The following is a 144,179-nucleotide window of genomic DNA, read 5'->3' as shown; positions in this document are numbered from 1 at the left end:
TCACTGTAAAAAAAAAAAAAAAAAAAAAAAAAAGAATTTGAAAACCTTACTATTCCATGGGCTGGCTTTTCAAAAGCACTCAGCATTGGACTAATTCTACTCCCACTGAAACCAGTGGTAAAATTCCCATGGACTTTAACAGGATCAGAGTCGGGTTAATACTGAGTGCTTTTGAAAATCTCCAGCCCAACTGTGCCCAAATGAACTGGGCTTTTCATGTTTAAACATACATTTAGCATACAAGTTGTAATCATGTCTTCAGTCCAACTCAATTACAAAATGACCTCAAGACAACTTACTTCTCTTTCCATTTTGTACTGATCTTTAACAAGAATTATGCATACGACATCTGTTAAATGGAAAAAAAAAAGCGGCGCTCACTGAAACGACTTACATCATTTAATAATATTTATTTTGATGCAGATTAATCAATATGCAGTAACTGGTATCATTATAGAGAAAACTATTAAAAATAAGTCCTCTCTTTCCATAGAAAAAACAGCTCTGCTTTGATTTTTCATCGGCTATATAATATTCACTCCCTGTAGCTAACTGATGCATGTTGACGTCTTCCACTACGTTTCAAAAAGAGTGATTCCAACACAGTGACACCAGTTTTAAACTGATGTTAGGCAATGGAGAACAAGGATTTAAGACCTCAGCCTTCTCCTATTGACTTTAATAATGCAGGATCAGGCCCTTATTGAGCAATTATAATCTTGCAGGCCACAGCATACTATATTTAGAGGAGATCTATTTTTCCCCTCATTTGAATGAACACATTGTGTAGGAATCCCTGCATGACTTCTCCAAAAATTAAATGCAAAATAATTTTTATGAAGTATTATTAAATACTTAATAATTATTAAATGTGACTGTGTTCACACTGTCATAAATAACGAATGATAATAGAAAAGTTCATTATTTCTATGGATAAGAATAAAAAGCTCTTAAGAGGAATACACACATTTCACACAAGCCATAGACTAACCCACAAGTGCCTTTTGGCTCTTGCCATATTGTGTCTGGAGGTTAGGGAAAAATAAAGGCAAAAGTTCTTTGTGGTTTTTTTAAGTCTTGAATGAAAATAAATGTAAAATAAAAGAGAAATAGTAAATCAAAACACTCTTACTCTTTCAAATATAGAAACATGCAACCCTTGTTTAACTTCTCCATTGTCCCATAAAATGACCTGACTTTCAAGGAAAATAATGGCATAATAATGGGACAACTTAGACAAATATGCACTGCTATTGCTAAGAAATTAATAGCATATAACTAGCATGGATTTAAAAGGGGAAGATTAAAGGCTTTCATAATGTTCAAAGATAATCCCTTTATTTTCTATCGTTGTGGAAATTTTATATAGCTGGACAGCTATGTCGGCTGTTCAGTACTTATCAGAGTGAACCTCCAAAATATAAAACTGCATGTAGGTGGGGGTTTAGTCAACCACATGTTTGATAACGGATTTCAATGACAAGATTATAAGCATGTAAAAGAACCATGCACCTCTGAACATTCACTGCTTTCAGGTGTGTTGTGTGATAAAGAGTCAGACCCCCTCCTTGCGGAGTGCAAAGTAGCTGGCTGGTGTTATGGCAGCAAGTGGAGAATATACGTCAGCTGCCTGTATCTATTCTGTTTTAATAATTTCTTGAAATGTCATGGATAACAACTCACAATTTATTTACAAATGATCCTTACCTCAACATGACATCAAGAGTTGATGGTTCAATCAAATTCTAGTTTTCCATACTATCTTGGTTTCCAGTTTGGATAAATTCCTCCTTAATTGATTTTTTTTTTTTTTTTTTTATCATAAGGGAAGCACCCCTTTACAAAGATTTGGGCAGCTTCTAGGACTTTTTTTTGGACAGCTATGTTTCCTCTTTTCTTGATGTAAAATCTCTCTCAAGTTGTCTCATTGCTATTGTTCTTCTTCATTGAAGTACATAGCTGGATAATATTCTGAGGCTGAAAACCTCCAAGTGCAAATCTACTGTGATTGCTCCCCCATTTGCATGCACATGTCCAAAGCAGCAGTGTCACTATGATCACAATTGTATTCTTGATCTGGTTGTACAACAGGAATGTCACATTAGTGCTGTCACTAGATCCAACTTTTGTCATTTCAGGAACATCACAAGACTGTGTCCCTCCTAATGTGGAGATTGTAACCCGTTTATGGGGTTTATATACCCTACATTTCCTTACTTTGGATGCTCCCAAGGCAGCACAGCAACCTGCTGTCCCGTACTATGGACTGTGCCTTTGGAACCCAGTCTAGCCCATAAAGCCATCAGAACAATCAACATAAAAATGCATTGTTCATTCTAAAAACAAATCACTTTGTCTCCAATTTGTGCTACTATTGACAAGTTTCATTGCTTTATCAGGCGTTCCTGCAACTGACCTCTTGTATTGATCAAAGCAGCAGTTGTACAGACCTGATCCTTTTCTAGTTTTGCCAGCAAAATTCCAATTGAAGTCAATGGGAGCTTTACATGAGTAAAGACTGTAGGATAAGTCTTAAGTGAAAATATACTGTTGCTAAAATAATCATGCTATAGTAAAGATAATTAGTGGGTTCCTAACACACTAGAACTCTCTTTACTGCCTATCTTCTTTCTGTTTTGTCCACCACTTGCTCTAGTAATGATGATATTCTGTATAAAAGTTCACAGCTGGCTGAATTATATAAGTAGTCATTCCAAATCAACATAACTGGAGGATGTTGGATTCTATGAGAGTGATATTACTGAGTGAAATTTTGAATGTTCCCTTATTTTATATTCATAAATTCCACAAACCAGCTGCTGATTTGTCATCTATTAGTTATGCAAAACCATCAGTTTTCACAAGTATGCAAGTATGTGCCGGCTGATGCCCTAGTGAATGTTCATAGGTAAAATTTCAATACTTCCACTGGTAAATGTCTTTTTACGGGGAAAAAAAAATGACAAAATTATTAATTAATTGAATATGTCCCAAATGAAAAATCACCTTTTTGTAGAGAATTGTGCTTTCTATAATGAAATTTCAGTTTTCTATTAGCAGTTGCTACTTTTTAATGGAAACAAAAATTCAAGACCACAATGAAACATTTACCGTTTCATGAACTTGGGAAAACATGATTTTGTGACAATTTTGCAAGTGGTGGGAAAGAAATAAGAGATGAATTCTCACTGAACTAAACAAGTGGCAGTTTACTTAAGAAAAGTATTGTGCTCTTCAATGATTACCTGGATGTTTTCATACCAGGTCACAGATGCCTTTCCCCTTCAACACCACGAATATATTGTGAAATGAAACTTAACTAAATGTTAGTTTTAGATCCTGAAGTATAGTTCATCATACTGGAATATATAATACATTTCAACTTCCTGATATTGACATTAACATTAAAATAAATATGACTGTGGTTGGCAGTGTCTTTTCTCTAAGAAGTTTTTGGTTAAGTATTCTGGAGTCTATTTCAGCTGACAAATGCTTAGTTCAAAAGCCTGAGGTTGGATTATTTCTTAAGAAAATACATAAGGATCTATTTTTAATGTACTAGAGAGTTAAATAAAAGATGTCACTATTCACTTGTGCTATCTCAACCATAACTGTACTGCACTGAAATTTTCCTTATCTATTCAATAACTAAATGCATCTTGTCATGTAAATGCTCTGACATGACAATTAACATCTCTGTTTTTCTTCAAGTAAACTTAAATACTTGAGTCTAATAAAATAGAATACAGAAAACTGAAGAAGGCAGAGATGTCAAGTATCATCTCTTAACTACCAAGAACCTCCTCCCTCACACAAAATAACTTCTGAATTCTATAGGATTAACTAGTTGGATAATTTTATAACTGCAATATGGACTTTGTCAATTTGCAGATGCTGAAATTAAAAAAAGAAAACCATGGCTGGCAGAGTTTTCTAAATAAGAAGTTTGCTGTAAAGTGTTCAGGAGAGTTCTGGTTCTCCCAATGAAGACCCATAGTGCAAAAGCCTAAGTTCTGATAATTTTGGTGTCTGAGGTCTGACAACGATGGTGTAAAGGACCTTATTTCAGCAGCATATTTGGTTCCTGAAATGCAATAAATGTTGCACTTGTGTCAAAGCAATGGCAAAGTTCAACTTTGGTGTTGACAGAGACACTAGATGGTGCCATCTTGCTTGCTAGGGGATCAAGTGGAGATTGTGAAACACCCAGGAATGCTGATAAGACTCTGACCTTTACTTACTAGCCCCAGATACCTGACCTGGGGAAGGGTAACAAAACTTCAAACCCCTGTCCAATGTTCAGTAGGCCTCCCTCTCTCTCCTGTGCAGCTAGGAGGAACAATGGCAGTCCTTGCACCCTATAAAGTACAGGAAAAGCACCCCGTAGGGCAGAAGGCTTCATAAAGTGTGTGGTGAAGGTTGCCAAGGAGGTGGGGTTATGGCAGGGCATGCAGTGGGAATTGTGTTGCACCCTCCAAAGGCAAATAGTATTGAGCATGCGCCTAATATGCATCTGGAAGCTCTAACAGGAATTCTGCCTTCCTGAATTTCTCCTTGAACTCTGCCCATCTTCTGCAGCTGTGTCCTAAAGGTTCAGTTGATGACAGCACAATGGTGACTAAGTCATGAAACAGCAGGTCAAAACCAGCTGCTAGCATGACTTCCCAAGCAGTGTTACAGTACTGTAGACTTAGGACCAAATTTTGCTTCTGTCTGGATGCACCTGAGATGCCCAAATGACCTCTGGGAGACACTCCAGTAGTATCAAAAAACAGAACTTCATTCTCAGAAGTTTACAGAGTCTCCTGGCAATGAGCTCCACGAGGTGAAGTGTTGGTGAAGAAATCATGATGTCATGCATGTACCTTCCCCCAACTATTCAACCTGAACTCCCTATGTCATGGATGTACCTTCCCTCAACTATGCAGCCTGGACTCCCTATCTGTTCAGCACCGGGTTCCCTTTGTGGTGATTCACCACAACATCCCACTCCCATTGACCCTTACCAAAAAGACATTAAGAAATAAAAAGAACAGCTTCCATATAAGGAGGGGAAAAATATGGTGTACGTGTACAGTGGAGGCAACCATTCCCCTAGCCCAGTCCTTGGCATCAAGTGGTGGGCTGGGGCAATGGCTGTCTCCAGTCTACATTTGAATCTATGTTTGCAGCGTTGTTGTAGCCATGTTGGCCCCAGGATATTAGGCTACAGCTACACTGACGGCGACAAAGTTGCTACCGTCAGATCAATTGCTCTGGATCGGCTGAGCAGTCAGTCAGTGAAGACCCACTCAGTCGATCCAGAAATCGACGCAGTGCAATGAAGGCGGCGCGCAGAAGAGAAACCCAGAAGTCGATGGGAGTTACGCAAGTTTTTTGCGTAGCTTGAGTAACTCCCATTGACTGCCGCCGAATCCCGGAGGTAAGTGTAGACAGGGTCTTAGAGAGATAAGATGGGTGAGGTAATCTCTTTCATTGAACCAATTTCTGTTGATGAAAGAGAAAAGCTTTCGAGCTAACACAGAGCTCCTCTGGTCTGAAGAAGAGCTCTGTGAAAGCTCAAAAGCTTGTCTTTCATCAACAAAAATTGGTCCAATAAAATAAATTACCCCATCACGTTGTCTATTTGAAACTATGTGAGACAAAAGAAAACGAAATATGTTTTTTAAAAAGGCAAATTATGCAAGCTTAGAAAATACTCTTAGAATGAGATACACAAGCCACATATTTGAAAAGTCTGAATTTTCAGACTGCATGAACTATATATTTTCAGTCCTTCTCCTCTTCCCCAAAAGAACTGTAAAAGAAACATGAGCAAAAGGAAAAGGGAGAGGATAATACATAATTCAGAGTCAGAAACATTGGCCTTTGCCAACTGGACAGTTGTGGGAATCTGTCCAGTGGTTTATTCAGAATTTCCTCAAGTGAAAGAAATCAGTTTGTTAAAAATGACACCTTAGGGATGCATATATAATCCCTTCCTGACTTCCATGGCATGTTTCCTCCATTTATTTCAAGTCAAAATACATTTTTTCTTGCTTTTAGCCTGCAGTATCAGCCCAGCTAATGAAAATCAAGCTGTCTTTTTGCTGCTATCAACAATAGTCAGATAACAAAATGCAGGTTCTGATCTTGGCATGTTTATTGTTGCTGATGATGTATAAGCTGATAGCAGACAGCTTCATTTTCCTTAAATTGGCTGACCCTGCAGAGAGCGAATTGGGGGAAAAAAAAAGACCCCAACTTTTAGTTTTGACTAGTAGTAAAACAGTTGAGCAAACATGACATGACATGGATGTCAGAGTGCATAATATAACTGCATGAACTTAAGTAATGTTAAGAGAATATAAGGAAACATTAAAAAATTATGTAACTAACCTTTGGAATATGCCTTATGAACTTTCATAGTTTAATTACAGATATTAACACACTGATTGGAGACAAATAAGAAAAAGAAAACCAGAAAACATGCAAAGCGCTTAAAAAACTAATTCCTTTGCAACATTACATGATTTCCAACATACACCTTTAATGCTTTACATTATGTTGTCTGTGCTACACTGTAATCAGAATAAAAATAAGTAATTGTTTTGTAATTTGTATGCACTGAAATTTACACAGTAATGTCAGGACAATTATAGGTGAACTATAAAACTGCAGCATTGCCATAAGGTTTTTAGAACATGATGGGAACAACTGAGTAATTACAGAATTTTCAACTGTAAGCAGGGTTTAAAGTTATCATGTAACAGCATGAAGTTACACAGGAATTATAGTTTACAGTAGTTACTCATTGCAATAACTATGCAGGGCTGTATCATGCCTTCTTGTGGGAAAATCTCAGGGATGGGTAATATAAAACAGAAAATTCAGTGAGTTCCTGGGTTATCATGTTACTGCTGCTTGCTTCCCAACCACACCAGTCAGGGCTTTTGGTCCTCCAACTTTGCACACATACCAAGATCCATGGAGAAATACTAAACATCTTGAGGCATCCAGGGTGAGCTAGGGCAGTGGTGCAGAGGGCTAGTCCTTCTGTGGTACTCTCCAAGCCCATTTCCCTCTACCAAATGCCCAGCAGAGAACTTCCCCAAAGGCACTGGTTCAAAATTACTATCTGTTCCTGAGGGTCTTTGGAAGCATGGTGCAGGAACCTATGGGAATTAATAGCATATCTTTTCTTCCCAGATGCATGTGATTGGGAGAAATAAAGCTACAAGCAATGGTACAAATGTCCAGACTTAGTAAGCGTGCCTAGCCAAATCCAAGGTTTTTATTTACTTTTCGATTCAAAAGTGGTAGCTCTAGGTTACACCACGACAATGCATAATTAACCATTTTTCCTCTTCACTAACAAGAATTGCTGAATAATGTGATTTTCTGATCTTTAGGGAGTACTTTATTTGTTGTAACCATGTGCAAAGATTCTCCCTCCATGACAGGACCCACTCAAAAAACTATTTAATTACAGTTCTGGAAAAATATTAAAACTGAGGAGGCTGGGATTGTTATAAGAGGGGATGGATGGATGAATACAGACACACACACACACTTTTTCTCCTATGCCACAAAATGTTAATTATTCTATACAAATTGTGTTCTTACTGCATTTTAAGAAATCTTCCTAGGGATATCTTTTTAAAAATATATCTAGAACTTTTGATAGGTCATGTAAAACCTCTTTGAAAAGTTTGGAAATTTTAGGGCCCAATGAGGTACTCAGTTCATAAAACACTCTCTGAAGTTCACAGAAGTTGCCTTCATGGAAGAGCTTCAGCATGAGATCTATGTTAGAATAAAAAAACCCTTTGTGTCTTCCGTCTGTTATATACACATGCACGTATATTTTTCTTGTAGATGTTTAGAGGCTCCATTTCTACTGGCTTGCACATGATTAGTTACAGGTAAATCCCAATACACTGAGCTGAAAGTGAACCATCATGGAGTTAAGAAATACACATTGTTTCCTCCTTTTTGGTGGGGAGCTTTATGACTCAACTATTTTACTATTCTAAATTTGCACTCACAATGATCTGCCTGCGGTTATTTGTTGTTGCTTTTCATATGGTGCTACACAATTAAGTTTAGAGTAGTTAAAAAAAATTTTTGATGATTTCAGATGCCATTTTTAGACTCACTAAGTATGAAATTGCTTATTATTAATTAATACATTGCTGTTATTATTTGGGGGAGAGCAAGATGATTCAATTATTTCTGTGGACTTACAATAGGGAGTTACTCACGTGGAGTGAAACTGTCATTCTACTTCAGTCAATGGGATTTTTGCCATTTACTTTTACGGAGCCAGGATTTCACACTGGTTCCTTTCTGTGACATTGTTAGACATTGTTAATGAAATTTCAGATTATTGAATTCAAAACTCCTCCTTAGCAGTGTTGGGTAAGGAATAGCAAAATTGGTTGAAACGATAGTGAAAAACAGAATTATTAGACACATAGATGAACACGATTTGTTGAGGGAAGAGTCAACACGGCTTTTCTAAGGGCAAATCATGACTCACAAATCTATTCAAATTCTTTGAGGGGTCAACAAACATGTGGATAAGGGGGATCCAGTGGATATAATGTACTTGGACTTTCAGAAAGCCTTTGATGAGGTCCCTCACCAAATGCTCTTAAGCAAAGAAAGCAGTCATGGTATAAGAGGGAAGGTGCTTACATGGATCAGTAACTGGTTAAAAGACAGGAAACAAAGGGTGGCAATAAATGGTCCATTTTCAGAATGGAGATAGTTAAATAGCTGGGTTCCCCAGGGGTCTGTACTGGAACCTTGCTGTTCAACATATTCATAAATTATTTGGAAAAGGGATAAACAGTATGGTGGCAAAATATACAGACAATTCAAAATTGCTCAAGATAGTTATGTTCAAAGCTGACTGAGAAGAATTTCAGAGGGATCTCACAAAACTGGGTGATTGGGCAACAAAATGGCAAATGACATTCAATGTTGACAAATGCAAAGTAATGCACACTGGAAAACATAATCACAACAATACATAAAAAATGATGGGACCTAAATTAGCTATTACCACTCAAGGAAGATTTTGGAGTCATTGTGGATAGTTCTCTCAAAACATCTGCTCAATGTGCAGTGGAAGTCAAAACAGCTAACAGAATATTAGGAACAATTAGGAAAGGGAGAGATAATAAGACAGAAAATATCATAATGCCACTATATAAATCAGTATATATGTGGTACGGCCACACCTTGAATACTGCATGCGGTTCAAGTCACCGCATCTCAAAAAAGATGTCCTAGAATTGGAAAAGGTTCAGAGGAGGGCAAAAAAAAAAAAAAAAAAAAGATAAGGGGGGTATAGAACAGCTTCCATATGAGGAGAGATTTAAAAGACTGGGACTGTTCTGCTTGTGAAAGAAATGATGGGGTGGGGTGATATGACAGAGATCTATGAAATCACGAAAGATGTGGAGAAAGTGAATAAGGAAGTGTGATTTACCCCTTCATATAACACAAGAACTAGGGGACATCTGATTAAATTAATAGATAGCAGGTTTAAAACAAACATAAGGAAGTACTTCTTCACACCATGCACAGTCAATCTGTGGAACTCATTGCCAGGGCATGCTGTGAAGGGCAAACTATAAGTGGGTTAAAAAAAACTAGGTAAGTTGATGGAGGATAGGTCCATCAACCGCTATTAATCAAGATAACAGGTCAGGGCACAATCCCATACTCTGGGTGTCCCTAAGCCTCTGACTGCCAGATGCTGGGACTGGATGACAGGGAATAAATTACATGATAATTGCCCTGTTCTGTTCATTTTCTCTGTCGGAAGACAGGATACTGGGCTAGATAGACCATTGCTCTGACCCAATAGGTCTGTACTCAGTACCAAGTCCTGGCAAGTCATCAACAACCCTAGAAAGTTCATTAGCAGTTGTTCTGAGGACTGATTCACCCTCCCCCTGCCCTCGGATTATTCTTGCTCACTTCTCCATGTTTAGTGTTTGGTTCTCTAATAGGAATAGTAGTTCCTGACCACTAGCAGAATGTGTTGGCTTCTTGAATAAACTAGTCTGACGTTAAATAGCTGTATACTCAAATACCTGCGCTCCTAAACTAGATAAAAACTCACATGGAGTATATCTGTGTTTACTTTCATACCTCCAACCTAAAAGCAATTTCCAAAAAGTCATAAGCTTGTGACATCAAAACCATTCATTTCAAACTGACCAGGAATGAGGTGGGGGGGTCCCAAAGCCTGGGCTGCAGCCCGACCTGGTACATCCACACTATAATTAAACAGCCCCTTAGCACAACCCAAGCGATCCCGAGTCGGCTGGCCTGGGCCAGCCACGGGTATCTAACTGTAGTTGAAAAATACTTTTAGTCCTCAGTGAGGATTATTTTCATGTCACTTTTCAAGCAACATTGTTCAGCCATTTTTGTTGTTTGTTTTCCTGTTTAAAAAACCCCAGCTTTTTGCTATGGAAAAAATTATAAATTTTTCCACTCACCCCTAATTCAATGAATGGCTAACGACATCTTCCCCACATTTAAAAACTAAATTAAAAAAAAAAAAAAAATTAGGGTGGAGCCCAGTCAGAAAATGCAGCTCAAAAAGTGAAAGTTTTGGAAAGTCAAAAGTAGGGGAGAACTGGGAGTATTAATGGAAACTCTGTCCAAGCCAAACCACAGCAGCTGTTAAAGTGTCTACCATAGTATAAAACTCAAATTAAAAAATAGCTATGTATTTGTAAGACAATGCACATGTGAGGCAACTTGGGCATGATATGTCTTGATTTCACAAGAATTTCAAGTATCCTTGTTTAATCTCACTTCTTGACGTGTGTTTATTTTTATAATGGTGTAGTTTTATGGGAGGAGGCTAATATACGCAAAGTGCCCTGATCCACGCGATCACTCAGCGTATCCACATGGTTAGGGATCTTTGCTGGCCAGTCAGGCTCTTCCAGTTTATGCATCCCATTGTACCAGTTAAAAATAACATCCCCAGTTATGAGTGTGCACATAAGCAGGGGTATTCACTTGAGCAGACAATAAACCAAAATCAGGCAGTAAACCCCTTGTTGAGAAGCACAGAAACAGCAAACAGCTCAATCACCTCAAAATAGGAACTAGCCCCTTTATCATAGAGATTTTCTTGAAAATATAAAAATAGCAGAGAAGAGCAAACACTGTCTGATCTTCAGGGCCAAAAAAAAAAAAGCAGTAGATCCCACTGTGGAGATTACTTTAACTATATAATAATGTTCAGACCTCAAGCTGTAAAAGAATTAGTTATTTCTGTAAACCTTTGGTTAACAGTTTTACTGCTACTGCCTTCAAAGTCAGTCAACAGTTTTACAGTACACATTAGAGTGTTACCTGCTGAAGTATTAGCATTGTTTTAAAAGCCTATATGGCAGGAGTTTTCCACAGCCAAGTAAGTTATCACCATGGTGAAATTCCACACAGAAATCATACTAACAAATAAAGGCAGGGCTGGCACAATGGCTTATGTTATTTTATTGTAGGGATGCTCTGGTTTAAGCATAAAACCAGAGTTATTGTTGTTCTGGGCAAACAAGATCATAGACGTGACACTTTCAACCTCCAGTTAGGGCGGAGATGGTGCATCATGTGATATTGCTTCAACGCCCCTCACCAGTGGCTACAGAGCAGAACTGAAGTTCTGGTGAGTGCACCAATCAAAAGGCCATTAGTTGTTAGACACAGAGTTCATGCTGGGTGGTGGATCAAAGGGATTACACTGGAGAAAAGCCCAGCCCAAATCCGAAAATTTAAAACTGAATGAATATGCTAGAGGCTTTGGATCGTTTTACTCTTCAATCTAGTCACTACATGAGGGAAGTGAAGACTCGGCACAAAATATAAGTCCAGACCCAGTTATCAATTCCCGAGGATTTTGAAAGTTCAGATTTGGATGGCAAACTGAACTTTGCAGATAGCTATTAGCTGATCTTAAATCTGGAGACACCATACTTTGGAGATGTTCTGGCCCGCTCAAGATCCAGATGTGAATATTACAACTGGGATCCATTTCTGCTTTAGTATGTATCTTTGCCAGGGCCGGTCAGGCAAGGGAAAAATCTACTCTTTTCCTGTATCTGAGTTGTTAAAGAAATGATGGAACTTATGCATGCACTTCTTGCACATTGCTCTGAAAATGTGCTCCTTAGTGGTAATATTTCAGTTGTCTTCAGTAAATTTATATCCATGGAGGTCTTAAATGTTTCAAACACCAGGTGAATGTTACTTCAGTTATTTTTATATATTAGGGACCACAGTGTTCTCTGGGAATTCAGAGAATCGCACAGTGGCTTTATCACTGTTTACCCGTAGAACAAACTGTAGGGAGCCACACATTATTATTAGCCATGATTCTATGGCAGACCCCAATTCACCTCTTTATATATATATAGGAACACAGGCCATGCCTACACAACAGGGATTATAGTGGCATAGGTATGATGCCATAGCTATGCTAGCATAGCCCATAGCACAGATGTAGCCTACAGCCTGGAAGAGGGTTTTCCATCATCCTAGGCACACCGCCTCCCCGAGCAATGGTAAGTAGGTCAACAGAAGCATTCTTCCATCGACCTAGCTGCTTTTACACTGGGATTAAGTTATCATAGCTACATAACTCCAGGGTGTGGATTTTTCCAACCCCCGAGTTTCATAGCTAAGTCATAGGTTGATGTAGCTGTGACATTTAGGTAATGTTAAGTGTAGACCAGGCCATAAGAACTGCCATGCTGGATCAGACCCCTGGTTTATTACCCTAGTATCCAGGCACAGTCAGTGGCCAGCATCAGATGCTTGAGAGGAAGAAACCTGCAGTAGGCAGTTATGGGTCAGCCTTCCCACAGGGAAAGGTTCTTCTTAGTCCAATAATCAGAGGCTGACTTAAACCCTGGAGAATGAGAGTTTGACTTCAATAGTGTTCCACACTCCTCTTCTCCTTGTATTCCATTTTCCTTTTTCCAAAGCTGTGGAGGTTTGTTTGATTGGTTTTGTTTGGGGAGTTTGTATGTGTGTGCTTATTCTTTAACTAGAAAGTGGGGAAAAGGTGTCATTAAAGGCCAAAAAAAATTTACAGTATATTCTGCGGCAAGCTTTGTCTCACAATTACGTTGGTACAATTTTTGTTCAAGCCAGTGGTGTCCTTGGGTGTAAAGGAAGCTAGAATTTGACCCTTTTTTCTTAAAAGTATAGCAAAGTAAGCACAAAAATGGGAACTTCCAAAATCTTGCATCCTGGTTGGTACCATTCTGCAGACTTAAATACTCAATCACTTAAGTATAGTGCCAATAAACATAAGATTGTTCTTAATAATTACGCAAAACATGATCGTTGTCTGTCTTACAGAAACAGACTTCTTTTAAATCATAACAACATATATTCATACAACACATCGATAAGCCCGTTTTTTAAACATTCGGTAATTCAAACAGCATACTGCATGTTACCTCTGATGTGGCAGTTGTTATGGAAACTATGCTTTTTGATTGAGTAGCAGAATAAATACTCTCCTAAAATCAGCATGATGGGCTAGTGCATAAATTAAGCACTCCCAAGACTACAATTACCTGGCTTCCTTAGAGTATTTTTTTTTTTTAAATACACAAACTTTCCAAGATAAAATGGGATTTTTCGGTTGATCATTCCCTGCAGCACTTCCTCTCTGCTCCTTATCTTTTGGTGGTGTTGCATGACAGAAAGGTGACCACTTGCACACAAAATTTGAACCCACTGGGGCAAATTTAGTGCTGACTTACACCCAGTATAACACCAATGAAATCACTGTTTATTTAAAAGAGACAAGGGATATAGGTGCAGAATTTAATCCACTGACTTCAGCTGAGTTACTACAGATTTACACTTAGATAAAGGAGGGCAAAATAAAACTTGTTACCTCCCCAAAAACATGTTACTTTACTCTCCCTCTCACATTTTTCTGCACCACATTTTTGAAGGAAAGTGAGGTGAAATTATTTTCATTTTTCTTTAATCAGACGCTATAAATATGAAAGATCACAAGGCACACAGAAAGAGACAGTTAAATATAGTTTTCATCATTGCCTGTATTCTGGTGTAAGGCAGTTGCTCTTTCCTAGTTATATTAAAATGACTGTCTGTATCAGAAAATAAACATTTCTAGCTTTTCCCACTTTCCAAATTAATTAAAGGCAGTTTGTATAACATTTGAAATAAAACATATTGACTTTTGTTTTCCTCATACACAGTTCTACATGGAATGATATGCCAAGCCAAAAAGTGCAAGAGCAACAGGCACACACATCACAAACTTCACCATAATGGGCATGCCTGCACCCACCGGATCAACATCTTTCAATTTATTAGCATGACAAAGGACACAATTATTTTGGATATGCCTGAATGCAATTTTCATTAACTTTGCAATGATTTATTAACAAAAGTGTCAGGAATGTAATAAAAGCAGCGGGGCTCCTCAAAATGCCAAAATTAAAAAAAAAGGGGGGAAAAAAAAGAAGAAAAAGAAGAAGAAGAAGAATACAGCAGAATTTCCAAACATGCCTTGCAGCATCAGGTCAATAAGGTTGCTTGATTCTATCAAAAGCATCACCATGGTGAGTGAACTCTGCAATTAACAAAGAGTGAGCACAAAAAATGCTAATATCTCATTTGAATGTAATTATGCACAGATTACTGTTCACTGGAACAAGAAAAGGGATTTTAATTGTCACCCAAAGTTACACGTAAACCTTGGATTCTAGTTAACTTTTTTGTTTTCAGGGGAGTTTATAAGATACTAAAAATGAATAGTTCACAAATTCTTATGTTCAGTGATTTGTAAAATGAATGGACTGACTTTCTATAAAGCATGCAACTTCCTAAATTGTGTGTGTGTGAGGGGGGGTGGTTTAATATCATCCCTCCATGTGTGTTGGCAAGGTTAGTTTGTAATAAGTTTCACCATCGTTTGCATTTTAATACTATTTGATCTCATTTACATGTTTAAATTTGTTCCCGTAATAAAATTCATTAGTATGTTTATCATAACCACATAATGAATATAGCCCTTATGTAAAATAAAAAATTGAAAGTACATTAGAGACATTACAAGCTGTTTGAAATTAGAGTGCTTTGCATATTATACCTTATTAATTAAATTATAAATTATTTATTTATGTATTTCTTTAATCAGGGGCAAGCACTAGAACAATATTATATTAGTATAAGAAACACAATACAACTCAAAGCTAATTCACACATGGATCGAGTTTTACATACACAGGCGTACAAAGTTATTTTGCCATGAGGTGGCAAATACCACTCCCTCAGCTGGGCATCAGGGAACACGAAATACCTATTTAAAGGGCAGTGGGTAGGGGGGGAATGTTTCGTGTGCAAGTCAAAATTTCACTTAATTTCTCCTTTTGCCTTCCCCTTTTATGAGTATAATCAGATCAGAAATGCAGCTGGAAACTAAGAATGAATCAGTATTCAAGCTAATGTTACATCCACATCATAGAGTCCACTAGTTGGTTTATTTGTTTTGTTTTTTTAAAAGACGCTTTGTTAGATTTTTCCTTTTAGTGTTTTGCAAAGGTTTTTTAAGTTCAACAGGCAGCAGGCCTTTAATAGTAAAGGAAAATGAAGTCCTCTGTTAGGAAAATATCACAAGAGCAGCAAAATTGTAGCTTGAGTTCTTATTTTTTAAGAAAACTGTTGAAAAGAAAAATTAGTCCACACGGGCAACTTTATTACATTTAGAAAAATTGGGTTAATGAAAAAGAATTAATGGTTAGATGAAAGATGTTAGGTGTTAAAAACAAAATTCATGGGACTGCAGAAAAATGAAACTGGTATCTTCAAAGGCCATTGGAACCTACAGAAAACATCAGGGTCTGAAGAAAGTTAGAGAATGTTGTGATGATACACAAGAATCCAAAAGAAGATTAGTGGGCCAAGACAGAGGGTGGGGAGAAATGGAGCTGGTGATATCATTGGAACATAATCTGATTTTAAGGTACTGTGATTCCGTTTTGCATTTCAAACCAGAACATCCCTAATGCATCACTCCCATCTTCATAGAGGTTCAGTCCACTGAAATAAGTCAATGTGCTTCCCTAAAGGGCTTGTCAAGATATAAGCAGGGGCAGGCAGCAGATGCAAATTGGAGCGGCTGTTTTGGTAAAGGCTTCCTTTTGATAGAAACCTGGATATGAAGAGAATGGAGGTAGAAGAAGTCCATCTCTTCTTAGTTTATGTGTATTGTGACAACTGGAATCTAGTCCTGCAGTCAATATGCAGGACAAACCTCCCTTTGAGGTTTGATTTATTTGGGTTCTTTAAACACAGAGCTTCAATTTCTAGAGCTGCAGCACAGTGTGGGATTCAAAGACAAGATGGACTCTCTCTCAAAGCTAAAACCACCACTGACAGAAAAGCAAACTGAAACAATACTTTTTGTTATTACCATTACAGCACAATCATACATGATACCAGAGACAGGACATGTTTGTTTTGGAAAGCATGGATGCACTATAGAAACAGTATGGAAAAGAAACGGACTTCCTAAATAGGAAGTGTAACAATACATCAAAATAAACTCTTGGGAAATCCAAGGCTTCGCTTTCATTAACGTTCCTAATTACCTGAATGTCTTGTAGATGGAGAGAATGGCTAGAAGGCTTTTCCTCAAGCCCCATGCGTAGACAGCCTATTACCACATAGTTAAAATATTAAACGGCAGCTTGAATTTAATATTTTGCCAGCACATTCGACAAGAGGCTTGATCTTGCTACCACTGAAATCAGTGTGATTAGGATTAAGGCTCAAGGGTCAGAGTCTGCCCATACTGAAAGCAATGGCCATGCTTCCATTGACTTCAGTGGTACAAGACTGAGACCTACACTCACTGCATAATCCTCTAAAAAAGCCAGTTCCACACATTCCCTTGCCTTCTTCTCCTCCCTTCTGCCATCTTATATTTCTAAAATTAATTTTAAATTTTCTCCCCCTAAATATGAGTACAATTGTCTACACTATTTATTAACACGTTAAGCCAACTCACCACTAAAAGACAGGATAAATGTTAATAAAATTACTCACAGTTTAAGTGTGTGTGGGGGAACCCTCTTCTAGTCAGAAAAATCTATGCATTATTTATATTGCAGTTGATGAAACTAGAAGGATAGTTTTGGAAATAATAAAAATATACACAGATATAAAAATGTACAGCTATAAGAAGACCTGGTTAAAATTAGCAAAGGGAAAAATACACAAAAGAGAAGAGCAAAATCTGTCTTTGCATTAGAAAGAGAAAAAGGAAAGGTGAGAGCTGAAACCTTTTTCTCTTACACCATAATCGGATGGTATCACTCTATCTTTTACCTGTTTGCAGCTATTTAAAGAGTCCAATTCAAAATAGCCTCATCTAGACATTCTATCAAGAGAAGGTTGGATATTTTTAAAAGGTAGTTAAAAATTTTCTTGCATCCTCCATGCCAAAATTACATCAACTATTTCCTTCAAGGGTTACATGTAATTTAGCAAAGTTCAAAATTAATGATGTTGCTCTGCTTTCCCAAAATGCAAAGAACTTAAATTCATAGATTGTTTCCTGCTATCTTGTATCTCATGAAAAAAATATGGGAAAAAATGTGGGACGATCATAATATAAATACTTTTTTCTTCTCTGAAAATACAACTCATTTTTTACCCAAATGGTGTGGTAAATATGCTCTTCTTTGACATGTGGGAATAAGTCTCACTTTTCACCTCCCACCATCTGAAACACTAGACAGTTTTCTAAAAGTGTATTTATACTTTGTGAAACAAGCTTTGATAAATTTTGCTGTTTTTGGTAAGCTTTATTAATATAAGATAAAGATGTTAATTTCAATATGTCTTTTAGAAATTTTCCCAGTGCAAGATCTAATGGGACACCACTTTGAGGGACATCTATTATACTACTCTAGGGCCAGCTTGTGTCCTGCCCTATGTGCAACCTCTGGAAGTAGAGCAGGAGTAACACTTGCCATTTTCCCTCTGTATTGCTGCTTCCTACACATGGAGGGAAGCAGACACCACAGAGCTAGTATGTCCTCCCTTACACAGATAGGTGGAGAATGGGTGGAGCCTTGACTCCGTCTCCTCCAGCACACTCGATGGCGCAGCTATGCATGCATGAGAGAACATATGCTGCAAAAGGACCTGTTACGGCATACTCCCACTCCACAGCAGTGGGGAGACTGGACAGAAGACTGGAATCCCCCAGTTTCCCTCCCAGGTTGCTCCAGAGGCATTGCAACATTGCGGTGCCCCAAGCTATGGGCTGAAAATACAGCCCACAGACAATTGTTAACATTTTCCAAAATCTCATTCTCCCTCCTAAAATGGGCTTGATTTCAGTGGAGTTATGTCGATTTGACTATCTGTATACTGAAATGCTGAAGTTAATACGGTAAAAAGTAAGCAAAAACAGTATACATGGCAGATCAGGTTTTGCCTTTGCGTATGCTCAGACAGCTCCCTTTGACTTTCAAGACAGCCACTTTGTGTAACTAGGGGTGAAATTTCCTAGTATACACAAGAATTTAGTCCAATGTAAATATGTGGGAATCGTAACTCAGTTTCCTAACTGAAGTATGTTTAAATTCACAACTGTAATACTATATTAACAAACTTCTTTACATTGAATTATTGTTCTATTCTAGATCTCATTAGCAGGCAACACTAAGTCCAATGAATACTAAGTTTTTTCCAAAAAACCATGGAGAATTTCAGCCCATGAGGTGAATCTTCAAGAAAGTTATGAGCATAGGCAGAAACAGAGAGTTATAGTGGAAACTATTTCCCCACCTTTAACTATCACAGCAGCTGATTATGTCTGCTATAATAAATCCTGTATTCTCCTTTACGAAGTAGTAAAAATCTATTCAACTGTCCTTAAAGTATTAATTTTAGTGCCATGATTACAAGACTGACTATTATTACCTTAATAAAAATCATTCCGTTTACAAGCTAAAAGGTCTATGGTTTGAATGCTGGAACAGTCCAATTTAATTAGGACAACAATGAGAAAACCACTCAAATAACAATTGTGAACAATTTTCTAATGGACTTAAAATTATGTGCTTGTAAAGGACAGTGACAGATGATACGTTTACTTTTTTTAGTAGCATACGGAGGATCTTTGAAGGAGGAATGACTAAACAAAAGCACATTTGTAACTTGAAGACACTTTAAAATATCCCTAAAATTGTGGGCCCAAACCAAAGTCATTTATCCAAATCACCTCCATCTTTGTGGTTTGGATTTAACAGGAACAAACTGACCCTCATTTTGTCCTTCTCTACCTAAAACAGTGTCAAAAGTAATAGTGATGTCCTAAACCTAAACAACTGTAATAATTAGTACCTATAAAGCACTATACATATTTAAAACACTGTATATTTAATTAAGCATAACAAGAATTTATTAATTAAATAACACAGGACTAAACACTGCATTGGCATGGAAGATTCTCTTAAAAGTTTACTCAAACAAATTGCAATTGTAATTCAGATTAATAAGCTGAATGTTTTAACATGTAGAGATAGCTTAACAAAAAAATACATTTGAGCCTTAGGCAGGGCTGGCTGGATCACAAACCACACAAGGCTCAAGAGCTTCTGCAAAATAGCACAGGAACTACAGAGCACAGTGACGAATGCAACTTTTTCGTCTTATCAGTCTTGCACTTGGATCAAGATGGAATAAGACATGCTCTGTACATCACTGAGCACACTGTCAGTGCTTGACAATAATAAATAATAATAATAATTGCTGCAGTCTTTGAGAGCCACTTCTCTGTATCACAGAGCAGGGTTACTGCAATCTGGTCCATGTTTAAGAAATTTAAGGCAAGTCCTTCGGCTCTTGTAAATTGTCACTTAAGCCCTCACGTGGACAAAATTTTGGACACCCTTGCTCTTAAAGTGTTATTACACATAACTTGCAAGACTGTGGTTTCCTAATGAAGTTCCACTTTTCTTAACATCTGAGGGCAATATCTATCCTTGGTATAACTTTATTGACTTCAAAGAAATCAAACTGAAGGGATGAATTTGGAGTGGAAGAAAAGTCTGACGTGTGCCATGCCATCACAGGGCAATTTAGAACATACTGCAAGAACATGATTGCTTGATAACATCACGATGAACTAAAAACTAATTACTGTGCAACTGAATACTTACATACTTATTAATGAAATCAACATGAACAGGAAATGAACTTGATCCAAGCAATAATATTAAAGTGAAAAATCAAGTAAATGCCTAGCAATAAAAGGTATTATTACAAACCAATATATTAATCTTCAATTACATTTCATTAAGGAGTAAGCAGAATTCTACGGTACATGCCTGTGGCTGAATTTCTTTTCAAAAGTTTAAAAACCCACTGCATAATTAAAGCAATTATGCAGTCATTTACGTTAAATGCCTCAGTTTTTAGGTCATCATATGTTATATCGGTATGACAAACACAGAGGCAATAGCTTATGAGAAGAGTTTGGTTGAATTTGAATTTTGATAAAACAATTGTTTAGTTCATCATTAGATGCTTCTGAACCCAATGATGATAGAGCACAATACTTAATACTTTCTAAAATGACAACAAAATGAAATGTCTAAGATGTTTAGACAGATATTTGTGTATTAATGCATTCATATACACACATTTTAAAATTATATATATAAACTATATATAGATATTTATGATATATATGCATGTGTGTATGCACATAATGTACACACATTCAAATGTGTGTACATTTACATTTATATATGCACACATACACACACACAAACGACGTGTACTTTTTCATTAGTAAGTAAAGGGTTAATGATGGTTTGTATCAGTTCTAACGAAAGTGTGCCTTAAATTGAACAAAGAAGTTATTGGCTTCTATTAGATTTGGTTTGTTTTCATCTTCATCACACAATGGTTTTGTGAAACCAACAGAAACAACTGCAATATTTTCTCTTACAAAGTTTTCTTGCTAATCAGTAGTGGATCTAATCAAGGACCTAATATGTCCATAATGGTGCATTTGCTTCCCAGGAGACACCACTGTTTCTCATCATATCAGAAAATACCCCCTTGTAAGGCGCACCCAGGATCCACAGACTCACTGCAACAGTCTAATAATTTGATTGCAAGCCCTTAGGCAGGGATAACTTAAATTACTATTAGAGAACCCTAGCACGACTGCTAACATCTGTGTGATGAACCACAGTACTGATTAAAGGTTTTTAAGAGAGAACTCAATTCTTCACACTCCAGAAACAAGTCACTGGATGGACTTGAAAGGCCCCTCTCTTGCTATTTATTACTTAAACGTCCTGATCAGGATCCCAGCTCAGTACAGTGTCTGTCCTTTCAGACATCAAACCTACTGAAGGGGTGTGCTGATAGACGAGGCAGGATTTCTACAAGTGGGACATTTACAACAATACCTCATTCTGAAATACATGGAGAGACATGGTGGGTATAAGGAAATCTTTCCACTTCTCCCCCCAAGGTATCGTCTCCTTTGGAAGATGCAAAGAGCAGAATTAAACTCTGAAGTAATACAAGACACTACTCATGTTCCCTATACAGGGAACACAGGCCCCATTCCTGCATGGGGATTCACTAGCATGGGCCCCATGCAGCGTGTATAGTAACTGGGTAATATCTTTTTAAATAGTCTGTGAGCCCTTACTGGTGCTCACTGCGTTCTATGTTTATGTTTGTGCTATGGCTCTGCATAAAGGGAGCTTATAACACAAAACTGTGACTTTTCTATAGGCCTATAGAAATGCAGCACATGCTACAACAAATCAGAAACCAGCAATGTTGTTTATGGGACATAATTTAAGCTCCCACCTGGACTTGTTAAAGTCCAATCTACAGAGGGAGACTTCCAACATTGCGACTGAACAGCCACAAGCAGTCACACCTGACTGAGCAGTTTTCATGGGGATCTAAAAAATCCTTCGCAGAAGACTACCGAGATAATATTTAAAAACCTGGAGCAATTACATCGCAGACTGGTCTACTTATCAGATAAAAATGGTACCAACAAATCACAGAGAAGACATGTAAATGTTCCTGTAAATACAAGTTCAGCAGGACGGCCTACACCACTGACATCTCTTCAAAATACAGAGCCTAAAACACAGTGACCAGTGATGTCATTGGTGAGCCTCAGATCCCTGTTTCTTCTACAAGTGGCCATAACTTTACAGAGCAGGATGATGTTGCTGATACAACTACCCCAGGAAGTGCAGGCATTGTTCCAAATGCTGCTGTGAAGCCTACTAGACGTTACCTAGACAGAAGTCATATTCCACCTTTCAGACTTACTTTGCAACATGTATATATTTAAAGGTAATAACGCATTTGTGAGTTTTATGTATCCTTTTATATACAAAAGGGACAGGACTATGCAGCGTATAGGAAAGCTTAAGTATCCCTTTAAGTAGTTTGTGAACCCCCTGCTTCTGCTTGTGAACTCTATTTAGAACTCTGCAAGAGCAGTAGTGGATATACGTAGCTAAGCCTTGCATGTCATGTTGTGTACAGTGAGTAAACATGGCTATTTAGACTGCACTAGGTTTGCGTGGTTTCTTCGTAAGAAGCTTGTTGTGCAAAGAGCAAATGACACAACACCACATAAAGCCAGTGGGTTTGCACATGGTGCAATAACCCATGCTAGCATGTTCTGAAGGATTGAGGCCATAAACATGCGTAGTACCAACTGATAACATTGTCAGCGAGAGTAACAAAACCCTTCACTTTACAATGGACTGCCTGAGTGAGAGAGAACTAAATTGAGATCCAAAGGCTCCAAGACAGATATTCCTTCTATCGCCTCCATTCCCCATTTCTTTCAAACCATTAGGACCCTTTCCATCCTTGCTGGTGCAGCTACTATCTCAAGGATGTTGTTTCCCCTTAGTTGTGGTGGTTGTCCACAACTACAGCATTGTTAAAACTATTTTCTAACAGCATGTCAGCAATAATTTCATCTACAAACACCCTCTGATGGCATTATTGTTATCAGTATAAGAAGCTTTCTAGGGTTCGTGTTAGTTTTTTTCATTTCAACTGGATTGAAATCAATAAACAACAGAAAGAGGTATCTCCTCAGAGACCAGTAGCAGAGGGAGACAGATCCTAGAGAAGAGAGGAGGAAGAGAGGAAGAAGAGAGGTGTTCTCTCTATAAAATTCTGTAATAAGATGTAATAAATATTTAACACCTATTTATTTTTAAAGGTGACATGTCCAAAGGTATCTGGGTACCTAATAAATAAAAACATGTTTCACAAACATTCCATTGTTCCCACACCCAATAAATAAAAACAACAACAAAAAGGGGGCGGAAACTGCAGAGAAACATCTTCCAAAGAGCCTCTACAGAGAAGGCCATCTCCATACCTTCCAATCTCAGTTGCCCCAGTGGAGCAGAACCTCCTGTACTTTGGTTCTGTATCGTTTCAGGCTCAAGCCAAGCAGCGGGAAATTAACAGAAAGGATTTTTCTCCGCCTCTAGCATATTTGACTGGCATGAACCTGAAACACTGCAGAAGCCTCAGCTGAGATTTTCAAAGCGGTCTAGAGGATTTAGACATATCTTTCCTTAATTTTCCCTCTATCCTAATTTCAATGGAAGATGGGTGTCTAAACTCCCTAGACTGCTTTGAAAATCTCAACAAAAGCTTTATGGGGCCATTTCTCCATTGTCTTACACCATTAAAAGTAAGTGTGAAACATTGTCATGCAGGTCTGGAAGCATTTCACACAAACTGTGTACTGGTGCAAATGAGTGACCAAAGGTGGAGGGCAACAGAGAATGAGAATCAGACTTTTCTCCTCTTAGCAAGGGTAAAGGTGCATTTTGTGCCTGTCCCCCTTACTGGCTGTCTGTAATTATTGTAGGCAACTGCCCACTTCCCCAGCTATAGGATGAGCTCAGAAACACTGGTCTGTAACAACCAATAGGGAAATAGAGATTTAAGAGTTAAAAATTGTTGTGTCACAAAGGTGTGTTAAAGCAGCAGATCTTGTACCCTAGAGTACCCAGGAGCTACATTTTGTGATTCCAACCAAGTTATTCCCCTTCTGAAAGAGTCCCTTTGTGCTGTGGAGAGAAAGTGCCAACTGGCAGTATTGTAGGATAGCTGGGGCTTTGGGCTAAAGCCATTTTTAAAACAACAACAAAAAGCCTCCACTGAATATATAGTAGTTTGTACCTTTATAGATAATTGTGATATAGTTATCTTTGTTTATGAGATTGGATGGCAATGCTGACTGAAATCTAGAGAGATTGCTCTGTGCTTCGGAGAAAGTCAGCAACTGTTCCAGCAGCATCTCATTTCTGTGATGTCAATGGAGTTTACTAGTGGCCTAGAACAAACCCAAATGCACACGCCTTTGAAAAACGCTTATGAAGTTGAACAGTGTGTGACTCCCCTCCCCACGCCAATCTTTCCTGCCTTCTGGGCCCTTTTACACAGTGCTTCACCCACTGTGTAACGCAACGCTGCCCTATTGATGACATAAGGGTCTCTCTTTACTATCATTACATGGAGATTGGTGTTGTTAGGGCCTGTTATTTTAGAGCAGGAGGCTCTGAGTTCTGCCCCCTCTGTTGATATGAAGCTCAAAGTATGCCATGTGTATAGCATCGTGCAAAAGTGAAGTTCCAAGAGGGCCAAGAATTTGTTTCTATACGGAGGAGTTTCCCACAGAGATTGCAGCTCCTAGCATTCAATACTCCATCCCAAATGCGGTCACAATTGTTGGATCACTGCACCCTGAGAACATATTAAATATGCAGTGCAGAACTCAAGATCCAGTTTGGCCCACAATATGACCACAATTTTGGGAAGGATTCCCAAGATGCACTCCTAGAGGAATACAGACATTGCATATAAGAAGCAAGAGAGCCATGATATCAACTTTGTTTTTGTCAAACAATACGCAGACACAGAAGGGTGACAGTTATGTGAGCCTGAAGTAGATGAATACAATAGTTCCCCCCTTTACTGACAGGAAATTCCACTGTTTTAAACAACAAATCAGAGAGAGAGCAGCAGCCCTAAGATACGGCCCACACAAAATAAACTTATTTTAAATAAAAAAAAGGAATCTTGGCATATGGTAACAAAAACTATATAATTCTCTTGATCTTTAATCTCTGTGCCAATGTCTGTTTTACAGATTATGGCCTCAGCTACTGACAAATCTGCTTAGTGAGTTTTTGGCTGACAAATCTGGCAACACAAATGCTGTCTGAAATACATTCAAAAGGCTAAACATTTTCATAATAGCTACTTTACACAGCTTAGTAGGTTTCCCTTCAGGACACCAATTTGATTTTTTTTAAAGTGACAGTGTTAATTTTTATGATTACACACAGAACAGAGATTTTTATTTAATACAGTGGGGTCTTCTAAAGCTTTTCAAGGGGATCAACCACTTTGCCAACAGACGGGTGTTACAGCAGGGGTGATTATAGTAATTTTTCATGTAATTGGGAGTCACCATTTGGTTGCTATCTTTCACATGCTTGTTGCCTCATCATATAATCCTTCATAATGGGGGTTTGTTGTGTGTCACAAGAATGTGCCAAGCAGCCAGGAAATAATAAACAGAGGAACCCCCTGGCTTGTGGGTAGCATGAGTGTTTTAACATCTGCCCAGCTTCTTTTGACTGCAATAAATTTCAGTTGATGGCAGTGTCCCAGTACAGAAGCATGTTTTGCTGTTGTTTTTTGGACAAAAAAATCTTGAACATCACACTCTCCGTTATTTCAGCTACCATGGCATAATGTAGAAGGATACAACTTCCTGACATGACATTGACATACAAGATTATGATTCAGCAGAAATTATTTGAGACATCAAGTTCTCGCCCCAAGACTTCTGTGCTCCCCACAAATGGCAAGTGTTGTCCTTTGTAATTACTGGTTGCAGTTTGTTTGCTTTAATAATTTTACAGTAATAATCTGCAACCACATCACCTCTGGTTGTGAACTCATCAACTCTCCCCCAGCAAAGCAGGAGTAAATCAGGTCAGTGCTCAGATGGGAGAGCTCTCATAGGACTACCAGCTTTGGCCTCATCCAGCAAAGTATTTAAGCACTTGCTTAATATAGAGCCTGAGAACAGCCCTATTGAAGTCAACGAGACAGATCACAGGTTAAAATTAAGCAGGTGCTGGATTGGGGTCTTCGTGAGATTGTTTGACGAGACAAACTCGGTCTTCATGCAATTTATGTTCCGCAGTTCCACTAGCACATTGCAACAGTGTGTTAGCACTGCTTGACACAAAATGTCATTGTGTTACAATGCAATGTGAATGCATTGAGGCAAAAATGGCATCTCATATCACAGCATGGCAATCCTTTACCGAAAAAGTGAGTTTGGGACTCATGAACAAGCACCAAGCAAAATAAAATTCAGGGTATGAAAAAAGTGCTTTCAGTAATTTAGTAGTTCATCCGATTCTTAATGAGTCAGTATGAAACCAATGGCCCAGAAACCAGTGGCCACTGTACTGTATTCTGAATGAGATGTTCAGTATAACCAATGTCCTGACCTCTGGTAGTCATTAAAGATTCTATAGACTTTACACTACAGTAGGAGCATTAGTCCCCAATCCCTGGCCAAATTCCAACTCAAGTAGTTGCAAAATTCTGCAAACCTAAAGTTAAATATCAACTATAGAGCCAGCTACCCTTCAGCAATATCTGAAGTGATTCCTGCCCACTGTACAGAAGACTCAATCTTGTGACGTGTTTAGAATGTGCAGCTCCCACTGTCTTCAACATGGCAACTCTCATCAATTTCAGTGGAGACCAAGTGCTTTCAGCATCTCACGAGATAAGGCCCAAAGCTCGTCCAGAACTTTAGGATTTTAGGAGATAAAAGGGGTGATTTAGAAATGTACAATATATTTTGTTATTTAATTAAAAAAAAGCACCCTACATAACCACCATTATAAAACAAACCAATGATGGAAGCAATGAGAATAGTCCTCTTTAGTAAAGTCCTATAATTTGACAAAAATGATCAAAGTTTTGGAAAACCTGACCTTTGCAAAAAGGTTAGAAAAGTGGGCATATTTAGTCTTGACAAAAGAAGACTGAGGGGGGACCTGATAACTGTCTTCAAACTTCACAAGTGGAGTGCCCCAGGGGTCGGTCCTGGGGCCGATTTTGTTCAACATCTTCATTAATGATCTGGAAGATGGGGTAGATTGCACCCTCAGCAAGTTTGCAGATGACACTAAGATGGGGGGAGTGGTACATACCCTGGAAGGTAGGGATAGGATACAGAAGGACCTAAACAAACTGGAGGATGGGGCCAAAAGAAATCTGATGAGGTTCAACAAGGACAAGTGCAGAGTCATGCACTTAGGACGGAAGAATCCGATGCACAGCTACAGACTGGGGACCGACAAGCTAGGCAGCAGTTCTGCAGAAAAGGACCTGGGGGTTACAGTGGATAAAAAGCTGGATATGAGTCAGCAGTGTGCCCTGGTTGCCAAGAAGGCTAATAGCATATTGGGTTGCAATAGTAGGAGCATTGCCAGCAGATCGCGGGAAGTGATTATTCCCCTCTATTCAGCATTGGTGAGGCCGCATTTGGAGTATTGTGTCCAGTTTTGGGCCCCCCACTACAAAAAGGATGTGGACAAGTTGGAGAGAGTCCAGTGGAGGGCAACAAAATGATTAGGGGGCTGGAGCAAAAGACGTATGAGGAGAGGCTGAGGGAACTAGGTTTGTTTAGCCTGCAGAAGAGAAGAATGAGGGGGGATTTGATAGCAGCCTTTAACTACTTGAAAGGGGGTTCCAGGGAGGATGGAGCTAGGCTGTTCTCAGTGGTGGCAGATGACAGAACAAGGAGCAACGGTCTCAAGTTGCGGGGGGGAGGTCTAGTTTGGACATTAGGAAAAAGTTTTCACTAGGAGGGTGGTGAAGCACTGGAATGGGTTACATAGGGAGGTGGTAGAATCTCCATCTTTAGAGGTTTTTAAGCTGCAGCTTGACAAAACCCTTGCTGGGATTATTTAACTGAGGTTAGTCCTGCTTTGAGCAGGGGGTTGGACTAGATGACCTCTTGAGGCCTCTTCCAACTCTATGATTCTATGAAATATGTTAAGGTTTGTTACAAAGAAGGAGGGGTATCAATTGTTCTCCAGGTGGGACAAGAAGAAATGGGCTTATATATGCATCAAAGGAGATATAGGTTAGATATTAGGAAAAACTTTCTAACCACAAGAGTTAGAAAGTTCAGGAATAGGCATCCAAGGGAGGATGTGGAATCCCCATCATTGGTGGCTTTTAAGAACAGGTTTGACAAACGCCTGTCAGAGATGGTCTAGGTTTATTTGGTCCTGCCTCGGTGCAGGGGGCTGAACTTAATGACTTCTTGAGGTCCCTTCCATGCCTACATTTCTATGATTCTATTATTTTGGACCTATGGATTAATAATTGGCCTGTTCAACGTCACACGTGGGAAGAGGAGGACAACAGTTAAATAAACACCTAACTAAAAGTAGTGAAGAACCCTCATGAGACAATTTTTCACCCTGTCTCCAATTACTGGGATATCATTCCCACATTTTTATAACAGGATAGGAGTTTTTCCACACATATGCATCAGTGAAAGCTCCTCATATCACATCCACCTCATGCTGACTACAGTGGAGTACGAAAATGTATATGGGCTTCCTTACTGATTCTTGAAAAGCTTTTTGAAGTATGCACAAACCAATGGTTCTCAGAACCATTAAACAAAGGAATAGTCTGCTGGGGAACAATCTTTAAGAACACAGGTGAGTGCACTGCTGGCACTTATGGCTGTACCGTCTGGCTCAACAGCACATCATCATGTTTTGGCAAACCTACAAAAACCCAACTTTTATAATTATTTTGTAAATAAGGTTTCATAGGAGAATGCTCTCCATGTCTACCCTGCAGGCCAGCTTCATCCCTGGTGTAGCTTCACTGAGGTCAACACTGCTACCGCACACCTGATTTTGTCCCATGATCAAATTAATTAGAAAAGCAGGCAAAAATTAGAAATCTGGACATTAATATTTACTATTATTAATGAAAAATCAGAAGCTTAGAGAATGAAACGAGCAAAGGCTCACTGAATCTGTATATAGTACTGGGGCATGAAGGAAGTGAGAAAACAGGCACATGCACAAAGCAACCAAAAGTAAAATAGCAATCCAAACTAAGGTTGGGAAAATCATGGCTTCTCCACTGCTGTTTTCCACTTAGGGCTTGTCTACACTTACCTCAGAGATTCGGCGAGAGTCGACCGGAGTTACGCAAGCTACACAACTCCTGTCAACTTCTCTGCTTCTGTTCTGCACGCTGTCTTCACTACACTGTGCCAACGGGAACCACGTTCCCATCGACACAGAGCTACAACACTTGAGAAGGTGGTCTTAATACGTCGATTTCTGGATCGACTGAGCGGGTCTTCACTGATTGCAAAGTCGCCGCCGTCAGTGTAGCCATAGCCTTAGAGAAGAAGAGGTGATATGAACTATTACCTAAGGCTGGAGATAACTCACTTGTGCATTGGAGGTGTACTGAAAAGGTTATGGTTAAAATTTTCAAAAGCATATAAGTAACTTAGGAACGCAAGTACCATTGACTTTCAATGAAATTGGCCTATTCTACTCTCATTTTTTGTATGTATAACTATTTCAGTTAGGGGTGTGATTTATTTTATTTTATTTTTACCAGTACTAGGCCTAATGTAGGTGCCTTATTTCAGTATAGCTTATTCACCTTTTCATACAAGAATAACCTATACTAGTATTTATGCCAATATAGCTACATCCACACTACCGGAATTGTATCACTTTAACCATATTGCTATCGTTAAGGTGATATAACTTTTATATATAGACAGCACCTTAGGCTCATAAATGCCTACGTCACTTTTGAAAAATTTACCTTTTTTTGGATCAAAACCCTATCTGTGAGGTTTTGGTTTTGCAAAACTAAACCTAAAACCCGGGAGAGTTCATATTTAGTGTAATTTTATCTGACCTAGGGTCAGGGAGGAATAGTAGAAGAGAGTCCAAGTTTGGGTCCTTGTTGGTTTTGTTTTTTCAGTTGGTTCACCTGGCTCCACCAATACATCCACTACAGCTCCACAATCACCAATGCCTCTTTTTAAGACAAGAAATACTATACAATGCTGATGAATGGCAGACTGTTTTTACATATTGTCACTGATTAACAATAAAACCACTCCAGATTTGCTAGGATTTTTGAATTGCTGATAATATTTCCCCATTACAGTTTAATTAAACAAAATTAAAACAGGTGGACTTTTTTTTTTGCCAAAATAAAAGGGAAGATTTTGGAGTACGTATTAATTTGCTTGACATTTTTAAATTATGTAAGGATTCTTTCCCAAAAATCATTCTATTCAATATGTGAGATAAGTCAGGGCTCTATGCTTCATTTCCATTCTTTTTATAGGAATCCCTTTAAATATTTTGTGACCCTTCTAGTGCAGCTCACTGTATTCTAGGTAGTAGAAGCCTCCTGAAAACAGCCAGAGCAGCAATATGTCTGTAACTGGGCCTGGCATGTTTGTGTATATGCAGGAGACAAGGTTATTTGGGAACCAACTGTGCCCTTGTAGTTTCTTCATATTGTTATTATTTTGCTCTTTATACAACAACCACTCTCTTTCCAACTTCAATACTAATACATGATTACAAAAACCCCATATCTCTCTCTCTCTCCCCCGCCCCTCTCAGATATCTCCGTAATCAACATCTCACATACTCTGTCGCAAGCTGGGACTAATTTCTCAGCATCCGTCCTGGGTTTTTATAGCACTCCTGGAAATTCTGGGTTAACTTCATTTAAATTAAGAAATTCTGGGGTGTTTTGGTTTTGTTTTTTTTTAATGAACCAGATGGGAAAATGAACAAACAAGTCAAGAACCTGTAATATTTATTTTGATACTCAGTTCAATTTATTTCCTCCATTTTTCAGTTTCGATTTTCTGTATGCCAGAGAGTTTTCACATTACTAGTGTATAACTGCACAGTTGTCTTGCAGAAGCTTAATTCTTACCATTAGTATTTGGACTTTAGGTACCTGAGAAAGTTTGGGAAGGTAGTTTTGGATTATAGGACAAACGTATTAACTCGATGATTGCTTTAAAATTATAAGCAGTACAATGGTTAATAATGTCCCAATTAGTTTTCATAGTTAACAGTCTGTTATAATTCAGTGCCTAGTTAAGCTATGGTTTCAAGCCATCTACAGATTTCAGAAGACAGAACTGTGTGAGACTGTCTTCTCAAATTAAAAGAATAGAAGTTGCTTCTTTTTCTAAAGTATGAAAACTCATATTTTGAAACACAAATCTGTGACTAAGGGTGAGTGGATTTCCCAGAAAATTTAATTGTCACAGAATCATTGACTGCATGGGTCCCTACCTATAACACACACAAACACTTTCCAAAACTCCTTTTCTCCCTTGAGTCTTTTGTGCCCCTTCATATTTCTCTTTCCCCACTGGGAAAGAGGGTTGAAGGTTGAAATCTCAAGCAGGAAGAGTCCCAAACTACTGGAGCTTTCATCAGTTGGCATTGGTAAAGAATCACAGTAAGTTGCTTTCTCTACTTGTGTTCATAATTTCTCCTCATTTTTATCTTACGGCTCAGTTGGGAGGCCATAACTGCACTTTCTATTTTATAATTACACAAACAGTGCATAACTACACATTGAGAAGGGCCCTGATAAAAATCAAGTCAAGTGAAATGAACAGAGGTGTCCTTTGGGCTGCTTGGGGGAGGGGGAGGGGGAAATAAAATCAGGGCATGTCACACTCTGTATAACCTTCACAGTCCTCTTTACTTTAACACAAGCATAAGGATGGGCAAAAGAATATTCTTACCTGGACTTTGGCCACAGCTCCATATCATTAAGGATCAGCAGATTCACCATCTTTACTACAAGGTTGAAATAGATTTACTCCATGCCCCTAACAGATTTGTAGATCCTGTAAGGATATTATCCTCCCTTTTGTCAGCAAAGAGCATTTTATTCAAAATGCAGACTGGTAAATATCAAATTCCTCTTGCTCACAGTCCAGGGATTAAAATGCAAGTTCAGTTTCTTTGCACGTTGAATCTTTGGCCTGTCTGCTGTCAGCAGTGGTGCACATTGTGATATGGACATCTGTCCACTGGGAACTGGAAGGACTTTACCAAACTTGTTTCACATAAGCCACGGAACAACTATTAGGTGGTTATAACTTTCATGAACTACAGACCAGAACTGGATTTGACCCTGCAACTTAGTGGGTAAAAGAGCTAGGTGTACATCCTCAGCTGGTATAAATGGCATAGCTTCATTAAGGGCACTGGAGCTATAATTGACGCCAGCTGAGGATCTGCCCCTAAATCAGTCTGATAAAAAATTTGCAACAGAGACTTGATTAAAGTGATACAACAATAAAAACCAAAATCCTCAATTCTCCCTCACAGTCATCTGATATTGCTACAAGTATTTTGATAATAAAATATATATTATTGATATAAATATATATAATTACCTAACAACATAAACTCTTGGCAATATATAAGAATGAAACTTTTACAAAATTAAATTCAGTGAGAGAGGCTGAGAATGGTTTCCAGATAATAAGGTTGGCAAATTTATCCCAGAGACGGCCATTATTCTTCCCAGAATTACTTGTTGCTTTCAGTATGCCATCCGTGAGATTCCTAACAAAACTTAAATTTAGGCATGAAGTCAATAAAAGGTGATTAGGTAAATTCAAATCCTGTTTTGAAAATCCCACAACATTTTAGTGACCTCACAAAGAAACAGCAGGATCCATCCTGTTTCCAAACCAGGAAAGGTCAATACAGATGTTACATTAGCCGTCTGCCCCCTACCTACACTCTCATTCACAAAAGATTAACCAACATCCTAATTTTGATTTGAAATTTGACCCATTCTTCCTTGGATCCAGAAAAAAATGCCTATAGACCTGTGATTTACACCAGTGCAGAAACCTAGAGGATAAATTTGGTGGGTAGATTTCATGCATCTCAAACTTCCTGTCCTATAAAAGGGAAGGGAATATAATATAATTTGACCATACTTTAGGAAGTGCTGGAAAACCTTCCTGTTTGACAAAGTCTTTCCAATGTAATAAGAATGACATAACACTAACATCCCCTTCTACCCAACTTCTCTTCCCCACCTGCAAAGAAACAAAACAAAAGCTCCCATCAAATTCAATACAAACCGTGACAAGCAAAAAAACTCCAACAGATCGATCAACCAACAGACCAAACAAAGTTAACCTTACTCTAAGCAAGTTTTTATGTCCCAAAAATTGAAATGAATCAAAGATGCTATGAAGTCCTCTAAGGATTTTATGATCGCTAGTTGATTTTATGTGATATGTGCTCAGATACCATGATGCTAAGAGACAGTATAAAATCACTTACTGGACAGCACACAGGGCTGGGACTCAGGAGACCTGAGTTCTAGTCCCAGCTCTACCACTGGTCTGTGGTGTGACCTTGTCCAAGTCATTTCCCCTCTCTGTGCTTCAGGTTCCCATCTGTAAAATGGGGATTATGATACTGAACTCCTTTGTAAAGCACTTTGAGATTTGCTGATGAAAAGTGCTATATAAAAGCAAGGTATTATTATGATAGACTCTCAAGATTATGCTTTTCAAACACACATACAAACCCCAGTATTTTCTGTACTCCACAAAACATCGTTACTCTGAGGGCCCTGGCCTCTGATGATCTACTGATTTCTCACTAATTGAGGCTGATCAAACTGCAGATTATAGAATGAAAAAAATTAGGCTCTTGTTGCTATATCCAAAGATATGTCTACACTTGGAGTGGGGGATGTGGTTACCCATGCTAGCTCTGATCAAGTAGCAGCACAAGCAGTGGGAGACACTAGTCACCCCAAGTACGTACCCATCCAAGATGCTAGGTATGTACTTAGGACAGCGAGCTCCTCACATCGCTTGCACTGCTGCAGCTATACGCTATTTTTGTGTGTGCTAGCTTCATCAGAGCCAGTGCAGGTATATGTCCTCGAGCTGGAAATTATACCTCCAGGTCAAAGTGCAGAGATATAGCAAATAAGTTCTGGGACCTCTTACCAGCACATTTATTCCTGGACTGGTGCCACTAAAGGACAAGGGACCAGCAACAGCTTTCAGGTGTAATACTCCATGCCCCACCAGGACTTGACAATAATACTTCGGGACACTTTGTCCAGAGGGGCCTGAGACTCAGACTTTTGGGAGATTTCTCCAGCCCTCAGCACTACTTGCAAAATCTCAGGGTCTTTGGCATGGTGTCCCAAATGCCATGGCTGCATATGCTACGACCATGAAAAAGTGACATCAGCTATTAGTAGAAGAGTAGAGAGATGGGTCTTGCCAAGGTGAGGTATAAAGAAGACTGATTTTGAAGCTTCAAGCCCCACAGTTGTGAGAAATCACTGGAGGTGGAAGACATTATTTTCCTTGTTTAAAATTAAAAATGTCCTTTTGTTTTTATTTCCCAAATGAGATAGACAAATTGAGGTGGGAAGGGGAGAAATGAGGACAGGAGGCACCAAAGGAAAAATGTCAAGCTTTGCACTTTCCCACTGTGGGCAGAAGATGCTAAAGGGGAAAGGAGGTCAGCACAGGAAGAGAGGGAGGAAAAGACTGGGGCAGCACAAAGGGAGGGTGAGATTGGGAGAGAAGCATAGGATTAAGGATATATGAAGGGCTCCTTTAAAAGGGATAAAGGAGCCATTACTACTTTAAGGGAAAGAAAGAGATGAGTATGGAAATTAGTAGAGGAAAAGATCAGGAAGGGGAAAGAAATTTGTGGAGGAAGACAAAGAGAGGTTTGGGAGAGAGAAAAGAACAAATACAGAGAGGCCAGGATAAATTTAGGTATTTAATTTGATAAATAAAGTGCAGTGCATGAAAAAGAGAAAATTTAGTTGCTTCAAAAAAAAACCTCCTCATATATTCTGGGCACTTTCCACACATGTTGTTTGCTGGCTGGGATGTTGATACCCTCCCCCCAAAATTAAAGCCGTTTTAATCCATTGCCTTTCAGAAAGCAGGAGTTCAGCCCAGCAGTCAGGTCTCAATCAGTAATGACCACACACTGGTTTAAGTCTTTTCCCACTTGTGAAATTCAGTATTGTCTGCAGGTTGTCATTTGTCTGTATTATGGATGAATGCTCCAGGTACTTGATATGGAAGAAAAAAATAAGAATTTCATTAGAAAACATTTTGCAGATGAGCTCATTTTAAACTAAGACTTCAGAAGGGTTTTAAGAATAGATAGGGCAGAGAAGATCTCTGAAATAACTACCATGGGCCATCTGATCCGTTATCACAGGGATTTTACATGACAGGTCATGGCAGCATGTCTGGAAGTGCTACGGTCTAGTGGGTCAAAAATCCATTCTTTAGGGAGTGCCTCTATAAAGTGCATGATAGCATCTCTGAAGGAGTCACTGCCATCTACAAGGGAAATATACCATGTCCTCAAACTGATCCCACCTACTGCACCAAACTAAAAGAGAGGATTCAACTCCTTATGGTAGGGATATGTTGACATTAATGGCAATTACACACTTACACCTAATGAAGGTCAGACTTGCTTACCAAAACTACCTCCATCTTATGAATTTAGGGCCTTAAAATGGCTCACTAATTTGGGATGCCCAGCCTGAGACACAGAAGACCTGCTGTGCACCAGTGAAGTCAATGGCAGCTGTAGATACTTGAAACCTCTGAAAATCAGGCCCAACATGCCCAAAAATGGACACCCAAAAGCTAGTCCTAAACCCATCATCCAGTCCAACTGGCCTGTGTGTTTGAGCAGATGCAACTGGGTAAGATTGGTGGTGGGGATCATGTTCCCCGAGCAGCAGAGCAGCTACAGAGCCACTCCATGGAGGCTTCTACAGCCCAGTGGCTAGAGTAGCATCTGTTCCTCCTTTCACAGCCCCCTCCCCATGGGGGACAGAACTTGATGAATGATTAAAAACGCTTCAGGGCAGGGACTGTCTTTTTGTTATGTGTTTTTACAGCACCTAGCCCAATGGGCCCTGAGCTGTGACCCTCGGCAACCCCACAATACAAATAAAAAATATTAATAATCTGTATAACTCCAAATATTTTAGCCCCACCATGGCCAGTCTGTACCCTACTACCATCTGCCCCATTTGCTGCTGCTTAGGGACCGTCGGCTGGAACAATATTCCTTGCTCTTTCCTTGTGTACCTCCCCCATCTTGTCCCTCCCCACTCGCACAGTGGAAGAGTGCTTCTAGGGGAACTTCCTTAGCCATGATGGGCTGGTGACAGTGGTGGGCAAGCTGACTTGTACAGGTGCTTTAGAACAGCAAGGGAAGATCCTGCTGTAACTGGGCTAGTCTACACACTAAGAGTTGCACCTGTATAACCAAAGGGGTGAATTTAAATCAATATCGTTATAATCACCCCTTCGTAAACACTTCTATTTCAGTTGAATAGTGGCTTTCTTGGGTTTAGTTTAAGTCAGTTGGGGACATATTTCTCCAGTTAAGTTCAAGAAAGTCATTCTAAAACAGTCAGGGTGTCCAAAAACGGGGTTGCACCAGTTTAACTATATTGGTTTAAACACGAGGTTAGATTACACTAGTGCAACATTCCTGTGTAGATGGGCCCAGTGGTTCAATAATGGGAAGGCAATTCCTACCTGGACTAGTCAGTCAGTTTTGAAACCTGGTGGTGCTGCGTTGCTGGCTGCTAATGGTGTTGGCTGGCCTTCATTTTGATTTTAAATGTAGACATAACCAGCACAGCAGAGTGTGACGCACGCATGGCACAGCATGACACATAGTACATACAATGCAGACCATAGCTACATTATTAGGGGAAGGCTCTGAACATATCCTCCAGTGGAACACTGGTGGTGATGTAAGAGAAATTATTGTATTTGCTAAATGGAGGATAGGAGAGTGGCTTGATTTTTGGGCTTCATACGTGAGACAATTATAGTTATATATACTGCAGTAGAGCCCAGGAGCACTGATTAGGGCTCCATAGAACAAAGAATGTCTCCAATAAATATTCCACAGGAAAATGGTTGCATTGGAGTCTGATTCTGTTGTTTCACAATGAGGGAAGTGCTCAGCTCTGCCCAGTCACTGGCAGGTGCATCTATCTCTAGTGTCAGGTTTGTTGCCTCTACGGTATCCCAATTTACTCCTATGGATGCCGGTACTTCCAAGGCCACTGCTGTCTCAGTCACTGCTGCTCCCAGTTTCTTTGCGGCCTGTCTTGGCAGGACCCAAAACTGTATTCCTCTTCAAATCTAGCTGATGCCACTGTCCCGGCAGGGGCTGCTGCATCCACGGCACATGCAACACTGATGGCTCTTGTCAGACCAAGGGCCTGGACCCAACTCCCACTGAAGTCATTAAAAGGAAGTCCTGCCCTTGGTTCTAATGTGAATTGGACTGAGTACCAGGAGTCCTGAGAAATCACCCAAAGATGTGAGCCTCAGCCCAAAAGGCTGAGTTGAGGCAGCTCTGCTGCCCATCAAAACACCTGGCAGAGATGGAAATCCCCAGGAAAAAGACCCTTTTGTTATGACTGATCCGTTCTCTCATTCAAAAAAAAAATCATCAAACTTTTGTCTTCGGGTAAATGAGGGAAGAACCATGTGAGACATTGATCACGTTACATGGTTGGTATTTTACGCCAACTAGCACTCACGCGGGCATTTGCTGGCTTGAATCATGAGATGAAGATGAGAATTATACAATGCTGCTATGCTCCTGTGCCCTTGCCTGCCCCTAGTGTTAGCTCTCCCTGGCAGTGTCTAAGAAAAGTGGTGGAGTTTCAGTATCTCACGTTAGCTAAGTCAGATCTAAACTCAACCTTTTCCCTAGTCAAGACAAGGCATGTGCTGTTCTACATGGTGCTGTGTACTCATGCCACGGTGAATCTGACCTTGTGGGGGGTCTAAACATTCTGAGCCTGATTCTCATCCACTGGCACCTTGCAGAGGCATTTATGTGAGTGCAAAGTAAGTGTGAAACACTACCATTGTGTTTTGGGAGTGGTTTTGTATCCACTGAGCACTCATTGTGCACAGACCACACAAGGGGTAAGGCACTGCAGAATCAGTCTACACTCATGCTGTTCCATGTTCCAACAGTGTTTTGTCACCATCTCTGCTCAGTCTGCATACTGTGTACATACCGAAGCCCTGCTGCCAAAATCAGAGTGCTCCCTTTCCTTCTTCTAGCCGAGGGCACTTCCGGCTCAAACCCCTCACGTCTGCTGCTGCCATTGCTCCTTGTGGCTGTGTTGTTCCATCATTTCCTCTCTTGCCTAAAATGCACAATATATATTCCTTCAGCAGTGGAAGGAGCATTTAATTATTCTATTTGGTGGACAATGGTCATTGCTGGACAGTGACACCTAGGGTTCAGTATATGTGTTATTGCATTCACCTGACACGAGCTACTATGCTAGACACCAGTTAATCTCTTAGGAGGCTATTTTAGACTCCAGTCCAGCTCACATGGGGCTCGTTGAAGGAGTGGGCCCTTAGTAAACTAGGCAGCCACACGGTGCTGTCATTCCACATCCTTAGTGCTGCCGCTACCCTCAGGGTCCTTCTGATCAAAGTTCACATTTTTAGCATGCTATTTCCACTGTAAGCTTTCCCAAATCTGAATGTTTCTACTTCCCCCCAAAACGGGATCTCTGAATACAATTCCTCTATCTTCGGATTCCGAGTGGCAGCCAGGCTGCATGTCCCTAGTTAATATGCATAAAGTTCCTAACCTGCTATGAAAGCTTTTTACTTTTTAATATAGCAAAAGAAAAAAAATCACACAGAAGAAAAAAACATGTTTAACTCGTATTCATGTTTTGATACCACACAACTGAAAAATTCATGAAATGAAAGTAAGATGAGCATGATTCGGTCTTGATTATGAGTTTTCTAGCCTTTTGTGGACAAGGTTATGTCACATTTGCAACATTATTTGTACTTTGGGGTGTCTGTCTGTGAGTGTAGAATACAGCCTGGCAAACAGCCTTGCAAGTACTTGTATAGTGGCACTCACTGAGATCCAGTAAGCCTGCAGGAGGCAAGCTGCCTCACTGAGGATCAGGAGTCTTTCATGACAGCAGCTAGCTTTTCTCTCTTTAAAGCACCCAATCCTGCTCCCACTGAACTCCATGGCAGAACGGTCATTGATGCTAAAAGGATCTGGCCCCCTTGGTGATTACAGATGACGTCCATGTATTCAGAAATTCTCCCCTCCCCTCCCCTCTCCCCCAATTCCAAACCACTCAACGCCAACCAACAATTATGCCATCTGATCACTAAAAATAAAATAACTTTTCTTCTTTGTCTCTGGATATATTCGTTCAGGACCTATTTTTTTCTGCTGTTCAGTGAGCCAATAGGAAGAATATTATAAGTTCTGGGTGTTTAACAAACATCATGACATCCCCCACACCCTCAAAGAATACAGCAGCCGACCAGCAGCTTTAACATCAGTTGCACCAATATTTTGATTAAAATTAAGAATAAGATTTGTATTTATTCAATTGGTTTTTGTTATGTGAGTTTTCTCATAATTGCCATGATAACATTAAAACCTAATTCATCTTCTGTCCAGAGGAGGAACACTGTTATATTTTAATGGATATTTTTAAAAATATAAATGACATTAAAATCCCTTATGAAAGACTATTATAAATGTTGTCTGTATTAATCATACTGTGCGTGTAACAAACAGGGGCCAGCTGCTGCAGCCATTACTCCTGTTGATGTCAATGGGATTACATAAGGATTACTCATGGGTGTAAGGGTTGCAGGATCAGACCATAGTAGAGAGTTCAGTTCCCTGATAGTAACACATCTTTCAACATCTCTCTGTAGACCAGAATTAGACAGAAAATATATTGGTCATGTGAAACCAAAAACAGGTAGAACAAAAAGGACTGTGGTACCTCTGAACAGAGAAAGGAGAGATCTCTAAAAAGCCCTGCTCAGTGTGATTAATCAGGGCTAGTTTAATGTCTGAGTCAACAATAGTTCCCATATTAAGTGTTTGCCTAGTGTATGGGTATGCTTGCAGTAATATACTTGTGTGCAAAAATCAAACATAAAAACCGATCACGTGCTCACAGCAGGAAACTGTGTTAGGCTTTATTCAGTAAGGTGTAAGGCATTATCATTTAGCTCTTCCACAGCAGGAGGAAAAATGGTGGCACAGAAGAGAACTATCACATCAGACACACTCCGGGGGTCTCTTTTACCTACATTGTTCCTCTCTCAAATGTAGCTCTTTAAATTTTAAATAGAAAAAGAACACACAGAAACATTGTGCGGTAGAAAAAAAGTCATAGTGAAAAAAAAATGAGGAAAACATTTCCCATTAAACAAGGTAAATACTCTAAAGTTCACATCCTACTTTGATGTGTGCAGTGTGTGCCTTTAAGACTTAAAGGAACACCCACATCAAAGTGTTGTCATGAGAAGCTGTTTTTAGTACAGATATGGCCAAGTTACACAATGGGTTTTATGGTGAATACTTTGTTAAATAAAAATTATTACTGACCATGACAAAAAAATAAGCTGTAGAACACATTTAAAAAATGTGTTTGAATTTAAAAATATATTCAAGAAAGAAAATATCACAGTGTATTTTCCTGTTTTTATAGTGAATTAAGCACAAAATGTTAGTACAACCTTCTACTTTTTAAAATTTTAACACAAGTTAAATACACTTGGCAGTGCACAAGAATCCAGAAATTAAAATAAAGATAGATGGAGAATAAAAAAGGGTAAAGAACAGGTTCTGAGAGTCTTTATTAATTGTATTAATTGTATTAATTAAAAGATTTCTTCTGGAAGAGCTATAGCTGAGGAATTAGTATATTTAACTCTGATCTGTACTGTGTATGCAGTCACATTGTTACTATGCTTTTTAATTCCTTCCACTTCATGTTAGTGATTAAGCGTCTTAAGTCTACACTTAGTCAACAGAGATTTTGCCACTGACTTCAATGGAAGAAGGAATGGTCTCTAAATTATCTAGCATTGTTCACATTGGATCAGATTATTCCTATTCTCTGCTTCGGTGTACAAGTGAGGTAGGAGGGTGGGAAGGACACAGGCTGTTTCCCCTGCTTGTGCCCTCCATAGTTTTCCACTATAGGGTTTCTTGCACTGTTCTCTGCAGCTTCTGGTACTAGCCATTGTCAGAGACAGCGTATTGGACGACATGGCTCATTCAGCTGATCCGGTGCAACAATTCCTATGTTCCTCAATTGCCATTTCTGCACTTGAGAAGAGGGGCCACCCCCGTATAGCACCCAAGGTCACAAACCGCCCCCAAGAAGGCAGGCTGATCATCCCCCCTTCCTCCCAAAGTTTGCATGACAGCAGAGCTAGCCAGGCAGAAACATCTGAAGGGCTGGTGCAGTGCCAGGGGGCTTGTGAAGGGATTGTGCCCGAGCCCATAATTGAGCCTTTTAGGAATCCCTGGACAGGGAGTTTCGAGAGGCTGTGCCTGCCATTCTCATCCATAGGCTGAGGTCAATGGCAGTTAAGTATCTAAATACCTTTAATGATCTGGGTCTAGGTTTACAAGCCATTATTTTATTTTTCTATTAAATCTGCATACAACAGGAACTAATCTTTTTCAAATATCATCCCATAATTAAAGAAAAAGATCAAAAATGATAAATTCACTATTTATCTAAGAGAGTAAAAAAAAAAGAAGTTTTCCTAAGAGACATTTGGTCAGAGTGCAAACAGGAACTGTCAAACCCACCTCCTCGGGTATCAAATTCTGAATTAAAAAAATATATCCATTAAACAAAGGTTTAAAGATAAATTATTTAAAAATGCATTAATAAAACATTATGCAGTGCTGGTTACAAAAGAAATACCCTACAAAGCCAGGCAATCATACTGTTAGATACCTTCCCTAGCCATGCTGAAATCATAGAAGAAGAAAAAAATACATAAACCACTTTATGTAGCTAGGTGATGTATTATTTGATAGAGAACTCTTTACTGTGAGTGTCCATTAACTGATGCTTACACTGTAACTCATAGTATATGACATCCACATGAATCTCAAATGAATTCACTACTATCAATGCCGTTTGAATGAATTCTGTGTGGATTGGGGCTCTTTTTTGAACAGATGCAATCTGTTCATGTATGATGGGCTACTTCTGAATTGAAGGGGCATCAAAGTACTGGGTACAGAGAAGACACAACTTGTAAGTGAATGTTTAATCTCGTGGAATAGGGACATCAGAAGACTTGCGGGCAGAGTACAGTATATAAAGAAAACAGAACGACGAGAAAGGAAGAAGCAGCTAACAAGAAAAATAACAATGGCCTGACTTCAGCAATAATATTTAAAAGGGGAACAACAGGAGTGTGTGCACACAGAGGGAATTTTGTTATTATTTACTGGGAAGAGGAATAAAAAAACTAAGTCAAATGCTGAGCTATAGAAGGAATTACATGGAACAGAAGGAGAAGGAAAAGCCTTATGGTGTCTGTAAAGGTTAGAGAGAGATTGAAGACACCTTGGAGAAACAACCTTTGAGGTAGACTTATTGTGGCCCAAACATAAATATAATAAAAGGTCTAGGGAAGGCAAGGGTAGAATTTGATACAATCTATCACACCAGAGAGAACAACTTGGGGCCCAGTTCCCTATCCTTGCACAGCAATCTCTCTCAGTGACTATGCGCCCCCACTCAGGAGATGGAAACAGAAATGTTTGTGAGAGAAAGTAACTAGACAGAGGAACAAATCAAACAATGTCTGCTTCCTCACACAATATGTGTAGAAAGTACAATTCGAAAAGGAGCAAAGTCTTACAGGTAGGATCCAGTCCTGCAAACTCTTATCCCAGAAGTCAATAGGCATACTTGCTTGGGTATGGGCTACCTGCAGCAGTGAGGATTCATAGGGTTCCAAAAGGTGATCACACTCCCCCAGTCTGGGGCACCAATGTAAGTTCAGACAACTCTTCTGACTGCCACCAGCCTGCATCACTTCCTGCCACAACCAAGTTCAGACAGCTCTTCCCTTTTCACCAGCCTTAGCTCAGTCTTGCCTTGATTAGGTTGCAGCCTGCCAGCCATCATCCAAGTCTAAAGATCATGCGGCTACTTCATTATTTGTTCCACTGCCCTGGCTGGGTCAGATATGATGATACAGAACTGCATGTAATAAGTTTAATGAATGCATCACAACCCATGTCCCCTCACTAACCCTCCCAGTAGCTTTACATGTTGAGCAGCTGGGGTGACAACAGAGAATCCAGTGTTATCATGCAGGAGGGAACTCCTAGAGACATGGAACAATTGCCTATAAACACCCTCAGAACTCCATCCACCTTTGCTAAAGCCCACAAGCAAGTTAACAGAACCACATGATTACCGATTTTTTTAAAAAAACCAACAAACTGCTGACAGAAGAATCAACATGAACACTTTATCTTCATCCATTCTGGCAGGGTATAGCTCAGAATTCAAGCTATAAAATGCCCTAATTTAGTTCGGTTTGTAAATAGAATGAAAGAGAAACCCAAAAGAAGAAAAATACAAAATGTTTATTCTCAAAAACAATAACAATCCGGAAAACCTGAAGAAGAGTTCTGCGGCACTGGAAAGCTTGTCTCTCTCAGAAGTGTGTCCAATAAAAGATACCTTATCCACCTTGTCTCTCGCATGTGACTGAAGATCATTTGGGCCATCTAGCAACAGAGATGCTAATCCAGAGCTTCAACTAGTGCAAATTCAAGTAGCCCCATTGACCTCAATGAAGCAGCATCAATTTATACCAGCTGAGGATCTGGCCCACATTAAAAAATATGGATGAACATGAAAATATGAAAAGCAATGAATGGAAAGAAAGAGGCTGATACGTGAGGTAACTAAAGCTTCAGTTATATCATAGGACTGGAGAAACTACAGAACGAAGTGAAGGGTTTAATTATTGCCAGGGAAAGTAAAGATAGAATAAGAAAGTCTGTGCAAGAGGCTGAGATAAACACTAACAGATGCTTCAAATACATTAGGCCAAGAAAGCAATGGCCCAATCCCCATGCAGTGTGTGGTTGTTATTCCAGCATAGTAGCTAGAAATAGTAGCTGCTATTCCTCTGCGTTTTCTTTAAAGAAGTTAAAAGTTACTAAATCCACCCTCAATAATTCTTTTACACCAGTTTGGGGTCAGCAGCAATGAGCCCTGATCTGCACTGAGCACGGGGTGTAATGGTCTCCTTGTGCAGCTATTTCACTCACATTCTCACACCAATCCGATCCAACAGAGAGATGCCAAGAGCTTAAGTGGTGCAGAGGCAACATTCATGGGCCCTCCATACCTAGGTGAATTTAACCCTGAAAAATCAGATATAAGAAAGGAAGACAATGAAAAATAAAAATGAAAAGATAATGAGCTCTTAATGCTGTCCATATTCAGAGTGCAACGGCATGGGTGAGCGGGTGGTATATGGTGGGTATACTGCTTGTGGGTAGCTTTAGCTCTTATTACGCAGACAGCAAATGCCATAGACTTGGATTTGGATGCCTGTAAAGATAGGAAGGGTACCAGATAGCCGATATTTTAAAATCTTTTGGGGGTTTGCTGCAACCAAAGAAGAGTATATAGTTGCTGAACCAGAAACTACCTTTGTTCTCATTGCTGTGCTTTCATATTTTTCTCTTTATAGGTTCTTCTTTAAAGAGTCTTTAGTTTATCTTAATCTCATATTCCTTCTCCCTTTTCCTCTCTCTCTCTCTCTCTCACAAGTCCACATCTCTGATTACAAAACCACCTCTGAATCAGTTTCTGGGATATACTATATTCTGATGATTCACAATCTGGCTCTAAAGTATCATTGGAACTGCCGCTGCTGCCACTTGTAACTCATGCTGCCAGTTCTTTAGTTCAAGTTATCTCTAAAACAGATCTCCTTGGTCTTTGAAGAATTTGCTCAATGGGAGAAGAGGAAAAAGGTAGACGGGAAAGATGTTAAGCTCCACTACTGACATGGCTCAGAAGTAGGACTAGTTTTCGGAGGTTGACTGCCAGACACACACGAAAACTGAAGAGCATGTGAGATTGGACCCTGGTGATAACTCCCTTTCCAGTTCAGACAATTATCCTGATTCACTACCGTGTTACTCCAGTTTTAGGCCAATGTAAAGCAATAGGTTTCCACCAGTGCAAAAACAGAGGACTGGAGTGGTGAACAGATCCAATATACACAGTATAGTGGTAGATCAGTGATATCCATTGTTTCACTCTTTTGTTTTCACTCCATTGTTTCACTTCTGCCACAAAGGCACAAAATCAGAGATACCAGAAAGTTCTTTACCCTGTCTTCTCTCCAGAAAAGTACAATATTTGTGCCAATTGGGCTAATACTTTTTACAATTGTTTTCCATGTTTCTTTTTCCAAACCCTCGGCATCCTTCTTAGTCAGTCAGCTAGCCATAGTCTTGGGGAGAGACGTGTCAGTCTTCCCTCAGACAAAATCTCCTTGCAAGGAAAATAAGCTGAAGATTAGAAACTGCCATAAAAATAAAATCTGATGTAAAGAAAACATTTCAAAGCTTTTCACAGAGAGTTCAAAAAGTTCCCTTAAGACTTTGAGCAGTTTGCCACTGACACCATCATCGGAGTCAAAATCATCTGTTTCACAATGGGAACTAAATGCTGACAGACATTTTTTTCCCTTCTGGTAACATGAGACTATCATCTCCTATATTCAAATGTACCTGAAAATCCATCAAACCAATGGATTACTTCTGCAGTCCTTGCTCAGGCAAACTTCCCATTGAAGTAATTAGGTGCTTTGCATAAGTAAGGTCTTCAGGATAGGAACCCAACGTAATCTAGTTAGAATTGTTTTATACTGTATTTTTAAAAATACATTAAATGATTGAAAAATGAAATCTGGGGAAAAAATCTAACCGTTCCACAGTTAATGTTACATTCAAAGGTAATTACTTAACACATGCAAAGCTCAATTACATACCCTACAATTCTCCCACTTTGTATAGGCTCCTTTGCTTCTACTTTAAATAAAAGAAATTCTTTTCATTTTGTCAAGAAAACTTTTCTCTACCTCACTACTGCATGACAAGGGAACAGATGGCAATTTAAGGAGAGAATTTATGAGAGCCACAATCTTAATGTTGCATAAAGAAAAGAAAAAGACTCGCATCAAAACCACTGACAAATGTACTTGCTAATATTAATGCACTCCCCATTCATCCAATATGCTTCCTAATTGCTTTTCTGTACATAATAATGTGGCACCTGCTGCTCAACATTGCAAACGCATCAGGATTTCTCCAAAGTCAAACAGCTCTGCAACTGGCCCTCTCCCAGTGATAAATGTAGAGCACTGTATCACGCACAGTTCCTGTCAGTGGCATAATTAAAATTTTATACTTACAGAAAAAGATAGTAAACAATCAGTTCTTAAATGGATTCACAAGAGGAACTCTTGTTACAGCCAACTTTATAATTAGTATGCATCATGTAATGCTAATATATCCATGACAAGAAAATAGAGGGAAAATGTAGAAAATCGGGTTGTTCTCTTTAATGCAATATTAAACTAAAAAAAAAAATTAAAGCAATCAGACTATTGTTATTTCACTTTTCCATTTCTGCTCTTCATTCCCTGTTGAAAATAGCTGTGCACATTTTCCAGTGGAATGACAGTCATTCCCTTGTGCCGCATCTCCAGAATTTTCAAACAACCACTAGTATGGGTCTGAGCTTTATAATGTTTATTCATTTTAATTTTACATCAGACCAAAAAATATATATTTTTTTTTTTACAGACTTAGGGCCCAATCATACAGTTCTTATTCTCAGGCAAAACTGACACGGATATAAAAAACATTAAAATATACTTTCATGCTCACCTGATAGACCATTATACAAAATATGGCACACAATAAGCAAAACACAAGACTCACATTGCGTGTCCTAAATGAGCACCTCAACCTGATAACTTTAAGCAGAATTGAGCTCCATATGCTGTACATTTTATCTATTTAAATCTGCTCAGATTATGAACATCCAGAGCCAGAGCAGAATATATATCTATATTTATAACACACATTGTATTGCACAGTGTATATATATATTATGTTATAATCTGAATATTTGTAAGCAAATTTCAGTATATACATGTGTAATATTATATATACATACAGTGCATATATTTTGCGTGATACTTATATTTTATTTACATATATACATGTATTTTTCCTGATTTTCTATTTTTCTCGGTGGTGTTACAATATTATTATTCAACACAATTGTTTGGATGATATAGATATGTAAAATCTGTTCTGGCTAAGTACAGAATTTGCTACTACATAAAGACATATTTGAGAGCTGCAGTGCTGTAGTGCCCAAAAGTTTAAAACAATATTGAAATTCTAATACATTTGTAACTAATTCAAACTGTGTTTTATTATTGAATAAACTAGTTACTGTATTTAAGAAAAAAGTATTTTCTTCAAAGGCTCTACTATTTTGTTGATTATCATTATTTTAATGGTATTCAGAAAAAACAGAAAATCAGGAAAAGTTATATTATCCTATAGCCTTTAAAAAAAAAGTAGTAGTTAAAAAACCCCCCAACTTTTAATCACAATCACTGAAAGCACAACATACCAAACATTTGCTTTTGAATTGGGTATATATGTGCTGCCAGGATGGTGATTCAATATATACCCAATTCACAAAGAATTGCTAGTAATCTGCTTAGAATACAATAGCTAAAATCTAAATCTTTATCATCACTTAGTGTGATCATGTGCATGCCAAAAATTAAAATACTTTTCTAACTGACTGATACTGTATGACACAGAGGAACGGGCTCCTGAGATGCGAGCAGACCAAAAGGTCTGAGGGATGCTTGTGTGTGCCCCGTGTTCTTTTCTCTGTGCTTTTCAGACAAGAATTGTGGGAACCATCCCCACTTATTCCACATTTTTATTGAGAAATGCTATTTCTTCACATGAATACAACATTTTATAAAAAGTCCATGAATTGTTCAAGAATTGGCAAACATGAACAACAATTAATCTGTTTATACATAAACATATTCACCATCCCAGCTAACTAGAACTATCAAAAGCTGAATTCTTACAGGCAAATGAAAACTCTGAAGTCAGGATCCTGCCACTTACTCTCAGAAATGCTATTTGGGGGGGGGGGGTGGTCAAAATCTTGAAGGTCTATAACATAAATAATAATAATAATAAAAAAAAATGTCTACATTTTTATTGCATGTAAATTCCAGTGGGTGAGGCAGACATTGGGGACAGGGTAATTAGATGAAGTGACCACCAATTAATTTGAATTTTGGTAAATCCAATTTCTGGATTAAGAATTTGCAAAAACTGGTCAATTCCACTTTTAGTAATCTGTGAGAGTAGGAATATATAAACAAAAGACATCTAGCAACTCAAAAAGGGAACAGTGATCTCATCCAAGGACTCGGAACCAAGGTTAATGCCAGAGGGGGAAACTGATTCATAGTGCAGTGGGCCAGTGTGAGGTCCTCAGCACATACAGGCTGTGATGGGGGGGACTGCAGGCAGAGCCATTCCTAGGATATGGTGAGTCGGGGCGACCGCCCTGCACCCCGGGCCTTGCGCTTTGAGTGGCCCCGCACTTCGACATCACAAGAGTTGCCAAGCCCCACCCTAAGAAAGAGCGGAAGTACATCCAAAAATGCAACCAAACCCGCCCAATTGTTTTTACTGCAACCAAGATGGCGGATTTTGCATTTCCGGCTCCACGCATGTGGTGCCGGAAGCCAGAAATTCAGGACGCTACCGGGCCCAAAACACACTAAAATGACCCACAATGTTAAGGGGAGCCCACACAGTGTGATTTGCCCTAGACCCCACGCCCTCCCAGAGACAGCCCTGACTTCAGGGAGAGTAGGTATCTACACAACTCCAGGTGATGGGTAAGGAGACTCTGTGCTGGCCTTCTATCTGTGATGTGGAAAGCCACAAAGGGGGCGTGGAAAGGGCAGGCCAAAGGAGGGGCCACCGATTTCCAAGTATGCATATCCCATTGTCCCAACACCGCATGCAAATAGCTCAGAGGAGCTGCGCCTGCTTTTCTAGTTTATAGGCAAAATTATGGCCTGAGTCAGGGGACTGGATTTCACCCCTCACTCACCAAGACTTCTTTGCTTTACTGGTACAGAGCCTGAATGCTATAATTTACGTGGGTGGAATAAACTTTGGTCCTGGAGCATTCTCCTATCGAAAAGGATACCGTGGGCCAAGTTCCTACCTGAAGTAATTGCACTGAAATCAATGGAGTTCCACCAGAAGTAAATTAGTCCACTCAATCAAAGGAGAGACAATCCCTTTTCACGACCACCCCAATCCTGCTCCCACTGAAGCTAATAGCAAAACTTGCACTAACTTCAATGGTGTAGGATCCACCCTTATATAAAGATTTCCTGTGATCTCCAAATAAATAAATAATAATAATTAATAGAACTGTATTCATCAATAGACAGAAAAATGCATGTCATTTTCCGTTACTGACATGAGTTTTTCTAAGTGAACTAGAACAGGCAAGGAATAGCATTCCTATGTAAACAACAGGGAGTGACACTAAAATGTTGGGGGCTTTTTTTTCCCCTCATAGCAAGATCCAGCACAGCAGGAAACATTCTATTGTAATGCAGATTTCTTGGATTTCTAGCAAAATCCCTTTTCAGTGCCCTGTACACTGTTTGAAAGTGTCATCAGACAGCACTTGCAATTCTATTAAGCACCATTTTATATTAACCTAACTTCCATAACCTACATAATATAAAACATAAATATTAATATATTATAGTTATTTCACTGTATCTAATTAGCTTTTCATTGTTTTAACCTAAGTGCAATATCATATCATGTTCTTCAATCCTCCAGTACTAGATGTACTCAGCACAATATGATAAATGAAAACATGCTTTAAGCTAAATTAAAACAGATAAAATCTGTTTTAGCAGAAGGCAAACTGAACCCCTCAATGTCTGGTGAGGAAAATTTTTTTTTAAATCTGATAATATGATTTTATGCACTGCAAACTTCTTCATGTAAGAGTTATGTACTAAAAAGCCCCAGACTGTACCAAGTGTGGCAGCCTGCCTGCTAAGCAGGACAAGCTGATACAAACACATTATCCCAGTACTCCAGGAACCACACCAGCTGCCCACTGAATTTGAACCAAATTCAAAGTCCAAATCTTGATCTCCAAAGCCCAGAATGACTAGACCCAGCCTATTGTACGGACTGTCTTGCTCTCAGTGACCAGGACTTACGATAACATGCAGTCCCACCATACTAGGGGCTTTTCTTAAAGGCTCTGTTACTGGAGTCAGGTGGTTACCAGAGAATCCCAGCTTCTTGTTGTTTTTAATGTAAGTTTCTAACCTAGAAAAGCTTGAAAATGTGACTCCAGTATAACTAAAAGCTCAGAAACCAGAAGACAAATAAAAGCACAAATGCTTTATTTTTTAAAAATTCTCATAATTTTTGGGGCCTGATTCATGATTCTGTCACAAGTCACACAACATCTGATGTTTTTCTCCCAGTTTCAAGGATTGATGGAATTACATTAGAATCTCAATTTATAGAAAAAAAAAAAAAAAAGTACATTTCTAGACCTCATGGTTGCACAGAAAAGGTTGAAAAAGTGACCTGAGTACATGCTAAAGGCTCAAAAACCAGAAGGCAAATAAACACCAGAGCAAATTTACTCTTTTTAAAAAATCTGATGTCTGTTGGGCTTGACTCATGATTTTTGAACGCTTAGAGTTGGCAATATTGCAAATGCAATCATGAGTAACAATGGAACTTTTCAGCAAGGGTGGCATTTGGAAAGAAAAGGAGATAGAGCTTTCTTCGCAGCTGAGCCATCACAAAGTATTAGAAGGGATACAAATCTTGCCACATTTAGAACAATATATAAGACCCATCTCTTCACTGTACTACAAACACCTCCTAGGTGCGGGAAGGGAAAGACAACGAGGAAAAAGAAAGGCAAAAATCCCAATCAAGAGATAACACTGAAGGAAAACAAGATGAAGAATCTTTTACTACTTGCTCGGAGAAAGAAGGAATAACATTAAACCATGACTTTGTTTTATGTACTCAGGTACTCAGACCCTGCTTCAGGATAGCACTTTAGGTATGTACTTAGGTCCCATTGGAGTTGCTGAATGAAACCTAAGCTATACCTTTCAAGTTAAACACACATACATGCTCTCCTTAATAACAGTGAACTTAAGCATATGCTTATATTCTTTCCTGAATGAGGGTCTCAGATCTCACAGTACAGTGTAAATAAATGTGAAGATTAGATTGATAGGATGGATCAGCACTGAAGGGAACATCTGCCACTTGCACAACTGCTTTGTATATGGCATATTTTCAAAAATATCTGCGTTGACTTTTGTCAAAACAAATACATTCATATTTGTATTATTACTTGTTAAAAATAAGAATACCTTCTCATCTCCTTATTTATTTACTCTTGCTCACCTCAGGAAAAAATATTCATTTTGGGAGAACTGTTTTGGATTTAATCCATATGAAAAACAGAACATGCATTCTATGAACACTAGAAAAATACAGACTTTTCATGTCTCCTAAGAGTGATTTGTTTGTGTCTGAAGGGTATAAACGGGTATACAAGTCTTTTAGAAACAGGATTCTTAATCTCTAATCCTCATATTGAAATATATTCAAAATGATGCCATGTTGCCATGGTAACTACTCTTTATAAACAGTGTAAACATGAAGACAGATCTGCACAATTTGTATTACAATAACTTGGGATTCGATCCTGAGAAATCTCTCTCTCATCCAACTCAATGGGAAAGGGACCAGTCCTTTACTTACACTTTTTCTCACTGAATATTTGTGAAAGTTAATAGAAGTTTCCTTTCTAATCTGACTTTTTCCCTATCAGAGTTGTACCCCGTTCAGGTATATTAGAAGGGTTTGTCTACTTATTTGTATCTTACAAAAAAAGAAATAATGATTCACAAATCATATTTTAATACACCAGGAAGTACATTTGACAATTTTCTGCACATTACTCACAAGTCGTGGTCAAAAATTAAAAGAATTGCAAATTTACCATTGTTATATAATACAACTACTACATGTGGGTAGATCTAGCCAGAACTATATTCTATTATAAGATAATTATTCCAACATATTACAGAATAATTATATCACATGGCTTTTCAGGGTATTTTAGATGGAAGGTTTCACATTTTGTCAAATAACATCTTGTAAAGCAATTCAGCTATCCTTTAAAATATTGTACCGGTAAATAACTATACAATACTTTAAAATTAACATATCTGTAGATTTCAAGAAGGTGTGTTTTTAATGTTATTATCATGTCGATGTTAAATATATTACCTGCTATATATCATTTTCTACAGGCTCTGCCATTAACTCCATAACAGCTGGTGCTAAATGCACTAAATTGTAATATAATGGGCTTGTATATTGCTAGCAATTACAGAGTTAAGTTGAATAAATCCTCTGAGTACAAAATAAGTGTGCTTTCCTCTTAATAATAAATTAAAGATGACACCTACCTTAATTTAAAATTTCCATGGATAATATATAAAAATCAGCAACAAAAACAACAACAAAAAAGCATTGCAATTGAAATCACATCTCAAAATTTGCTTTGTTTTACTCCATCCATTTCATATATGTTTATGACATCTGTCACCTCAATATATTATTTAAACTCCGATTATGCATTACTGGGTTATGAAGCATATGATAAATATACTGTTAAAGTTGAAAATCTTAAGATGTGAAGTGAATGCTGTGTATTGCTGTTTGCTTGTTATATGGTATTGCAATATAAATGCTAGCATATTAGACCCTCATGTCATTTTAGGAGATAATTCCACTGCAGACTCTGATTCAGGAAAGAACTTAATTTTAAGCATGTGCTTATGTCCCACTAGAATCCATTCAACTTAAGCACATGCTTAACATTAAGCATTTCCTTTACATGCTTTACCAAATAAAGATGCTTTCCTAAATTGGAGCCATATATAGAAATTTCTAAAATTTTCATCTGATATGGACAATTGCAATATCATTCAAAATGTGGTTCTGGGATACATGCATGTAGTCAGAAAACTTTAGATCAAAGAATTCTTCTAAAGTTAATTTTTAAAAATGACTTTTTAGGCATTTTCACTAATAGAACAGGATATATAAATTAACCATAAATTAACTATAATTAGCTGTACTCTGTTGTAATTCTCTGAGTCACAGTTAGAGCACAATTCAAGTTCTGTGAATATTTATGCAACTTTTTACATGAATTTGCTTTGGCTCTGTTCACACCTTTTGGGGCTCACTTTCCCCAAACATTTGATTGATTGAGTTTGAATGGTACAAGTCACTTGCCACACTAATCCCTATTTGTGATTTTGTGGAATCATAAATTCACTTGTGCATGTATTCATGCCAGAAGTGCATATGGTCTCATACAATCAAGGAACAGAAATAATACAATGTGACTTAGCCAATCAATTACAACTAAGTAACCAAGTTTAATTTTAAAATATTCACAGTCAAACCATGGCAAGGGTGGGGAGAGGGGAAATTAAAATAATATTAGTCAAATAAATGCAAACAAAAAACACATTTGAGGAAACGCAATCTGAATGGGGATATCCTATATGCTGAAAAAGATGATACATTTACTGAATAAATTATTTATTGAAAGTTATCCCCTCAGCTAGACACAACCCAATAATGAGCTTTCCAGAAGGCAATAACAGAATCAAGGGTTGGCTTTCTGAAGGAATACTAGAAGGTCAATAATGGGATCAGACCAAGGATATATTCATTGACTGACAAGAAGAGAATAGTATTATCCTGACATGAGAACAACCAAAACCCTGGTTTACACAAATTAAATTTACGTACAGTAGGACCAAATCCAATGGCTGGAGGTTGAAGTTGGAAAAATTCAAATTAGAAATAAGATGCTAATTTATTACAGTGAAGGTAAATAAATATTGGAATAGATTACCAGAGGAAGTGGTGAATTCATCATCACTTGGAATCTTTAATTAGAGCCTAGATGGCTTTCTAAAATATATACTGTAGTTCCACCACAAGTTAATGAGCTTGATACTTTTCACTTGTAGAGCAAGGAAGAATAACTCTCTCCTCCACAGGAATTGAATGGTGAAATTCTATGGCCTCTGTAAAACCGAAGGTCAGACTAGATGATTACAATGGTCCCTTATGGCCTTAAATTCCATGAATGTCATGGGATCTACCAGAGCTGTGCAGGCCATCTGGATTCCACACATGTGAAGTCCTACTGAGAATCCAAGGGAAGAACACTATTCAGGGGTAACCACATAATAACGCCTATTGCGCTGCCAGTCCACTCCCTCAGAGCTATACATGAGTCGTCCCCACTAACACTTGGGGATAAAGTAAGGATGATTAATAAGTGACATGACTGCATGAGGGCATTATACTATCCCACCTGACAACTGTCATTTAGGAGTACAGTGTTAGCATCCATCCTGCAGAAGGGCAACTTTCATAGGCTATGTCTACACTGTTGGCAGCGAAGTTGCTGCCATCAGATCGACTTATCTGTATTAATTGAGCGGTCCGTGAAGACCTGCTCAGTCGATCCAGAAGTCAACACTATTAATCCACCCCCGCATGTGGCATAGTACTGCATTGATGGGAACACAGTTCCCATCATCGCAGTGCAGTGAAGGCGGCGCGCAGAAGAGAAGCACAGCAGTCGACGGGAGTTACGCAAGTTTTTTGCGTAGTTTGCGTAACTCCCGTCGACTGCCGCCGAATAGCCGGGGTAAATGTAGACCAAGCCATAGTGCCTGGAAGGGAGACATCTCTCTGCTCCCAGAAGATCAATCCAATCCACCCTCTACCTCAGTCAAAATATAATTATATCTTTCTTCGCCTAATGTTAGGGACCCCCTTTCTTTTCCCATGGTTACAGCACAAGGTTAATGCCACCCTAGAAATGGAGAGGTCTCCATATTCCCAGCGGAGTGAAGGAAAGAGTCCAGGATCTGCATAGGGCTCTCAGGATAGTGCAGAGATCATATCCATGGGTCCTCCATCCACTTCCCACAGCCCACTCCTTAACAGCTCTGCACCTAGAGCACCTACGTATTCCCACAATTGGTTGACTAGAGCTTGTCAGTGAAATATCAAGAAACCCAAATACTTTTGCTGAAAACTAAAATATTTAGATTAAAAATGGTGCTTCAGTGCCTCATGGAAGTTGTGGTTTGGGTGCCTGATGCTCCCATTCTCATCTATGAGCCAGGCTCTCGGGCCATACTACATTTTCCATGATGCGCCATTTTCTCCTCTTTTGATGAGGGGAAAAAGTGTGTCAAAGGAGTCTCTTGCCATGGCGCATCATGGGAGATTTTTCAGGTTTCAGCAGAAAACTCTTTGGATGAAATATCAAAACATTCTATGGAAAGACAACACTTTGTGTGAAAAATTTCATTGAGTCGAAAATCCAATTTCTATCAAGAAACAGTTTAAATGGAAAAATTTCAATCAACCCTAGAGTTGGCCCATGTGCCATCTAGTCACACAGCCTTCAGGGGTTTGTGTGCCCCTTGTAGTAGGATGTGTGGAACTGGAGAAAAAGGGTTAGGCTTCAGGAGAAGCCTAGGCTGGTGTACCACTAGGGTCCATCAACCTGCCGCTGCAGGATCGTTCCCTATTAAACACTTACTAATGTTTTCTTCAGTCCAGTTTTAAATGTAACAGGCATGGGACTTCCGCTGCTGCCCAGTGCTCAGCCCAGTAACTCAGTCAGGATGCTGGTTACTGGATTTGCCCCTCAGTCTGCAATGTTATTTCCATTGTGAGTTACTATTCAAACTCAGAGCTGAACAAGAGATGAGTCAGAACCAAAATCCTAGATCCAAACACCGTGAACTTCAGAGAAGTTCAGATCTGGGGGGCATCTTCCTTGCACACAATCCAACTGGCCAAGAAAGCAAGAGTAGTTTTACACTCTTTACTGTCCATTCTAGCCTATGGTTTGGGGGCCAAAAACTAATGAATGGTTATCTATCTTAGCTTCCTATATGTATCCTCTCAGCATGGCATCTGAACATCCAACAATGAGGCAGGAGCTGTGTTGTTATCCCCATTTTACAGAAGGGGAATTGAGGCACAGAAAAACTAAGTGACTTGCCCAAGGTCACAAAGAAAGTCTGTGGCAGAACATGGAATTGAACCTGGGATTCCCAAATCCCAGGCTAGCACCCCCTGGGCGGTCCTTCCTCTTTAGTGAGTAGTTGAGACAGGGTCATGTACCACAAAAGAGAAAAGCTGCAGCAGAGGAATTAACTAGCTGCTGGCCAAAGGGAAGCTTACATGCTCAGATATCAAAACTGAGAGAGAAAAAAACACTCAAGCACAACAGTAAAAGCTATTCAAATGTTTTAATGAGTCTTATGGTAGGAGCAATGGGTATGAAATAATATGCCCCTCATGAAAGTCTCATACTAGTCCTTAATAGTTAGAGATTGGCTTAAAGCCTGAAGCATGAGGTTTTATATCCTTCCCAGAACTCTATTTTGCATGGAATATTATAACCGTACAACTATAATCCTTTCAAAACATGGCTACTAAGATCACATTTCTTGTTCTGAAGACATCCTCTGCATGCTGCTTCTTTGAAATCTCTTCACTGGCTCCTCCTGTATCACCACATCAAATTCAAGTTTCTTGTCCTCTCCTTGATGGCCCTTCACAACTCTGCCCCTGCTTGCTTATCTAGTCTCATCTCTTATTGCATCACTTGCTGCCGCCACAATTTTGACATCTATGCCAGCTCCTGGGTTGATCTGTAGGGCCACTATCCTCTCCTTCAAATCTCTCCTCAAGATCCCTCTTTGCCACAATACTTGTGAGAAATCACTTAATTAATGATGATTACGTTGAGGGGCAGATGAGGATAGTTGGGGAAATTACTTCATCTATTTATAATATTATAATGGTTTAAATGCAATGTATATTTAAGTGATCTCCTACCGCACATGTGAACCCCTTATGTTTACCTATCTGTTCCAACTTGTATTTGTCTTAGACACTCTGGTTACCTTCCCCACATCTGAAGAAGAGCTCTGTGAAGCTTGAAAGTTTGTCCTTTCCACCCACAGAAGTTGGTCCAATAAAAGATATTACCTCAAGCACATTGTCTCTCTCATATCCTGGGACCAACATGGCAGCAACACTGCAACATATAAAAATGAATACATCTGGATCCCTCTTCTTACACCATTTGTTTGTCACTTGTCTTCTTACACTGTAAATAGGGCAGAGCAGGAACTGACTGTACATGTGGGTTTATACTGTATCTAACATAATGGAGCCGTAATCCTGATGTGGACCTCTGAGAATTACTGCAGTAATAAAGAAAAATAATAATAATGGTAATAATGTATAGATAGCTAGAGAGGAATACATAGAGATACAAATGTATAGATGTATGTATATACAAAATTCATACATAGACACTATCTATACATAATATGCACATACACACTATATGAAATTGCATGAGGGAATATTACTATTATTATTATAATAATAAATGAGAGGAAGCATATAGTATGCCTTTTGTAGGTGGTTGTGTGCATGTTTTATTTTCTTGTGTTACAGTGACTCATGACTAGCTATGACACTTGTCCATATAGCAATCTCTCTAATCAGCATAAAACAAAGTACACACCACCCCTTAAAGGCATGTTTTTCATTCATTCCATAGGACTGGAATGTGTTCTAATGCTTCTGAAGGGTTTTAATAAATATGAGTGTGTATGAAATGCTGCTGCTGATTCAATTACTAAATCACTGGTAACAGCTGTGGGGCTATGATCTGTTTTGCAATGAATTATGTCATGGTGATTACCTAAAACAATAGGTGCATTTCTTGTATGATATTGTACGATGCATTATAGATTAAATAAGGTAGGTACTGTATATTTTATTCTACAGCATGCATTTGGTAGAAATTGGTGGAATATATACAGAGATATACATGTCTATTCTATGATACTGTTTATGTATATATACAAAAGACACAAGTACTCCTCTTTGAATCCTAAGCTAAATATGCTTATTTCACCTGTCAGCTTCTCCTTTTCCTAGGACTAAGCACAGCTTTAAGAAAAATCTGAATTTTATTCTTTCTGTTTCATCCAGTGCATTATCATCATAACATTAATCCTTCTGGAATGGATTTCATTTTTATCTGGTTTCATTTGGTGGCACTGTAAAAGTATAAAAATGCACTGAGAGTTTTCAAAGCAATGTTGGCACCTAATATTAATAAAGGAATAAGTAAAGCTCTTGTTCCAAATAAACTTAGCAAATCTATAACATCAGATTCACAGAAAGGGTTGCAACACAAGGATACATTTAATTTTGTACAAACGGAAGGTTTTCACCAGGAGAGTACTTTACATATTTACTAACAGGATTAAAGGATGTTTTGTGCATGTAGGAACAATGAATAATTTCCTTCTAAGTAATCCATTATTATTTATGTGCATTAAAAAAAGAGAGATTCCAAAGGTTTGAGAAAATGAAAAGTCACTGACCCTAGCTATTTGAGTGCTATACAAACACATTAATGTACCAAGCAAAAGTGACAAAAGCATCTTTTCTAAAACGAACTAGAAAAATATTAAAGAAATAATTAAGGAAGAGAAATAACTTCATTAAAAGAGCTACTCTAAGGATTTCTTTAACAGTTCTAAAATCAAATGTTATAGAGTTTGAACAATATAAAAATGATCTTTTTAATATTACAAATACACTTTTCAAACCGGCTGTTAAACTTCCCAAAACTTTTATCAAGTTTATGTTTTAAAAATGAGACTTTTGTGGCAGGCCTCTGCAGATCAGTATAAATTCAATCCAATTTAAAGCACAGTAACGATGTGGGCAGTCTCATTACTTTCAATGGGATTGAGTCCCTAAGGATGACATAGACTTAGTCCCATTGAAAGTAATGGGGTAAGCAATCACATGCCATTACTTTCAAGGAGACTCAGTCTATACTATCCATAATAACATGGTAATATAAATCTGCACTGACTCATCAGCATGAAGAATGAAAATGTAAAAGAATGGCAAAGCGGCAAACGTGCACCCTGAGACAAAAAACAGCCCCCTGGTTTCTTCGCATCCATAACTCATCAGCATTGAAAGTTTATTACAGGAGAGCTAAAAAGGCATGAACACAAGGTGAGACGTTAAAACCAAAATGAGGTTTCAGTGTTTTACAGTAGTGTTGGTCCTTTCCCTCAGTTATCTTTTAGGCTACACAAATGCCACAATATTTGATTCTTAGAGACATTAGTATCTGCGTCTGTGCCCCAAACCCTAAAATATGAAATACAATGATTAATGAAGAATTCCTTTGTTTTGTAAAAACATCTGCATTTTTGCTTCTTCACAAGGATTGATATAGACAGCTACAAAGATTCCTGGAACCTTTCCCACTGCAATCAGACACATTTATTAATACATTAAAGGGGTGGATAACTCAGAACAGGTGGACAGATGTTATATTAATCCATTACTGTGCAGATACCTTGATAATGGTGTGTGAAGACATCCGAAACAAAGAGGTAACAAAGACCTGTCATTTTTTCCCCTTTTCTGTTAGTGACTGGTAGGGGTGTGTGGAATAGTGGGAGAGGTTAAATTCTAGCCTTCTTGATCTTAACCAGAGCTTCCAGGTCTCAAAAGAGTAAAAGCTAAGGGGAAAAGAAAAGGTAAAGCAGAAGATCCATTCTGCACTGTGTTACTAGGGTGTGTAGCGAGATGGAGTGGCCTCCCTCTGATGCTAGCAAGAAAGAACCACTCCCCACCCTTTGGTGGGTGGATCCAGGCTGGGCTCACCCCTTGTGCTGGAAACAGGTGGGTGGAACAGGAAGTATAAGACGAGGGGCCTCCTGCTTAGTTGAGAGAGAGCCAAGGAAGGAGTCAGATGCTGCTGCCTTGCTGCTGGCCTCTGGACCAGGGATCAAGCTGTGTCAACCCCTGCTTCTGGAAGAATACCAGGAGGAGCTGCCACCAGAGGAATATCCCAAGGAGCTGCTAGAACTGCCAGCTGCTGAGGAGCTGAGGACTCTGAGTGATGAAGTTCTACGAAGGATAAGTGTAGGAAGTAGCTCAGGGAAACCAGACATTAGTCTGGTTATGTTGCTGAAACTAGGGTTGGTGTGTTTTGGCAGAATACCCCACCACTGATAGGGCCCTGGGCTGGGACCTGGTGTAGTAGGGTGGGCCTAAGTCCCCCTACTCCTTGCTGCCAACCCTAACCCTGGGGTGGCAGCCTACCCCCCTGAGGCTGAATGGCCTGCATTTGTTTGCTGTCTGCCTCAATCAGAGAGCTGGGCCATAGACTGCTGGTGCTCTGCCCTGCCCAGTAAGCTTGACTTTTTGCTCCACTCCTGCCAGGGAGCTGGGCCACAGGCTGCTTTTACTCTGCCCTAGCTAGAGGGCTGGCTACAGATGGTTTTGGTGCTAATCCCCTGTTGATTGGCTTTCAGCCACTTGGAGGTGTAATGAGGCAGACTGGCATCCCTCTGACGCTAACTGGGAGGAACCACTCCAAGCCACTAGGTGGAGTAGAGGGGCATGACCTCACCCCGAAACAAAGGGCTGAGGCTAGTGCAAAGAATACACCCCCTCCCCCTCTTGCAACCAGCTATGACCATGAAGGTTGAGAAATTGATTAAGTGACTGGTGGAGAGTCAGCAGCAGGTGACCCAGCTGCAACAGCAGCAACAACTCATGCAGCAACTGGAGGCTCAACAGCAACAGTTGTTCCGGGAACTGTGGGCCCAGCATCGGGAGCAACAGCAACAGTACCTCCAACAGCTAGCTGCCCAGCTGCCCAGTGCCTGTTGCCCCAGCCCCACCAGGAGAGCAACCCCAGTTGTGCCTACCATGCCCGTATGGTTAGCAGAGATGGGACCCAGTGATGACCCAGAGAATTTCCTTGTGAGGTTCAAGCAGGTCAGCCCCTGAGCAATGGGACATCATCCGGCCCCGTATCTAACCCAAACGGTCTACCATAGGCTCCCTGCTGACGAGGCCCAGGATTATGGGAGAGTAAAGGCTGCAGTGCTCAACGCACTAGACATCACCCCAGAGATGTTCTGACAGCAGTTCAGGGAAAAGTGGGTATCTGCCAGGCACCAGACCCCAGATTGTTGCCCAAGAGCTGAAAAGCACATGCTGGCAGTGGCTCCAGCCCAATCGACGCTCCACCACTGAGGTGGCTGAACAGATCGCCCTGGAACAATTCATTCACATCCTCCTGTCCCAAGGGAGGGCTTGGGTGCTCTGACACTGCCCCGCTACTTGAAGTGCAGCAGACATACTCATGGAGTACTTCCTGGCTGCCAAGGCCCCTGATGAGCTGGGGGCCCAAGCCATGACATCAGGTTCGACCCTGAGAAGCCTGGAGAAGAGCTCCAGCCCACAGGCCGACGCTTGGTCCAACCCAAGGAGCCAGAGCAGACTAGGTGGCACTAAGCCCCACTGAAGAACCCCAACACATCGAGGGGAGCCTGAGATGGCCCTCATGGAAGGGAGGCCTCAGAACCTGAACTCTCCTACACACCTGCCACACCAGGAGATGCAGCCCAGATGTCTGGAGCCAGGACCCTTTTTCTCTTGTGGCTGTTTCGGACACCTGCAGCAGGAGTGCCCTCTGATAGACTGTACCTTTGGCCATGTCTGCAAAGTGGAGTCCCATGCCCATAAGCAGTCTACCACAAAAGTTATGGTCCTGGTAGTGGACCTCACCCTTGTTGACTTGAGCTGCAGGCAGATGCTCATTCACTGACAGCTGGCTCCTCTGGAAGACCCCAACCTCTGGGTGATCCGCTTACATTGCGTCATGGTGACATGAAGCTGTTCCCCACTGCCCAGATCCCAATGACCGTGTGCGGGTGACCCAACCAATGATGATAGTTTTGGCATCTAGGCTCTCCTACCCTGTGATCCTGGGAAGAAACTTCCTCGAAGTCCTGCACACTGTGAACCTGGGGACCCCACCAGGTCGATGACCTTGGAAGGGAGATTCCTCAAGGTAGGATGTGAGCCGGAGGAGGATCATGACCTCGACGACATGGGCAGAGAGGACATGACCCCCTGCAGACTGACGAGGAAGGCCCCACCCTGGGCGTTGACTTTAGTCAGGATCAAAAGGAAGACCCCACACTCATCTGGGTGAATAAGCAGCTAGCTGCAATCAATGGAGAGCTAACTGACCCCCAACAAGCAAACCAGTGGCCCTGGTTCAAGCTAACCAATGACCACCTCCTATCACGTCAACTGGGACCCCAAACCCAAGAAACCTGGACCAGATAGTGGTGCGCCAATGTCACCACCATGCTGTTTTAAAATTGGCCCATGACATCTCCACTGTGGGCCACTTGGGACACAAGAAGACCCTGGCCTGAGTCCTGATGTGGTTTTTTTGGCCTGGGGTACATCTGTAATTATTGTAACCCGTGCCTCAAATGCCAACTAGCGGCCCTGTGGGGGTACCAAAGGCTCCCCCTAGTCCCCTTGCCAGTGGTTGAGGTTCCTTTCAAGTGGGTTGCTATGGACCTCATGGGACCCTTCCAAAGAGTGCGACCAGATTCTGCTACATCCTGGTCATCTTGGACTATGCCAACCTGGTTCCCAGAAGCTATTCCGCTACAGAGTATCATGGCCCGAAACATTGCAGAACGGCTCCTGAAGGTCTTCATCTGAGTAGGCTTACCCCAGGAAATTTTTACCAACCAGGGGCCAACTTCACATCCTGACTACTCTGGCAAGCGTGTGGGCTCTTGGGGTCGAACAATTATGCACTTCCATCTACCACTCCCAAACTGATGGACTGGTGGAGTATTTTAATTGGACCTTGAAGGAAATGCTACACAAGTTCCCCCTGGGAGAGCTGCGCCGGTGGGACCAGCTGATTCCGCCCCTGCTATTGGCCATCTGGGAGGTGCCTTGGTCCTCCATGAAGTTCTCCCCATTCGAGCTATTCTACGGGCAGCAGCCCCAGGGGTTCCTTGACCTCATGCACAAGACCTGGCAGTATTCATTGTTGCCAGCCCAGGGACTCCTGCAGCATGTTTTCTAACTCCAAGAGTGCCTGACTCATGCTGGGACTCTGGTGAAGGAGAACCTATGGGCCACCCGAGGGGCTCAGGAGTGAACCTATAACCAGGGGGTGAAGTCTTGGACCTTTGAACCCAATGAGCGAGTCCTGCTTCTGCTACTCTCTGAGTCCAAGCTCCAGGGCCACTGGCAGAGGCTGTATGAGGTAATCCATCAGGTGGGGCCTGTAGCATATGAAATTCAACAGCCAGACTGATGGAAGAAAAAGCAACTATATCATGTCAACCTCCTGAAGCCATGGTGAGAGAGAGAGGGTCTATTGATTGTCTCATACTCCCTTGAGCTAGACCTGGAGCCCCAGGAGTGGATGGCTGCAAGAAACCGCAACTCAGGGACAGCCTCACTGAGGAACAACAAAAACAGACTCAGTACTTGTTGAAGGCTTTCCCTAAAACCTTCACCACCCTACCTGGCCAGACCACCCTGGTCCGCCATGCCATTCAAACCGACATCTGGGGTGGTAATCCGTGAGGTGGCATGACCAATGGTGAATGCAGGAGGTCATCAAGAAGGAGGTGCAATTGATAGTAGAACTGAGTGTCCCAAAGCAAGTGGTGCAGCCCCATCCTGTTGATGCCAAAACCCGACGGGACTTCTGCGCTTTTGCATCGACTTCCAGAGGGTCAACACTGTGTCAATATTCAATGCATATCTGATGCCCTAATAGAGGAATTACTCGATCACCTGAGGAAGGCTTGCTTCATCACCACCCCTGACCTCATAAAGGCCTACTGGCATATCCCCCTCGATTCAAGCTCAAGAAAGAAGACCACGTTTACCACAACAACCAGGATTTACCAGTTTATCCAGATGCCCTTCAGTCACCATGGGATCCCTGCAGCCTAATGGATCACCTCCTCCTGCCCCACAGTTCCTATGCCACAGCATACCTCAATGACATGGTGATATACAGTCAGTGGTAGGAATACCATCTCAACCAGGAGTCGGTCATTCTGTAGGCCCTGTGAGCCACAGGCCTAACTGCCAACCCAAACAACTGTCAGATTGGGTGGCAGGAGATGACCTACCTTGAATATACCCTGGGCCAAGGACAGGTACACCTCCCACAACAAAGTGACAGGTGCAGCAGTTCTTGGGGCTAGTAACCAGCTAGCCGCTAACTGGTTACTACTGTTGGTTCACCCCGCAGTTTGCCTCCATTGTGGCCCCCCTGATTAAACTCCTGACCAAAGATAGCCCGCAGTGTGTATACTGGATGGCTGAGTGTGAGGAGGCCTTCCAGACCCTCAAGGCCCACCTATGTCAGGAGCAGTGCTGTACAGCCCTGTGGATTCACTGTCCAGCCAGATGCCTGGGAGGTGGAACCTGGGGCTGGCCTCTCCCAAGAGACCAACAGAGAGGAGCACCCCATTCAGCGTGTATATATATATCAGCCTGAAGCTGTTCCCCTGTGAGAAGAATTACTTGGCCATCAAGAAGAAGGCCCTCATGGTTAAATGGGTAGTGGATATTCTCCAGTGTTATCTCATGGACAATGCCTTTGTGCTCATGATTGACCACACTCCCCTGAAATGGCTAAGTACAATAAAGGAAACCAATGCCCTACTGATGCGCCAGTACCTTACGTTCCAGCCATATGCATTCACCGTCAAACACCGAGCAGGTAAGGACAACGCGAACACAGACTTTCTATCATGCCAGGGGAATAGGAGTTAACCAGCTCTGAGGACCGGGAGCTGGAATTCAGTAGAAGGGTGTGTAGTGAGGTGGAGTAGCCTCCCTCGAATACTAATAGGGAAGAACCACTTCCTGCCCCCTGGTGGGTGGGGCCCTGGGCTGGGACTCAGTAGAGTAGGGTGGGCCCGGGTCCTCCTATCCACTGCTGCCAACCTCACCTCTGGGGTAGCAGCCTACCCCCTTAGACCAGACGCCCTGCATTTGTTTGCTGTCTGCCCCAGCCAGAGAGCTAGACCATCGACTGCTGGTGCTATGCTGTACCCTGAGGGCTGGAGCTTGACTGTTTGCTTTTTCCCAGCCAGGGAGCTGGGCCACAGACTACTTTTCCTTTGTCCCAGCCAGAGTGCTTGTTACAGATTGTTATTGGTACTAATCCCCTGTTGATCGGCTCTCACTGCTTGGTGGCGATGCTAACCAGGAGGAACCACTCCAAACCGCTCCAGCGTGCAGACTATGATTTATTTTCGTTATAGGATTGCTGCACTGTTATGAGATCTCACAAAAGCATTACTGTTATATGCACACTCAACTGTACGTCCCTCTGCTGACCCGTCAACACCTTTATAAGGTGCATCTTAAGAAGGGTGACTAGTTCAGATATAAACTACATTTTTTTCAGCCTTCCAGAAAAGGAAATTGGAATATTTCTTCTTCAACAATCAAGAGATGGAAGGAGATTCTGTAACCAGTAAAAAGAAATGATGAGAGGACTCCTGATGTAAATGGTGGATTGGAATCATTGCCTTATGTAGCTGAGCTAACGGCCATAACCATAACAAATCACAAGTGGTCTCAAATTTAAAGGACTGATTCACTACCATGTTACTCATTGTAACTCCATTGATTTCAGCAGAATTACACCACTGTAAAACTGGAGTCATGCTGTAAAACTGGAGTCATGTCATGGTGAATTAGGCTCTTGTAGTTCATAAGTTATAATTATCAAAGGAAAACAGACCAACAGGTATGACCCTAACATTACTGGTGGGGAACTGCCCTCCAATTCAGCTTGACTCTGGATTTTATTCTGCTCCACAGGAAAGTTGGATCAGGTATATGCCAAAAATCGAATTGTTGTCTTAGATAACACTAACTGAAAACTACAACCATAATAAAAATATAATATATGGTTGGTCTGTATGATTTACCCCACTACCTCATTTGATGAACTAACTTCAGAGGGTTCAAGTCAAGCAGGCTTTACACACATAAAACTCTCATTGGCTACAATGGAAGTTTTGTTTGTATCAGAATCGCAGGACTGAACCCTAAATTTTGCCTGCCATTACAGCATTTTTTTTCTATTTGACTGTATTTCATAGGTGGCAGATGTCCACATCACAAATGTCCCCTACAAGCTGCAATCCTCAACAGAAGGGCCAAGAAATGAAGAGGCATGAAAAGGAGCACTTCTGAGCTGATCTCTCTCTGGAAAGTTTGAAGCACAGTTCAAAATTCTGCACACACCTTTTTTGGGTGCTCAGCTTGTGATATCTTGGGCATCATATATCAAGACATCCAGAACTGATGGATATTTGAAAATTGTAACCGTTATATCACAGCAATATGTGGAAGATCGCACTTCTACTGTCCATACAGTATCTTTCCTGAGATAATAAGATAGACACATTAGTTTCCATAACAGTCAATCCAGCAAACTTTCACAAACATATCCAAACAAAACAAAAAACAACAACAAAAGGAAAACATCCATATTGTGTAGCTGCTTCCCCTTTGATTATGCTGCATCTCTTAAAATGGTCTTTGAAAATGCTGCTTTCTCTAAAAATCCCAAATCCTTGGGTTTGATTCAGGTCTCATACCAGTGTAATTGTATTCATTTCAATGGAGTTACACTCTGCACATTTTTCACTTGTTTATGTAAGCATGGAATCAAGTCTATTATGTTTCAGGAAGACATCATTTAACTAACCTAATTGTAGAAATATCACAAATTTGTTTTTTCCCGTGTTTACATTGTAAACCTTTTTTTATGCAAAACACCTTTTCCGTTCTGAACAATGGTAAAGAAGAGATGCTGTTCTGTGCATTTCTTTATTCCTTGTTTAATCCTAAAATTTTGAACATTTGTCTTCTTTATATGAAACTTTGTCAGGACAATAGCCAATTTTCAGCATCATAGGTAAACAATAGTATTATGAAGTAAGAACGGGTGGATTTAAACAGTTAAACACTCTCTTTCTTGCCTTTTTCTGCCTCTTAACTAGGAGTAATGTTTTCTTTCTTTAAAATGTGTAAAAGGCAAGCCTATTCTCAGAGAGAAATACAAGAGGGAAGGGGAACATCATTCTTATAAGTACTTTAGCAATGCTACTATAAGGAGTGTGCTATCACAACTACTATAAGGAATATGCTGTCACACAACATGTAAAGTATTTAAAATAGATAATGTAAAGAATTGCTTGACTATCTTGATATTTATCAAGCAGGAAATGGGTAAATAATAGTTTGTCAGTAAGATCCCTCCCCAAGAAATTATCAGACACACACACTAAAAAATATATTCTGATTATGTATATTAAAATATATAGTTATTATAACTATTTTATATACATATATATGTATGTATACACACACACACACACACACACACACACACAGGTATACACACATATATATGCTTTTTTATATACATATATAGTTTTCAGTGTAACAATGTGCTTTCTGAAAATACTTCATCTGTTGGAGTACCTTTATCTATTCAAGTACCTTTTAAAACTACAAAAACACTTTGAAATGCAGCATCTCATTTACAGAGGTGATTTGTACAGGAGAAAAATGTATATAGTAAATATCATACTGAAGACGACAAGGCTATGTGCAGTACCTTGAAAGAGATTCCACTTCTGAGAAATTTAGAGAATTTGAAATATGTGTTTCTGAGTAAGCAAGAATTAAAAATAATGGAGAAAAAAATAAAGATCCCAAACGCAGCCTTCTGATCAGTACAAAGTTCAGTCTTTGGTTCTCACTTAATTTTTAAAAAAAGATTCAAGTATTTCTGTACAAAGACATGGGGAGGAAATATTGCATTCTTTAAAGTTGTGTGGCAGGAGGTGTGAACATAGAGTGCTAGGAAAATGTGCATACTTGTCTGGAATTGGTTTGATAATTTACATTCTCAAAAGCATGCTTGTATTCAAAGGGTGGCTTCTAGGGTGCTTATGTTTGTGGAGTAAGTTGCTTGATTCTCATCTAAGTCTAGGGCTTGATCCTGCTCTCAGATACACGGACATACACACCAGTAAGCACTGGTGTTTCTTGTAAAATTATCTATTGTTCTCATATAGAGTAGCTGATTTTATGACACACAAAAGGCAGCGTGCCCAAGTACACGAAGACAGGATTGAGTCTTTAGACCTGTTTTGCACCTGCTAACGACACACTCTGCACTCTCTCCCTTGCTGCACATCTATAGTAGTTTGTATAGTGATGATACCAGTCCCTGCCATGTATCTTTTCTACAGAAATCTAAATTCCTTTCACTTTTGGTGGATCTGAAATATAGTAATAATAGGAGTGTTTTTATGGTTTGCATATTTTAAGATTGCAAATAAAATATAGTCAGTAAATAAATCATTCATACATTAAGAATGATTACTAGTGTGTAAAGTGGAATGCTGAATTACCTTAGATATATTACCCACAATGCTTTTCAAGGCAGCAGCTAATTAGCAGCAGAAAGGTCATGCAAAAAATAATGTGATTAGAAGAGGTTGAAAGAAAAAAAAATAGCCACATATTTGGACATAGACCAAATTTCCTTTTTGCCACTGTAACTGAAAACCATTGCTTCAATATTTAATGAAATGCTTATGTTGCAGCACCTGGTCACATTGTCAGCACTGCCTAACCACTGCCTCCCCTGTGGGTCATTACTGCAGCCATCTGAAAGGGGGCAAACTGTTCATCGACTACAATAATGCCAGTCTTTAAGAATCTACAGCTACAAAACAGCAGGAGACAGAGCTACTTTGGCTCTGATCTTGGGAAAAAATGGCTGGGGGCAAAATGCAGCTTCCTACCATCAGAGACTATACAGTTAGCAATAATTCTGGAAGTCAAAGCCCATGCATAAGGCCCATCTTGGCTGCCCTGCTTTGCTTCTCTCCCTTTGCAGAAAGCTAGCAGCTCCTGGTGAGAGATCCTTGTCAACAGGAAAACAGCAGTTTACGCTACCCCTGCTAATGATCCAATGCATCAATAGCTCCAACAATCACAACAAGCAGATGTCCTAAGTTAATATAGACTTTCCTGGGATTTTACTTGTGAAACATGGCTTTAAAAGGCATTAGTCTTTTGTCCTCACCAGAGATCTGCTAAATCCTGGCACCAATTCCTTGGGTACGTGAACCCCAGCCTAATGGAATTTAATTACTTTAGTGGTATTAATCATCTGTACAGTAGAGCAAAGAGTATTTTATTACCACTTTTAAGGGTTATCGGCACATTTATTTCAAATGAACTGTCAAACTACATTACGTGTAAAGCATGCTGGGTTTGAATTCTGCAGCACAGGTGAAAAGAAATTTGCAGCTTACAACTCTTCTGACATACTAAAGATGCCTATGTGTAATATAAGCAACCTGGATGTAGTATATTTAAAATGAAAAAACAAAATTTTAGCATCAACTTTAGTGAGTCATTTTTAGTATATTTCTGATTTCTCCCATTTTTTACTTCTAGCCAGTCAAAGGACTGCTCTATGCTGAGGAAACCAGAAACACCAATTGGCACCAAAAACCTGTGACACTAGTACAGGATTAGGAACACAAGAGCAACACCAGTCTTGTCCATTATCTAGCAAGAAACACTGGCTCAATAACACAAGACTTCTCCAATTCACTTAAATGCATGAAATCCTTCGTGTTCACCTAAGTGGCGGTGGGGGATGAAAGAGAGAGCTATTTTAAATCCTTTAGGTTGTTACAGTTTTTAAGAACAACCTGGATATTTTTTTTTTTTAGAGATGTTAGTCAAATCACCAGTATCATATGTATGACTGGCTATACCATTCCTGAACTTAAATCTCAAAGAACCTGAAAAAGAAAAGTTAGTCTGGTGGTATTCATGTCAGCTTTCTGTGTAGGTTGCAATGCACTTTACATGCTATATCTAGAGTCTGTCAATAATTAATACATATTGAAAGTTTCTATCTTTCACATGTTAGAGTTTGATTTTCAAACCACCTTTGCTTTGTTTGCTGCATGGAGCCCTTGTAGGTTTTAGACCTGTTCTACACCTGGTTAAAGCATATCATTTTGCACTCATCATCCCTCACACATTTTGCACTGAGAAGCAAATGAGAGCAATTTGTGACATAAGACACTATGACATGTGGAAAAGACACATAATTAGTGTCAAAATAGATGCATTTGCTTTTTAAAGCCTATTTGTCCTAGAATTTCAAATGAATCAAGCTGCTCTGTGTCCCTCAACAACTTCATACTACTGTATAATGAATTAAAAGCTAGTGTCACTAAAATGTGTAAGCTCCAAGAATAAAATGACTACCGTATATGTCTCAAAAGTAGGGATGGGAGAACTTTAAAAGGCTCTAAACTCCAAGGTAGCCCACTTTAAAGCTCTCCAGAAATTATGCCATTTTCCTCAACAGAAAGTTCTAAAATGAAACCACCCTTTTTCCTGAGAGATTAGAAAGCTACTTTGAATCTGTTGCATTAAAAGGAAAAAATCTCACTTATCCCTCTTGATTTGGATACATTCCCCAAGTTTGAATCCTTTAAATCACAGACTCATAGACTCTAAGGTCAGAAGGGACCAGTATGATCAGCTAGTCTTTCCTCCTGCACAATGCAAGTCACAGAACCTCACCCACCCACTCCTGTAATAAACCTCTAACCTATGTCTGAGTTATTAAAGTCTTCAAATCATGGTTTAAAGGCTTTAAGGTACAGAGAATCCACCAGCAAGTGAGCCGTGCCCCATGCTACAGAGGAAGGCGAAAAACCCCCAGAGCCTTTGCCAATCTGCCCTGGGGGAAAATTTCTTCCCGACCCCAAAAACGGTGATCAGTTAAACCCGGAGCATGTGGGCAAGACTCACCAGCCAGACACCCAAGAAAGAATTCTCTGTAATAACTCAGAACCCAGCCCATCTATCATCCCTTCAAAGGCCATTGGCATATCTACCACCAGTAGTCAAAGATCAGTCAATTGCCAAACTAGGCTGTCCCATCATACCATCCCCTCCATAAATTTATCAAGCTCAGTCTTGAAGCCAGCTAGACTTTTTGCCCCCACTTCTCCCCTTGAAAGGCTATTCCAGAACTTCACTCCTTTGATGATTAGAAACCTGCATCCAATTTCAAGTCTAAACTTCCTGATAGCCGATTTATATCCATTAGTTCTTGTGTCCACATTGGCACTGAACTTAAATAATTCCTCTCCCTCTCTGGTATTTATTCCTCTGATGTATTTATAGAGATCAGTCATATCTCTCCATAACCTTCTTTTTGTTAGGCTAAATAAGCCAAGCTCTTTGCGTCTCCTCTCATAAGGCAGGTTTTCCATTCCACGGATCCCTTCTCTGCACCTATTACAGTAAGAATTCATCTTTCTTAAACATAGGGGACCAGAACTGCACACAGTATTCCAGATGAGATCTCACCAGCGCCTTGTAAAACAGTACTAACACCTCCCTATCTCTCCTGGAAATACTTCATCTGACGCATCCAAGGACTGCATTAGCTTTTTTCATGGCCACATCACATTGGAGGCTAACCAATTTGATCAACCAAATTGATCAACCAATACGCCCAGGTCCTTCTTCTCCTCTGTCACTTCCAACTGATGCATCCTCAGCTTATAGCAAAAATTCTTGTTATTAGTCCCTAAAATGCATGACCTTGCACTTTCCACTATTAAATTTCATCCTATTTTTATTACTCCAGTTTACAAGGTCATCCAGATCTTCCTGTATGATATCCCTATCTTTCTCTATATTGGCAATACCTCCCAACTTGGTTTCATTAGCAAACTTTATTAGCACATTCCCACTTTTTTTGCCAAGGTCAGTAATAAAAAGGTTAAATAAGATTGGTCCCAAGACCGCTCCCTGAGGAACTCCACTAGTAACCTCCCTCCAGCCTCTCACTATGACATAGCTCAATGTTCCATATATGGTCTGATGGCAATATAGATCTCTGTCCTCTCTTTCCCAGACTGTCTTTCCCTTCCTCCCTCTGTCCCAATAATTTTCTCAATTCCACATGGCCTCTCTCCCTCCCCTCCTTCTATAAACTGAATAAATATGCTGAGCAATTATTATCCACAGAAAATATACTGCCTGGTCATTGGCAGTACAAGTTCCTGCCTCCTGTTCTGCCAATGTCTCCGAAGACTGCAATGACTGCATACCCCTGTAGATAAGAGTGCAATTCAGTCTCCATACCCATTTGCTTCTTTGTTTCTCAGCTGAGACTGTCAACAGGACTATTAATTGTGACATGGACATTGGTACCCTATGTGGGTCCTGACTATCAACTTCCTGTGTCTTTGAAAGGGGAACCAACTATCAGGTATAACCGACCTGGGATAGAGTTGAACCAGTTGACCTAAAGAGGTTCTCTTTGTTGTTAGTTGTCCTTCTCTGTATGTTTTCAGGCCCTGGTCTTGCTCCCCTCTCTCTCTCTCTCTCTCTAGCTTTGTGACAGATATAATTTCCTGCAATATCCTGGACAAACCTGACTGAATTACGTTTAAGTATCTTAGGCGTTCATTGTATTAAAAATGAAAATGTGTATGTATTATTGTGGAATTGTACATGACATCTCTAGGGAGGAGACTTAACTAATATAAACCCTGGGAAGTGTTATGTGCTTCAAAGGACTATTCGAAACAATGTGCTAGACAAACAAAGGTGAGTGGCATTTTTAGGAAATACTTGGCAAGAGGGGAAGGCAACATCACACTTCTGGACGCACCCCTTTCAAGCTGTGCCTGGAGGAGAAAGCCTTTGACTTCTGATCCCTTGTTACATGAGGACCAGACTGGAGAGTGACTCACAGATTCTCAGGGGTGCTTGTTCTGAGCCAAGGAGGTTATGAACTTGTAACCATAGAAAAATCCCTGTGGGGAGGGGAGGTTGAAAGGCTGTTGATTGGCCAGAGCCCTTGCTGGAGTCCAGAGGTGCTCTCAGGTAAGCTTATTAGCATGTGCATAGGTTCTTCTATTGGTTTTAATATGTTTTGTCTGTGATGCTTTTACCTTAAGTTTAAAACTATTTGCTTAGCAAGAGCGATGTGGTAATTTATAATGGCGGCAATTATACTATTTATAGTCTCTGAGGAAGGCAGGCAAAACAGGTCTGCTGAGGCCATCTGTCTTGATGGGAATTCAGCATAAGCAGGGAACTGTGGGGCCTGAAAATACCCCGGTCACGAGATAGAGAGATGGAGGTTTCCACCCAAGAGAGGTGATGGCTGGGAGTTGGAAGCCCAAGAGTGGGTGCCCTTGCTGAACCATGGAGGAGGAATACAGGTGCAATTGCCCTGAACTGGGACACACTGTCCCTTCATTCCACTTGTAAAGTTTCTGAACTTTTCTCTCCTTATATGCCCTCCTAGAGTCCCATCTCTTCCTTTTTGTCTCTCACTGTGTGATTTTAAAGCCCGATCTCCCCAGGTGTGATAACAGGGATCATAGGGTTTGCCATTTCAGACCAGAGAGAACATTGGCTCATCAATTCTGGTGTCCTGCCTCTGGCAGTGGCCAACATTTAATGCTGCAAAGGAAAGTGAAAAACCATTATAATGCACTTAGCTAACTGTATAATGCTGCTGATGGGGAGGAAGGATTGCTCCCTGGCCTCAGCAGGTTATGCAGTCATATTATGCCTAAAGCATGTGATTTAATTGCTCTTATTGTAGCTTGCATAGTTACCAATAACTCTAATGGTCATAAAATTATCCCCGACCTTCAAAAGTCTATTGCCAATATTTGACGCAGTGACATCCTGCAGCAGTGCATTCCACAGATGAATGACTATACAGTGTGTGAAATCATTAATTTTGAATAATTCTTTGCTCCCATGTCATGAGAGGATAGGAAGAAGGGTCTGATCATTTTTCACCATCCCCAATGTACTTTCTATTAACTCAATCAAGTCTTCTCTAATTTCTTCTGACTTGTATGATCAAAAATCCTAACCTTTTAAACCTCCAACCTTATGTAAATCCTCCCATACCTTTAGCCATTTCTGTTGCCCTCTAGGACCTTTTCAGGCTTGGCTAGGTCTCCCTCAATGTGAGGTGATCAAAACTGGATACAGCTCTCCAGTGATCAATTTCTGTACTGTATAGGAATGGGTAATATCAGTTTAAATATTTTGTAAGCCCTCTAGTGCTGCTCACAGTCTTGTTTAGAAGACCACCAGAGCAGCAGTGCAGCTAGGTCTTGCACATTGTATCTAGTTTAGTATACGCAGTCATTTGGATGCCACTGTGCCCATATGGTTCCTTCCATATTACATTTGTTGTGCAAAGAGCAAAAGACACAACAGTGCCTTTATCTGAAATAATGTCCTTTTACTATTTTCTTAATTATTTATTACTTTTCTAACACACTCAGAATTATCCAGGAGCACTCTCAACTCATGTAAACAGCTGAACCTTTTCAACCAAGGTTATTTTCATTGATAGTATTTTCTTTTTAATAGCTGAACTGTGCTTTTTCTAAATTGGCTCTTTTTACATGTTAAATGTTTTTGATTCAATAAGTAACAGAGTGCTCTAAGATATGACATTGTAAAGTAATATTGTTAATTGCATCTACAATATTCTAAAATATTTAATTTTGTAAAGGCCTCTCCATGTTAAGTGTGCAAGCAGCTTCCATTTTTATTCTCTTCTTTAAGACCTGAATCAAAACCCATTACAATCAATGGGAGTCCTTCCAATGACTTTAGCGAGCTTTGGATCAGGCCTATTAGTCCTCCTATTATTTTAGTGCAGAAAATTGTTGTGGCCTGAAATTTGCTAGATTTACCCTGAAGGTGAAGAATATCATCGCAAAGTTTGAAGAAAATTAGTTAAGAATTTTGCCAAAAAATCTACTTTTAATTGATACATATATGAAGTAATAGCATTTCCTACTTAATGGTATCCTTTACATGAAAATAGGTAGATACCAATATATTCTTAAATGCCTTGGTCAGAGTTAAGATTATTGCATTTTATGAAACATGTACTTCTTTAAACTTTACAAGAGTCTCTAAGTGTGTGTTAAGTGTGGAGCACTGGGGAAGTGGGTAATATAGAGCTGATACAGGATTTCCCTATGTCAGGAAATCCTGAGCTGCCCCTTTAGAGCAGTTTTTTGGGTGCTTTGTATTCTTGAGGCAGCACAAAGCAGCCAGATCTGGGGCCAAGAATTGAACCCTGTATGGTTATTTATTTTATGGACAGTATAAGATGTATGATCTTTAACTATTCATTTCCTTGCTTAGAATTGCTTGTGCTTTTTAAGTATTGTGATAGGTATATTGTTGTCAATTAGCAAACGTACCAGGCTATGTATTTATTTTTGGGATGGGGTGGTTGGAATATTTGTAAAATACACTTATGCTCCTGTCTTGTATGTGTCACAATCATTCCTGTCTCTTCCCTAACTATCAAAGATAGTTATATTGTGACAAATGTCCCCTTTACAAATTGTCCTTTCCCTCTTACTTGGTCCTGAGGCATAGTTTAATACTGGATTTGACAAGTCAGACATTTTCATGGTAATATGATGTTGGCCAGAGGATTATGGTTTTCCTACAGGAGGAAGACTTATCTGTGGGTAAAGAGCTCTAATTAACAAACAAGCATCTTACAGCATATGGGCCCCGACAGTGCAAAGAGAAGCGTCTGGGCATACACCTTTCCCCAACTGAAGTCAAAAGTCTCCCCATGAACCCCAAGATCTTTTACTGGATTGGGGCTTAAAAAAAAAGAGAAATGTAGAACATTACTGGAAAAAATATTTGTAAGTATTCTCTCCTCCCTATATTGATTCTAGCAGAATTTTTCTTTTAGAAGACTGTATTCTGATTTTTTGCCCAGTCCTCTCATCCCTATGTAGACATCACTCCCACATGATGCCTGTGCGGAGCTCTGTAAGATTAACGGCTATAAGCAATGACATCAGTGATGAAGTTCTAGGAGTTGATGTGGTGCTCTCAGTGGGGTAAAAAATAGCATCCTGTACCACAAAGAGAGCCTGAATGAATGGACTTTGGACAGTGTAACACCACCACCGTGGTGGCAAGGGGGACAGAGGCAGGAAACAGGGCACCTCCGCCAGCCCATAGCTACTGGTGGCAAACACACACCCTGTTTGCTCCCACTTGTTCCCATGGGAAAGCACCTTAGAGCTAGGGAGCATACATTGCACAGCATTTCCAGCAGTTCCCCTGCATTTTGGATCTTCCACCGCTGCAGAGGTACAGAGTGGATTTCACACACACAGCCAGCTGCGTGTGTGGCCAGACGACCTCATGAGCTAATAAGAAAGCACAATTTTAAATGCCATTTTATGATTAGATAATAAAACACAAACAAACATATGTTAGTGTGAGATAAATGTCTCAAGTGCATTGTGAGATACAAGGCACTGCCAGATGCCTTCAATGACCCTAAAAGAGTGTTATCTTAATGTAATGTACAACGTGGAGTGTCTTATTGTGGTTACTGCATAAAATGGCCTGAAACACAGTTTTGATGTATTCCACATGGTAGGAACAATACAAGACTAGTAAGTGCTTCATTTAAATCCTTATAAAGATACTACTGGGGTATGTACTAAATTACAGACCATATTTTACTACCTTAGCTGGAGCTTTCCTTTTATGACAGCTCAGGCACCTAAGGCCGGGCCCTGTTGCAATCCTTCCACAAGCAAATCTCCAAGCGATGTCATGGAAATTTTGCTTAAGTAAGGGGTGCAGGATCAGAGCCACAATTATTCGACTAATTAGTGTACCAAGGGCAACATTAAAATGAAATAAACTCACAATCCATTAAAAAGTGAAGCATAAACCATTCCACATAAATGGGGTATGAAGAACCCGTGAGCTTTTAAATCACAGCATTGGCCCAATTCTGCTCCCATTGAAGCCAATAGGAGTTTTGTGCAAATAGAGCAGAATTGGTCCCTATCTCTGGTTTTCTCATATGATTTTTTTTAAAAAGAAGAAAGCCCAATTTTTCCAAGGAAAGAACGTGTCTTGCCTAATTCTTGGCACTCCTCAACTTCAGTACGTCTCTGGCCACCCTTCTGTGGCACTTTGTGGGGCTGCACAACCTATAAACAGAGCAGTCTAAACATGAACTTGAAGCATGGCTCTACTAGCTTTCAAAGGCAGTGTTAAAAGCTTGTATGTAATGTATGTAATGCCCTGATCCTGCCAAGACTAAACACAGGCTTAACTTTACAAAAAATGAGGAGTCCACCGGGACTACTTCCAGTGCATAAAGTTAAGCACATGCATAACTCTTTGCAGGATGGGCATTCAAGACGGAAACATCCCTTATTACTCTGTATTGCTCTGCGCACTCGCAGCAGTTCTACTCATTAGGCTGGCAGAGGTGTCCATTAAATAAAACTCCAGCGCCAACCAAAGCCTCATGTTGCATGTTTTAGCTCTGATCTACAGAACACTTTCACAAGGAAATCCACACTATTAGAGCAGGCAACATTTTGCTACTTGAAAGCATATTTTTTCTAATGTGTAAGCACATCCGCTATGGTTTCCAACTAGCCTTTCCAAAAGTGTAGTTTCTCTACACCATTGTTGTTTTTACTTTTTTGAATTACTATTTTTTGTTCCAGGCTTCTCTAGTCAGCAATAAAGTTAACGCATAGGCTTGCCAGGCTCAACTGAATATTATCATTATTGTCATCATTTTATTGCTATTATTTGAGTAACACCACAGGTGTGCCTGTTATGGTTGTTGTTAGATTATTTTCTGTACAGTGATCAGAGCTCTCTGGCATAAGCGACTCAAATTAAAAGCATGACAATTATTCATTATAGTTATAGCATGCTAGTATTACATTTGTTAGGGCACTTTATTAGGTTAATTTGTCATTTTGTTCCTACATTTCCTTAATGCACCCACAGATGTGATATTAACAAATTAAAATTACTGGGCCTGCAAGATAGGGGAGGGAAACAGTATCACACACAGTGGGGCATGGATCCCCATTCCTGGAAATCTGCAGAAGCTCCTCCACTGGAGATGTGCCAGGTCTGCGCTTCAGGGGGAAGCTTGGAAGCAGCTGTACTCTGCAGCAAACTTCCTTCCAGAGGCAGTGGATCTCTGAGCTAATATCTGCACCTAAACTAATGCTTTAGCATTTGACATTAATAACCATGAACTCCAGTAGCATTAGCTTCAAGCCTGCAACCCACCTCAGAGGGGGCGGTTTTGTGCAGACACAGAGTGGGGAGGACAATGGGAGCATAGCTCTGCAGGAGCTATTGTTCCTTGGGCCAGAGAGCACTTTAGGGATCTGTGTGGAGGCATTGGGCCTCTGAGGACGTGCTGAGGTAACACCTTGGGAATCTACTATGGGGCTAAAATCCCTGCCCATGCCCCAGAGCTCCATGTCCCCTGGACAGACTTTCTCCCCCCCCAAAATAAAATCTGGCCCAACATTAATATCAATTAATTGGGCTAGAAAGGTACATCTTCAAGATGAAAGCGTAGTACAGATAAGCCAGAAATTTTCCCCATTCTTAGTCTGAACTACGAGCAGTTCTAGCAATGAAAATGTTTCCTAGGCAAAAAATAAACTATTAGTCATTAATCCTGCCTCAGCACGGCGGGGGAAGGGGGTGGACTAGATGACTTCAAGATGCCTTCCAGCCCTACATTTCTATGATTCCATAAGCAGCTCTTCAACAGAAAAAGGAACCCAAACTTTAAAATCATTGTAATAAAGCAGTGGATATAAATACAGCCACACTGTAGCTGTTATTATGGTTATAAAAGACCAATTCTTAAGAGGCAAGGAGCATGTGAAACTCCTATGGGAAGTTGAAAGTGTTTAGCAGGTGTTCAGCTCCACTTAGATCTGGCCCAATATTAACGGATGTCAACTACTGCCCTTATCACATGATTTTTAAAAATAGTTCTACATTTAAAACACTAGAGATAAGGTTTACTTTGAGAAAGTAAAATCACTTTGCAATAAAAATAATTGGTCAAATCCTGTGGGGTGCTCCAGGCGCTGAGCACATCTCTGGATATAGCCCATTAGTTTTAATTAGAAAATGATAGATAGTATAAGTACACAACCCTGCAATAGCAACCCTGCCACACCTTTCACAGAATACTGAACCATTCTAAACTTCTCCAGCTCAAGCAAATCTCTTAATGAGTCATTCTGTCTCTGAGACACTCTCAAAAATTATTATTAATTATTTGTTTGATGATTTGTAAAAAATAATCATAGGCATAGAGTAAGTAAATCCTGAACTGGAGAAAATTCTATAATCAAGTTCTATTTGGATTGGATTTAAAGCCCCCTTTGTCAATTTGGTTTTCAAATAATTTAGAAGGGGAAAGTGTAGACTACAGTTCTCCCATCTAATTCCTATGAAATTAATGTTCATATACCTGGATTAGTTTTGCATTGGAATACACATACAGTTCACCTGGGGAATAAGACTGAAAAACAGGTACAGAAGAAAAGGAGAAAACCGGACAAATAAGTAAAATGGTTTTCACAATGGGATTAGGATTGTATACTAATCGTCTATGCTCTCAGAAATGCAATTCCTTACTGAGTGTGTGGCAACAGTTTAAAAAATGGGCAATTACATCTTTTTAGTCCCATAAACGACTTAATTCAGTCTACTGGAAACTTAGGAAGCTACAGTCCACAAGAAAGAGGGAAGTGTACTTAGTCATTTCCATATTTAACCTTAGCAATGGTAAGACTTATAGTTGTAACACTAATAAACTATAGAATGAGGACAAAGAAAGTAATGCCTGCAAAAAAAACTTTGGGGGGCTACTTGCCACTGGTAAACCCATGTTATCTTTTTCAGAGGCAAAAAGCTCAGAGCAGGGGCTAATATTAAGAAAGATCTCAGACTCTCTCGCCATGATATATCAGAGCAGGTCAAAACAAAAAAAAAAACAAAAAAAAACTTTAAAAAAATCATGGCCTGTTTTTGGAAAATTTACTACTTTTCAAAATGTTTCAAAAAAATCTAAAGATTTCAACCCGCTCTACAGATGGTTAAAAAACAAAAACATTTTGTCAAAAAAAAGATGTTCAACTTTCTTTTCCTTTTGTGGGGCAGAAAGGGCAGGGTGTAATCAAAATTCACATTTTCAATGAACAAATCTAAAAAAAAAAAATTAAAAATGTCAATTATTTTACTGTGTATCTCTAAAATCTCTACTTTCTTCTTTTCAGCATAACAAACAGATATTTTTTAATTAATCTCTAGGCCCCTCTAGGAATGGATCCCCTTTTGGCTGGAGAAGAGAATGAAGAGTGACCCTGTTGAGATTGTAATTACTGCAGCACATGGTTTTAGTTTCTCTCTCCCAGGATCTGATCCAAAGGCCACTGAAGACAATGGAAGGATTCCTACTGACTTCAATGGGCTTTGGATCAGGACCTCAGTTCTCAGCTCTCAAACCCATGACAGTCACTTAAATTCTCTCTAAGAGTTGGTTGAGATTCCTCACAAGATAGCATGGTATCAGGGCCTGTAATAAGGCAGTCTGACCTAGTAGTCAGAGTCGGGTGGAGGCAGGGTTGCTGTCGGAAATCACACCAAGGGTCAATCCAGAGTCAGTCAGGAGCCACACCAAAGGTCGGAGCCAGGGTCAGTCACTGGGATTAGGGCGAGGAAGCAGGATCCAGGAGAGGTAACAGGAGCAAGGAACAGGAACCAGGCAAGGAGGCAGGAACTTGGTCTCAGGGATCTGGTCGCTGAGTGGTCAGCAGCAGGTCTAGCAGTTGCTCAGACAAGGGGTGGAACAGAAACAGGAAGCTTCATGCCCATTGGTGTCCAATCAGCAGTCAGCCGCTAGTCACCTGACCAGCTGAATCAGTGGATATAGGCTGTGGTGGTGAAGTGTTAAAGGAAGTTCCTTCATCTGACAAAACAATGTAGCGGCACAGAGGGTAAGGCTCTAGCTCACCAACTCTCTGTGCCTGGGTTTAAGGCCAGTGGCACCTGACACCCCTTGCAAGAGGAAAGTATTAGTCTCAAAGTCTTTCTCCAGTTCTTGGTAGACTAGTTAATTCTTGAAAGCAGGACACCTTAAATAGCATATCAAGACAGTACGGCCTGCCCACAACAGGTGAATCTGAATAAGTTATCTTTAAGAAGTTGAAGAAGACGGGGATGGATATTAAACATACCCAGAGTCCCAAGATGGTCCTGGTTCCCAAGAAAAGGTTATATAGCCTTTGATCAAGTGAGGATCAAAGAAAGAAAAATAAACAATTGGCACAGAGAAAGAAAATCTCTATCACTACAAAAAGTGAGAAGTTGATTGTATCCATACCTAGACTTGAAAGACCTACAGAAATGTCAGCTAACATCCACATTGAGGATTTCCAAGTAAAGGAGTTTTATATACATTTAACAAACTTCGTTAGATTTATTTCATCCTGCACACAGATGGTTATGTGCAGAGGAAGGTGAAAAAAGATATTTGTTTACTGCCCAATGAGAATCTCTTGCCACTAGTGTATGTGAATGATTAAATGTCTTACCATGTACAGCAAAGTTAAAGGTAAGTAAGATTATTCATCTGATCCAAATCAATGTATATACTGAAGGGTTTCACCTCAGTTGATCATGAAACAGAGTCTGAAAGTGCCTGTTCTTACAAACCTGACAGATGTGAACTGACAAGCTATAGTTTTCCTTTAAGGGCTCCTGTCCATAGTATAATAAGTCAACCTCTAAGAATCCTAGTGCATACATGTCACTATTCTGTCAAACATAGCTCCCTTCAAACCATGACACCCCAGCAATAGGAGTCTCATTTCATATACAGCCAAACAGAGAAGTTTGCCTTCATATTCTTCTCCAGTCCTGTGAGTGTAGCCAAAGGAGAGATGCAGCTGAATAAGATATTTTTTCCCCTATGAATCAGGGTTTGATTGTATTGGTGAAAAATGCAAATATCTGTGGAAACTGCATTTCTGCACAATAGATGCCTAAGTTATTTTTATTGAGTTCAAATACTTTGGTGAAAAATAAAACATAAGATGCATACAAACACACACACAAAAGAATACAATTACTTATAACAAAACCATACGAGAGTAAAAGTAAAACAGCATATGTGCAGTGGAATAGATTCTGGAATAATTTAGTATGTAATACATATATTTGTCCTGTGAGTGTCAGAGAATGAACATCAACAGCTGTGAAACTAAAGTCTTAATATAAAGAAGACGAAGAGGTTCAAAATCCATGGATGAAAACCTTTAGTTAAGAAAGAGAGTAAGAACACTCACAGAGGAAGGATGGTCTCGTTATGCCTCAGGTCTGGAATTTAAAAAGTTGCATTCTGTTCCCAGGTGTTCAACAGACTTTCTGTATGACCTGGGTCAAAATTTTCATTAGTGGCCCCTGATTCTGAATGCCTCAAATTTTGGTAATCCAACCTGGGACTGCTTAATAGGGTTTCAAAGTATTGAGTACCCAAAACTTCATAAAGTCACTGGCTGTGGCTGCACGGCACCTCTCAAAATCAGGCCCCTTTAAAAGGTGTCTCAGTGGGTATCAAGAAGAGAGGAACCCCTATTCATCAGTCACTTTTGAAAATATAGGAAAATGTCTGTTCCAAGACAGTTGAGGAGAAGCCTAAAGGGATGAAAGATCAGCCTTTGGTCATTTTTCTCATCAAAGATCTCCATGATTTTGACCACAGGAAGCAGAAGGCTTATCTGTTTATTGAGAGTCAAGTGAGAGTTATCTTTCCAATACTGAATTACTCGTTTCAAGAAGATTTTAACAATTTTCTGAATGTACCAAGCATCCACATGTCACCAAGTAAGTATTTAAAAAACAGTCAATACCAGAGCACAGGAGTAGCATTGCCACTGTGATATCATATTTAAGAGTGCAGCCTGATCTCCCTCCTCTGGGGCCAATGCTGCTAGCAAGGAGAGAGGTCGTGGAAGCCACAAGGCCCATCCTCCCTTTCCACTGCAGAGAGTCAACTGCTAGTGAAAGCACTAAACTTGGACAGGCCTTGTACTTTCTGAATGCAGAAACAGAAAGTCCCTGAAAAAGGGCTCACGGGTGAAAGGAAGGATCCTTTTGCCCCTTCTTTCCTCAGTGTTGTGTGCATCATTACAATGCTGGACACAGTCTGGCCCAAAGTGATTCAAGTCTCACAAATGCTAAAGACTGTGGCTGTGAAAGTTAATTTGAAAAGACAAATCATAAAAGTAAAGCAGCCAGTCTATGTGATCTGTTATCAATGATCTAATTGAAATTGCTGATACAAGTAAACTATTATATTGTATTAGCAACCACCACTATTAATGAAAATCAATAATAATTCAATAAGATTAAAGTTGAGTATGCACTCTACTGGCAGTATATCAGGAATGCCTAGAATAAAGCAAAATGCTCTTGTAAACTTTCATCCCTAGGTACATGCAAAGTATATAACTACATCAAAAAAAAATTTTTAAACTTGTTTGGGGACGGAGGGGGGGAATTCACAACATTTAAACTAGAAACATAGACAGCTAGTTATCAAGTCAAAAAATGTCTACAGATAACTAGCATCCTGAATGTCTCTATAACACACTTGTATGACTTTATCTTACATTCAATATCTGGGCTTTTCTTGTTATTTAAATGAGATAAATGCTCAAATTATGCTAAGCAAAGATGTCTCCTTTGTAAAATCAGCTCACAACTCAAAACCTGCAGATTCTGCTCAGGGGTGGGAGATAATCATAAAAAAGCATCAGGGATAAGAGGGAAATGAGAAACATGGCCAAATGCACAAAATATTGTTATTTAAATAATTTTTAAATATCCAAGTGAAACATATGTTAAAGATGACTCTAATGTCACATATGTAACATATGCTAACAATTTCCCTACCTCCTCCCATTGCTCCGTGTTTCCATAACCCATTCTCTCCCCCTCCACATGACACAAATAGACAATCTATGTATATTTCTCAACACTGAAAAGTGTTGCAATGGAGAGTGAGATCCTGTAGAAAAATCAAAATAATTGGCTTATAATCGTGGAGTCATGGATGGCTGATCTGGTTCTGATAAAATAAAAATTGGCCCTCTCCATTGCCTGTTCCTTGGATTTCACTCAAACCAAACCTCTTCTGATTATTAAAAAGTTTAGTTTACTTTTTCATTTCAATTCTGTGTGTCTCTGCACTTGTTGCCTGGACATAAAGACAAAACAATGGAATACCTCACTACAGTTCTCATAATATTGCAGCCTGATCAGTACAGGAAGAAACAGGGAAGCAGGAATTTTGCCCATCCCCCACCCCCACAAAAAGCCTATTCTCTCATTATTTCCAGCCATCATTTGAAGACTCAAAAGTTTTAGATGGATTATTTTCTGAAATCTTTACAAATTTATCTTATGCTTGGCTGAGACCTAGAGGCCTCATTCTCCACTGCATTGTTCCGTGTGGTTATTGACACAGATGCAAAATGGGTGCATTCTGAGTTAGTAACATATTACGCCCACTTTGCACAGGAATAAATAGCTACTTAAGGTGCAAGAAAGAGGGGAATCAAGCTCCTTGGCATGGAAAAAGAAACCAGGCAGGAGGATGAACTATACCACCTGTGAAGTCTATGATGAGTATTTTATATGCTTTGTAAAGAGCATGATTTTCATGCAGCTTCTTATAACCCCAATGTTTGTTTATTCAGGTTGACGCCATTTTTCTGCTGCTTCTGCATTCCCTAGCATCTGATGAACCCATGCTTGAAGGAGGGAAGCTCAGTTTCATTTCATTATTGATCTATCAGACAAGAACTTAATCAATCTTCTTTATAAGCTATTAAAGCAGAGCAAGAGAAATGAACTCACCTGATACATTCAACATTGATTGCTTCTTTCTAAGAACTGAATGTCAGTCTTATCTACTACTACAGCTGTGATTCAATTTTTCAGAAACAAGTTTTTTCCCTCATTAGTTTCCCAGAAATAGTGCAATTAAAAATGTATTTTAGATAAAATAAAGAATATAATCAAAATTAAATGCACAATACTCTGTCTTAAATTTCATTAGTTAAGTGACCTCTTGAGAGCATTGAGACCATAAGCCCAAATCCAGTGAAGGAGAACCAATAACAAAGCACAACTTGTACTCAATGCACTACACTAAAGATCTAATTCCATAGCTACTCTGCCAGTCAATGGCAACTTTGCATGCAAAGCAGCTGTGAGTTAAAGCCAGTTGGGTATTTTCCAATCAAAATGACTTTTAAATGGAAAAATTTGCTTCTGCAAAATCAAAATTTTTCAAAGGATTTTTGATTTCTAGAAATCTATAACAACTGAAACAAAATATTTCATTTTGGGTTGGTTTGACCTGAATTAAAATATTTTGGTTTCTTGAATTGAACCAAAATATTTTGTTTTAAATCAGTTCAGCATTACACTGCATCCATTTATCCATGATGCTATGGTGTATCATGCTGCCATTCGTTCCTATAGGCTGGACCACCTGGCTGAACTACATATCCCATGATGCAACAGTCTCCCCTCTGAGCATCATGGTTCTTCATGTGAGTCACATGACTGCTGGTGCATCATAGGAAATGCAATCTACCCAGGGAGCCTGACCTATAGGGAAGAATGGGGGCAAGAGGCACCTGAACTAAAACTCCCATGGAGCAATGCAACAACATAAAGCAATTAAGTTTAATGAAACATTGATTCGAAATGAAACATTTTTTCTATTCAGTAATGTCAAAATATTTTGTTTTGATCAAAAAGGCTGGCACAGAAAGGGTGCAGTGTTCTTGTTCCATCTCCTTCCCAAAACCTACGAGGCAGTGTGTGTTCCCAGGGGTGTGTAAAATACACCAGTCCTATGCTCCCCTTCACATAGTGACTGCAGTTCTGACAGGCTCTTGTGATGAGTATTCACACAGAGGAGAAACCTCTGTGCATGCCCCCCCACTCCTTCCCTGCACACCTACACAAGGACCTATCAGAATATGGTCTTAAATGATTATGTAAAACCAGACAATTGTACATATTGCTCATTTTTTTGCTCATTGCATACATTTATTTTAAGTATCTGGAAACAGAGATAGCTATGGTGGGTTGCAAAGACTTTCTTCTGGAGCTTCTCAGTGCTGCTCTATAATTGAGCAACTGAGTAATTGTTGAGCAACACAAGGCTCTCAGTGTGAACTAGTGACTAGGGCACTAGAAATAGGCTATGTCTACACTGCAGCACTAATTAGAATTAGCTTAATTCGAATTACAGAAAGTGATTTATAGAAAGCGCTGCAGACTGTCCACACAACAGTGTTTGTGCTGGTTTCTTGCATCCACACTGGCCAGCCTTAATTCGAATTAGAAAGCAGTGCAATGTGGGAAGCTATCCCACAGTGCAACTAACCATAGAGGCTGTTGTGACGAGTGTCTTCATCCCAGGATGCAGCGCTGCTTCCCCCACCCTCTTCTCCCACACCCAAACAAACAGGAAAAGGATTTTCATGCTGTTTTTTTACTCCCCCGATCGCCACTGCTGCAGGCACATGGAGCCAGCTGAACTATGCTTTCATTTTGACTGTGACAAATACATGGCAGCTTATCCTGGATTACTTTAGAACTGTACACTGTTTGCCTTTTATGCTCCCCCCACCACTCCCTGTATATTGCTTGCCTCTGATTTTGATTCTACAGGTGTCTGTAGAATGTAAGATAAATAACAAGGGAGTCAGTTAGTATATTAATACAGTGATACAAATGTTTCCATTTCACTGATGGAAAGCATGATATAATGTATCCACATGTAGCACTGTGAATAAACTCTTAAGAAAGTATCAATTTCCATGATTGGCCACTGAAACAATGTAGCAAAGAATTTCCTCTCACTGCTGGCATTTAAAACGCATTCACCAGCCCGGGAACCTGGTGGGTGGTGAAATCTTTCAAATGGACAAACTTTAAAGGGCTAAACTTTCAAAGGGGCACATCTTAAAAGGATAAACTGCAAAGGGCTTGCTGGGCAGTTAAAACGCAATCACCACGCAGGGAGGGGGGTGGGTGGTGAAATCTTTCAAACCCTTAAAGAGACAAATTGCAAAGGGCTTGTTGGGAGGGGTGATCGCAGCTTGGATTTTAAACCCATTCACCACAGGAAATGAAGATTTAAATCTTCCCGGGGCTGCATTGGGGGAGGGTACTGAAATGGGGCATCATGGGATACAGCCTGGAGGCCAATTAATTCAAATTAAGTCCCATTGCGTCCACACTCACACTAATGCGAATTAACTGATGCGCTTCAGGCACTAATCCACTTGCAGAGATGGTTTTATTAATTCGATTTTAAAGGTTCCTTAATTCGAATTAACAATGTGCAAGTGTAGACGTGGGAGTAATTAATTCGAATTAAGGGACTTCAATTCGAATTAAGCCACCAGTGTAGACCAGACCTGAGATTCAGAAGACCTAGATTCTATTCCTGACTGGCTGATCTTGGGCAAATCTGTGCAGCACTCTCTGCCTCAGTTTCCCTATCTGTAAAATGGGGATAATGATTCTGCCCTTCTTTTAAAGTGCTTTGAGATCTACTGATAAATATCACTATATAAAAGCTAGGTATTATTAGTGAATGCTATATCTACAGAGTAGGAGACCAAGGAAAGAACATCAGCTTAGTTGCCAGGTAGAAGACACCTCCATGTTGCCACCCAGCGGTAGCTATAACCAGCTTGTACTCCATTACCCTTGACCCACAGTGGACACAGACCACAGGAAATCACACCTCCAGGGGTCTGACAGGCAGCAGCCTCAGGCTCCTGATTGGCTCCCCAACTTATAAAAAACCAAGGGGCAGTCCAGGAAGTGACCAGGCAACAGTGTGGATTTCCTATAGCTGCCATGACTATTCTTGGTCCCTGCACCTGAACTCGACCTTTGACCGTGCCTCAATTTGGACCTCACCTCCTGACCTGACTCGGACTCTGATCCTCGGTATTGACTCCAACCTGGAACTTGACTATGTTACCCTCAGCCTCAGGTTTGACCCTTGGTCCTGACTGCCCTTGTCAGGATCCTGACAGCCAGGGTCTGATTCTCCAAAGGCTTTCAGTCAGTGCAGTTGTTTGCATATGTGACGAGAGAATGAAAACAGGTGTAAAATGCTAGTATTCTGATCAGATAGACTATTACAGTCCCTTTGAACAGGTGCACATAGCTACACAAAATGCAAAGCAGTGGGGAATCTCCTCATGACAATGCAGTTTATAACCATTAGATGACACATTTAGTCCTCCTCAATAACCACAATGGACTTCCTGGATCATCTTTCTTTATTCAAGGACAAAATAACCTCAATTCTTCTTTTTCTCTTTTTCTACTATTTGAAAAAGAAATTATGACTTTATCGTAGGCTGCAAAGTCTATCCACCCATTTGTAATCCTAATGCAACTGGCTTCAGAACACTCCCAAAACATAATCTGCAGAGTCCCCTTTTACTATTACTTGTAATAATCCATATAATGCCAGGTGTTATAAGTGGAAGGGAGCAGAGAAAGTCAGAAAGCCTAGGGCAACGTTCCACATTGGCAAGCCTTCAACATTTTCTGGAAATTCAACTGATACAGATTAGGAATGGATTTTATTTAATCAAACCACGAAGCCAGATAAAAAGGCTGCAGTTGAGCTCCTTTATTTCTTTCCTTTTACTAGATGGACTCCCACGATATTAAATATGTACATTTTCATAGAAATTCCCTCCATTTGCAATATACACTTATTATGTTTAAATATCTCCTGCAGGAAGATATAATCGTGTATTAGGTCTTATGTTTATTTATTGCAAAACTCAAGAATAGCTGGAAGTCCATTATGGAAATGTTTCAGTAAATTAAATTAATTTGTAATTAATTTTCACTGGTATTTGAGAGAAACCTTTAATCAGAATAATTTAGACTTTGAAAATTACAATATTAACTAATATTAATTAAAAATAATTTATTAATTTCAATAGTTTTAATTATCTTTTGATTAAATTACCTGTTAGGCAATTCCACACAGCTTTTGATATTAATTAGCTAACTTAAGCATGATCTGCAAAAGCTAATCTCCTGAGGATAAGGCATATTGTCTAAACAGGTCAACAAGAACTACTTCAAAATGTCCATTTGGCTGTAATGTTTTGAAAAAAAAAATTTTTAAGATACTGGTTATAAAAAATTCCAGTGCCAGTCCTCACAGACATGGTATGGGAATATGCAGGCCTTCTGGGGCTTATCACTCTTCTCATTCTCTTTCTGTCTCTCCTCAGTGCTACTCTCCTGATAGCAGAGTTAGTGTGAACCTATCAATCATCCAACTAGCAATGAAGCTGCAATATACACTAGTCCTCTGCATCATCTCCATAATATGCCAACCACAAGCATTTGAAAATCGTGATTCAAATCTCACAAAAAAATCATAAAATTGGCCCCCAAATCATCACATTTTATAAATTCCACGTCTCGTGGCCTTCAGATTTGTGAGCCTTTAAGGTTTGTGTTTTCTAGATTTTCTCCACAATCATGACCAAGGAAGATACTTTTGATTGTAAATGAAAGCTGAGATTCTCATGTAGTTGCACTACTTCAGAAATTGGAGATTTCAGAAAAAAATACCAAATATCATGAGATTCAATTAAATCAAGAAATTGCATTGAAAGTTGTCAGCCTCCAGAATATCTCAAGTACCCAACATACCTGGAGATTGAATACCAAAGAGGCCTGATTTTCAGAGGGTAGGTGCCCAGCACTTTCTGAAAATCAGGTCCCTGTAATCAGTCTGCAGCTGGGGACTGAAATTCATGAATCACTTTTGAAAATGCTGGGCATTATGTTTTCCTGGCAACACTAATTTTATGCCCTCAGTTACCAGTTCATGAGTAAACAATCTAGAATTTTGAGAGATTAGCTGAGGGTAAGGCTTATCTAGATCTTGAAAGCAGGATATAGACATATTTTCAAGTTTAAAAACGACCATCTCTCAGTAGGCACAGAGTACATCCAAAGGAAAGCACAAGTGGAGAGCCAAAAATTGCAAACCTTACTACTTTTGTGACTCCAGTCGCTGCGGTTCTCAAACTGGGGGTTGTGATCCCTCAAGCAGTCACGAGGTTATTATGGGGGGGGGTCACGAGATGTCAGCCCCCTGCATGCTGGTAAGGACGGCATGGCATGGCAGAGGTCATCACTTTTGTCAGGGGGGATATTTTCAAAGGGGGGGTCCCAGCAAAAAAAAGTTTGAGAACCCCAGAATTACTCAAGGATGACTTAATTGAGTAAGGGCCAGATTTTCAAAGGCATTTAGGCACCTAAAGCTGCAGATGGGCACCTAGTGGAATTTTCAAAAGTACCTAACCCTAAGTGTTGCAGGATCAGCTCCATACTAGTGTGTGTCATAATGGAGAAAAATTCTTATGCATGATGTTTTAGAAGGAAAACACCATAAAACAAAACAAAAAAAAACCTGACCTCTTAAGCAGAAACCATCCTTGACGCTGGGGTCAGATTAGCACTTATGGAGTTAAATTGGCTAATTCTACAACAAAGGAAACAATAATAGCATTGCTATCTGTGTAAACGACATTGGTAGCAAGACTGAATTATCTTCTGAATTATTGTATTCCAATTATATTTTGATATAATTCAAGGTCTAGTGATTTTTTTAATGTTTGCAGTCCCATAGTTTAATACCATAAAAGCAATCAGTCATTTGCTTCTCAGACACCAAGTGGTTAGAATAGTCTTTCCTTCTATGTGAAAAATATACAATCCATATTTACCTTTAAGACTATGTTAGATGATTATTGTAAGTGACTGTAATTGTTTTAAAATTATTGAACATACTTTAATGGTATATTTGCAGCTATATAGTTGTTTAAATGCTCATTTTATAAGCAAATTTTTTTTTTTGGATTAACACAAATTATTCCTTCATTTCTTGATTTTCAAAAAGAGGAAAAGGAAAAAAGGAAAAAGATTATAGCATGCACTTATTAGAGATGTATTGTTTACTTATTAAAATCTGCTTCCCACAGAAGTAGTAGTAACTTCAATTTAAAAAAAAACAAAAACAGAAAAATATGAAAAGTTATAAAAGCTCAGGGTCTCAGTCCTCTTTCTACTGAAGTCAAACGAAACTGTTATTGAATTCAGCAGGGTCTGGCTTGGGACCTAGATTAACTGCATCAAAACAGGATTTCCAAAGGTATTTGTCAAGAATAAAGACTAATGGAGACTGCACACCGCATCCTATTTCTTGAAGTGCTAGCTCCTCTTTGATGAACATAGGGCTTCTCTAAATGCAGATTGCACTGGTTTAACTAAAAATGTGATTTTAAAACCAAGTTAGTTAACCCAGTGCAAGAAGTGGACACTTATTTTGGTTTAGCTTAAGGAAGAGATTGAAGCTAAATCAAAATAAGTGTCCACACAGGGGTCTGCAGTGGTTTAACTAAACTGGTGCAGCTTTGAATGTAGACAGGTCTTATTTTAATATGAAGTACTAAATAACATCATGTGCTGGCAGAATTGCAGACCCTGGCCTGAATGCTACAGACGGCCCAACAAGCAGCGATCATTACTATAGTCTAGAAATTATTTCAGCAACAGGTAACTATTAGAGGATCTTCACAATGAGAACTAAAACAATATTCAAATCCAGAACTATACATATATCTCAATACATATATTCAGTATGTTACAAAAGGTTAAGGATGGATAGTTAAGCACCAAAAAGTCAGAGAATGAGGACGTTAAGATTACCTGGGCAACATGTGCATATGGTCTATGATACAGCCTTTAATCACAATGATCATCATTCTGCTTCTCAAATAATACAGTATAACATCAGACACGCTAGACCCTTACGTACACAGGTTCAGTCTCTTTAGATTTTGTTTCTCACTGTGTAATTTTCACATTGATGGGTTCTGGCATAGAAGATACAACATTTGTATTTGAAGTTGTATGAAATTATATTCCATTATCTGAATAATGATTCAACTAGTTAAGGACTAGTGGAAGCACAAATGCAAGGGAGTATGTGACCCTTTGTGATAACACCTTTAAATATCTCCATGCTTCTTACATGCACCCCCTCAACATGTATTACTCCAATCATCATATATAACAATATTATATACTGCAGTAATGCCTAGAGGCCACAGCTCAGCTGAGGATCCCTTAGTGCTAGGTGCTGTACAAACACATAACAAGAGCCAGACCCTACTTTGAAGAGCTTACAATCAAAACAAGACAACAAAGAAGAGCCAGCCAGAGACTTCACCTAGTGGGCATAGAAGCAGTCACAGCAGGGACTGCTGCAATGGGAGGGAGAAGATAAAATGGGGCCCAACTAAGGCCACCCCTCTCCACAGTAACCCCTTGGAACTAGAACTGTGCAGGGGAGACTCCTTCCTCCCCGGCCCTTGTAATGGGGCACTAGGACCCAGTTGGTGCCACCCACCCCACCAACCAGGTGGGCTGCAGAGAGGAGCCAGAGAGTTCCACTGGTAGGAGCAGGAGCCGTCAAAGCAGGGAGGGGCCTTCAGCCCTCTGGACACTCCGGTCAGTATTGTAGAATGTTCTCAGACTCGCTTTCCCCTGAGCTGATTGGCTGTTTGTTCCTCCCTTCTCACAGTCTCTTCACCTCAGCTTCACTCCACACCTGCGCCTTCTATCCTCTCCTCCCCTGCCCTACCCTCTCACTCTCCTTCCCCCTCACCTCCCTTTTCCTTCCATGTAGATGATCCCCCTTCCAGATATACCCACCCACCTCCCTTGTCTCCCCCCTCCCCCCAAAAAAAGTAAACATGGAACTGACATGACATTTGCCACCATCACATTGTTGACTCTGCATATGTGTTAGATCCCCCACCCCATGTCTGTCTGATCTATTTAGACAAGACTATTTCATTGTTTCCTTGAACTTGCACATTGTAAGCACTTTGAGGCAGTGTGAGGTGGTGGACCTACCCCACACTGGTCCTGCAGGGGTTAAGCACACTCTTTGGGCCGAGGAGGCAATGCCCCCTCATCCCTGCTGGGCATGCTCCAGGATACAAAAGGGAGCAGCTCAGCTCAGTCTGGGCTGACTGCCAAAGGGAGTGGAAATGCGTTGCAGGCTCTTGCAAAGAGTCCAGCCAGTGGGACACACTTCCCTGCCTCCAGGGGTGGCCCTATCAACTCCGGTCACACTGCCCAACACCAAAGGGCTTCTGTATGGACTCCGACCATTAGGCCACACTATTCTAGGAACCAGGGCTGCTTTGGTGACTTGGGAAACTAGGCCACTTAAGCCACCCAAGCTCTACTTTAATTCCCCCATGATCCAACACCCCTTGATGGGATGGACCTACCCCGTGACAGGCAGGAACAATAATTTTGTTCTGTGTTTGTACAATGCCTAGCACAAGAGGACACCACTTCAATACAATTATTATTATTATTATTTTTAAACAACAAGATAGATAGGAGATTGAAGGGGAATCAGAGGCAGAGAGAAGCAACTTGCCCAAGCAGGGTAGTGGCCAAGTCAGAAATGGAACCTAGGTTCCTTGCCTTCCACTCAGTGCCCCCTCCATTAGGTCACAAAAGACACTTCCACTCCCTAGGGACTCCCACAGAGGTGAAACTAGAAGTTAGAAAAAACATAAGCCCAAAAAAGTTAGGAAAATCCTTCAAAAGTGAATGACTGGTACACTTCTGAATCCTCATGTCTTCAAAACTAGAGTTGTGCGGGAACCTGAATTTCTGTCCCACAGTAAATTTTGCATTAAAAAAACCCAAAACATTCTGAACTGGAACAAAAAGCTGCAAATGCAAAATTCTCCATGGAATGCAAATGTTCTAAACATTCCATTTTGGAAGAATCAAACAGAATATTTTGAAAATTTTCAGCTGGCTCAGCTGCACACCTGCCTGGCAGGGAGCCCAGAATGTTTCAATCCCATCAAATCAGCATTTTGCAATGGAAACCTGTTATATTCGGATATTTTTGACCAGTTCTAGTCAAAACCCTCGAAGTTTCCGCGCGCGTGTGTGTGTGTGTGTGTGTGTGTGTGTGTGTGTGTGTGTGTGTGTGTGTGTGTGTGTGTGTGTTATTGAATTGGATAATAGTGGGCATTTAAAATTTGAAGTACTGTGATTTGGATTTGTTGAAGGGGGGGGGGGAGGAATTGAATTGGATAATAGTGGGCATTTAAAATTTGAAGTACTGTGATTTGGATTTGTTGAAGTACAGAAGGTATTGGAATTTGGGCCTTTAATTGACAGCTAACTTCAACCTTAACTAAACAGGGTACAGAGCCCATCTTCTGTATGTATATAGTGGTCAAAATATTTATAAATGCCTTTACAAATAATTAACAAAGTACTAGTGTTGCCCAGGAATATCAGAAATATTTCAGTAATGTTTATGTATTTGCAAAGGCAACATGGTGAAAACTCCGGTGGCAAACTCTATGCATACGAATATTTTCCATATATGCACATGTACATACATCCATCACATCTCTTTCAGGGCTGCTACATGGGTTTTATCTTTCTTCAGGAAAGGAAATTGCTAGTGGTCATTCCTTTGAGCAAGTCATTAGGCCAAATTCTGTCCCAGTTTACATTGGTGCAGCTCCCAGTACTGGAAGTATTCTGTGTCCCATTAATAAGTATATTATTAATATGATAATGATGACACATGTGATAGTCACCTTAGCATACAGATCCTTGGTAGAGTAGACCTCAAGTGGTAAAACACGACCTCTATCACACATCTTCACTTACACAGGCATTTTTTGTGCACAATGACAAAATTTACATAAACAAAACTCATTTGTCCCTGGAAACTGACCACAAATCAAGTATGAATGGGCTTTGGAAATGCAAATTCTATCTCACAGGTAAAAACTGATTTGTACGCTGAACTGCTGAGCCCTGCACAAAAGAAGGGTGCTTTGAAAATTTGGCCCTAATTGCCCGCTATGTCAACAATTGTTTAGATTAGAAGTCAGTTCTCAAAGTGCTACTTGGTGTTTTATTCACACAACTCCCATTCTTTTTACTGGGTGGCTCACAGAACACTTTGCAAATCTACCCCTTGAAGACCCTTCATTATGTGGCTTGACTTGACGAAACTGTAGACTCCTTTGAATCCATTGCAAACACTAAGACCTTGAGTCTGTAGCCCTTCCACAGGAAAAATAACAAGCTACATGCTTCTGTGTAATTATTTGTAGCACTGCTCCTTGATGGATGAAATGATATACCTCTTGCGGTGTGTGACATTATGATGTTCTCGGCTGGCTGGATTATTGAGCGTATAAGCACTAATACTGGGAGCCACACAGCACTGGTTCCTCAAACACTGACCCCTGATACTGCAGAACTTCACTGCGTCAGCTTCATTAAGGTCTTCTGTTAAAGAGATATTAGGCTGGCAGGTTGAAGGGAGTAATTGGAGGGGATGGCATAGTTTAAATCAGCTCCCATAACTGATGGGGTTTGCTCACCTGCATTCACTCAGTTTCATATCTCAGTGGTACTGCTGCATCAGCAGGGGCTTCTGGATACCCCGCTAGCTGCAGTGGCCAAAATACTTTCTCCATCTGTATTTACAATAGATCATTGCAACACACTCTATTTAAGGCCACATGGAAAAACATTCAAATAGCACAAAGGCCCCAGTTGAGGAAAACACTTAAGAACGTGTATGTTTTCCTGAACAGGTGAGTGCTAAATAGGACTGCTTTCCTGATCTGTGTCCTAATGCAGTATGTGGCTGCCAGCTTACTTAGCAATACTTCACACTGGGAATACCTTGCAGTGATACTCCATAGTCTACACTGGCCTTTGACTGGTTTCCAGGTATAAATTCTTGACCAATGAAGCCCAGCTACCTCAGACATTAGCTCTCTTCTCATGTCATGATATTTCAATTAATATCAGCTGATCCTTGAGCTGCTGGTTTAAACGAAAAGGGGCTGCTAATAGGCCATTTCCAATGAAGGGTTTTTTACTCCAATATTTGCTTTCCCATTGGGTATGACAAAGCCCAAGTCTATGGACTTTCAGGACCATTTGCAAGGCTCATCTGTTATGAGGTGTTTGAGGAAGGGGTGGCTTGTTGGGACTGAGCAAAGGTTATCATCATCTGATAGGCATTTGGTGGCCCATATTAATTGAGGTTGGTAGACTAAGTCCAGTTCCTAATGAGCAGGTGTGCACACACCACAAAAGATATCACCATACCCGGCACCCTTTTTACTGGCTCTCACAGAAAAGAGGCTAATGGCTGAATGGATATAGAGAGTGAACAATTTTCTGACCCCTAATGGTGGTCCTTCTGCTTGGGAATAAGGCACATTCACAATCCAGCACAGGGAATCTTGAACTCCTGTCTCCAGGATTGTCAATTTGGCATTTTTCAAGAGTGCTACCTTCCTGTGAAAATTTGCTTAAAATATCTTAACATATACATGCAGAGTGATTAAGGCTGTACACACATCAGAAGATGCTGATGACATCACACAGCACTCAAGCTTCAGTCTCACATTTTCTTTGACATATGTCTATACCTCTGCAATCATTACTTGCGTAGTATCTCTGGTCTTTCTTGTCTATATGTTTAGAAATGATTTACATCTATTCCTTAACATACTGCGCTACTCATATGCATGTACTTGATCCTAACACTGAGTTCAGATATAACGTTACGCAAGATTCCAGTGAGTATGTTGAGATAATGAAGTCACCCTAAAGGTCATTCACTTAAGGCAATAAGCACCTCAGAATTATGATCAGTTAAACTATCTCTTTTTTTTTTTCTTTTGTACCTTTTTTTTAAAAAAAGAACTGGCAGATAACTTATGTAAAAAATTGTCTAATACACAAGGTCAGACTATGGCTGGCCATTGCATGGGCATGCATATGTGTTAAGAGTATAAGGATACTCCTCCCTTTACGTGGCCTACACAATTCCAAATACATTCATGCCGCCTGCACTTAGTTCTGGAGAACAAGCTACACTCATTCAGAGGAGCAGCAGACTGCTCTCAGAAGCAGTCTTTCATCCCTTTCATGCACCTCCACTTTGTACCCAACTCTAGCCACAGCCTCGGTAGCATAATTTGGCCTGTAGGGAGCAAGCCAGTAACTGAATAAACAATAACAATACAGCCCCCCCAACTAAGAGTCTTCAGGCTGGAAGTAGAACAGTGTGGCTGCTCATGTTTTTATGTTCTCAGTCTTAGTTCTCTCTCAACAGGCAAACATTTCTCTGGGTTGATGATCTGTGAATTTGTTCAGAAGAAAAAATGTTGGCATTTCCCCTGGCTGGTAGCTAAGCTTTTGAATTTACAAGAGGGCAAAATTCTTACCTTGATGTTGTCCTTTAGAAATAGGATAATGTCACAGCTGAAAACTGACCCTTTACTCCTCTCCATAGCTAGGCCAGAACTTCTTCCATCATCTAGGAAGAGCACATGCTCTGGTGCTGTATGTACACAAAAATTTCACTATTTTGCTCCTAAGTTTGTATTGCCTCTTTAATCTGTTTATAAAACAAGTAGTATGTGCCTTCTTACAGGGCAAAAGAAAGCTATCTTGCACAGCTGGTGGGGGTGGGCAAGGAGGTTGATGTGACAAATGTTTAAAAAACATATTATTTTCCCCTTACAAAATTCAATATATTGGGGGAAAAAATCATCTGTACTACTGCTGATCAAAAACAAGAGGAAATTGAAGGAAAATTTATTTGGAAATGTTCTCTTTTTTAATATTAAAACTTCACTGAAACTTTTCAATTATTCAGAAATGCATATATAATAGTTAGTAAATACTGTTTGATTTGGGTGGCAACTGAGATGTTTTTAACCCAGCTCATGGCAGAAGTTAATGAAATCTTCCCAATCATTTCTCACGGTGTTTCTGTTCCATTTTAAGTACCTAGATACATGAACTAGTATACAGTTGGTCTAGAGACCACAGTGAAGTTGCGAGACTTGTTTTGGCACTACCACTGCTTGAGATGATACTGGTAATATAGTCACTGTCAAAGGAGACATGTATAAGAAGGGACTGAAAAGAATGGATATCTGGCAGAATTAGCAACCCAGAAAAAAAGTGAAGGAATTGCTTTAATTGTATCCCTATAAACCCTCTACCGCAAACAGCTCAGACACATAAATTAGATCTTTGCTGAAGTAACCTTAAATGTTGTCCTTCTAGCTATAAAAATTGGAAAGATTCTTGAAAGATCATCATCAGAACCAGTAAAAATGCCTGTTAACAAATTAAATATTTTGTCCAAAGATGTGTGTTATTGGCCTGCCATTTATTGGGTTAAAAGTCTAGGCAATGCATGTCCTTTGTTTACATACAAATACATTATTGATTTATAGTAGCTCATTCATTTGCTTGAAAAATTCTGGATCTAAAATTGATCCTCAGTTTTAAGCCATGCACACTGTGAATTTGACAGACTGGAATGTACTTAAAAGGGTGTGCCTTGCACAGAGGCAAAAAGGAAAAATGCAAAGCTCTGCATTGCAGAAAACTGAGGAGATATTTAACCATGTAAATAAAACATGAGAATCCGTAATGTCTTGATTAGATTTTTACCAGTTTTCAAAGTAGGACTCCTATGAAATGAGTCATGTTTCATCAACTTTGTAGACTTTTGGTCATGCCACCACACTTTTCCACTTATGTGGAGACAGATTATTCACAGTTATTTTGAGGCAAGTGAATCTAAACCTGAAGTCCCATTTAAATTTCTACTAACATGAACATTTAAAAAAAAATGTAAGAAAAGGTTCTTAATGAGATGCTGTGTATAAGAACAGTGACCATGTACATCACTGTTGTTACCACTGTTACACAATTTCCATATATCTTGTACAAAGTATGTCATTTAAGGTATCAACAGAAAAGTTATGAATTGCTAAGTATGATTATGCTGTTTATATGCATGTATCCTCTTTGTATCTGAAGTTATGAATACTGGCTATGTATCTGTATCTCAAATATGTGTTGAATGCCTGGTAAATTTACATCAGGACTAGACAGTTATGTGTTGATGGCCCATTAAGGACACTCAAATCTCACAAAGGGCCATTGAAGAAACTCATCCCCCCAGTACGCCTTTCCTGTGAATGCCTCAGACAGCCAGGAGCCAATGGCTGCCCCTGTGATTCAGTAAACCATGCAAGGACATCTAAGACTCCATCTTTTACCAATAACTTTCCATGCTCATGTGACCCTGGACTCCATATTGGGACAATAACTTTCCATGCATCTCGGCTGAGCTATAAATTGCAAGCTGTGACATCACTGCTTGGCCTCTTTCCTGCTCCAACTTCTCTGGACTTACAACTAAATGGAGTATTTTGAACAATGGACTGAGGATCTTCCAATATTGTGGAAGTTATCAGAGACTTTTGCAAGCCAGCAATCTACTCCATCACTGCTATGATCATGATCTATGAACACTGAAAATCACTTGTATGTATATGATTCTTTAACCATTCAATAACTCTCTTCTTTTATTTTATTAATAAATCTTTAGTTAGTTTACTAAGGATTGGCTGGCAGCTTGATATTTGGGTAAGATCTGAAATACATGTTGACCTGGAGATAAGTGTCTGATCTTTTGGGACCTCACATATGGTGAAATGCATTTTCAATAACCTCTCATTATATTAGATCAGTTTGTCTGGATGGGAACCAAGGGCTGGAATGCCTAAGGGGCACTGTGTTAAACTTCTTGTTAACCAGTGGGTGCTACAGAAGCTCTTTTGATACAGGTTTGATTAATCTAATTATAAAATAAACCTCCAGTTTTGGGGGACTGTCTACCCCGTTTCTTGCAGTCTGCCCTGAGTGTGGCATTCTATGTGGTCAATGCCAGGCACCCGGTCACACTTAAATTTAACAGATGAAGTCAAAGAGGCTAAAGAAACCTATATATTTAAATATATTTAAATCATTTAATCATTTAGTGCCCAATTCTCTTTCTGGGCTATGCAAATGAGTGCTCCAAAAAAGCTACAGCCAGATGGGGAACAGCAGAAAATAGCTATTGCCCTAAGTTCCTTGTAGGAATGTAAAAAGTTAACCATTTGAATGTTTAAATGGTAATTAGCTGTTTAAACGTTCTAAACAGCTGGTTAACGTTTAAACTGGGGAGCGGAGCGGAGCAGCAGCTGAGCTGGCTCCCCACCAGCCAGAGCAGCTGGGCAGCTCTTGCTGGCAGGGAAGTGCGAAGCCCAGCGCGCAGGGGGAGGGGGAGCCCAACAGGGAGAGGGGGGAGCAGAGCTGGGCTTGGCTCGACTCAACTCCCCGCGATGGAGAACTGCCCAGCACACTCACCCCCCTCGCGTTTAACCGTTCTATTTTTAGAATGTTTAAATGCATTTTAAATTAAACTAAACTTTTACATCCCTAGTTCCTTGGTCACTATAAGCCTCCAAAGTTCATCTCCTATAGACATTGCACAAGGGCCAATGAGTGGCAATCAGGAGTGGATCTTTTAGAATCAAGACACATGCTCCTTGTGTTTTAGTGCCTGCTTCCTGACCCTTTGGCACTGTCCTTTACCTGGATTACCTACGCTTCTGAGATGAATAAAGTGTGCAGGAATTTTGCAGGCACTCATTGATCAGTGAATTGGGAGTATATTTACATCTGGTTTAAATGAACTGAGAATTGGTTTCGGCCTTATGTCATGTCTATGGCCTAGATTCAGCAACAACAACAAAAACAAAGTCGGTCTTCCACAAGCCAGGACAAGAAAGCATTCCACTAATATGGACTCAGATGATGAATTAAGCTCTACGTGTACAGTAGCTAAACAGGGTTTTATGGACATTCCTCTGACTGCAAAAAAGATAATACTGATTTTTTTCCCCTCAAACTATATAGCAGAGTCCAGGCTGAAATTCATCACAAACTACTTCCTTTGTTTTTATTACTAGTGTTGCTAGATATTTGACTTTTAAAATTTATTACAGAAATTTCTATCTGCACTTCTCACTCTGCAAGGTGTTTTATATCAATAAAAGAGTTGATTAGAAATAAAATATACCCACCCCTCTTGCTTACTTAAAAAATCCTCAATCCCTAATGCTATTCCTAAAAGTCACCAGAAAACTTGAGCAGTGAAATAAACTGTTGGAGCTCCACTGTGCAATTAAACTCCCCAAGTCCCTAGTTCCTGTATGGAAAAGCTCTGAGCTTGCATGGTGCCTCACTGAAGTCGATGGAACATTGCACAGAAGCAAATGTCCTTCTCACAGATCTGGGAGTGGGATCCTGTGCATCACTAGTGAGAAGGCTTCAGAAACCAACAAGAAGAAGAACAACAGACTGACACTCCAGCGAAGTGTCAGAGGGAGAGAGAGCTGGCCTCTCAGCTAATGGAATGACAGACCAACTGGTGTTTTATAAAATAGAACCAACAGCTAGGACTGTAGCAAAAAGGGTACAGTTCTGGAAGAGACTACATAACTGACATTATTGTATGCAGTGTAGCTGTAGCCATGCTGGTCCCAGAATATTAGAGAGGTGGGTGAGGTAATATCTTTTATTGGACCAACTTCTGTTGGTGAGAGTGACAAGCTTTCGAGCAACACAGAGTTCTTCTTCAGATCTGGGAAAGGTACTCCCAGCATCATAGCAAAATGCAAGGTGGAACAGATTATTTCACATAAGTGGTTAGGACATATTGTAAGGGAAGATTCTCAAGTGAATCAATAAAACCAGTATGGAACTTAACCAGTGTCCATCTAGAGAGCAACCAACATAGATGAAAATGCTGTCTCTGTGCTAAATCCATGCCTAGAAGCAGACAAGTTGAGGTTAGCATACCTCTGAGATAAAAAGGCATATGTGACATAAAAGTGTTGTAAAATTTGGACTGGACACAGTGGGAAATAGCAAGGATGAAGCCTCATCTTCAACTCTGAATTTCAGACTAGTCCTGGTTTACATTAGATTTATATAGGTAAATTATTTTAAAGGTTGTGTGGCAGTTTTGTGTCATGCAGCATCCACTGGCTTTGAACACACATTCCCACTGAACTTAATGGGAGTCATACCACCAATGTGTCTCACAACTTTCAGAATATTTAGGCTGGGATTTTTAAAGGAACCTGAGGGTACGAGAGACTAAATGTAGGAAAGCTTTTGAGTCATGTTACAGACTTTGGTTTGTCTTTGGATCATATTACAGACTTCAGTGGCTCGTTCAGATTGACATAATGTACGGGATGGTGTCTGTGAACTTCACTTCACTGCAACAGTTAGCTCAAGTTAGTAAATTCAAGGCCCTGTCTACACTCACCTCTGAGATTCAGCGGCAGTCGACAGGAGTTATGTAGGCTACACAAAAAACTTGCGTAACTCCCATTGACTTCTCTGCTCCTCTTCTGCGCACCATCTTCACTGCACTGCACCGACAGGAACTGCGTTCCCATCAGTGCAGCGCTACGCCACTTGCGAAGGTGGTCTTAGTACGTCGATTTCTGGATTGACTGAGCGGGTCTTCACTGACTGCTCAGTCGATCCAGAGAAATCGATCTGACGGTGGTGACTTTGCCGCCGTCAGTGTAGCCATAGCCCAACTCACTCTACTCAAGCTAGCCTTATTCAAGAGTGACCACACTGTGAAACACTGAAGCTACGCAGAGTGAATGGATTAGCCACTGGTGAGTAAATCCAGCTGCTTCAGCTACACGGCATTATTAGCTCTGGCAAAGCAGGAACTTAGGCACATCAATTCTATCACCTGCTGCCATGGTTGTTAGTGTCCACAAGATTGCAACTGCAAGCATGAATGCAAAATAATGGGCTCATTTTGAAAATATGGCCCAAACTGTATTCATTAAACTAAGGCCCCTTTACACTGGTTGACCAAATAGCAGGTGTGAAAGATCAGGATGGGGATAGGGGTAATAGGCACCTATATAAGAAAAAGCCCCATATATTGGGACTGGCCCTATAAAATCAGGACATCTGGTCACCCTATATCCACTTTAAGGCCATTTTACACTGAGCAGAGCAGAGAAAAGAGGGCCTTGGTGTCAATTAAGTTATGTGTCTGGGTTTTTTTTTTTTAAATGTTACTCAAAAGATTTTGTATACCAAGGGTGAAATTCTGGCCCCACTAAAGTTAATGGAAAAACATCCATTGGTTTAAATGGAGACCACAAACTTCAGCCTAGGAAGAATATGTATATCTGAATTATAAAGTGGTCAAATTGATTATTTTTTAAATGGGAAACTGACACCATGTTAACTTCCACATAGAAACACTACCAGACACTATTTTATAATATGGTGGCAGTTTCATTTTACTTCCAATTTTCACATAATATCAAACAATTTTTCTAAAGAAAGCCCAAGAGACAACCATTTCAGATTGTACTAGCAGTTCCCTTCCTTTAGGGTTCTGCTTAATCTTGAAAAACTGATCTACATGTAAAAAAGGGGCCCCATATACTTAGGCCAAAGCCCTGAAAGAAGTGATGCACTTCAATCTGGAGTTTTGTACGGGGCTTTTTTGTTTTGTTTTTTAATTATATAAGAGGAAAAATAGCCTGTATGGAAATAAAAGTGCTTCTTAACAATAAGTTTCTGAAAAGCATTGAACAAGACATTAATAACAAAGTGAAATGATAAGCAGAATGGAAGTCTGTGAAAAATTCTATATTTGTATTATACAAGCATTGTTTTCATTCTTGGCACCTTATTTTTCATGTACATAAAGAGAACGTAAGCTACAGCAGAGTAAGACAAAGATCAATGCTGAATGTATTACTTGGCACTGGTCAGACTGAGTTTAATAAGAAAAGAATTGATCCATTAAGCTAAACCTAATTCTTGGCCGAAAAATGGTTGAAATCTCTTCTTTATATTGCTAGCTTCATAAAGACCTATAATATCTAGAAGAAACAACTCAGAGCTGAGTTTAATAAGATTAAATGTATTGCAAATATACTTAACAAGAATCTATCTAGTTGTTAATGATTGCTATTAATATCAAACAACTTTTGTATAGAATTTGTTATTAGAGTAGTTGTAAAATATAGCCATGTGAAATGCAATATAAAAAGGGGTTTAGGTAATTTGTAACAGCTACAATTGCAGAGTCAAAATTTTAACCTACAATAGATAGTAATTTATTTTATCAATCCAGTTTTTCACACAAGTGCAATTCAATTTGTAAAGTATTTAAGTGCCAGTCATTAACACTGTATAGCAAAGTCCAGAAGGACAGAAACTACTGTATATGATTGTGTTTTTATATGTGAATATACTGAAACTGTTTTTTTCCTTTCAGCAAGCTCTGAGCTCTGTTATTAAAAAAGCACATTGCATTTTAACTTAAGATTTCCATGAACATCTCCAGAAAGAGTTTTTACATAGCCATGGTAACTAAAAACAATTACTGGTACATTATATCCCTTTGATTGTGCAGGATATCATTATTCAGCATGAATTTGCTTATGTAACTGCTTCCTGGGGGAGTATATCCTGTTTCAGGTCAACAGGTGACTATATCACCAGAAAACCAAAATAATAACACTAATAAGTATTATTGCTGATTTCAGCATAAGTGATCTAGGATTGTATGGGTATGGAAATTGAACTACCTTCTTATCCTTAGGGACAATTGCTGAAAGTCAGTGTGGTGGCACAATGACAGGGCATAACCTTATACTGCTGTTATTGTGTTCCACCCATTCTGTGGATAAATAGGCTTCGGGTTCCAATCCTCCCAACCCAACATCTTTCACAAACACTAAATTTGCTTCAGTAGAAAGGAATGTCAGTTCTTGTCTGTGGACTGGATACATGACTTTCCTTAAACAACGTATTCAGAGATTTATAAAGTGAAAGGGACTATTGTGGTCAACTAGTCTGACCTCCTGCATAACATAGGCCATAACGTTCCTGTTTGAACAAGAGCAGATCTCTTAGAAAAACATCCAATCTTGATTTTAAAAGTTCCAGTGGGGGAAAAGCCACCGCAATGTTTGGTTATTTATTCCAGTGGGTAATTATACTTACAATTAAAAATTTGCACCTTATTTCTAGTCTGAACATGTCTAGATTCAATTTCCAGTCACTGGATCTTGTTCAGTTGTACCTTTGTATTTTAGGCAGGAGAGCCCTCTATTATCAAGCTTCTGTTCCCCATTCTGACCAAATACACCCCCGTATTCACACCCTACAGACTATTGTAATAATCTTTGTAAAAATATGCCTTGTTTATCATTTGAAAACTAATAACTTGCTGGTCAATAGTATCATGCTAAAATGTACATAGCAACATTATATGTAAAGTTATGAACATAAGCTGAAATCATGACTGAAGTATGTTTACCAGACAAGTCTGGGGAGGGGATAAATCTGTTGCTCAAAGATAACGCATAGGTTGATGCCTCTAGCCAGCTGTCATCAAAGTTGATGGGCAATCATCTACCAACTGGCCATTCTTTGGCAAAGAGGGGCAAAATCATTCCAAGTTATTGCTCCCTAAACATCTCTCTCTCTTTCATCTAAGATGACAAAAGAAACAGCCACTGGACTTTGGGAGCACATCCTGACAGGAAATTTAGTCAGCCTTGTTGCTGGAAGCATGTGTTAAGAATCTTATCTCGAACCAAGTCTATTTTGTTAAAAGGCTGTTTGTGAACAGCCCAGGTGGGAGCTTCAACCACAAAGCATTGTGAGGCACTTCAGGTTGTGACACAGCCCCACACTGGTCTGCTTGTACTCTGGAATGTCATATCCATGTAGGTACTTAGTCTGTGATCAAGTCACCCATTAATCTTCTCTTTGTTAGCTAAACAGACTAAGCTCCTTGAGTTTCTCATTATAAGGTATGTTGTCCAATCCCTTAATCATTCTTGTAGCTCTTCTCTGAATCCTCTCCAATTTATCAATGCTTCTTGAATTGCAGACACCTTACCTGGACATAGTATTCCAGTAGTGGTCAGACCAGTGCCAAATACAACAAAATAATATAATTGCCCTACTCCTACTCTCCTGTTCATTCATCTAAGGATTGCATTAGATATTCTGGCCACAGCATTGCACTGGGTACTCATTTTCAGCTGATTATCTATCAAGATCCTCGTATCATTTTTAGAGCCACTGCTTTCCAGGATAGAGTACCCCATCTTGTAAGTATGGCCTACATTCTTTGTTACTAGATGTATAACTCTAGATTTGACCTTATTAAAATGTATATTGTTTGTTTGCATCCAGTTTACCAAGTGATTCAGCTCATTCTGTGTCAGTGACCTCTTCATAATTTACCACTCTCCCAATCTTTGCGTCATTTGCAAAGTCTATCAGTAAAGATTTTATATTTTCTTCCAGGTCATTGATAAAAGTGTTATATAACTTAGAACAAAGAACCAAACTGAACACACCTGCTCAATGACGATGCCTCATTTATAACTACATTTTGAGACCTCACATTTAGCCAGTTTTTAACCCATTGAATGTGCCATGTTGATTCTGTATGGTTCTACTTTCTTAGTCAAAATGTTGTGTGGTACCAAGCCTTACAAAAGCCTAAGTATATTACATCAACATTGTTACGTTTACCAAGCAAACTTGTAATCTCATCAAAAAAGATAACAAGTTATCTTGACAAGATTTATTTTCTATGTACAAGAGAATCAGAATGGGTGTCAGGAACTCAGCTATCTTGAGGCTCGGTTGCCTAGCAACCCAATGAACTCAGCCAGGCCCAATAAACCCATACTAAGTGACTGGGCTCCCTGATTGGTCAGAAAAGCCAAGAGATCATCACTTAAGCCCTGAAGCAACAGCAATGCTGTGGCTGCTCAATGCATTCCATGCCTGCAACTGCACCACACCTGCTTCCTGTCCAGCTCTTGCTCCACTCTTTTGCCTACTCCACTGCAGCCCTAGTCCCTGACACCTCCAAACTCCTGATTACTAACTCCTGGTCCTGAACACTGACTTACCTCCTAACCCTGACTTTCGTTCTACCCTTTGGTTCTGTTCTGGCTCCGGGGCTTGTCTTGTTTCCTGACCACGCCACCAGTTCTGTATACTGACTCTGCTCTCACCACTAGGCCAGACTCCTGTTCTGACCACTGGGCTGCAACACCTATACCTCAGTGTGACAATAGAAATCAGTCCTTCACTCAGGATTTTAGTAAAAGAGAACATAATTGGAGTCAGAGAAGGGAAGCATCTAAAAGCAGCAGTGATCATAGTCTAGTTGTGTAATGCTGCTGTGTAGTGCTGTGGTCGTGGTACATGTAGGTACCAATGACATAGGGAAGGATATGAGAGAGGTCCTGGAGGCCCAATTAAGGCTTCTAGGTAAGAGACTGAAGTCCAGGACCTCCATGGTAGCATTCTCTGAAATGCTTCCAGTTCCACATGCAGGGCCAGTTAGACAGGCAGAGCTGCAGGGTCTGAATGCGTGGTTGAGATGGTGGTATAGAGAGGAGGGGTTTAGATTTAATAGGGAAACCTTTTGGGAAAGGAGGAGCCTATACAGGAAGGACGGGCTCCACCTAAACCAAAATGGAACCGAATTGCTGGCATGTAAAATTAAAAAGGTTGTAGAGCAGTTTTTAAACTAAGGGCTAGGGGAAAGCCAACAGGTGAGGAGGAGCCATGAATTAGGGGAGGATCTATTAATGGAAATTCTCTATATTCTAGTAAGGAGAAGAGGATGGAAGATGATAAAATATGGGTAGGATCTGATAAGAAACAGTCCAATGAAAAACAGAATCCCATGCAATTACATTACATAATGTAACAGCTAAAACGTTTTTTAAGTGCTTATGTACAAATGCTAGAAGTCTAAATACTAAGATGGGTGAACTTGAGTGCCTCGTATTAAATGAGGATATTGATATAATAGGCAACACAGAAACTTGGTGGAATGAAGCTAATCAATGGGGCACAGTAATAACAGGGTGCAAAATATATTGGAAGGACAGAATAGGTCGTACTGGTGGGCGAGTGGCATTATATGTGAAATAAAGCATGTAGTCAAATTAAATAAAAATCTTAAATGAACCAAACTGTACCATAGAATCTCTATGGATATTAATTCTATGCTTGAATAATAAGAATATAGCAGCAGGGATATACTACCAATCACCCAACCAGGATGGTGATAGTGACTGTGAAGTGCTCAGGGAGATTCGCTAGGCTATAAAAATAAAACACCCAATAATAATGGGGGATTTCAATTAGCCCCATATTGACCAGGTACATGTCACATCCGGAGGGGATGCTGAGAGATAAAGTATTTGACTGCTTCTTGAAGCAGCTAGTCCTGGAATCCACAAGAGGAGATGTATTTTTTGATTTAGTCCTATATGGAGCACAGGATCTGGTCTAAGAGGTAAATATAGCTGAACTGCTTGGTAATAGTGACCATAACATAATAAAATTTAACATCCCTAGGGTGGGGGAGTGGAGGGGAGGAAGACACCAAAGTGGCCCACCATGGTAGCATTTAATTTCAGAAATGGGAACTACATAAAAATGAGGAAGTTAAACAGAAATTAAAAGGTACAGTGCCAAAAGTGAAATCTCTGCAAGCTGCAAGGAAACTTTTTAAAGGCACCATACTAAAGGTTCAATTTAAATGTATACCCCAAATTAAAAAACATAGTAAGAGGACCAAAAATGTGCCACCATGGCTAAACAACAAAGTAAAAGAAGAAGTTAGAGGCAAAAAGGCATCCTTTAAAAAGTGGAAGTTAAATCCTATTGAGGAAAATAGAAAGGAGCATAAAATCTGGCAAGTGAAGTATATTTAGAAAGGCCAAAAGAGAATTTGAAGAACAGCTAGCCAAAGACTCAAAAAGTAACAGCACAAGTACATCAGAAGCAGGAAGCCTGCTTAATTAGCAGTGGTGCCACTGGACAATTGAGATGCTAAAGGAGCACTCAAGGAAGATAAGGCTACTGCAGAGAAAATAAATTAATTCTTTGCATTGGTCTTCAAGGTTCAGGATGTGAGGGAGATTTCCAAACCTGAGCCATTCTTTTTAGGTGACAAATCTCAGGAACTGTCCCAGATTGAGATGTCAGTAGAGGAGGTTTTGGAACAAATTGATAAATTAAACAGTAATAAGTCACCAGGACCAGATGGTATTCACCCAAGAATTCTGAAGGAACTCAAATGTGAAATTGCAGAACTACTAATTTTGGTATGTAACCTATTATTTAAATCAGCTTTTGTACCAGATGACTGGAGGATAGCTAATGTGACACCAATTTTTTTAAAAGGCTCCAGAAGTGATCCTGGCAATTACAGGCTGGTTAGCCTAACTTCAGTACCAGGCAAATTGGTTGAAACTATAGTAAAGAACAGAATTATCAAACACATAGATGAACACAATTTGTTGGGAGAAGAGTCAACTTGTTTTTTGTAAAGGGAAATCATGCCTCATAAATCTACTAGAATTCTTTGAGGGGATCAACAAGCATGTGCACAAGAGTGATCCAATAGGATATAGTGTACTTAGATTTTCAGAAAGCCTTTGAGAAGATCGCTCATCAAAGGCTCTTAAGCAAAGTAAGCTGTCATGGGGTAAGAGGGAAAGTCCTCTCCTGGATCAGTAACTGGTTAAATGCTAGGAAACAAAGAGTAGTAATAAATGATCAATTTTCAGATTGGAGAAATACCTGTCCTCCATGGGTCTGTACTGGGACGAGTATTGTTCAACATATTCATAAATTTATCTGGAAAAAGGCGTAAACAATGAGGTGGCAAAATCTGCAGATGACACAAAACTGCTCAAGATAGTTAAGTCCAAGGCAGATAGTGAAGAGTTACAAAGGGATGTCACAAAACTGGGTGACTGGGCAACAAAATGGCAGATGAAATTCAGTTTTGATATATGCAAAGTAATGCACATTGGAAAGCATAATCCCAACTATACATATAAAATGATGGGGTCTAAATTAACTGTTACTACTCAAGAAAGAGATCTTGGAGTCACTGTGGAGAGTTCTCTGAAAACATCCACTCAATGTGCTGAAGCAGTCAAAAAAGCTAACAGAATGTTGGGAATCATTAGGAAAGGGATAGAGTAATAAGACAGAAAATATCATATTACCTCTTTATAAATCCATGGTATGCCCATATCTTCAATACTGCATGCAGATCTGGTCCGTCCCCCCCAATCTCAAAAAAGATATATTGGAATTGGAAAAGGTACAGAAAAGGGCAACAAAAATGATTAGGGGTATGGAAAAACAATCTCCATGAGGAGAAACTAAATAAAACTAGGACTTTTTAGCTTGGAAAAGAGACAATTAAAGGGATAATATGATAGAGGTCTATAAAATCATGACTAGAGTAGAGAAAGTCAATAAGGAAATGTTATTTACTCCTTCTCATAACACAAGAACTAGGGGTCACCATATCAAATTAACAGGCAGCAGGTTTAAAACAAACTAAAGGAAGTATTTCTTCACACAACACATAATCAACCTGTGGAACTCCTTGCCAAAGGATGTTGTGAAGGCCAAGACTATAACGGGGTTCAAAAAAGAACTAGATAAGTTCATGGAGGATAAATCCATCAATGGCTATTAGCCAGGATGGGCAGGGATTGATTGCAGTTTGCCAGAAGGTGGGAATAGGAGATGGGATGGATCACTTGATGATTACCTGTTCTGTTCATTCCCTCTGAAGCACCTGGCATTGGCCACTGTCAGAAGACAGTATACTGGGCTAGTTGGACCATTGGTCTGACCCAGTATTGCCATTCTTATGTTCTTATGGTACTTAGTCTTCTAATTACAATTAAACTAGATTGCACCAGATTAAACTACAAGATTACAATTAAACTAAAAGGCAAATATAAAAAATCTGAATCTCAGCAAAAGGAATCTTGGGAAATGCTGGATGAAACTGAATGGGAAGAAGTACTGGATGCAAAGGACAGAGTAGGAAAATGAACAAGTCGTGAAAGTCAATTATTGTATGCTCAAAGGATGTGTGTGCCATCCAGCAGTGAGAACAATTTGTGTTAAAAATATATATTATCGATGAAGAGAGAAGTGCAAAAATAATTAATGTAAAAAAAAGATATATTTAAGGAATAAAAATATAAAATATAGATGAGAACTGGAAAGATTATAGCATGAAGTTAGAAGAGTGAAACAAAGTGATAAGGAAAACAAAGATACAAAATGAAAGGAAGTGCTCACACAAAGTTAGGGTATTGTAAATAAGGATTATTTTCTTTTCAATTACATAAGGAACTTAAGGTCACTGAAAGAGAAAGAAGGGCACCTAGAAAATGGCAATGACAGTTTACTGACAAGAAGGAGACATGGCTTAAACAATGAACTGTCTATTGTCCATAAACCAGAGTGGGGATAAAATTTCCTGTGGGAGGAAGAATAAATACTGAAGAAAGCTAGCATCATAGTAGAATTGTCATTAAGAAATTAGAAAGTCTGAAGGCTGACATAACTCCAGGGATAGACAGAATTAACTCAGAAGGGTATGTCAGAAGAGATAGGGGAATCATTAGCAGATATATTTAAAACATGTTTGGAAATATGAGATGGATTGAAAAGAGGATAGTGAGACTTACAATGTTGTTAAGATTAAATCCATCTAGGAAACTACTAACCACTGAGACTGACTTCACATCTGTGTAATATCCTTGAAACACTATTATTCCAGGAGAGAATAAGGGAACAGTTGGTATAACTGCAAAAGGAATTGCTAGCATGGCCTCACAAAGGGAAGATCATACCTAAGAATGCCCTCAGCACTTTTTAAAAAGAATTACAAATTATTGATCACATTGGAAGTATAGGCATAATTTTTACAGTCTTTAGAAAAGCTTCTGATAGATTACCACATAAAAGACTAATCTACAAGGTCAGGAAGTATGGGAACAATCAGTAAGGTGATAGAATACACTAAAGAGATAAAAACTGGTAGGGCAGTCAATGAAAAGGAAAATGATAAAATTCAGCACAACTTAACTAAGGGTACGTCTTCACTGATGGCAGCAAATTCGCCGCCATCAGATCCATCTATCTGAATCAATTGAGCGGTCAGTGAAGACCCGCTCAATCAATCCAGAAGTCGACGCATTAAAACCACCACCTCAAGTGGCACAGTACAGTGAAGACACCACATAGAAGAGGAGTTATAGAGTTGACGGGAGTTACGCAAGCTATTCTGCGTAGCTTGCATAACTCCCATTGACTGCCACCAAATTTGAAGATAAGTATAGAACAAGCCTAAGACAAACTAAAAGTCAGGGCAGAGAAGAGACCTTCAGTGTAGACCTATTTATGTTAATGAACAAAGTCAAGATAACAAGAAAAGAAATATACATTTGAAATGCATAATCATTAAAAACACCAGGCCTGATCCTGAGTGAGAGATGAGTCAGGCCTTTTGGACATAAGAAAAATTAAGAAGGAATGGAACAATCCTTTATAAACTCCGAAAATTTTGGGATACATGAAAAGAGTCATCAGATATAAACCTGTTGAATTTCCTCTAGTTCTGTCTTAGGGTAATATGAGGATATGTTGCTCTGTTGTCATGATAAAGGGACAAAATGGTATTCGGTCCTGATGCAAAGCCCATTGAACTCAATGACAGTCTTTCCATTAACTTCAATGGACTTTGTATCAGATCTTTAGTTAGTCTATGAGATTAAGGAACCAATAGTGGAGACAAATCAGTTTCATTCACTATCAAGAAAACAAGAGAGCCACACATTATTTGTACCACGAATAATTCACCTACTTTCTCTGCCGCAGTTTAGGAAAAGTCTTGTGTGGTAAATAGGGCAATTAAAAGCAAAAAAAAAAGCTACATACATTTATACGAATATGCAAGGAGAAAGTCAAAAACATTCACTTGGCACATTTATTTGAAAAATTTCACATGTATATATGTATAGTAATAAATTATGAATTTATATGTTTTAATAATATTTATTTCCACATAATTAACATTGACCTCAGTTATATCTTAGTTCTGTGAATTGCTCTGGTAGATTAGTTAAAAAAGAATTTCCTTTTATCATCAAGTCTGTTGCATTTCAAATTTTATTTACTGTCACCCTGATTCTTGTGTTATAAGGCCACCCTATTGACCTTCTCCGTACCAGTCAGCATTTTGTACACTGCTACCAAGTCCACTCTTCTTTGGCTCCTCTCTAACTAATAAGAACCTTTCTTCTGAATGCCTCTTCATAAGAAAGTTTTCTATGTTTCTAACATTTTTGTTGCCCATCTCTAAACCATCTTTTTCTACTGTATTTTCAAGGTGACCTGAGCTGAGCACAATAGTCCCTGTGTGCAAGAACCACTGATTTATATAGCAGCATAATATTTTCAGTAATATTCTCCATCCCATCCTACTAAGAGGTTGATCATCCCCCATCAAAATCTGAGGGAGTTTTGCCATTGATTTCAATGGAAGCCAGATCAAACCCTCTTTTGACTGCCATTGCACATCAAATAGAGGTTCTCTTATAGTCTTTTCTCCAGATGATTACAGTTAGCTTAGAACACAGCAATGTGTAAAAGACGTTTAAATGACTTTCTCCAGTGTTTTACCAGGAATTTTTCTCTCTCATCATGTTGTTCATTCACCTAGCTTTGTTAGGTCTCTCTGAAATTCCTCATAGACTTTTAAAAATCTTGATTAATCTAAATAGTTGTACTTCATCTGCAATTGATGTTCACATCTCACCCCATATTACTGAATATTAATACATTAAACAACACCATTCCTAGTATAGAACCTTAAGGAATCCCAAAGTCAACTGGGCCAATTGTCAACTGGGTTTCCTTTATCCACAATTTTGTTGATGCACTCAATTATTAGATTAGAGAGGTATCATTTTGCCTTTAAAAAAATCACATTGGTTTGTTCCTATCATAGGATGTTCAAGCAAATATATTATAATTCTATTTTGATTATCATCTCAACCAATGCTCCTGGTACTCAAGTCTGTGTTTGCCAGAATCTGGGAATGGGCGAAAGGGGATGGATCACTTGATGATTACCTGTTCTGTTCATTCCCTCTGAAGTACCTGACATTGGCCACTGTTGGAAGACAAAATACTGGGTTAGATGGACAATTGGTCTGACCCAGTATGGTCGTTCTTATATACGTAAGACTTACTGGTGTGTAAGTCCCAAGATCACCCATGTGGCCTTCTTAAAACATCTTCTGCCTGCCAATCCTCCAGCGTAGTTGCTTGTTTTAAAGGGAGATGGCTTTAAAGTTTATCTTTTTGCTAATATTTTTTACATAAATCTACCGAATCTGATAGATTATTAACCTCACATCACAAGCTATTAGAAAATGGGCTTTGCCCATTTATCTGATAAATTTTCAGGGCAGAATAATGACCTCTCTCCGCACTGCCTCCTCTTCTAGACATAGCAACTGTTATGCCAAAGAACCACTTGCCCATCCTCTGATACAGAAGCATTGGAATGGCATACTAATTGCTACAGAGATGGGAGACTGATAAACAAACAGGAAACATGCCATGAATGAAAGGACAGGGAAAAATCCATTCACTTTCTAGTTTAATCAGCATGAGAAGAAAGTCCCCTTTAGGTAATGGCTGGATAAGTAACTTTTAGGAAAAAAGGCAGATGAGTATAAAAATGTTATGTCTGAACTATACACTCTTACTGCAAATCTACAAAATATTCTCCTTAAATAAAAATGTTCTCTCTATAAAGCCCTGATCCCTATTCATTAAAAATTGCTAATAAGACACAAGCTTTCTCTCACCCCAGTGAACAGGTTACATATTTTGGATTACATCTGAATTTTACTATTCATACTGCCTTTTTTATATAGTAACAGGCCATATACTTCTTACTAAGTCAAAACTCCCACCAACTTCAGTTCAGGATATGGTCCAATGCCATTTAAAAACTGTACTCTTAAACAGACTTTGATAAAGGTAACATCTTAGATGAATGGAGGATGGAATTCATACCTGTGCAGTTGCGGTTGCTTAACTAAAGAGGTTTTCCATAAACTAGTTTAAAAGAGCAAGAGCTATATGTGCACAATGGGAACAAACGAAACATGTTATTTTCAAAAGTGCTGAGTTGACCTAACTGTTCCTACTGAAACAGACGGTAAAACTCCCATTGACTTTATTAGGCACAGAGTTAGGCTGTTGGATGCTTTTGAAAATCACACCCTAAAAATTAAACTTTTTTCAATGAAAGCTTATATTTTTGCAACACCTTCAGAGCCTATGAAAAGTGCAATGTTGACAGCTCTCTACTTACCTAAGAGCAGATTCACCAGGAGCAGTGACAGTGCAAACTTCCTGACAAAATAATGTTCCTGAACTCTATCTTGAAGGGGCCACTTTTACAGGTGAGACGGAGGTCAATTCTTCATCTCCACCCAATCACTGACCTCTGTGCTGAGTGTGCTACCAGGGTACCATGAATAATAGTGATTTTTGTGATGTTGGCCCCTGTAACGGATACCACTAATTCATCCCTCATGGGGCTTCCAATATCTGTCAGATGGTAACAGTTTTTATTCGCTGCCAGCCTGGGGATGGATTTAAACATTTAATGCTGAGGTGAGATACTTCATATCCAGTTACCAATTTCCTGAGTGATGGATTTAAACATATAACGCTGAGGTGAAAGACTTCATAGCCAGTTACCAATTTACTGAGTGATCTACTTCCTCAAAAGCTTAGATTACTTAGAAAAATAGTAAAAATTACAGAGACCACCTAAAATTTCAGCATCAGTGATTTCTGTCATACCTATGATCTTTCACTTGCTCCAGTTATATGGGACTGATTTAGTCTTTGTAAGTGGAGGGCAAGGAGGAGTGCTGAAAAAACCAACATTTGCCACATGACCTGATTCACAGAAGATCCTTTGTGTTTTAAATGAAGCTGTTTAACCACTCCACAAAGAAGTAGTGCAAAATATCACTGTGGCAGAGCACATGTGCAATGTGTGTGCTGTGTAGATGATGGGTGGGGAGAAATTACTAGCTAAAATCATCAAATGACTGGAAGAGGAAAAAGAGAAATTATAGTGCAGCTAATAACATATCTGTTATACAGTGAATGCTCTTGCATTTACTCTATTTGAAATCTGTTACCTGTTATTGTCTATTTTGCTTTTTAATTTTCAGCATGGTCTCCTTCCCTGGCACTGGTGTTGAACTCGGGAGTTCCTTTTTTCAAATTGTAGTGAAAACCTCATTTTGAACAATTTAGCAAAGCAATGAAGGAAGGCTAGAGGTAGTCAGGCAGCAGAAGTTTCTGCTATACCCTAGCTTCGTGTCCTGATTATACCATTATTATAATTTTCTAGGAGTCTGTTCATAGGAATCAAGGAATTTATGAATCATTAAAAGGTGCAGATGATAGAGGAGTTATTATAATGGCATTCAGAAGAGTTACAGGAGCTATCACAGAAGCTATAGTGTTGACCCCGTTCACTGAATGCAAATGCAATCACAAAATGGACTGATATCACAGAATGTAACTGTGCCAAATTTTCAGCCAGCCTTAAACCAGCTACCAAACCTGTGCCAGCAGGTTTGGGAAATACAGCCATTTTGTGCAAAACCCCTTGCTTTTGAGCACGCAAATCTGACAGACATCAATGTTAAATGTATGTTTTAAAGTGCAAATTGTTACAGCTGCAAAAAAACTGTGGAATCGAGTTGTGAAGCAGCCTTTGAAAATGTGGCCCTATTAGTAAGGTATAATATTACTAAGTTTTACACTAAATCAAGGGCATCTCATTTTGACTCTAAATCATTTTCACCAGGCTTTTAAAGAATTAAAATTGAGGCTCTTACCATTTTACATGTAAAAACCAATTACCCAAACCCTGACTACCAAAATAAAGATTATTAAAATTTTGCAATTGCCTCAGAATTTCAGTTTTCTAGATTTGATCTTCCAAAATTCTCTAAATTTCATATCATCCCTGAGCCTTTTGACCAAGTAGGATTAATCTATATTATTATCCCACAATAATACAAGTAAAGGAGACCAGTATAGGCTTTATACTTTCACTGAATTATTACATTTCTTTATATTTTTCCTTTGACCCAAAGCACTAGAAGTCTGATAGCTTTGAAAGAAAGAAAAATGTCCATTACATACAATTACAACATGTTGTATCTAAAAATCTGTATGCTTTCTTTCCTATTCTGATCTTTCTTACTTAAACACACATAACCTTTAGTTGACTAGATAACTTTCTGTGTGACTTGATAGGTTTGTACTCAGGTATTCTTCTCTGCTGACATGGAAAATGCTTAGCTACAGTCATTATCCCTCATATGACATTCCTTCTATTCCTCATATTAGCCTTCACACTAGTCCTCCTCTGGACTTTTTCTGATACTTTTTAAAACTCCATGCAACAGAAAAGCAGCTGAACCTGTTAACCACAGTTCAATTCCCCTTTTTGTCTTTGAACTAGAGAGGCCCAAAACTTCACTGAAGGGGTTTTGCAGGTCAGGTTTGAAGTCCATCAGCATAGCTGTGCTTGCAGTACATCTGACTCTAGTCAACACTGCAATAAAAGTTCCATACTTTCATAAGCTCTGAAATTCATCAAATCAGTGGCTCAGTATACATTTAAGAAAGGAGAAAAAATAGCTAGCTTTTACCAAGCTGGACCATTTTTGATTGATCAGAGCACAGGACTGAGAGCCAACACTCCCAGATTTTCTACTGGCTGCATCACTGACTCACTGTCTCACCTTCAGGAAGTCACTTAGTTTCTTTGTGCCTTTGTATCCATCTGTAAAACTGGTGAACTTTGACTCGTGATGGTGTTGTGGTTGCACACTCATAAGCCCTACCTAGTTAAAGTTTGTAAATTACTCACAGGACTTTTAAATGAAATATACCTGTGAAAAGTATGAAGTAGCAAGATATTTATGGGATGGTTAACCTTGTCTTCTGGAACATCTTCGTTTAGACCTCAGCTTTGCGTGATCCTGTCTAAGGCAGAATACCAGTGTACCCTAATTTGTATGAGAAAGGCATGTAAATAATGGAACAATGGTGTAGGGCAGGAGGGGATAGTCTTTACCTGTAAGGAAACATTTAGTTGCTGATGAATCCCTAGGAGTTTATACATATAGGTTTCCACTATGTTTTGTCTCAGAAATATTTATCATTATAAAAGAGGCAATAGATGACATTCCATAATGCTACCTCAGATTGTAGTTAACACTGCAGGAGGAAAATCTGTTCTCAGTGTTCGAGTTCCATTATAATAAAAAAGCAATAAAAGAAAACTAACAAGTGAATATAAAATAATTATTTTTGACAAAAAATGTTTGACACTACAGCTGCCAAGTGATGCAACCATTTGTTCTTCAGTCACAAATCAGGACCACCACAAAACAGTAATATTAATATTTTACACACACAGTACATTTCAATCCCAAAGTCCTTTACAAAATATGGGCCTGTCCCTCAGAGATACTGAGGGTACTTCAAACTCCTACTGAAGATAACAAGCCTTGCAGGTGCTCAGCATCTATCAGAAACAACCCTGCATACACTATCACTTAAATACAGCCACTTCTGGGATACAAGGTGTGACAGACTTACAATTTCCTGTAATATCTTGAACATTATGGAATTAAGATAAACTTTATTGAATTAAGTTAAACCTTATTGAATTAGGATGAATACCTTTGGGATTCATTGTATTAAAAATGCAGTTGTGCATGTGTTATTGTGGAATTGTATGTATTTCCATGGGAAGGGCAAACAGGAGAACAGCAGGAGGTAATTAGACAAGTTCACTCTGGTTGTGACATCTCCAGAGAAGCCACTCCTTGAAGAGGTACGCATATATTAGTTTACACTGGATTCTTCCAGGATCAAAAGACAAATGACAGAAGTTTTTGGATGAATAGCCTGGTTTTAAACTGGCTCAGAGACTTCTTCCTGATCTAGCAAATGGGCAGGACCCCTGGTCTACAGAAGCCTCCAATCCTTAGGGTAGGGCTGTGTCTTCTGAACTCTTATAAGACTGTGTGCTTGTTCTGAGCTGAAACTGTGATGAACTTGTAACCACAAGGAATCCCCTTGGAGGGGGGGCTTTGAAGAACTGCTTCCTGGCATGCCCACATTAGGTGTGGTTGAGGTCTGGTAACCTTATTAGCATGGGTGTAAGTTTATTGTTTTTAATATATTTTCTCTGTATTGCTTTTTCCTTAAGAATAATGTAGGCTTGCATAGAAAGACCTATGTGGTACCCTATAACTGTAGTAATTACACCTGTTAACCATCTCTAAAGAGAAAACAAGCAGGTTATGCTTGGGCAACCAGTCTGTGCTAGGGAGAACACCGTGCAGGCAGGGGACTATGCAGCCTGGAAATACCCCAGTCAGAAGGGAGAGGAATGTGTATCTCTACCCAGGAGAGACTACAGCTGGGGAGCTAGAAGCCTGAGGGTGGGTGCCCTTGCTGGACTACTGAGGGGAAATACAGGTGCAGGTGCCCTGAGTTATGACAAGGTCATAGATAACCAGTACACATCTCACTGCATATCAGTCAGAGAAAAGAAAATTTTCCCAAAGGACCGCAGGGCAAACCCCTTCTCTTGTGAAAAGTGCCAAAGAACCTCTAATGTCCTTGGAAAGCAAAAAGAACCTCATTGTCAAAGCTCTTCCAAAATGCCCAGACACAGTAAATTGGCTGGTAGTACTAAATTTATCTACCTCAGGAGGAAGGGCTGTCAGGGCTGAGTCAACCCTGCTGGGACTTGAACTTCTGCAAATGTTGCTGATAGAATTACTCATTGGTAATTGACAAGCTGAATTTGCTACTGAAATTTCACAAAAATTAAATGTTTGAAAATGCTGGTTCTTGTGAAATATAGAACCCAAATCCTTGATTGCTTTGTTCATGCAATATTCCCTGCTCTGCCTCCCAATGGGGATTCTGTAGGAATTGGATTTTGTCCTATAAGTGTGCAATAGGAAAGCCGCCCCTCATGATAGCTCATGTTGTGCAAGGACTCTACTCATGGATGACTTAAGCCTCAGGTCAGAATGACTTTATAAATCACAATAGAAAACTCCACCAATTACAAGCACGTAAAAACTGTATTTAGCAAGATAGGACAGTTTTTTGGTAGGGAACATGCCTGCCTGGGGAAACTTGACATTCTGCAAATAAAGACAGGTGCAAGAATGGAACACTGTAAGGACCCAATCCCGTGAGGTGCAGAGAGTCCTCCATGGGAGTCGAGGGCTCTTAGGATCTCGAAAGAGAGGCTCAGCACCTCACAGGCTCAGGTCCTAAATGGAATAGATGGCAAACAAGTCAAGGATGCCAAATCAAGTGGAAAGCTTAGAAACTTTAAAACAACAGCAGGTGTGTGTATATTAAACCAAACCACAGGGCAGCTTTAACTGAATCATTCAGCACTTAAGGGCCTGAAAAACACAGAGACCCAGACTTTGCCAACTTTATAGGGGTAATATTTGTGTAAAAATTAAGCCATTTTAAACATTTTTCCATTGTACTAGACACCAGTGGACTTTCCATCAACATGTATGCTTGTTTTCCCTTTGTGCCTTTTCTATTTCTGAACTAAAAATATTTTTCATGGAGATTGCAAAGGAAATCAAGCTCTGGATATACTTGAATTTGCCGCCTATGTTATCACAGGCTGCTGATTGTGCACCTGGTTCTCCATTGCCTTGCTCCCCATGTCATCATTTGCAATTGTAAAAAGTATGTGTAAAATGCTACCAAATCAGAATGGAAGTGTTGTACATCCACTTCGCAAAGCTGTAAACAGCTACACAAGAGGCAAGGTAGTGGAGAATTGGGCCCAGATGGTTCAGTTGTTTCTAATACCAATATTTCAGCCTTTTAAAATGGTTTCATGTTGACATTCATTGTCTTTCAAGTTCCAGGCTATTTGCCCTATTGCCCAAGACTGTGCAGTGGTGCCAGTAGCAAGAGTGGTGAAGACACCTAGCAGGAACAGCCAGTTTCTGTTTATCACCTGCTGATGGAAGCTGTTTCTTTATTTCTGAATACTGTGTTAAGAGATCCCTCTTTGCCAAAGCTTGTGCTGTTCCCTGTTAGGGTCAAGGAAAGAGGAATACTTTAGCCCTTATCTGATATTTTTAGTCAAGGACAGTACTAGGCAACCCTGCCTTGAACGTGAGGATGTATATTTCATGTGTTATCGATGAACAAGCTGAGACTGCTGTCTTTGCTATGTATCGGTATATTTCATTAAAGTGAAAATATGTCTGAATATAAACTGAGCTCTCAACTATTTCACTTCTCTTAACTCAAATGTCTTAACGAAACTATCTAACAAAGAAGATCAAAGGTTTCCCTCATACTCTGTTTTGTTACTAAATGTATAAAGTCCAGCATAGTTAAATGTCAGATTCGCACTTACTTGATTTAGCCTTGCTATTTAGCAGTAATTATGGACAGAAGTCTCATTTAGGTGTATTGATCCAGTCTTTAACATGAGGAATAAATTCAGCAGCTGAACTATGGAACACATTAGATGAATTCACAATCCATGAAACTCTTCAAAGATGCAGTAATATTTGATATATACTTTATCATAAGCTTTTCTCCAGGGAGAGTCACAGAATGAAGAATAAAGAACACACGGTCCATGCATAAGCCATATATGACTAAAGTGCCAAACCTGCCCTCATTGCAGATAGCAACCCTGATTCAGGAAACCATTTAATCACATTCTTGAGTTTATTAGTATTCAGGAGAGTACTTAAATATGTGCTTATTTTTAAGAACATGCTTAAGTCCTATTAACTTCAACAGGTCTTAAGTACATGCTTAATTGCTGTCCTTTATGGGAATGTTTTCCTGACTGGTGTTGATGGGAGTTTTTCATTGACTTTAATAGGAGCATGATTGGGCCACAAGAACTTTTAGGATACTAAAAGGATACTTACCCAAGTTGACTGTCCATGTGATACTAATAAAACTACAGGTATGTTAAAATAATGTTGCATACTTAATTTGAGCCATCTAAATCAAGGATTTCTGAAATTAATGAATAATCCAGTCTAAACTTCCTCACCCCCAACACAAAATGTACATAATTGAAAGGATAAGAACACGTATAACCAAGTGTCACCCTAGACTTTTACCTTTACTTTGATATTATGATTATTTATTTTATGTTTTTCAGGTTTATGGTAAATCTTTAAGACTGACAGTGTCATTTTCTGCTTAAATTAACTTACTTTTCTTAAATTAAAAAAATCCATAAGATAGTTCTATGAGATTTACTATAATAGACTGTAACAGCTGTTATGGTCTATTGTGTAAATAAGTAATTACAGAATTTACAGACTATCATGTAAATATGTAATTATGGACTTTTTAAAATGTGCATTATTTCCTCGATAGTCTATCGTTTAAATATGTAATTATGGACTTTAAAACATGTATTATTTACTCAGTTTGCAACAGCTCCTTGGGACAGAGCTTTGCTGGCCTATTGGGTAAACATGTAATTAAGGAAATTTTTAAAATATGTATAATTTATTTATTTATTTGATAGGGTTGTTTTAAAATGGCTGCAATTATGTATTGACAGCAAGTACCATGTTCTCAATACTCTCTTAATGTTCCACAGGTCAGCTTTAAGAGTCTTTTTGCTCTGTAAGGGAATCTCTACACTGCAAATAAAAAATGCAGTTGCCTCATGCCAGCTGATTCAGGCTCATGGGGCTTGAGCTAAGGGGCTGTTTGATGCAGTGTAGATGTTTGGGCTGAGGTAGGAGTCTGGGCTCTAGGACCCCATGAAGTGGGAGGGTCCCAGAGCTCGGGCCCGCAGCCTGAGCCCAAATGTGTACACTGCAATTAAATAACACTTTAGCCCAAGCCCCGGCGAGCCAGAGTCAGCTGGCATGGTTCAGCCATGGGTGTCTGGCATGGGTGTCAGCTAGCATGGGGCAGCCATGGGGGAGGGGGGAGGGAAAGCGTGGTGGAACTCTTCTAAGCTCCACCCACACATGATACCACTCACAGTAGATTGTGCAGATGTTAAATATATTCAGATATCCCATCTGGGATAGCCTCTCCCACACTGGGGTTTGGATACATCCAGGGGCTCTATTGGGCTCCCCATGCTTGGCTTCCTCTCAGTGAGGCTTACTGTAATAACTTGGTCTACAAATTTGCTGTAATTTTAAGCATAACTGTAAGAAGTAAGTGAAAGGTCATAAAATGTCACGATAACCCACAACAACAAATGTACAAAAGGGAGATAGAAAGACTAAATGAGTCCAAATGAGTCCAAACAAAAAGGCCTATTGATATAATTCAAGAACTATGTTAAGACCATGCCTAGTAAAAAAAGCGAAGTGTGGGACCAGAAATCTATAGACCAATATTGGTGTGTCAGAAAAAACGGTGGACCAAATAACGAGAGTGGAATAGCCCATCTCTTCACTCTCTCTTTGGCTGCTTAAAATAAGAGAGCAAGGGGAAAACTGGCTGAAAGCTGTCTAACAACCAGGATGGATTGATTTAAATCAAAGCAATTTAAATCACCAATTTTAATCATGATTTAAATCAACAAGCAGGAAACCTTGATTTAAATAATTTATTTTACTCCTGTTTTGCATCTGTGCTTTTTTTTAGTTATTTACCTAAAAAAAAGTTGATTCTCATTAGACCATTAAAAAGTGTTGATTTATAACTAACTGGAGTCTTTATACTAAATTTGGTATTTCTTTTTACTACCCAGGACTATACAGTATACATATACATATTTATTTAAGCAATTATATCATTTAACATACTTCTATTCAGATTAATATTTTTTATTATGTTAGAAAATGGTGAATGATGCATTTCTTATTTCCTAGATGATTAATGTTTTTACTTATGATTTATATCAAGCTGCATTTGGATGAAAATTGGAATTCAATTAGAAATGCACAAAACCAGTATTTTTTAAAAAAATTAATAAAAACTACTTTAGTATGCTGGATACATAAGAAAAAAAATAACAAAACATGTTTGACATTTAAAAATGATTTATTAAACAAAGGAAGTGTTATCTGTCGTTAGTGAATTCAATTGATTGTTTCTGGTCACCATGTCCTTCAAAATTTTAGAACTAGCAGATCTCGTCCTCTCACAACCAGTTTTTATTTACAGATTAGAAAAGGCCTGCTTTTTCAACTCCCAATTGTCTTCCTAACTTTGAATGAACTAATCATTGAACTGAACTTGTTGAATAAATTGAACTGAAAAAAATATTCTCTCTGCATCTAGAGAAGAGGCTACTGCTGTCAAACGCCAGCTGATCTTTTTAACAAACTCTGGTACCAGTGATATCCACCAGTTCAGTGATGTGACTTTCTTTAAAACTTTGGCAGCAATCATATACTGCTTAATATTATTATTTTTTGCTTAAGTGATTTGAGTAGATTTAAATTTAGGCCTTAAAATATATTATAATTTCAATTTTAATTTTAAATAGCTTTACATTTAAAAACAAATTAATTTAAATCAATTATTTAAACTGAAAAATTCCATTTTTAAAATTTTTTAAATATAATCAATTTTTATCTACCCCATTGACAACAACTGCTGACTGACAGGAGAACAGGAAAGGGGAGAGTTTTATCATTATGGCTGCTACCCTCACTGTCTCCTGGGATGCCCCTGAGATCTATCCTTAGATCGCTGGGCCTTCACCATCCTAATCCCAAGAGATATTCTGACCAAACCAGGCCAAAGAAAGGGATCCAGATGACAATACCACCTCCACTGGCTTCAGCTAAATCCTGAATGCCACCTGGCATGGGAGACTTCGTCTCAGACACACAAAACCCACATGTATCCTTTTCCTTCCCCACCTTCTTTCCTAGCCCTCTCGTTTTGCCTTCAGTTTAATAAAAGTCTGTCATAGGCTGGCCAAGACTGCATATTCTGCAACACAGCTGTAAACCTGTGATCAAAGAAAGTTACAAGCAATGCTTTAAATCATAGTTTCTCAACCTGTGGTACATGTATCCCTGGGGGTACGCGAGACACAGGCAGGGGGTACCCAGGGAAAAAGAGTGAAGGAGAGGCGGGGGGCAGCTGCTGACTTCTGGGGAAGCCAGGCAGCAGCCCCCAGCTTCCCACCCAGTCGCAGCTGGGAGGCGGGTGGTAGCTGCCAGCTTCTGGGGGAGGCGGGCAGCAGCCCCCCACTTCCCGCCCAGTCCCAACTCCCAGCTGGGAAGCGAGCAGCAGCCCTCAGCCTCTGGGGGAGGCAGGCAGCAGCCCCCCGCTTCCCACCAGGTCCCAGCTCCCAGCTGGGAGCCCAGTGGCAGCCTCCTGCCTCTTGTGAGCTGGGCTCGCAGCTGGGTGGCAGCCACCTGTGCCCCGGCTCCGAGCCGAAGGACAGCCTCTAGCGCCTCGGCTTGAAGACAGGCAGCAGCAGCCCGTTAACATCCCCGGGCCCCAGCCAGCGTGGAAGCCTCCTCTGCCCCGGCTTGGATTGGGTGGCAGTCGCCCATCTCCTGGACTGGCAGCCAGGCGGCATCTGCCTGCATCTTGCCACCTGGCAGCCCCTCTCCCTGGTTCACAGCCCAGTGCCCAGAAAACTTGTCAATTTCACTGCTCTAGCTAAGCAGTGAAATTGACAGCTATGACAGCCCCAGATTTTACCAGTTACCCTCTTTTCCTGTCTCTCTCGCCCTCCTTCCTTGTCTCTCTCACCCCTTCCTCCTCTCAAATCTATGGCAAAAAATTTGGCGTGGTGCTTTATATTCCCCAGTATTGGCATGCCACTCAAAGCCTCCTAGCTTTGGCCAACATCACCTCTAGCCCGGGTACATACTTGATTTGTGCACCCCTGGTGTAAAGGTAGTAATCCTACCCACACTAGATCTGACATCTGTCATATCACGGCCTTATATATTCAGCCCATCTGTAAATATAAAATCCCATGGAAAATTGAGTGTTGGGGTACTTATTAAAATTTTCAGAAGTTAGGGGGTACTTGCTACTTAAAAGTTGAGAAACACTGCTCTAAATAACCTGATGCTAGTACAAGTTTGCCAGCTATCAGAGTGGATAATAAGACTGTGTGCCATTACTGTGTTTCTCTAGCAGCAAGGTTGTATATGAAAGTTGTCCATCTTTGCTGTTCTCTTCTTTCCCCTTTTGTATTTATCTTGTTTTGGTCTTCTAGGACTTTAACAACATCAGCTCCAGCCCATCTCAACTAATTGTTTCTCTTTTGCCCAAAGAGGACAGATATTACCCTATTTAATACGGTATAAGAAGACTGTAAGGGAGTTTTTCCTTCTAAAACCTCTCTACAGCTAAAGACAAAGGGAACAAGAGATTTTGCTAAAATGAAAGCCTTACATAATACTTTACATTACAAATGCTTTAACTGTTTTTCCTCCTTTTTCCTGTATCTTTGATAAAAGATTAAAAGGATTTGTAATGGCATGTTTGCTCTGGTACTAAGTAGGCTGAGGTCTCTGTATACCAAACTTCAAACCTTGTTTGAGACTGTTTAATGTTGGACAGTGATGGAGTCATGGTAACACCTTTGACTCTCTGGGCCCATATATTCCATCGATAATAATACAACAGGCTTCTATGACTGGCTCCTTCTTAAAGGGGCTCAGATGAGCTATTGGGCTCTTTCAGACTCCTTGGACTTGGCTCCTTCACTCATGATGCCAAAATGAGCAGTCACTCACAGCAGATTGTGCAGATCTCAGTTATCTGATTTGCCCTCTCCTTTCCTACATGCTTTGATGGGCAGTGAAACAACCAATCATGTTGACATTTGAAGTATTATCATTGGACATCTGAGTTAGCAGCTATTGAGATGAATGGCACAGATCATGCCTCTCGGAGCTATTGTTTTAGGTTCCACAAAAGCAGGCAGAGAGCCTTGAAAGTAACAGAAATGTAATTATCCCAGCTAGCTATTTTATTTTTATTTTAAATTATTTTATGATAAAAGGTTAGATTCTGTAGAACAAGGCAGCAACATGGAATAGTGCCAATACACCATACTGGAGCAGAACCCTGGCAACAATGTCTACAAACCACCACCACCTGACTGGCTAGACATGTGTTGATCCGAGATGTCTGCTAATTTATTTCTTTTTTACTCTTCTAACCCCATTTGTTTGTCCTGTTCACCTGTTGCATTTTGTCATAACTTAGATTGTACGCTCTCTGGAGCAGGGACTATCTTTTTACTGCATCTCTGGACATCCCCAAGCAGAACACCACATGGGGTCAATATTTTGAAAAATCTTCCTTGTAGAAGATTGCATAAAATGTTGGGGGGTATTGTCTACTGGGAAGATTTTTCAAAATACCGACCCCATTTGTTGTCCTCTGGTGCATGCAAAAACAAACAATTTGCTTTTCAGAAGTGTTTTAATGACCTGCAAGGATAAATCATCTTTGTCACAGATGAATTCAGCATATCCAGAGACGGACTTTTCACTTTCAGACGCAAGGGAATCACTCCAATCTTTCCTTCAGTGTTGTGGCAACATTTTAAAGAAGGGGCTTCCACAAGCCCTCTTCAACACATCAGAAGTTCCCCTATCCTTATAACTTTTCTATAAGCCTTCCCATGGTGACTCTCCATCTCTGAATAGCCCTATCTCATGTGGCTTAACAGACTTTGGAGCATCTCTGCTCATTCTTTTTGCTCAAACCAGACTGAATTGTGCTTTGGGACACACTATTTCAATTCAGCAGCCACTGGAATTTAGCAGAAAGGATTTTAGGACTGTTGTGCCACATGACAGTATATTCAAAGACAGAAAGAGGCTGTCAGGAGGAAGGATCCATGTCTAAATCTAGGGAAAAGAAGTGAAGAAAGAAGGAGGAGGATTTTTTTAATACAAACATGGGGGAAAAATATCCATGCTAACTTCAGTTTGGAGAAACAGAAAGGATTGATTCACCCATCCTTACTTCAGGTTTAGCATGGCACAGTAGCAGAGGTGAAAGTGTATATGATATAGGAACTATACGTGAATAGCTCTAAGCTAGTGACAAATTAGTCCTAAAGAAAATGAAAAACAGTGTTCAACAGCTGAATCCTTAAGCTTTAAAATTCCGCTAACTATGCAAGGGATTTTCTGCTCTACATAGTGAGGTCCAATAATTAACATGGATTTTCTGTAAAAGCATTCTCCCTTACTAAAAAAAAACCACATGGAATTTTAAGTCTCTAGGCCAGTGATACTTAGCCACCTTGGTGGGCACTGGACAGTAAAGTAACCTTCAAGAACATTATGTACAACTTCCTGTGGGACTGTAACAAAACTGTGGGATTCCTTTCAGGACCAGAGAGTCTGCAGTATTCCTTGCTCTTTTGAGTTTATTCTGGAGCCCTGCCGGCATTTGCAAGGTCATGCCGGATACTACTCGTCACACTATGTTGCCTATGCATGAAATCCTCATTTTGTGCAAAGCTCACAAATATATATTCATGTCATAATATCTTAATGTCCAGGGATAGTTTGAACATGCCGAAGTGAGAGCAGTTGCCAGGCATGCTCTGCATTATTGTGACAAAATAAGCCAACGGGGAGAGTTGTCGGTTTGAGACTGGAAATCATAAGGGACAGGAACAGTTAAGATAGTTACATTGCTGGAACTAGAATATCCTGCAGAAGGCAGAATAATGCTTTCCCTACTCTGAGTGCAATTAGTTATATGTGAAGCGTACATGCCAAAACTGGAAATTGTGTCCATTTTGTAATAATAATTATTGTGGAACCATTTTCAAGGTGGGATTATGGGCAGTAAACCTCTGGGGAGTGGCTGTGCTGTCCATGCATTAAATCCTCATTTTGTGCAGACTGAATGAGAAAGATAGTTTCTTGTAATACGTTCTGTTCTGTCAGTTGTTTCTGCACAGCATTATGGGGATGCTTTGTTTGTGCTTAATACATGCAGTGATAATTTTGCTGTATGCGATGGCTCCAAATGTTCCAACACAAAACATTTTGTTAAAATGGAATTAAGGTTGTAAATATGTATTAATAATTTAAAGCCAACTTCTGTGATAATTTACAGCCCACACAACCTCATTGACCTCAGTGGAGCAAAAACTCTTAAAAGCACATTGTGGGCTGGATTCTTATCTTCGCCACACCATCTCCCTCTCCATGTTCAGAGGTATTACTGAGATATTAATCTTGTCATGTAGTTTAAAAGAAAAAGGTGTCAGAAAGCCAGGGAATTAATTCAAAGTTAAATTTACACTTTAAATAACACTCAGGGTGGGATTTTCAAAAGATCTCATCATTGGCCTAACTCTGCTCCCACTGAAATCAATGAAAGTTAATTTTAACTAACCTTTAACCTTATGGAGACAGGGACGCCATTTAGGGGAGCGGAGGTGGGGGTTCTGCCTCCCCCTGAATTTCGGCACAACCTAGCCCCAGGCGGAACTCTTAACTGCAGCTGAGTGTGAAATATGAGTTCTGCAGAGGAGAGGGGCTGCTCCCAGCTTGTGCCCCTGGGACAGGGAGTCAGTATTTTGTTTACAAACAGAGGCAGGGTGATGAAGATAAGAAAGGGCTAGTGATTAGATTAAAGATCTGGAAGTCCTTAGATGAGTAAATGGAGGGGGCAGGGAGGGTGGGGGTGCTGAAGAGAGAACACAAGGGACTCAGAAGAAATACAGCCAAGCCCTCTCTCTGAGTCAAGGTTACATTCAGAAAAAAGAGAGATGTGAAGAGGATAGGTGAAAAGAAGGCCCCAAAACCAAAGGAAGTGATAGCAGTGGTATAAGTTCCCACTCTACCTATCTGACGAGGTGGATTACTGCCCACGAAAGCTTAGGCCTGCAGAAATTAAATTTGTTAGTCTATAAAGTGCTACAGAACTCTCGTTGTTTTTGCTGTATACAGACTAACACAGCTACCCCTCTGGAACTTTTCACTCTACCTATGGTACTTATGTGGCCCCATCATCCTCGTATCTGAGCGCCTCACAATGTTTCTCCTCACAGACCCTCTGTGAGGTAGAGCAGTGCGGTTATCCCCATTGTACAGATGAGGCACTGAGAGACTAAGGGCCAGATTTTCAAAGGCATTTAGACACCTAGTGGGATTTTCAAAAGTGCTTAGAAGGTCAGGTGCTTTGTAAACCCCACTAGATGCCTCCTACTTGCATCTTTGGCTACATAGATCTTTGAAATTCTGTCCTTAAGGCACTGGCCTGAGGTCACACAGGAAGTCCAGGGAGAAGTAGAACCCAGGTCTCTCAGGGCTAGCTCCCCATCCACTGGACCAGCTTACCTCTCCACTGCATGCGGCAAAAAAAATGAGGACTCTGATAGATAGGAACAAAACCAAGAAGGCCAGTTCTCTGAGGCTGCAGCAAATGGTCCCAAGCGATTGAGAAGGTGGTCATGGTTGACAGCATGAAAAGCAGCACAGAGGTCAGGAAGGATGAAGAAAGAGAGAGAATGAGAGTCAGATGAGAGGAGATCACTTAACTGCTGAGGGGGACAGGTTCCACCTCATGCTGGGTTGCAGAGCAATGGCTGCTTTGAAATTTTACATTTTAACTGAAAACCATTTTGTTTTGTCATTTTTTGTTCTGAGTTTCAGAAAAGGAAGGAATGAAAAAGTGTCATGAGTATCAGATGTGTTTATGCCTCAAATTCTTAGGGTTTTAGCTGTATTCAGGCCAATTCCAGAACAAAGAACAGAAATTGCCTCCACAGAGTCCATAAAGTCGATGATTATTGTTATGATTTGTATTATTCACTGGGCACCATCTGTGTGCTCAGCACTGTTCAGAATATGCCAGAAAATGTATTCCCTGAGACAATGCATATCAAATGCATAGCCCTGGGTAAGATGGCTCAGATATTTAAATATGAAGTATATAGTTATTGAGCACGTTAATATCTATGAGTGGAGGCACTAATGGGAATAGAAGTTTTACCTGATTAAGGACTGGAAGATTTGACCCTCCAACTTTTTTTCCAAGAGGAAGAGCTGCCCAGAGCTCCTGTGCCTATTTATTTTCCTTTCCTGCTTGCAGTCGCCCTGATATACTTCAGAAGACTCCATTTTTTCTCAACTTTAAAATGTGGAATTTTCTTGGTGTTTAGTTTTAAATATTCTCCTGTGAGAACTGCAACTCAATCACTGTAGTGTTGTGCTTTAGAGTCTTCTGGAAAGTAACTAGCCTTTAAACAGAAAAATAATGTTGCCAACTCTCATGAGTCTCAGGATAATTATAAGGTATACAGAAAGCTAGCTAGATCATTGGGCTCAATGGATAGTGATCAACGGCTTGATGTCTAGTTGGCAGCCGGTATCAAGCAGAGTGCCCCAGGGGTTGGTCCTAGGGCTGGTTTTGTTCAACATCTTCGTTAATGCTCAGGAGGACAGAGTGGATTGCACCCTCAGCAAGTTTGCAGATGACACTAGACAAATTGGAGGATTGGGCCAAAAGAAATCTGATGAGGTTGAATAAGGACAAGTGCAGAGTCCTGCACTTAGGATGGAAGAACCCCATGTACTGCTACAGACTGGGGACTGACTGGGTAGGCAACAGTTCTGCAGAAAAGGACCTGGGGGTTACAGTGGACAGGAAGCTGGATATGAGTCAGCAGTGTGCCCTTATTGCCAAGAAGGCTAACGGCATATTTGGCTGCATTAGTAGAAGCATTGCCAGCAGATCAAGGGAAGTGATTATTCCCCTCTATTCAGCACTGGTGAGGCCACATTTGGAGTACTGTGTCCAGTTTTGGGCCCCCCACTACAGAAAGGATGTAAACAAATTGGAGAGAGTCCAGCAAAGGGCAACAAAAATTATTAGGGGGCTGAAGCACATGACTTATGAGGAGAAGCTGCGGGAACTAGGCTTGTTTAGTCTGCAAAAGAGAAGAGTGTGTGAAGGGGGGTTTCAGGGAGGATGGAGCTAGGCTGTTCTCAGTGATGGCAGATGACAGAACAAGGAGCAATGGTCTCAAGTTGCAGTGGGAGAGGTCCAGGTTTGATATTAGGAAAAAGTTTTTCACTGGGAGGGTGGTGAAGCACTGGAATGGGTTACCTCATGGGATGGGTGGTGGAATCTCCATCCTTAGAGGTCTTTAAGGCTTGGCTTGACAAAGCCCTGGCTGGGATGATTTAGTTGGGGTTGGTCCTTCTTTGAGAAGGGGGTTAGAATAGATGACCTCCTGAGGTCCCTTCTATCCTAATATTCTATGATTCTATTGTTTTCCTTAAAGCCCAGCTCCTGGAGTCAAGTGGATATGTTATGATTTCAGCCTTCATTCTTAAAGAAAAAGTAAGGTTCTAGCCCTCGTGGTTGTGGAGGAAGCTTCAAAATGTGACCCCAGTGCACTCTAAAGGCTCAAAAAGCAGAAGGCAAATAAAAAAACCACCAAATCTATTATTGTTACATAATCTCATGATTTTTAAGACAATCTCATGATTTCTGGTGAGCCTGACTCATGATTTTTGAACTTTTGGGTTTGGCAATACTGTGAAAATGACTTGAAAGTGTCAGTTTCACTCCTGTTCAAGTCAGTTTCTAGTCTATTATTTGTAGTGGGGTAACACCCCTAGAGTCCCAGGCAGGTGCAGTATAAACTCACAGTGCGTTGCCCTAGTAGGATATTTCAAAAAGTTAAATGATCTAATCCAAGCTTGGTGAACTGTGAAAAGTAAGTAGCCTAAATGATAGAAAATAATCTAGATTTTTCTACAATTGTTTCAATTGTTGTATTCCAGTGTAAGAATATACATTCAAATTTTCAACTTAACCAGTGTCCCTTAAGTGACTTCAGACAAGATGTCAGAACACATTAGCATTGGTGTTGAATGGGTCTAATATTTAATATTTTTCTTTATAAATGAATTATATCAGCTAATTTCTAAGTTATTATCTGCAAAAGAACTAGAGTTTTCTGGTGTCTAAGTAGTCCCTGGAATCACGGTTAAAGTTACACCCCTCGCACCAAAATCTGAAATGGTTCACCTGTATACAAAGCTAGGCAGAACAAAGCTAGGCAGACACTCAACACTTCGGAAAATCTCACCCTTTGTGTTTCAAGTGGAACTCTCTTAAATCTGTTTTTGTCCCTGTCTAAGCTTCACACAGTTTCATAAGACAACCTTTTATCTGCACAGAGTGCATCATCAACATTCATAATATGAACCTCAGATCGCATGCTGACCCATACTCAACACAATGAGGTATTCACCAGCCACACGGATGATGCTCCTACCCTGCCATCAGGCCATCTTCCAATTCATTGTCCCTTTCTGAACCAGCTACAGAATCATCTCATCTCCTATTCTCCAAATACAGTCCAAAGACCTATCCCTTCTTATGGCTGGGATTGAGCATTTCTTTCTCCTCATTGTCAGATGGTAACATCTTATTTTCAATCTTAAAAGCTGGAACGAGTGATGATTGAGTGTGAGACGGGGAAGAAATTGGGTTATCACCATCATGATGAACCAGTCATAATCAATAATTAATACATTTTCCAGCTGTTTTCAGAACAACATAAAAATTCACAGGATGTTATAAAGCTCAGTTTGCTCATACCTGTAATTTACTTTGAGTTCTTAGCATAAAAGGAATTAGAAAATGGAGAAGCATTATTATTATTAGCATAAAAATGAAATATGGCCTGTTTATCGTGTGCATTAATTTAGCAAAATATATTACACAACATTGCACTGAAAGCACCAGGTCACACTGGATACGACGTGTCACACTATGTTGCCTATGCATGATATCCTCATTTTGTGCAGAGCTCAGAAATATATATTCATGTCATATCATCTTACTGTCCAGTGCTAGTCTGAGAGTTCCAGTCTATTGTATATGCAGCATATGTGGAGATAGATTCAACATCATTTGAGAGATCTATTCTTCCCTCAGTACACATGCTAACTCCCATCAATTGAAAGTTACAAACATTCACTACAAAGGAGAATACACCCATTCATTCTCTATTGAGCTATGTCAAACAATAAGCTTACAAGGAACAAAACTGTAGTTATATTAGCATGTTGTTTGTATTTTTGGGTGAATATTTTGGTTAAGTAGCCAAAGTCTGGCATCAATTTAAAAACAAAAAGTCAGTTAGCCTATAAAACTGAATATATGGTTTTCATAACATATAACAAGAGAAAAGAGTAGTTGTTAGGGTTGGATGAATTTTCACTTATGCACTAATTAAACAGAACTTCCTGACAACTTTAAGGTAAAACAATACTGACTGGCAAATATGCATCCAACATTCCAGTCCTGTTTAACAGGTAGCAATTAGTAACAATAATATGTTTAGAGTACCATATCAAACTCACTGTCTACTCACCTCCTAGCTGTCTTGCTAGCCAGTCTACTGATCTTGCAGTCTAAAACTATTGTGATTTCTCTGTCAGCTTCTGAGCCTTATCTCTCTCTATGCAGATTTGGGGCTAGTCTACACTAGAAGCGCTACAGCAGCGCTGCTGCAGCACATCTGATGAAGACACTCTATGCTGACGGGAAAGAGCTCTCCCATCAACATAATAAAACCACCTCCACCAGAAGCAGTAGCTATGTGGGCGGGAGAAGCTCTCCCACCCATATAGCGCTGTCCATGCCAGCACTTAGGTCGGTATAACTTACGTCACTCGGGGAGGTGGCTTACTCACACTCCTGAGTGACATAAGTTATACCGACATAACCTGTAGTGTAGACAAGCCCCTACATTGGGGAATCATTAATGTCAGTGTGGCTATGTGAATACTAAATGCTAGAGCTCAGTAAAGTGTGTTTTAGCTGAAAACAAACATGAGACACTTGGAAGAATAGCTTTATAGGGGGACAGCTGCTTGACATAAATCTTAAATCTCAATTTTGGTTTGAATGAAGAAAAAAGTTACTGCTGCTTGGTTTTGAATAAGAGGGCAGGAATAGTAGCAGTTCGGAGGCCAGAGCAGAAAACCAGTCTCAGCTATACAGACCATCATGGTAGCACAGAAATTACAGGACAGCCTGGTAAATAGCCATAGCAGAATAGCAGTTAAGGATCAACAAAGTGCTCCCATTAAGTTAAAGTTCCTTTTTAAGTAAGCAGCCTTAGACCACCAAGGAAGCTTAGGACTGAGAGAGCAAGTACAAATACAGTAAAGGGGCAAAAAGATGGGCACATGAGAGAGTACAATACTCCCTCTAAAGGTCTTTTTCACAAAATCTAACTTAGACAGGCCCAGCCAAAAGCAGATGTAGTGGAAGTTTATTTGGGGAGGCAGAAGGTTATTTGTTTTGTTGGGGTTTTAAGCAGTGGCCTCCAAAACTGGTGGAAACACATTTTCACCAAGGACCTCAGAGTGCAGAATTTGTACATGGTTTTATTTTTCACTCTAATCTTCATGTCTACACTTGGTAATTTTGTGACACTCAAACACCGTGGGGACTGGGATTGGCTGAGAACCAAGGTTGCTATATAAAATGCACTGCACATACTGTCCAAATTCTGCAGTCCTCACTCAGGGTCCAGTCCAGCAACCAGGCTGCACACAGAACTCCAGCTGAAGTCAATGGGAGTGCTACGCGGGCCCTCAGTCCTTATGCAAGAAATCCTAGAACTGACATCAAAATCTGCTCCATCGTTTCTATTTCCCCATTGCCCTATTGTATCATTGCCATGTTGATCTTAATACAAGTTTTTCAATTATAATAACGATAAAGAATTGTATAACTGAGGAATCTTTGCATCATAGATGTATCCATAGAAGCACATATTGAAACCAGTTCAGCATTATGACTTCCTTGCAGGTGCAGATGGAAGTAAAAGATGAACTGTGAGCGAGTAACACAACGGTTTTGCTATCTGCAAACACAGTTAAAAATTATGGGGGGCAAGAGATGATATGAAAAGCAAACGTCTTATAGATTTAAGATTCATAGGTTTAAAAAGTACCAGAATCCCAAAGAGCCTTGATAATGATGCAGGAATGGTGCCTCGGGACTCCAGACTATTTTGAAATCACTCAGGTGTCTGACCTTCACAAACTCTAAAAACTAGCAGCATCAAAGAGGAATAAAGCAAATTATGTTTCATTTTCTCCCCAAACGGGCAAAACCAGGGCCCAATCTTACATTATCGGAAACCACTGCGGGTCATGGAGGAGCAAACCCACAGATATTATTATATATAGGTATAGCCATACTTGCTTCCATTTACACCACCACAAAACCTGACACCAGCCAATTTTCATTCCAGTCCTCCAAGTTCTGCTATCTAAATAGATATTTTTAGCTGTCCCTGTTATATATTATATATTAAAAAAAAAAAAAAAAAAGAAAGAAAATCTGGATCCCAGCATATATCGGTGCAACAGTGCCTGAAAACCCTGGATCTAACACCTGGATCCCGCCAGATCCACAATATGTTGAGATCAGGATGACTGTGGTGGTCTGAGATAAGCAACATATGTGTTAAATTAGAAGATGATAAACCCAGGGAGTGGGCACCCATTAGTTAGCCAGATCCCTACAGGTGCCAAATAAAGACTTCTTGCAGCTTCCTTGTAACAGGATGAGTTAGGGCCCAGATTTGGTGGAGCGGGGTGGTAGTAGAAGTAACACTTTTTTTCTGTATTTGAAAAATATCATTCTGATTTTGTAGCCAAAAATTTGTCAGGGTGAAGATGCCAGATCAGAGCTTTTCTGGCTCATTTGCACTGGGGCTCCTCAGGATTTGGATCGTTATGGTGCAGCGGGAGGACACCGTCTCTGCTTCGGTGGTGTAATTTGGCTTCTTGGGATCAAGAACCGGCTGGATCCAGTAGCTGGGTCCGAGTGTTTGCAGAACTATTGCACTGAGATGGATCAAGATCTGGCTTATGCTGGTGTCAGAGTCCTACACTTGCTCTCCACAGGCATACAAATTAGAGGAGAAGGGGGACAAAAATGGAGAGGATGTGGCTTTGACCCAGACCCACCAACTGGGAACTTCTGACCTTACAAGATCATTTCCTGGGAGGAATGGCCCTTGGACTCCTCCTCTCCTTTCACCTGGCTCATAGGCAACTCGCCCTCTCCCTGAGCCTGACCAACACTCCAGGGGGTGGGCGGATGGGGGGCCCAGCTCTCTGTCACCGGGCTGCTACTGTGCAGGTCACACGGCAGAGCTCCTCGCCCCCACCCCCCGCCAGTGGCAGCAGCGCACACGCCGCAGCGAGCCCTTTGCAGCCGGCAGGGAGCGGGAGGAGGAGCCGCCAGTCAGAGCTAGGCATGTGTGACCCTGGCTGGGGGGCGGGAAGGGGGCTCCTGCCAGGCGCTCCGAGGGGGAAGCAGCCGCCACGGCGGCGCCTGTGGCCTCCTTTATCTAGTCCGCGAGGCCCGGGAGGGCAGCTCCCGGGGCCGCCCGCTAGCCGGGCTGCAGGCAGGACGCTGGGGAGGGACTGGGAGGTGGGACACCCCCGGGACCTCCCCAGCCCGGCGCATCCCGCCGCTGCAAGCCAGCGGGGCCAGGCAGCTAGCGGGGCCAGCAGCACGCGCTGCAGCGGGGCGGCTGGAGCGGGGCCGGGGTCCCGCTCCCGGGGGCTGCCCCCGGCTCATGGCACACTTACCCCGGGAACGGCGAGCTGGCTGCAAACTCCTTTGCGCCGCGGCCTCTTTTTTTTTTTTTATTATGATTATCCCGTAATCCACCGTGTGTGGGGCTGCCCAATGTAAACACTCCGCCATGATTTCTTTGTTTAGATAATTGAACCTGCCTCTCTCTCACTCTCGCTGTTATTTATTTATTTCCCAGCAGCAGCATCGCTATGGGCCGGGGTGGGGTGGGGTTGGGTTGATTTTTTTTTGTTTTTTTTTAAAGGGTTGTCAGTTGAGAGCTGCTTTTAGCAAGAATTGCAGGGGGCTTTGGGAGGGACGAAGTTCTTGGGTTTGGTTTGATTCCAGGTAATAAAAAAATAACCCCCCCCCTCTAACACCACATCTGCAAAGTCTGGGGAGGCTCAGGGAGTGAAGGAGGATCGCGAGCAATTACAGTCTCCACTGGGGTGGGCACAGAAAGCTTTAGCAATATTAGGTCCATCGCCGTCTCTCCTCCTCCTCTCCCCGCACCCAGGCCCCTCTGCCTGCCCTCCTTTCCCAGGAGCAGCTTGCACCCGCTCTACTGCAGCCAAGTTTTCACCGCGCTGCTCTCTGAGCCACGGAGCCGGCAAAAGCAACGGACAAAGTTCTTGTCGATTGCCGCTTGAAATCTACACGCCGGCATCTCCTGTCCTTAGCAAGCAGCCGGGGTGAGGGAGCAACGCCCTCGTTTAAGCGTCTTTCTCTCCCTCGCTTTTCGAAAAGGCACTGATCTGATTTTGCAAATGCTTCGTCCAGCTCTCAAGGTAGCTGCATGCTGGGGAAGCCAGGTGGAAACTTCCAGATTGAAAGTTGTTTTATTGCCTTGCCTAGCTTGAGACAAGTTGAGGCCGGCTGCTTTGTTTTTATTGGGAGGGAACTGGAAATTGCCTGGGGACAACGTTTTTAATTATGGTAGCTTTTCAGGAAGTATTAAAACTTGGTGAAAAGATGGTTTCTTCACCCCAGCTGCATCCATGCATTCTTATAATGTGCCCCCATCTGTAAATATTAAGAGTACTTTGCCTTAAATACTGACCAAAGAGTTATAAACACTTTACAAATAATACTACTTGTATTATAATACTCACTACACTTGTATTATTCCTCTGTTATAGACAGAAGCTTGATCCTACCAGACCTGAACCACAATGAATTTTTGGGGAAGTCCCCCACAAAGAGGATGCAGGAAGCTGAGGCAGAGAGAAAATTAGGGCTGAATCCTGCAACATGCTAAATGCCTCCTTCAGGATGCTGAGTGCTTACTGCTCCCACTGACTTCACTGGTACCTGATAATACTCATCACCACACAGAAGGTGCTCATCCTTTTGTAGAATCAAGCCATAAGTGACTTGCCCAGTTTTACATACAAAGTGCATGGAAAAGGTAGGAGCAGGCCCTAGAAATCCTTGCTCAAAATCCTTTTTAGCCACATATCTTCCTTCCTTCCAGTTTTCAAATGGGAAATACCACCTGCCTCTCTTACAGAGGTGTTATGAGACTTAATTATTGTTTGTTAAACTTTATGTTTTCAAATGGAAGTCACTGTAGCAGTATAAAATATTACAAGATTTACATTTACTGCTGATATGCACAGAGCTTATACATAATAATCCCACAACTGCAAGCAAATCAAAATACATTATGTAAGAACATACTGTGATTTAGTTACACTGAACAATAAAAAATATACCATACAATTTTCAACTATCAAACAACCTCCCAGTTAGAGCTGCATAAATGAAAGATTTTTTAGTTCACCAGGAATTTGGAAAAATAAAAATAATTAAAAAAAATATTTCGGGTCAAAATAAAAATGATTTTTTAAAATTATTAGCTAATTGACAAGTTGGGGAAAAATCATTTTCAGTCATATAAAACATTTTGTTTTACTCAAAATGAAAAAAAATTAGATTTTGAGTTTTTAATATTTTTTTAGTTCTCAATTTTATTTAAAAATTCAGTTCAAACTGAAAAATCAAAACATGGTTTTGAAAATGTCAAAATGAAAGATTTTGATTTTGTTATAATTTATTTGTTTTGTTTTTCCTTGAACAATTGGGAAAAACCAAACAATTCCTGAAATGTTTTTGTGCCACTTACCCTGTATTTTTTGCTGGAAAAACAATTCAGCTGAAAACTTTCACCCAACTCTACTCTCAATTAATTATGTTTTGAGATAGCTAATCCAGTAATAGTCTCCCCTCCCAAGGCAACCTCACTGTTTTGACCTTAACCTTTATCTCACATTATCTTATCTGAATTGTTTTGTTTGCAAGGGATACAAATCCTAATTTTGCAAAGAGATCCACTCATGTGACCCTTCAAATCTACATTGAATCCCACTAATTCCTTTGCAAAAGCAAGACCATAGATCAGCGGTTCTCAAACTTCATTGCACTGCGACCCCCTCAGTGGTTCTCTAACTTCATTCACTGCAACCCCATTCGGCCCTTCGGACAACAAAAATTACTACTTGACCCTGGGCAGGGGGTCCAAAGCCTGAGGGCTTCAGTCCTGGGGGGTGGGGAAAGGAGGAGCTATAACCTGAGCCCTGCTACCCAGGTCTGAAGCCAAAGCCTGAGCCCCGCTGCCGAGGGTTGAAGCCCTCGGGCTTTGGCTTCCATCTGGGCCCCAGAAAGTTTAACACCAACCCTGGCAACCCCATTAAAATGGGGTCGTAACCCACTTTGGGATCCCAACCCACAGTCTGAAAACTGCTGCTCTAAATTATATGGTTCTAAAGGCAGGAACATGGCGAGAACTCCAGGCAATAAACAAACAAATATGGAATGTGAATATTTATTATACAAATTTGGAATGTTTCTCAACCAGTGAGAACACAGGGCTTCTTTACAGGTTACTAATCCACAATTGTACAGTGATGTCTCAGTAACTTTACAGTAAAACACTTGAGCTCAGATTCACTGAAGGTCATTTGCCAAACAGAGCAGAGGGATTGTCACAAAGATGCTATGGTTATTTCTAAATACTTTTACTCTATAGCTGTTATGCTAGTCCCTCTACTGTGATTGATGTTGCCCTCTGAATATTTCGCCCATATGCCCATAACAAACACTACCCCTCATGTTTTCACAATGATCCCACCCTGCCACCTATTCATCGTTATTTCCCCCAAGCTCATCCTGTTCTTTGACAGAATAAAATGCCCATGCCTACTCCCCCACATAATGCATTTAAAAATTAAATTCTGTTTGTATTAATACTGTCATCCCTTTGGATTTGAGTGGCTAGCCAAAAATTTGAGGTCTAGTAGGTTGTTCCAGTTGGGAGTAAAATTGGTGATAGTCAGGTACTTCTTTGATGCAGTTTTATTTATTTACAAAGAATGTACAAAGGTCCTGTGTCTCTTAACTCAGAAGGAATAAAATAGTAGGAAACAGCTTCTTTTGTTCACTGTCCCAAGAGCACTCTTAGCAGTTTTAACCTGACCCAAAAAACACTTCCCATGTTTCTTCCAAGGTCAACCAATGTGATTTCAGCTGCTCTCCCTCTCAGTTTGTTCTTATCTGTTCTCCCTTCACATGTACACCTACCCAAAACAATAACAACAAAAGCAGGTTCCCACACTGTGACACACTGCACCTCCATGTGCACCCTTATGGTATGATTGTGTATCATTCATGTTCACCCTCATAGTGTTATTGTGTATTGTTTAATGCAAGGTACGTCCTGTAAGATGTTCACAGCATACTGAACATTATTGTTATAGTAATATATATGTTTGTTGCAATGTCATGTGTATGGTTATAAGGCTTCGCTATGTAATTTTCCCAAATACGCGTCTCATGGCTTGAGGCAGATGTAGGCAAAACTCTAGAGAGATGGAGGGTCATTCACACCTCACGAAGACTTGTATAGAACAACCCAGCTCAGCATTCTGAGTATCTGGGACTGGGGGTGTTTGCCGGGGTCATTATATTGCATAATCCCATGAGTGGCTGGCTAGAGGCACTCACACACACCCCTTTTGAGTTTTTGTCTTACTTTGGGGTTTATATTTAGTTATGTTAACTGGTAGATGTGAACTCACCCTGCAATCTCTCTAGGGTGCTAACTCAACCCATAATAAGGTTTTATCCGGCTAATAACAATAGTGTGCAGTTTTCTCCTTTTCCTTCCCCCTCACCTGTCTTATTTGTCCTTTCTTTAGTTTTATATTTATCTATTTCTGCCATTGATTTCATTATAATCCCCCTTTTGTGGGTGTATTACTGTGGCCCTTTAAACTCATTTCAGGCTAGTGCTTGGCACAAAAGTCCACAGTATATGAGCCAAATTTTAATTATTACTTTTCATTTAAGTTCATTTCTTAGCCATTTAGAAAAAAAAAAAGAACTAGAATGAACACAGAAAGAATTTTGTGGTGATTTACGATGGAGGCATTATGATGCACCAATATCAATCTCACATCTCCATCCTTTTTTCCTCTCATATCACAATAAAGCCAGCTTTTCAAGCTTTTCTGTAGTACTCTAGATAGGATTTTTATAAAATATAACAATAATCACTTTTGAAAAATTAGTCGTGTGTGCACTGAAATACATTTTCATTATGTTTGTAGGTCTGGCTAGTGAAACCAGTTCTCATACTATCTTAAAACAGGACAGAAAACCTTGTTACTATTTGTAAAAAAATGACTTTTAAAAAAAATTATGTTGGTTTTTTATTAGTAATGTTTTAATATGCATACATGAGATTAAAACTATCTAAAGACATAAAGGGTAACAAGAAAACATTCTGTAAATACATTAGAAACAAGAGGAGGACCAAGGACAGGGTAGTCCCATTACTCAATGGGCGGGGGGGGGGGGGGACACGGACGACGACGACGACAATAGAAATTGTGGAAATGGCAGAAGTGCTAAATGACTTTTTTGTTTCAGTTTTCATCACAAAGTTTAATAACATCTAACTTAATGAATGCAAGTGAAAATAAGGTAGGATCAGAGGCCAAAACAGGGAAAGAACAAGTTAAAAATTATGTAGACCAGTTAGAAGTCTTCAAGTCAGCAGGGCCTAATGAAATGAGGAGATTTCTGAGTCATTAGCGATTATCTTTGAAAAGTCATGGAAGACAGGTGAGATTTCAGAGGACTGGAAAAGAGCAAATATAGTACCAATCTATAAAAAGGGGAATAAGGACTACCCAGGGAATTATACACTAGTCATTTTAACTTCAATACCCAGAAAGATAATGGAGCAAATAATTAAGCAATCAGTTTTCAGACACCTAGAAGATAATAAGGTGATAAGTAACAGACAACATGGATTTGTCAAGAACAAATTGTGTCAAACCAACCTGGTGGCTTTCTTTGACGTGGTAACAAGCCTTGTGGATAGGGGGAAGTGGTAGATGTGGTATATCTTGACTTTAGTAAGGCTTTTGATGCTGTCTCACATGACCTTCTCATAAACAAACCAGGAAAACAGAACCTAGATGGAACTATCAGGTGGGTGCATAGAGTAGTTATCAGAGATTCATCGTCAAGCTAGAAGGGCATATGAAGTGGGGTCCCGCAGTAATCAGTTCTGTGTCCGGTTCTATTCAATATCTTCATCAATGATTTAAATAGTGTGGCATAGAGGGTACACTTATAAAGGTTGCAGATGATACCAAGATGGGAGGGGGTGCAAGTGCTATGGAGGATAGGATTAACATTCAAAATGATGTGGATAAACTGGAGAAATGGTCTGAAATAAATAGGATGAAATTCAATAAGGACAAATACAGAGCACTCCACCTACTAAGGAACAATCAATTGCACACATACAAAATGGGAAATGACTGCCTAGGAAGGAATACTGGAGATCATAGTGGATCACAAGCTAAATATGAATCAACAGTAGAACACTGTTGCAAAAAAAAGCAAACATCATTCTGGGATGTATTAGCAGGCGTGTTGTAAGCAAGACACAAGAAGTAATTCTTCTGCTCTACTCCATGCTGATTAGGCCTCATCTAGGGTTCTGGGCACCACATTTCAGGAAAGATGTAGACAAACTGGAGAAAGTCCAGAGAAGAGAAGACTGAGGGGGGACATGATAAGAGTTCCCAAGTACATAAAAGGTTG

At 39.9% G+C, this 144,179-nt stretch overlaps 2 long non-coding RNA genes across 3 annotated transcripts; one reads left to right on the top strand and one right to left on the bottom strand.

Moving 5' to 3' along the window:
- Positions 1 to 34,992: 34,992 nt before the first annotated feature.
- Positions 34,993 to 138,206, bottom strand: LOC137164565 (uncharacterized). The gene is made up of 3 exons (XR_010923117.1): positions 138,077 to 138,206; positions 38,335 to 38,466; positions 34,993 to 35,325 (listed from the first exon to the last, which is right to left on the bottom strand). It is a non-coding gene; the product is annotated as an uncharacterized lncRNA (long non-coding RNA).
- A 131-nt stretch (positions 138,207 to 138,337) lies between these two features.
- Positions 138,338 to 139,294, top strand: LOC137164564 (uncharacterized). Of its 2 annotated transcripts, XR_010923116.1 has the most exons (3): positions 138,338 to 138,410; positions 138,580 to 138,850; positions 139,202 to 139,294. It is a non-coding gene; the product is annotated as an uncharacterized lncRNA (long non-coding RNA). The 2 variants fall into 2 exon arrangements; XR_010923115.1 differs by lacking the exon at positions 138,338 to 138,410 and having other exon boundaries at positions 138,432 to 138,850.
- The last annotated feature ends 4,885 nt before the right edge of the window (positions 139,295 to 144,179 follow it).

The sequence above is a fragment of the Emydura macquarii genome, unplaced genomic scaffold (assembly GCF_026122565.2).
Source record: "Emydura macquarii macquarii isolate MOO-44397 ecotype Brisbane River unplaced genomic scaffold, CSIRO-AGI_Emac_v2 contig_2676, whole genome shotgun sequence".
In the NCBI taxonomy this organism is placed as follows: domain Eukaryota; kingdom Metazoa; phylum Chordata; order Testudines; family Chelidae; genus Emydura; species Emydura macquarii.
The sequence above is the reverse complement of the archived record's forward strand: the minus strand, read 5'-3'. Positions and strand labels throughout refer to the sequence as shown.